The 144,179-nt window shown below is 36.7% G+C and overlaps 1 protein-coding gene and 1 pseudogene across 5 annotated transcripts; both read right to left on the bottom strand.

Annotated features, from left to right (window-relative positions):
- Positions 1-20,454: 20,454 nt before the first annotated feature.
- On the bottom strand, positions 20,455-20,573 carry LOC118601965 (annotated as a pseudogene).
- Positions 20,574-24,034: 3,461 nt separating this feature from the next.
- Positions 24,035-143,858, bottom strand: PPARG (peroxisome proliferator activated receptor gamma). Of its 5 annotated transcripts, none has more exons than XM_016162703.2 (8): positions 143,748-143,858; positions 123,670-123,742; positions 72,494-72,721; positions 70,370-70,539; positions 61,744-61,882; positions 50,350-50,549; positions 40,744-41,194; positions 24,055-24,504 (listed from the first exon to the last, which is right to left on the bottom strand). In XM_016162703.2, the coding sequence occupies exons 3-8, from the start codon at positions 72,711-72,713 to the stop codon at positions 24,257-24,259; spliced, it is 1,428 nt and encodes a 475-aa protein (XP_016018189.1). In that variant the 5' UTR covers positions 72,714-72,721; positions 123,670-123,742; positions 143,748-143,858; the 3' UTR covers positions 24,055-24,256. The 5 variants fall into 5 exon arrangements, with proteins under 5 accessions (XP_036074548.1, XP_016018189.1, XP_016018187.1 ...); XM_016162701.2 differs by lacking the exon at positions 143,748-143,858 and adding an exon at positions 142,739-143,295; XM_016162702.2 differs by lacking the exon at positions 143,748-143,858 and having other exon boundaries at positions 123,670-124,983.
- Positions 143,859-144,179: the final 321 nt, after the last annotated feature.

The raw sequence follows: 144,179 nt of genomic DNA, 5'->3' as shown, positions 1-144,179 counted from the left end.
TGTCATGAGTCAATATGATAATGTTTCCTGTGAGAACTTTATTTCCCTGCATTGTTTGCAAAGTCTGTGTGTGTGTCTGAGCACGTACTCCTAATCACTGTGCCCGGTTGCAGGACACCCCTGGGGGTGGGGGTAGGGACCCAAGGGGACTAGACATGGGTTGTCACCGTCCCCTCCAGTGGCAGGGAGAGGTGGGGTGACTCATAGGCTCAGGTCTTGCCTCCAGCCTGTGGTGGGCTGGCTCCCCTCCTGCGGAAAGCCACTTAAATCAGTCATCTACAGCTGGGACAGACTTATTGTGGGCCAGACCGCATCAGCCTCACCCGCCTCAAAGGGCTGCCTCCGCCCAGGGCCCACGGGGGCCATCTGAAACGCTTCTGAATAGTCTCTTCAGGGCAGGAGACGACCCTGTCTTTTAGACCCTGGATTTGCAGATGGGGAAACCCAGAGAGGTTACAGGACTTACCTAAGCTGAAACAACCAGTGGGGAGGCACCTAGTACAGCATGAAAGCGGGGTTTTGGGGGCTAGCTGGGCCCGGGTTCAAATCCCAACTTTGTTATTTGTCATTGGGCAAGTCACTTTTGTGAGTCTCAGTTACATTAACTGCCAAAGGGGGTTAATAATACTCAGCTTGCCAATAAGCTGGGAGCATTAAATCAGAAAATAGACCCACAACATGTGCCACAGAAGGAGTTTGGAGAGCATTCTTTCTTTCACCCATTTTCCGTGAAATACGAGTTGGAGCCAGGACTTGGAGGCAAGTGCTACACAGCAAAGGCTCCAGGAGCAGGACTGCAGAACCATCAGCACACCTTGCTCAGAATGGTCTTCCTCTGACCATTTAATCAAAGCCTCCTGAGGTTTCCAGAACAGAGAGGAAATGGCCCTGGTGCTAAGAGATGGCTATCGGTATTAGTCAGTAGCTTAGCCAAGGGTTTTAAAAGAAGAAGAAAGAAAAAAGAAGAAATAATAAGTTTCCCCTGTTTTCCCCAGCTTCTTAGCCCACTGCTCACTTCTTTCTCCAACTGTTGCCCCCCGGGGAACTCAGGGGTAGCCCCACATTCCTAGTTCTGGGCTTGCCTGCCTTGGTGACATCTCCCTTAATTCTTTCAACTCTCATTTTCGTCTTTTGTTGCTATTAACATTGGTTATTTTGACCTGCCCAGCATTCATCTCCCCTTCTAGGCTTTTGGTTTCGAGTCCCTTCCCCCTTCATTACATGCTGTCTTCATGTACTATCAATAGAAGTGCTCAACTAATTTTGGCCAGGGGAGGGCATCTGACCCCAGCCAGGCCAATCAGATGCCCTTCTCTTGGGATCTGAATCTTGAGGGGGAATAACACAAGGATGAAAAATAGTTAGAGCTGTTTCATTCCGCAGAGGTTTCCTAAAGAGATGAGCCAGGTCTGCTACCTAGATCCGGGGCATGATCTGCAAGCCCTCTCTCCCATACCTGCCCAATGAATTTTGTTTGTTCTAAAGTTACAGTTGTCTCTGCTGCTTGCAACCGAAGCATCCCGAGTAATACACAGTGTGTATAAATATACCAATATCTTGTCTCCTCAACTTGTCTCAAGAGCAGGGACTAAATCGTTTATTCAACAAACACTCCGTACCAGGTCTGTGATGGGAGTTGGGGGTTCAAAGATGAAAACAGTACCTGCCTCCAAGTAGCCCAAAGTCCTGATATACTCTTGTAAGAAATGTACCAGTCATTCCTTCAGTCATTCATTCACTTATTCAACAAATACTCAGGCATCTACTACGGGCCAGATGCTGTACGGGGGCTGAGCTGACAGTGTAGATGATGGAATCCCTGTCCACGTATAATCTATAGCGATTGTACAAACCAGGTGCAAAAAATGAGCTTGGAATTCCAGAAGGTCAAAGTCTGAAGGCCATCCGGAATCCACATAGCCCATTTGTTTTCAAACAACCCGGTGGGATCCTGGGGGTTGAGTATTGATGTTTTACATAATGTTCTGTAAGTTACAGCTTTCTTGAGGTATAATTTAGGTGTCATAAAAAGCACTCATTCGAAGATTTTTAGAAAATATACGTTGCTGCGCAACCATTGCCACGATCCAGTTTTCAAATATTTTCATCACCCTACAGAATTCTCGTGTGTCCATTTGTAGCCAATCCCTGTTTAAGGCATTCTATTTTTTTCAAAAGCTAAAGCAAAATTTAAGAACCAGTCATCTATTCTAACCCATTTTTATTTCAGATGGAAAAACGGAGGCCCGGTGAAAGGGACCTGCCGAGGACATGTAGTGAGCCAAGAGCATTGCTAAGATTCAGCTCCAGAGCAGCCTGATTTCAAGGCCCATGTCTTTTTACTCACGGGAAGCAATACGAGTAGTGAACGGTCCAGGAACCATAAAGTGTGAGCTCAAATTCTGGGCTCCGCCATTTATAAGCTGTGTGAACATAGGCAAGTTGCTTAACCTCTCTGGGCCTAGATTTTTTCATTGGCAGATTTGGAGAGGAATAATGACTATCTCAAAGAGTTGGTAGGTGGATTCTACAAGAGCACGTCCAAATGGCACTTAGCATGGGGCAGGCTGCAGAGAAAGTCCTCAGGGACATTTGGCTAATAATGATCATTTCACCACATCGCTGTCTCCCAATTTGTCCTCTGAAATTTGGAAGTGAAAAAGGCAGTGATTAAACAAAACCATTTCAGGCCCCCGATGGAAATGCATGTACAGAGGCAGCTTTCTAAGAATGTGGTGCAACACCCACCCTGGGGCATCATCATCCTGGTTGGCAGATGGAGCAATTGCCGGGGGCTTGCTCAAGCTGCCTTGGACACAGCCAGGAGATGCAATGGCTGCTGTTCCTTCCTCCCCAGTTTCAGCATTTCCCAACAGGCCCACAACAGACGCATTGCATCAGCATCCAGGGAGCCTGGCTCCCTTCCCCCTCCCAGAGAAGCCAGATGTGTGATTCCGGAGGACAATCAAGAGGGACCCGGTCCTGTCCTGCCCCAGCCAGCACTTCTCAGCCATCTGTAAAAGCATCTAAGCTGCATGGAGATGGGGCAGGGCACCCAGGAAGGAAGATGACTTATCGCAAGGCCGCATGCTTTGTGCTGTTATCTCCATCAGCCTAAGAAGGAAGCTATTAATATCATGCCCCTTGACAGTTGAGGAAATTGAAATTCAGAGAAGGGGGAGTGTGCCCTAGTAGAAAGCTCCAAAAAACGCACAGGCCCAAGAAACAAGAGGTGAGATTAGGTCCATGTAGTGCTGCTCTTGTGAAGCAGAGTCCTGTGCTGTGTGTGTGTGTGTGTGTGTGTGTGTGTGTGTGTGTGTTTTGAGCACACACACATTAGACATATTTAAACATACCTGGGAAAGAGGCTTCGAAGCTAAGCAAATATGACTTTGGGCAAGTTACTTAACCTGAGACTTCATTTGGGGGAAAGCACTTCCTAATTTGCTAGATCGCCATAGAGATTAAAGAACCTGTATGTAAAATGCACCTAGCATGGTGGCTAGCTATTTACTGAGCTTCTCTGAGTGCAGGGCTTCAACACTACATTGCTAAAATAACATCTCGATCCCACCAAAGTTCCAGCCTATGTGACAGACAGACAAAATCCTACGGTAATCTGAGTTCAATTTTGATGAGGATTAGAATACAAGTGTTATGGGAGAACTAAGGAGGGAGGGAGGGAGGGTTCTGGCCTTGAATGATGCATGGCTTTTGACCCCTGGAGAAGGCTTCGTGGCCCCATGTAGACAGGAGTCAGGGTGTGGGAAGGGGAGGTGGGAGATGGGAGATGAGACTGGAAAGGCCAGCTGAAAAGTCAGATCATGAGGGTTTTGATTGATGGAGATTTTTAACTTTATCATGTAAGTCAGAGGGAGACATTGAAGGTGTTTGAGCAAGCCAATGTCCCGCCCAGAGGGGCCTTTATCTGATGGCAGCTATACTGGAGTCAATAGGGAAAAGGGTCTCCTTTAGGCTTCTTCCCTGGGCTCCCTGACTGAATGGAAGGGCAAACACTAATTGAGTGCCTGCTATGTGTCAGGCACCTGTGAACTGCCATGTGTTAGGAACCTGCTGAATTTAGAAATGACTGAAATACATGTACTGCTTTAATAAGGTGATTACTCAGTTACCAGATGGCAAATGATAATTAGGGGGTCAAGGAGCACTGATCAAACTGACACTAGTGCAAGGTGCCAGCACTCAGCACAGAAAGAAACAGAAGTAACATAGGATAGTCGGGGGAACAGTCAAGTTCAGTAGCTGGGGGCCTTTTCATCTAGGGGCAAATAGCTCTGCAGCAGCCACTCCGTTAGAGTTCATGATACTGGCAATGAGAAAAAGTCACCCTGAAGCTTGGGGCCAATACTTGTTGTTCTGGCCCTACAGACACATCCTGGGAGGGTCTTCTATGTTGCACCGGCAGAAGATGTAAGGTTTGGAGACAGATGTCCACTGTTCAACTTCATAATTTGCAGTCAAGAGTCGCTCCCGCTCAGCCCTGGCTGCTTCCTCCTGGGGTACCACCAAGGACAGACCCAGACCCTGACCCCACAGCACTCAAAGACCAGCCAAGCCCAGCTCATGCAGCAGGGGCCTGAGCTGCCCTATCTAGGGACTCTCTGATCCATGATCCTGCAGCCTTGGGAGTTCAAAAGAGGATGAGGCCACTGAAGGCTGGGATGACCAAGAAAGAGAACTGGGAAGGAGGAAAAGAGCTTGAGTAAGAGAGAAAATATTATGAAGATAGGGGATGAAATAGGTTACAAAACAGTGTTCTTGCACTTCTGTTTAGTGTAGGAGTGTGCCTTTGGCAGGATAATTTACTGGCATATTAAATTCTGACTTGTTGCAAATGCAAGAGACTCAAGGAAGAAAGGGAGGTGTCATCTCCATCCCTCCACATTTGCTCTCTCTCAGAGAAGAATTAATGGCCTTTCCCCCTCCTGAAGCCTGTGCTCCAGAGGCGAGGGCACGGGACAGTTCTGGATGAAGAGGGATTTCAGAGTCAGAGGGGAACCGAAGTGGGAAAGAAAGGGCTGTGTCCGATGAGAGCGGAGAGGGGCGGCTGGAAGGTGGCCTGGAGGTAGCTGAGCCACTGACAGGTGGCCTGGCACAAAGGCCCAGGGGGGTAAGCACTAGAGCCACGACCTGGGAAGTATGGATTGGCCTGCAGGGGTGGAGCCACCTGCTTCTGAGTGGCCAGTGAGTACTGCAGGGGCGGCCAGGAGAGACAGCCTTTCCTCATCTTTTCAGATTGCCCCCACTCTGAAGACATACTCATCTGATTTAATAAAAAATATATTTACTTTTAAACTCAAGTGCTGTGAAACAATGTCATACGTCATTCTATAGGCATAAAAAAAATGGCTGAGAGGAGATCTCCACCGAACATCGGCAGTGGTGGTGATAATGGCTTTTGTCCATGTGTCATCCACAGTTTGCATTTTGTCCATAACGACCAGGAATTATTTTGTCATAACGTTTTTTAAAGATGTCAAAGCAAGTGTCTAAATAGCGTTTTGGTTAAATTTTTTTTAAAAAAAGTATGTAAATGCTTGTATGTATCCACTTAGACCAAAAGTTTGGGAGATGTTAGTGGCACTTGTCTCTTGGGGATCAGGTTGCAGATGATTCTTAATTTCTCATTTGAAAAATGAATAAATAATTTCATTATATATGTACACATGTATGTATATACTATATACACTTTATATTATTTTTAGAAGAAAATAAATTATATAGTCAAATAATATAGAATTGAAATATTTTCGAAAGAGGAGGTAGGGAGCCACTCCCCTCACCCTCACCCCAGCCCCTCCTGGACAAATGAGAGAAAAAAAGGCATTCAAGTTAGGGGTGGTCTAAGCAAAAGCCTGGAGGGGATATGGAGCCTGGCAGGGCTGAGTCGAGGACAGTCGCTGTGGGAGCCTGTGTTGAGCAATAAGGTCGGGCTGGGCAGGGAAAGAGGGACTGGATTCCAAAGGCTGTCCATCAAACCCTCATCCATCTCCACATTAGCACTGCTTCAAACTTTCATAAAAACATCTTTATCTATTCCTGCAAGGAATACAGCCCCGAGGCCCCGATAAGTGGAGGGTAGGCCTCTCATGCGTCACTCGATGCAAGCCTGCACTGTGATTATTCATTCAACAGGCATTTATAGGCCTTGGGATGCAAAGATGAATGTGATAGGTTTGGTGGAAGGAGCGTGCGTTTCTTTAGACAGACCTGGATTAAAGTACCAGCGTCACCTCTTCGAGGCTGTGCAGCTTTAGAAAGTTACTTAACCTCTCTGGGCTTCAGCTCATTTTTCTGTAAGAATGAGAGGAATGCCACCTGCCCATCAGGGGCTGTCGCCTGGGTTAAATGGGGGTAACATCATATGCAAAGCTCCCAGCATGGAGATTGGCACATAATAGATGCTCAATAGAGGTCCTGTTCCTCTGTCCTTCTCTTGGGTCTCTTAGAATTTACCTACTCAGGGCCAGAGGGGAGAGGCAGACAGACAGAAGAATATTTACTCAACAGCAGTAAAATGATAGCAATGATGATGATGATGATGATGATGATACCACTTTTTAAGCATTTATTTTTTACTGATCCCTGTGCTGAGAACATAAACAACATTTCATTCTCATAATCCCCCTGAGAGGACAGGGTTACCCTTCCTATTTTACAGAAAAGAATCTTGAAGATCAAAGAAGCCCAGTAATTTGTCCAAGGCCACACAAGTAGGGAGCGGCAGAGGTAGATTTCGCTCTAGATCTGTCTTGCTCTTGGCCATGAAACTATATCTTCTCCAATCGGATAAATGCAAACAGAGATCTGTCTAGGGTATTAAAGGAACACAGAAGTGAGAACATGGAGATGGCATGTTCAAGGGAGGCTTCTCAGAGGTGGTGACATTTGTGTGGGGCCTTGAGCCATCCATTAGAGTTTGTCAGGCACTGGGTTCAGGTGATGCAAAGATAAAAAGATGGTGACTGTACCATCTTAAGGAGTTCTAGGCTCATGCGGAACTCAAGGTCCCTTGCTATGGAGCCTCCGGTCCCCCCATCCAACTTGCAAGACAGCAGCCTAAACTGATTTTAAAACACTCATTGGGGTGACAAGTGTTTACTAAGTGCTTCCAACACCAGGCACTCCAGAGGCATCAGCTCCTTGAGTTTTCATAGCAACCGGCAACACAGAGATTCTCACCCTATGCTAGGTATGAGGAAACTGAAACACACAGGCTAGGGAACCTGCCTGAAGCCACAGAACTCGCAAGTGGCAGATCAGGACTTGAATACAGGTCTGTCAGGCACCTGCAGACTCATGTTGAACCCCTAGGCTACTGCAAATCTGGACAGTTGCTGCCAGAGGTATCCTGCTGTGAACACAAAGAAGTGGTCTCCCACCCAACCATGCATCCTTGGTGCAGAGAGCCCTGTCTTTAGAATGGAAGTTGCAGTGTGGGGTGAAGGGATCTGAGAGTCAAGTAGCCCTGAGTTTGAATTCTGCCTTGGGCACTTAATAACTCTGCAACCTTGGAGGTAACTTCCCAGAGATGCCTCAGTTTCCTCATCTACAAGAAGGAATGATGATACCTCCCCATCCTAGGAATGCTGTGAAAATGTGAAATAATGTGTATTTAGTGGTGCCCTGTCTTATGGCTGTAACTCAATGGATACCTAAGGAAAGCTTGTTGTGTTTGTATCTAAGGAGCCCAGTATTGTTTACTGGGGCCTCTGACTGGCAAACCCTTGACCCAAACCATTGCACAACACTGGTCCTGATCATATGAGGCTTTGCACCAGAGCTCTGGTCCCCTGAGTCCCCATGGCCTTAGCCTAAGATGCTGAGCCCCATGCATGTGGCAATAATTGTCTCACATGGCGGCCACCCTCCTTGCAAAGGGGAGTGTGGAGACAGCCAAGACCTCAGCCATGTCACCACTCTGTGCTCCATCCCAGAGTGAACCAACTCTGTTTAGGGATTGCTAAATATGGTCATGTGTTCCTGGCACCATTCAGAGAGCTCATGCCAATGCTGGAGATAGACATGGTCCCCCAAACCCACCATTGGTAGGGGCACAGATGTCTGACCCTACCTTCTTTTCCATTTGCCCACCTTCTATCCTGGAAAACCATGGCCTTAAGGGTCAAAGAGACTAGGGTTTAAATCTAGGCTCCACTAATTCTTAGCTTTGTGACTATGGGCAGCTCACTTCCCTTCTCTGACCCTTAGGTTCCTCATCTGTAAAATGGGGTTTATCATTCCTATAGTTCAAGGTTGCTGTTAAAATTAAAGAGCATGATGAGTATGAAGATTCTGGCACAAGGCCTGGCGCTAAGTAGCTGCTGAGTATGTGTGAGTTTCTCAGTGACTTTAGATAATCCCCTTTTCTCTCTGGACTTCAGTATTTCACATTGGACATGAGTGAGACCTGATGACCTCTTGGGGCCTTCCAGCTCTCAAAGCCTCTAGGCTTGACCCAGCCTGGAACAACGGTCTTAGGTGGTGTCAGTCATAAGGCAGGAAACAGCAGAATCAGCTCAATGTCACTAGGTCACTCAGCTAGATAGAGGCTCAGAGCAAGCCATAGAGAAGGCGAGGGCTTCCTGCCCCAGGCTTCCAAGCAGTAAGGAACTTCCCCTTGCAGGGTCAGAATAGGGGCTCAGTTGGCTCTCTGCCCATCATTAGAGTGTCTGGACACTCTCCTGGGCCACTTTTAGCTACTTATGCCTATTCAATTTCTGGTTCTCTTGAGTACCAGCTTGTACTGGTCTTTTCTTATTCAATCTCTATCTTAATTTTCTAAAAATAATATAAGTTCTTGGGGAAAGGTGCTATGGGTCAGGCCTTACACAGTGCTAGGACATAGTCGGCACTCACCAAACACTGACTGAGTTACCTGTACATGCCAGGCTCTGTGCTAACACTTGGCCCCCAATGATACCAGCCCCCTGGTCTTCAGGCCCTTGTGTAGTCCCCTTGCACAGAGAATAGGGCTGACCTATGTGACCAATAGGATCTTGTGAAAATGACAAAATGTGACTTCCACGGCTGGGTTATAAAAAGCATTGTGGATTCTGCATTGCTCTAGTGGATCACTCGTTCTGGGGAAAGCTCGTTGCCAAGTTGTGATGACTGAAGCATGAAGGTTTTGTGGTAAGGAGCTGAGGACCACTGCCAATAGCTACATGAGTGGGCCATCTTGGAGGCAGATTCCATAGCTCTGGTCAAGCCTTGAGATGATGCAGGTCCAGCTGACATCTCAATGCCATCTCATGAAACACTAAGAGCCAAAGCCTCTCAGCTAAGCCACCTCTGAATTTCTGACCCACAGACACTGTGAGATAGTAAACAATTATTGTTTTTGGCTACCAGATTTGGAGTTAATTTGTTATACAGCAGCAGATAACTGATATAGTCAGAGTACAAAAGTGATATACCAGTGTAATTAACTATTCATTCCCTCTTCCGAGGGACTCTGACTTTCACACAGCCACCAGTCCTTAACCATGATGTTTCATCCCGCATAGAAATTATTCCGATTGCGGTTTATAGCCCATATCTTTTAGGAGCTCCTGGGATGGTTGCCTACAGTACATATTGTTGGATTCCACAAAGATGACATTGAGATGTTCTCAATAACGTTGAGAATGCTGCTCACAGTGGTTTGCCAGTGTGTGGACCAAGGATTCCGATCTGCTTCCAACAGTTGCTGAGTTGTCAGGTATGCTGGCCACCTTCTATGTGCCTCTCCAGGTCCATGCCCCACCTTTCTCCTCAATGCTTTGCACCCTGGAGGCTGACCTAAATGGTTTGTTTCAACAGGCACCCTTGCTCTCTGGTTTCTGGCCTGCTTCAGTCAATGGGACACACACAGGAAATGGGAGGGGGAAGGAGAGAAACCCGGGGCTCATTCCCCTGGTACCTTCCCTTGGGGTCCCCATGAGTTGGCTATCTCCCTGCACCAAGGCCATTGCCCCTGTCAGGCTATGTTCTTTCCACATCTTTTCCTTTCTGTCTCCAGGTTCTGGTGACTGCTCTCTCTCTTTGTCACTGTGACTAGCTCTAGGTTCTGCCCTATCCCTGTGGTTTCTCTACACCCTGCCCACACCTTTGTGGATAATCCCTTTGTTCAAGTAACCCAACCTGAGTGTGCCTGCTGTTTCCTGGTGGGACTCTGACACAATTCTGTATTTGTTCCATTTCTTGTATAAATCATGTTTCCCTTAAGTGACTGTAGTGGTCACAAAGTATTTGTTCCTCCAAAATCCTTTTCCTTTTTCACTGATTTTTGTTTGGAGACGTCCCTACCTCCTCAACATGGTGAAGGTGGAGCTTCACCCCCTGCTTCAAGGGCATGATGTAGGGAGAATCCCATTGTGCTGTCTTTTTGCATTCCTTTGGAAAACAGTGGTTAGTTTGTATGTCATGTGACTTTGGCTGGTCCAATCAAGTTGAAGTTCCAGAAGTTGGCATGTGCTAAAAAGACCAGCAATTCCTGGTCCGGGGCCACCTGGACTTCTTTGGGATGCTAGAGCTTTACAAGCAGAAGTACAGTATGGGAAATTGGCTACGTCCCTTCTGTCGACTTAAAGATGGTATGCTCTTGGGCAAATGACTTAGCAATTTTGAGCTCCACTTACCCCTTCTTAAAAAAGGGCATAAGAATTTTAAAGGGAGGGAGGAAAATTAAAAAATAAAATGTTAAAAGAAAAAAAAAGAATTTTACAAAGGCCTCATTGGATTCTTGTAAGATTAAACCTGAGAACTCAAGATAAGAACTTGGAACAGAGATTTTATTAACACAGATCTTTTAGGTTTTACTCAAAGGGCTTTTCTTTCCTAGGAAATGTCAATGGAGCTGGCAGGGAAGAAACTGAAGTGACAGCTTCCCATTGTGTTTGGAATCGTACCTCCATGCACTAAAGACTTTGTTACTCAATTGGGCTGTTCAATCCCAATTCATAGGCTTCTCAGTTGCCCAAATGGAATGGCTTTCTGTCACTCCATTCCACTGGCTCACCTGAGGTGCCTAGGCATGTCCGAATCATCCCTCCCTGAACCCATGTAAATTGTAACCAAAACCTGATTTTTACATGTTAATTTTATTTTACTTTTAAATTAAATTTATTGGCAATGGAAATCTCTGAGAAGAGTGACAGCTGGACCGGGGAGGTGTTTGGCCAGGTAGGGGCTTTAATGGCTGACTTTGGCTGGCCAGAGAGGGGGAGCTAAGTGCTGCTCGATTGATGTTCTGGTCTGATCTGTCCTCCAAAGCTTGTGCGGCCTTGCTACAGAGGTGCCCCCAGCACCCTTTGCAAACAGCCATCTGGTTACAGCCAGGACTGAAACATCAGTGAAACAGGATAAGGAGAAGTGAAAAAGATGTTGCTTAGCACAGTTGCTCCTCAGGTGTCTGAAATACACCCCCCGTTAGAGCTCCATTTCTTGGGGTTAAACAGTGCTCTACTCAGATTTCCCTTTTTAAAATGCAGATGTTGAAAAAATAAGAGGCCTTTTAGGATTTGGATTCTGCGTTATTTCTCAATGCTCTTATCCATGAGCCCAGAGTCCCACCACCAGTGGACTACGGAGTGTTTCCAGAACCAGGCCACGTTTGGTCATACCTCTGTGCCCTCCCCTGTACCTTTCCTTTACCGGGAATACCCTTCCACACTTTCTTCACTTAAGGGACTCCTACTGGACTTTTAAGACTCAGCTTGTTGTTGCCTATTCCATCTCTCGGGCTGAGTCGGGGGCTCTCCTCCCCCATAGCATCCTGGGCCAAGTCGCATCATTGCCCATATCGCTCTGACTGGTGATCCGTCTACCTCTCTCACTAGACAATGCATTTCTTGAGGCAGAGCCTGTAATAGGGTCACCTCCAGGGTCCCCAGCACCCAGGGTCTAGTATACAGTGGGTGCTCAGGGCGTTCTCACTGACGGTCTATACACATAGGTAAATGCCGTTATCTTAACTCTGGCTACCGTTATTGCTACCCTGGTATCTTAGTTTGGGCTCCCGCACAAGCAGACCCTGAGCAAGGATCTGAGTCTAAGTAGTTTATTGGGAATTGTCAAGCGAACACCAGTAGGGGGGTGAGGAAGTGAGATCTGTGAAAGAAGTCAGCCAAAAAAGGTATATTCTCAATCTGGTTACCACTGTAGCAAACTGAATCTTACTCCCACTGGAAACTTTGGGAGTCATTGTAGCTTGTACCCTACTTGGGGAGTGAGGGAGGTGGGGTGTTTACTCCTACTCCCATCAGTCCTTGGCTGAGGGCTGTTCCTGGGGAGCATTAAGACCCTGGCAACTCAATCAGGCAAAATAACGCAGGGGTGTCAGCTGAAGCCAGGCCCTGTGCACTCAAGTGGCAAGGGCGACGGATTCGGGGGGGACTTCTACATGCGTATTCTGCAACACTCTCCCAAATGGACTCCTGACATCCATTCTCTCCCTTCTAATCTCAACTACACACTTCTGGAGGGCAGCAATTGTCTCATTCATCTTTCTGTCCTCGGCATTCAGCAACAGAGCCTGGTACAGAGAAGAGGCGTCACGGTGAGTACTGAATGAATGAATGAATGAATGAGTACATAAGGGATGGAATGGAGTGGCTATCAGGTGGCAACTTTCTTCCTTCCTGGCAGGGGAAGTTAGAGGTCTAGAGATCCCTAAGAGCTGAGAGAATGTAGGTGGATGGAGAGGCCATGGCAGGAGAGATGGAAGTGGGCAGTAATAATTGGGATGAGGGAAGACCACTCCATGTCTTTTGAGGTTGGCTGGCCAGGTGGCCGTGAAGAAAGGCTCATTTCATACGTTTTATGTGGCGGGGAGGCTCCCTGGCTCAGGCCTCGCTGCTGTGGGAATCAGTTTCCGCCCTGAGCCTGTGAGGTTGCGTGACTTCTGGAATGCTGGGCCCAGGGCGTGGAGGCAAGCAAACGCCATTAGCCCTATCAGTGATCTCCCAGCGCAGATATGGAAGTTTGAGGAGGCCCAGCCGGCTCTGCCTGACTGTAAAGGGACGTGATTGAGGCAGGTCATGGGGAGGTGGTGGTGATTAAGGGGGGGGGTTGAGTCCCTCAGACTTCCTGCCTAACAGGTAGTGGCGACCATGGGATATTAGTCATAGTGTAAACCCTCTCTGAGCTCATAAAACCCGGGCAGAGAGTTGGTTTGGGAGCCTCCCATAGCTCCAGGGAGAAAAGCTGATTCCCTGGGGTGCAACTGTGGCGCCCTGGGCTTATTTTCCTAGTCTCGGACTAAAGTGTATGCTTTCATCTTGGGTGTACCCGCCCTGAGGCCCAATTCAGAAAGGCAGGTGGAGGTAATGGCTCTAATAAGAGTAACAATAACTCAGTGACCCCACAATTTCTAGTTTATAGTGTTTGCAAAGCACCTTCTCCTCCTATTTTCTCATTTGATACTTCAAACAGCCTTATTAAAATGTAAAATTTTAATGTAATCAACTCCATTTTATTGATAAGAAAACTGAGGCCCCAAGGGTTCAGGTCGGAAGAAATAGGGGTGAAAGAGAGCATACCCAGGTAGTCAGACCAGGGGGCCAAATTTCGACTACCACAAGTCTAGTGTTGGGCTCTGGCTGAGGTGTAGGTACACAGGCTGGGGTGAGGAGACCAGCCTCCTGTGCTGGAGACTGGAGGCAGTAGCCTACAGGAAGAAGGAATCTAAGGGTGAAAGGACTCTGGCCCGAGGCCCCGCCTTCTGTCTAGGCCACTGCTTCCCGATAATAAAACTCTTTCTCTACGAGGAGAGACAGGAGCTCAAGGGAGTTTCCTGTTGAGTTTCAGGAAGGAATAAAGTCGTTTGAAGGAGTCAGAGTAAGGCACACCTCTGAAATGGGATGTGTGAGTCTGTAGGTGTAAAGATCAGATTGAAACACCCGCGGGGGACCCATTTAGGCAGGTTTCAACCCCCAACTCCTGGAGGCCATAGTGAAATAAATAGTATTCATCTCCGATGGTCATTGTTTAGGAGAAATGAGGTGACATATGCCCTTGCCCATGGGAAGCTCTTAAGAGCTGGGAGTTAAATGGACTCCTATTTCTCCAACAGCCCCTGGCATGTAGAAGCCACTCAATAAATATCTAGGGAACCAATGGATAAAAAGAAGATCTAGGAAGTCACACCTCTTCTTGACCTCAATAGGAAAACAAGGCCACATTCTGGGATATTTGTTGGTCATCTCCTTTACTTCACTGTCCTGTGATTGTCCTCATCTCCATCGCTTCCACGTTGCCCCGCTGGCCCACCTCACCCCTCAGCTGCAGACCTCCATCTATTTAAGAGCCAACTAGACCCGCTGCCTGGATGTCCAACAGGTTCCCACTCTTGCTATTTCTAAAGTAGGACTCGTTATCCTTCCCTCAAACAAGTCTCCATCTCAGTAATGAACATGCCCTGTGCTGCCCGATTGCCCAAGTCAAACCCTGAGAATCACCCTAGACCGTTCCTCTCCCTTGCCCACAGATTGAGCAGATTTGGCCTGTTTCCCAAATCTGTCTGCTCTTTCTGTCCCCATTGCCAACGCCTTCCCCTCACTCATGTCACTGTTGACGTAAGAAATATCCAAACCTGTAGAGAATTTTTATGAGTTTATTTGAGCCAAAATGATGACATTTGCTAGGGAGCAAGATCTCAAATTCTCCTGAGAATAGCAGTTTTGCAGCTTCTTTTATGCATTTGAAATTAAGGAGGGGATGTAAGGAAGATTGGAGAAAGCAAGTCAGGGATTAGGTTACAGATGGTTAACAAGATTACATACTCCCTTGAGGGTTCATCACCCCTTCCAGGGGTATTACTTCTGGCATTTCGAAGATGTATTAACCTAGATGCACAAGAAAAATGGATAGGGTTGGCTTGAAACCTTTCACTATAGAAGTTATAGGCCTGGAGCATGACTACCCGCCGTGACCTGCCCAGTTAGGAATTTACGATCATATCACCTGTGAGGTTACTTTGATAGAACCCCCTTTTTTTCATCTGCACCACCATCTCCTCTTGTCTGCAAGATCATCGTAGTCTCCCAGTGGTCTTCCCACCTCCCATCAAGTCCTATTTCCAATCCGGCTGACAAAGTGATGGCTAGTGTAATGTGTTTAATTTTGCTCCTTCCCTGTTTAAAACTCCCGTGACTCTCTGCTCCCCCTAGGAAAAAGTCCAGACTCCTTCGTGCATTAGTATAGGTCCCTCCCCTAATTCGATTCCATTCTATTGTTTCAGACTTTTCCCCTCTCCCAGCACCCTTCGGTTCCTGTCACAACAAAATACCCATCCTTCCCAACATGCCATGTGCCTTTGCACATTAGCCCCTTGCCCGAACAACCCTTCCCTGTCTGCCTGGACAACCCTTATAAATCCTCTCAGTCCATCTCAAACGTCACCTCCTCTGTGAAGCCTTCCCATACCCTGACTCTGAGCAGTGTTAAACCTCTTCCAAAGCAACAAAAGCCAGAGAGCTTGGATTATCTGGGAAATTTAAGATAATCTATTTTGATGTAGGGATTGTAAATGCAATTTTTGGTTGGAAAATCATGGCTGTCTTATTTAGCCATTGTGTGTACAGTTCGCTATCCTAATTTTTATAGTAAGATGATAATGACTGATTCACGTTTGCTGAGTCAAAGAGCTGTGTGCTTTCATACATCATCTCATTTTTCCTCATAAAAACTTAGGAGGTAGGTGTGAACTTTCCCAGTTATAAAAGAGGAAACAGAAACCTAAGAAAGGTTAACTGGCTTGCCCAGAGTCGTCATACTGCAAGACATGGCAGGGACATGGTTGGGGCTTTGAACCTACCTGCCTGCCTCCAGCTCTTCCCCTTCCTTCCACTTGCCAGGTGGTATTGGCATTGCCAGTGTATGTGCCTGCATTTTCTAGGAAAGCATGAGTTCCTTGGGGTGAGTCATGCCAGGCATATCTGAATATTGCCAGAGTTGGGGATAGAGAATATCAGTGAACATTTGCTGACATTAAGCTCAAATCTCTTCCTCCTCACCTCTCAGGCTGAGCACTGGCGACCTTTTTCACTTTGGAGCTTTTAGGCTCTCTTTTGGCCAGATTTCCTGTGTCTCAACTATGCAAGGAGCAGAGGCACGGGACTCAACACACGATTATCACCTGTGTGATGTTGGGCAAGTAACTTCTTTGGGATAGGTAGAAATAAATGAACTTCTAAGAAATATTTTAAACAATGTAAAATTTAAAAATATGTATTTTGAGGAGTACACTACAAAGCTTACATAACTTTCAAGATAAAACAAGCATGGGTTGCTTTGGGCCATACTCCTTAGGTCTCGAGGGAATATTACATGGAAAACACCCAATAATGTTGTTCCAGTTCCCAGCTACTCCCCTCCGGTTCCCCTCCCCCCCCCCCCCCCCCCCCCCCCCCCCCCCCGCTGTTAGGGGCCTGATGAGATGCTGAATGCGCCAACCTTCCCTCTTTCTTGCCCTGGTTAACACAGTGGGAAGAACTTGGCTTTGGAACTAGACAGACCTGAGTTTGAATCCCAGAGGGGACAGTTACCATTCTGTGACCTCAGACTCAAGACTCTGTTTCCTTTCCAAGTGTCATGGGCTTAACGATACCACCTACCTGTGCTGCCCCTGTGATTTAGCTCTTCAGCCTTCTCTACCCTGCTCTGCGCCCCCACAGGTCGAATCCTACAGAACCCGTCAATGGGCTGTTTTGTTCTAGCTTCTGGTAGGATTTGGCCAATGGGAGACTCAGATGGGAGGCTGTGAGAAGAAAGAGGACAGGGTGTTTATTCCCCAGCTGCTCTTTGCTGTTTGGAGTATAGCAGTGAAGGATTTCTTTAATTCCTTGGGCCACAGCCCTGGCCAGGTAGCCCTCTTGCCCTCAGTGTGTAGGGCTTTCTGCCATGGTTAGCTTCGGGAGGGTCTCATCATCCTTTACTGGTTTTCTTTACCTCCCCTCCTCAAGCTTTGTAAATGGTCCCTGCACTAAACTCTCCCCGATGGTCCCTTCTGAATGAGTCAGTTATTTCCTGTGGGACCCTGACCCATAAACAACCTCACTGGGTTTCTGGAAGGATTAAATGGCTGCAAAGCAGTTTATAAGTAAAGCTTGTACTTGGTGTTTGAGAGGAATAATGACTATCATTGGGGACGGAGTCGGGAGACTGGGGAGGGCAGAGGCGGCCCTGGCTAGAATCTTCCCAGAAGGAGGCAGCTCCTAAAAATGTCTTCCTTCACCAATAGCGGTTCCCCACCCCGAGCCCTGGGAGGCCTGGCTGGGGACAGGCTTTTTCAGGGCACGGTTCCCATGGCTGTGGCAGGAGCGGCAGCATCATTGATAACATGCTGGCTCCTCGGAGGCCCTCCTGGCTGCATCTCATCTGGCAGGCTCAGGCGGCCAGGGAGCCCTAGTGCCTGGCGGCTGGGGCGCTGACTCAGCACAACGCCTCTCTCTCAGCAGCTTGACTTGGGTGGAAACCAACCAGCCATCCGGTGGCCCCTCCCCTCCCCTCGGAGGCGGCGCCCCCTCTGGCTGGATCAGCCCCAGGCCCCTAATGAGTGCTGGCTGGTGTCCTGTCCAGCCCCAGGCCTGTGGAGGGGAGAAAGCTCTCAGGCAACAGAGAACACAGACCTCTCTGATGGTCAGCCAGAGAACTCTGTTTCCCTTCCAGCCTCCCCTAGAGCTCTCAAGGTCTTCAGGTGTCAGAGCAGGAAGGGCAGAACAGAGCCTCCGACTGTGCAGATGGGGAAACTGAGGCCCAGAGAAAGCGATTTCCCAAGGGCAGCAGCAAGTCACTGTCAGAATCCAGGCCAATACTGGACAATTCCTCACAGGCTGGAGTGCCATGGTTTCTTTTCTGGTTGAAGACACTGGTCACCAATGTCCCCAGGTCAGGATGAGCGCTTAGCAAATTGTGTCAGGTTGGAGGTACTTGTCTTTAGAAGATTTTAATTGTTTAGGGGTTGTAGGCACATCACCTCTATATGACCTCTCATCCTCCCAAGGAAGGAATTAGGATTTTCACAAACTAGATGAAGAAGCTGAAGTCCAGAGACAGGAAGCAACTTGCCTGAGGTTGCACAGCTAGTATATGGCAGAGCCAACATTCTAACTGAAGTCTTTTATGCCATAAGCTTGTACTCTGCCAACCAGGCAACACTTGGTTCTTCCTTGGTTCTTCCAGAGACAGTAGCGCATGGTAGAAAAGAGCCGTAGGTGGAGTGGGCTTCAGGAAGCCCAAGGTCTAGCCTCCGCTCTGCATCTCCTTTTCTTTTGTGTAACCTCGGGCTAGCTTCTTCCCATCATTAGGCCTCACTTTCTTATCTGTGAATAATGGTGACCAGGCCTTTCCTGTTTCCTTCATGTGATATTCCATAAGACACGCAGGATAGGTACTATTATCCCCATTTTACGGGTAGGAAAACCAAGACCCATTCCTTTATTCATAATGAATGAATTAGATAGCAATTGCTGAGGGACTTCTATAGGCCAGGTACTATGTCCCCAGAGAGGAAGGTGACTTACCCAAGGCCACACGCCTAGAAAGTGGCAGAACTAAGCCTCAAACTGACAGTGTATCTTCTCATACACACTTCGCGGCCCCCAGTATTGTGGAGAGGTGGCCAGAAGATCACAGTTTTCCAACTCCTGCAGAAAGCCACTTGGATCCTCTTTGAGCCCAGCCCATGGCACTAAATAGATCCCAGGAATGACATTATCCTGGGAACTTTTGGCCTGGAACATATTTACAAAACTCCAGAGGGGATAGAAATATCCCAACCCACTCCCTACAGACCCGAATTAGCAAATTTCTTATTCTTCATAACCCCTCTGGAAATATAAACTATGTAATATCAGTCTAAAATTAGGAGCGTAAGTCACAAGAGAAACGTCCCACTACTTTTGGAGAAAATGGTTTCCTAGTGTCATCCCGTCATTTGTTCTAATTCAAAACACAGCAGTTGTCTTTCAAACAATTATTTTCTCTTAAGCCTTATGGATCGAGGGCTAAATACTTTTGAGAGAACATATTTTTACTGTGCGGCCAAACGCTGTAATCCAATCCCTTTACCTGGCTTTGAATCTACAGGATATGCAGGGGAAGGCCCAGAACGCTTGAACAGGAAGAGCCTGTTCCCTGGTCCCAGGGCACCTTCTTAAATGAAGGGCACTGTAATAATAACAATGGCAATAATGTTCTCTGTGGCCAGCACAGATGGACTGCTTGAGATGTGCCAAGAAACTATGTGAAATGTTTTACAACCACTATTACATTTAATCCTCGTGATAACACCTATAAGATGGGTTTTATCCCATTTTACATACGAGGGTAATTAAGACCTGCGGAGGTTAAGAGATTGGCCAAAAGCCATATGGTTATAGAACAAGTAGGTGGTAGAGTTAGAATTTTAACCCAAATCACTCTAACTCTAAAGTCCACATTAGGAAATTGTCTCCCATAAGAGTTGCACCCACTATATGCTAGGCACAGTTCTAAGTGACTTATATAATAATCTCTTGGTCATCACAATAATCCCTCCTAGACTTTGTTCCATTTTTTTCCTTTGCTCCCCAATGCAGATACTCAGACTAGATTCAAGTCTGTCATGTGCTTCAAGATTTTCTTGTTAAATTGCCAGTCTCCCTGGTGGTAATGTCAGTGTTGATAAGAGCACGTGTGTCATATAACACCTTCGAATAAATTAATCCTAGTAGACAACTAGGACCTTGGGCATGTTACTTAACTTCTTTGATCCTCAGGGTTCTCATCTTTCATTTGAGTTGATTGGCTGCTTTGAGCTCTAATTTTCTAAAATTCTGTAACTGCAGGGCCTGTCTGGAAATGGGTGTGGGGTGTGCAAGCTTTGATACATGGGGGCAGAAATGGCCTTGCCATCAAGGCAGAAGTACTTTGCAAGTTCAGGGGATGTGAGGTTCTGGCTCCTAGAAGCCGCAGGGGATAGATGGCGAGGAGGAAGCAGCCAGGGTTCTTCAGCTGGATTGAGTCAAAAGATTATAACCTGATTGAAGAGGATGGGTGAGTCACAGCCCTGAGGGTGTAGGAATAAGCATATGGTATGTGTGACTCCAGGGGCAGAGTAGCCCTAGAAGATGGAAATCACTGAGGGGATGAGAAGGGAGAAAGCTTCTTGTCCCTGCAGGTAGTTGTTCAGGGGCAGGATAGCCATTGGAAGCATTGTGGAGGGGATCTGACCCTTAGAGAGCTGACTTTCCAAAATGGACTTTCCTGTCCCCTTCTGCCTGTCAACATCTATCTATCAGATCCCCAACTGCCTATGAATACTATCCAAGGTAGCTCCTTACAGTGGAGCGTGAGGCATGTCGCAATCTGCCACTAACTTGGCCACATCACTTCTTACCCGCTAAGCTACAGTAGCCATACCTAAATTCTTGCTATTTTATGAACACATTATGCCCTGTTACACTTTTTTTTTTTTAATACCTACAGCACCTAGGTGGTCTCCCATCCAAGTACTAACCAGGCCCGACCCTGCTTAGCTTCTGAGATCAGATGAGATCAGGCATGTTCAGGGTGGCATGGCCATAGACACTGTTACACTTCTGTGTCTACCCACATCCTCTGTGAATCCTTTTTCACATCGCTAGTCATTTGGACTGAGTTGTAATTATGTGTCTGACTTCCTCAACAGACTGTGACCCCCCGAGGACAGGCTGTAGTCATGTTCAACTTCATATGTGGCAGACTTGACTGGAGTATGAACTGGGTATATATTTGATGAACAAGGTGAGATTAGATGACATCTGGTGGCCTTTTAAACTCTTAAGATCTTGCTATTTTATTTTATTCCAATAAGCATTAAATGGAAGGGCTAATATGTACCATCATATGGCGAGGGTTGAGGACACACAGACAATAATAGTGATAATAACGTAACCAGAGACAACCCAAGAACCAGGGTTAGTGAGGAAAGAGAAAAATAGGGAGGTCGCTACCTAGTGAAGAACAGGCATCTCGGTCCCTTTGTCCCGTAGCCCCAATCTCTTCCAGTGAGTGTGTGGGAAAAGAAGGAAGCAAAAGAAGGAAGTAAAAGAAGGAAGCAAAAGCCATGCTGGAAACGAACTTTGGTTCTTTCCCTCAGGATTTAGAACTGAAATTCGCTTTCTTTGAACTTCAATTTTCTAGAATTCTATGACAACTGCAGGGTCTGTCTGGAAATGGGCATAGGATGTGCACATTTTGATACACGGGGGTAGAAATGACCTTGCCATCAAGGCAGAAAGACTTTGCAAGTTAGCGGGATGTGAGGTTCTGGGAGCAGTAGGGAATGGACAGCGAAAGGGTGGGAGCCAGGGTTCTTCAGGACTTCCTACCCCAACCCCAGCTCCCCCGTAGGTATTTCCGAGGGAATAGGTATCTGGGGGCCAGTTACCAATCCCTCTCATCCTGACTTGCTTTATCAGCACCAAACAGTTAATAGTAAATATCAACCAAGTCAAGGCCTGCCCACGCCTTCCGCAGCCTCCAGGGAGCCGAGACACAGTCATTGGAATGCAGTAGCAACTAAGTAAGCCCCTTTATCTCTTTTTCCTCAGTGGAAATGATATAACTGTTTCCCTGGTTTCTTCCCCCCAGCTTATAATTGAGAATTTGCAGCGGGACACCGGCTAGTGCTTCCTGACTCTCGAGTTCTTATTGAAAAAGCCTCAGTCCTCTTGCTCCTCATCCAAATTTTATTGAAGAATCCAGAAACTCAGATCAGGCCAGTTTTCGACGGCTGGAGAAATGGGGTGTACAGATATGGTTTCTCCTATACGTACCCGGCTATTCCTGAGCTCCACTGACAGCATGGAGATGGAGAGGAGCCAGGTCATATGCAGGGGCAGTGCTTGGGGGTAGGGCTTCATGGGAGCCTCAAAACCCTTTTTTTTTTTCCTTTGACTTTTGACCAAAGTTACTTTTCCTCCTATTTTGTTAACACAGATCCATAAGTGTGTTTGTGTCCAGAGAAAGTACTATGAATAACTGGTGATATAGTTGTTGATTAACTTGTGAATCATCCTGAGGGAAAGGGAGACGGAGAAAGGAGAAGGCGCTTTGGAGGCTGTATGTGATTTGTCATAAAATATGTAGCGAATGATGGTCCAAACCACAGGGAAAAACTCAGAGAGATGGGAATTTGAAAGCTGCCAGGATTTAAAAGCTATTTAATGCTAATCGCCAGTGCCAAAGAGCTGAGAGCATCCCCCTTCCTCCTCGCATTGGCAGCTACAGCTTGGAGAATGGAAAGGGCTTGGATGGGCTGTGGAGTGCGGGTGGGAACTAAGAGCAGGCAGTGTGCTGAAAGCCCTTCTGTTTGGGAAATCTTGTAAACAAGGGATCTCCTCTGAGGTGCAATCCTCACCTTGTCTACTGTTTGCCTGTTCTTTCTTTTCCCAGATCTCCTGGATGATACACTCTCCACGTGGAACAGTAGTGAAGGCTCTAGTCCATCATGTGGCTATTTCAAAATATCCTGATGTTTCGTATCAAGGAAGGAAAGAGAAAATAGCCATATGACAAACTGAATTTGTCACAATTCTTCCCAATGTCTTGGTGTCACTTAGACAATGGCTTCAGTCGCTGGTCCCCAAATATCATGGCTGCTCTCTGTTGTTCTAAAGGTTTGAGCTCAAAAGTTGTCTCTCCTAAAAGGTTTGGGAACCTACATTTTCAGGTCTAGGGCCAGGACTCAATTGTTATCTGACTCTTTGGAGATCTGTTTATTTGGGGGTAAAGGATGAAAGGGTCTTCCCTAATATTTTGGCTTGAAAGCCTCAAATGTAAAGTTATGTCCTCTGAGTATTAATGCCATAAGATAAACTAAGGAAGAAGCAGCAGGGAAATAATTTAGGTCAGCAGAAATAATCATCCTGGTGAGGTGGGACCTCAGGATAGCTGTTTATAAGGCGTCCTTCAAAGTCATAGTATTATGAGTTCACGCATAAGCAATGCTAGTGAATTTGGTGGCTTCAGTCAATGAACCTATTAATTGTACCAAGAAGGTCCCTGCTTTTAGGGATTATATAACCCATTTGCTGGGGAAGCATGCATTACCTAAATGATATGGACAATTAACCTTTGAGATCAGGAAAGTAAGAGATCTCTGGGCAAAGTGGTCCCAAGGACCATAGGAATAACTCCAGCAAAACTGCTCTGCATACATTGGGACGTGAACATGGTTCTCCCTCATTCATGCTTTATTTTGTTTTGGTTTCTTCTGCTTGTTCCTGCTGTTTTGCCTCCTAGAATGTTGCTCTCCTACTCTCTACCTATCCCAAATCTAACACATCCTTTGAGGCTCACTCCAATGAATATGAGAGTCACTCTTCACCAGTCCAATCTTCATTGATCTTCACTTCCTTTGAACTCTTACAGTTCTTAGAGTCTGAACCATTCATTTGGCACATGATTACACTGCACCTTATAATCTGTTTTTTATGAACGATTAATCTTTTCTCCTGAATCCAATTTTAAGTTCTTTTTGGCAGGCGCCAAATTTTAAAACATTTCTGTGTTACTCATAGCTTCTAACAGTTTAAAACTTGCCACTGAGTATTTGCATATGCCTCAGTATCCTGTTAGGAGGCCGCTTTTGGTGAGTGAAAGTCTTGGTAGGCCTAGGGATAGGCCCCGAATTAGCACATGCAGGTTAAGAAACACATGCTGAGTACTTTTTGGTTCTGAAGTTCCCCTTTCCTTCTTAGTTGTGATTGTTAAAGCAGATGAAGTGTTCAAAAGAGTTGTAAATTGAGTAAAAAATTAATGTTGATCAGCAGTTCCATTCGCATTTAAAAAAATGTAAAGGAAACAAAAATGAAAAATGAAAGAAGGAAGGATGGAAGGAAGAAAGGAAGGAGGAAATGAAGGAAGGAAGGAAGGAAGGAAGGAAGGAAGGAAGGAAGGAAGGAAGAAAGGAAGGAGGAAATGAAGGAAGGGAGACTGAAAAGAAAATAAAAAGAAAAAGTCTGGGGCAGGGTGACAGGGAAGGTGAGGAACACATCAGACTCAGTTTTCAAACAAAACCACCGATTTCATAATGTGGTAATTTTTAATATTAAAGTAAATTGTAAATGTATCTTTATAAACAATATGCATAAAATAGATCTATTATTCTAAAACCTTTTCTTTTTAAAATGCTTTTTCACAGTAAATTTTTTAGGTGTCAGATCTTCCCTCAAAATAATAGTGCAATTGGAAGAAGGAAAACGTCAGTGAATTTGGGACTTCTCTGCTAATACAAGTCCTTGTATATTTCCTGTAGGAGTGGGTGAAGACTCATGTCTGTCTCTGTTTTCTTTATTACTTGCAATAGTTGCACATGTTCTGTTACAATCTGTCTGAGGTCTGTCATTTTCTGGAGCAGCTTGGCAAAGAGCTGAGAGGACTCGGGGTGGTTCAGCTTGAGCTGGAGCTCCAAGGCTTGCAGCAAGTTGTCTTGTATGTCCTCAATGGGCTTCACATTCAGCAAACCTGGGCGGTCTGGGGGAGCAGAAGAACAGCAGGTTTGGTTACAAAATTCTCTGGTGCCACATCTGAGGCACATTCACCCAAACTACTCACCTGTCTTTTTGTTGGTTTGTTTTGCTCTGGTTCTAAAATAAGGTGGGAAGGGAGAGTAAGCAGAAAGCGGACAAGAACTTCATACAGGAAGATGGACTGAAACCAAGAATTATCAGAGCCCTTTCCAGGCACATTCTTTTCCTGGCCAGGACTAAGTAAATCTGTGTGATCAGCTGACATAAAATGGTAGCAAGGCAAGCTCCTTCCCAGACTGAGGACTCTTCTTCCAGTATGCCTCTACTCACTTGAGATCTCATTTTCAACTTCTGCTCCTTCCTGATGAGTCTATGTTTTATAACTTCCACTTACTTTTTCACCACAGCTTTAAATATGCTTTCAAAACGATCTTTGTCTTCTTTTTTGCTTAATACAGCATATATATTTTCAAAGAGGCTAGATATAGTTTTTAAATACTGTTACAGTTTGGAAGGATAGATCTCCAAATTTTAACAGAGGTTTCTTCTGAGAGGTGAAGTTGCAAATAATTTTCACTTTCTTCTTTATACTTCCCTTCTTTGAATTTCAAATGGTGATCTTAAATTACTTTTAATTTTTTTTGTTTTTCTTCATGTATATCTTGTTAAATGTATCCTTAAATACTTTACTTTTATTTTTTACTTTATAGTACTCTATACTTTTTGTTATATTTTATAATATAACCCTGGTGATGTTTAGAAAAATTATTAACTTTAGTACATTGAATCTATTTCAATTTCCTTAACTCTTGTCAATTCAAAAAGTTTTTATCCTGGATGTTTTTTATTTTGGTTAGGCAATTACATCTGCAAATAATGGCAGTTTCATTTATTCTTTTCCAGTGTTTACACTTCTCATTTCTTTTTCTTGCCATAGTGCATTGGCTAATCCCAAAATAATAACAGCGGTAAGAGGCATTTTTATTTTATTCCTAACCTTGAGGAGAATGCTTCTAATGGTTTACCACAAGTATGATAATGACTATAAATTATGGTGGATATGTTTTACTACTGGCTTTCTAAGAGTTTTAAAGTTTTTCATTTCTTTTAGTCAGGAATGCTGTTGCATTTGTCAAATGCTTTAAAATTTTTTCTATCTAAAGAGATGACCATATGGTTTTATCTTAATTTGAGTACAGAGAATTATATTAATAGATTTTCTTATATCTTTGTACTCAATTGCTAATAATATACTTAGGGTTTTAAAATTTGTAAGTGTGATTGGTTCATAGTCTACTTTTTTGTGCTATCCTTTTCCTGTTTTGGTAATAAATGTTAACTAGCCTTATAGACTGAGTTTTTTTCCTTCTGTTTCTATGTAATAATGATCTGTTCCTTGATGACTTCTCGGAATTCACTGGTAGAACCATCTGAGCCTGGTGGTAAACCTTCAATTTTAATTCTATAGATTTTTTTGACTCTTTAGGCTTTGTAGTACTTGTAAGTAAAATTTTAGTAATTTATACTGGAAAAAAGTTTTACATGATATTCTCTTAGAATCTGAAAGCTCTTATAATTTTTATTTAACTGAATGCCTTTTCTTTGTATTATTTAAAAATCTGATTTGTCAAAAATTTATATTTTTTTCTTTTTTTAAAAATATAGATTTTGGTTTTATTAATCAACTTTTTTATAAAAATGGTATTTCGTTTTCAATTTAATTCATTCTTTTAACTTCCTTTAGGTTTTTTTTTCCTCTTTTTTTAAATTTCTGGAATTGAATGCTTAATTTAGTTTTAGTGTTTTTTATTTTTTGAGATGTCTTTAAAGCTCTAAAATTTCCTCTGTCACTTTGGTTTCACTCCAAAGGTTTTGCTAAGTAGTACATTCATAGTTTTTTCTAAATAGTCAGTCTTATTATTTTGATTTCATTTTTAACCTGAGTTATACAGAAGTATGTTTTTATATTTCCATGTGGCAAGTTTGGGTGTTTGTTTCTGTTTTCTGATTTCTAAGTTTTATTTTCTAAGTCTGTTGCATCATGGTTTGATATAATATTACCCTGAGGGGTACAGAGTTTATGTACAATAGTCAGGACACTCATTTGATAGCCTGTATTGACTCCAAATTTTAGTTCTTAAAAGCTATTCACTCCCTTTTTCTAATTTTAATTCTTTCCCCCTTCATTGTAAACTAAAGCACTATGTAAGAATTTTTACTCATCTGTGACTATCCTTCATCTTCTAGCCTCAGTTTCTGTAATTATCTTTCCACTCCTACCATATTAAACTATTTCCATACCAATTCCCTCAAACATCCTATATTCCGTCATGGCTCTGTGCTTAAGCAGATTCTGTTCCTCCTGCATGAAACAGTCTTACTTTCCCTTCACCCATCTTACCGACTTCAATCTATTCTTCAAAATATAGCTTGTGTCATTATGTCCTGGGGGCCTTCCTTGACAATAACCCCTCCTCTCCCCTGTTCTTCAACCCCCTTTCTTTGGACCTCTTAGCACCCTATAAATACCTCAATCACTACTATACTCATAGATTACTTTTACTGAGTTGTTATCATTTTCCAAAAATTGTGCTAAAGGCTTTATACAGTGTATCATTTAATCTTCACAATAAATCTGTGAGGTCAGTGTTTTATGGAGGGGAAAACAAAGATTTAGAGAAAGGAGTTAAATTTTGCCCAACATCTGTCACTTGCTAGTAAATGGAAGAGCTGAAATTTGAATCTGTCTATCTGATTCCAAATGCCATACAGCAGCAGTCCCCAACCTTTTTGGTACCAGGGACCAGTACTCCTGTAAGAATCTAATGCCTGATGATCTGAGGTGGAGCTGAGGCAGTGATGCTAGCACTGGGAAGCAGCTGCAAATACAGATGAAGCTTTGCTTGCTTGCCTGCAGCTCACCTTCTGCTATGTGGCCCCGTTCCTAACAGGCCACTGACTGGTACCAGTCCGCAGCCCAGGAATTGGGGACCCCTGCCATACAGTATTTGACTCTTATTATTTTGTATTATAAATATTGATTTTCTTGTTTATCTCCCCTACTAGGCCATGAGCTATCAGAGGGCAGAGACTATGTCTTGATCATCTCTGATCGAGTGGAAACATAGGAAAGTACTCAGTTGGCTGAATTAATGAGTGAGAAGGTTGTTCTGGCTAAGTGTCTTGGATTGAAAAGCACAAGTTTTTAGGTTGGGAACAAGCCTAAAGGCAGGATCACTACACAATGAAGAAGTCTCCTGTAAATGTTGTTTTCCTGTATCTAATAAACTGTAGTAACTTTAATCTATTAAGGTGAGGCACAGGAGAGCAATGTTAGAATGGTAACGGTGGGGATTTTCAGAACTCTGAACATGCTCTGAAATTGTTTCTTTTTCTTTTTTTAATTACAGAAGGAAAGTTACCTTTGGTTTGATTTTCTTTTTTCTAACTTCTTTAACATGTCTCACTGACCAGAATAATAATCTTTTTCTTTTTCAGCATTTAACTTTGGAACCATTAGCAAAAATCTCAAATTCAGAGAATGAAACAAATGATTTAGTCCTGGCTTAGAGAATCATGCACCTGGAGGAGTGATATCTTTCTCACAGTTGCTATGCAATAATGAACACCCCTGATACTTCAAGGAAAACCAGGTCCTGGATTGGTGCTTTTGGTTTAATGATTGCTGATCCTCCCCCTGAACAAATGTTCCAGATTTCAAAGGCCCACGGCAGTACTAATGCATGTGCATGGGAAGTTGGCAGCACTTTGTGTCAAGACAGGTGTTAAATGTGGCTCTTCCACGGGCTGGGCCCACACACTCTTGTGTAGAACCCTCCGCTCATTGGGGTACTGGCCCTTTAGAGTCTTTTCTCCTTCCTTCCTTCCTTCCTTCCTTCCTTCCTTCCTTCCTTCCTTCCTTCCTTCCTTCCTTCCTTCCTTCCCTCCCTCCCTTCACTTGAGCAGCATCAGTGGGGTTGAAGAGATTACATTAATCTATTAGGTTTCATTTATCATGACAGTTCTAACAACCAAACCCTAAAACGCAGCTGCTAAGGCTTGCTGCAAACATTTGGATTTAGTGCAATATAATGAACTGGCCCCTCTAGAAGTTGGGAAGGATCTGGTTTGGATTTTTGAACCCCACTTTGGCAAGTTACTCTTTATGATGTGATAGATGAAATTTGGCTGAAGGGCTGAGATTTTGTGGCCACTGATTTATACTTTCTCTAGTGACAAGTTAGATCATTTACAGACCTGTCCCACTGTCCTCCTTGCTGAGCCTCAGTCAGGGCAAAAGGGAGTGCAGTAGAGTGGAGAAAGTAGTATATTTTACTTCTAGGTCTTTCACTAACCAGATCTGTGCCCTTGGGCAAGCTCACTGGGCCTCAATTTTCTCCCCTGTAAATGAAAAGGATTGGACTAGATAAACAGTAAGACCTGAATGCAAAAGTTCTAAACTTTATTCTTATTTGTGATTCCCTTAATTAAACTAGGAAAATAAACTAAAAATCTAATTATAAAAGTGTACTAACAAGCTCACACACATTACATTTAGGACACTTAGCTTATTTAAAAAGCAAAAAAGCTTCCTCTGGTCTTAAGTAATCCCTAGGGTCAAGGGCATTTGTCAGGGTTGCCCCTTGCCCTGTACCCTCCAATCAGCAACTAGACCTTTCCTGTTCCCCTGTATCTTTCTCTTTCCATTTTCCTTCTACTCACACTCAAACCCTTATTGAGCTCAGCTAGGTATCACAAATATGTCATGGAAATCTGTCTATTAGCCAACCCAGTGCCTGCTAAAATATCACTCTCAGCGTGCTTGTCTGAGACCCTCTCCCTGCAACTTGCTGACTGTTAAGAGTTGAGGTCTAGAATAGGATCAGGGTCAAGTGACCCCCTTCACTAGTGTAGGCTGCTTAGAAGGCCCTTTTGGGAAAGTGTGGGTTGACTCATATACTCCAGGACACAACACTTAAGGAAGCTGGAGTCAATTACTGGTTCCTTTCTCCCCAGGCTCCAAAGGATTGGGAAAGAAACCTTTCTGGTCTCCATTCACACAGTGCTGGAATTGATTAGACAGCATGTTGATTACGGGCAAATCTACAAAGATTCCATCTTATCTAGATCTGGTTCCGTTAAGTGGACAGCTTATCTGAAGCAGATTCCAATTCTCTTAACTCTCCTGGGATCTGCCCACCTGGGCCAAGCATTTCCCTAGCACAGATTTTTCTCAGGCGGCATCTTAGTTAGGGAACCAAATGCCCACAGTGGAATCTTCTGAAGGACAGGTAGAATAACCAAAGTGGATGGTTCTGTCTCTGTTGTAGGAGCTACTCCCATGGCTTTTCTAATCTCTCCCTATCGGCTTTCTGATAGACACTAATAATCTGAAAAGGATGTACCCAGGGCATTTAGGAAAAAGAAGTCTGATAGCTGGGCAGCTGTAAACCAATCCACAGACAGTGAAAGACTGAGTTCAGGTATGGGTGAAAACTGAAGAGAAGGGAGGCTTCCTTAACGAATTTGGCACTTGGTAGGCTCACTTCTTCTTACACTTCCTCTCCAGTTTCCTTTATTCTATTGCTTTTTAACATATTGTTTCACAGAGGTGTTAAAAAGAGCAGTGGATTTAGAAACTGAAGGCTTGAGTCCTGTCTCTTCTCCACTTAGTTTCCTTGTCACTGTGGACAAATCATCTAATCTTCCTGGGATTTGACTTAATTTTTAAGACAATAGTATTTCTTTCCTAAAGTAATGGTGACAATGAGTTAGGTAAAGGAACTTTATAAGATTTTACTGATTTTTGTGTGTGTGTGTGTTTTTGTTCAAATAATGGTGATTTCAATAGGGATGAATCAGGAGTGTAAGCAGTGGTGGGTGTGGCGTATTCACTGTTGGGAAATGCAAGGTTTTTGAGTTGTTGGTAAGAGCATAAATTTAGGAGCACAAGAAAATAATTCCTGATGCAGACACATGTTTGGGGGTTTAGACAAGGTCCCATTCATGTAGTCGAATGCACATAAACAAGACAGTTTAGGAACGATAACAAAACAAAACAGCCCTGGTTCCCAAATTCACTTCTTCCTTGAAGAGATAGTGTTGGGAATTCTTTGATACTTTTCTGATCTAACCATCAAAATCATGGTAAGCATTAGGCAAAACTGTGAATTCAGCTAAGTTTATCTTTGGGAAACTCTGGTATGGCCTATAGCAATTCCCTCCCACCATCCTACCTTTAGGAAAAAATAATTTAAGAAAGTTTCACATGTGTTCTTCTTTCTATATTTAAATGTGAACTGCTTGATTGAATGCAGTGATTCTCAACTTTGGCTATACATTGAAATCATCTGGGGAGATTAAAAACACACCAAGTAACACCTGGGTCCCATCTTTAGAGATTCTGATTTACTTGACCTGGGGTATGACCTTCGATACTTCTACAAGCTCCCAGGTGATTCTAATGTACAGCCAAGAGGAAGCACTACTGCTTTAGTGAGAAACAGTTGGAATCCCAGCCTTAAAACTTACCTGCTGGGTAATCTTGGGCAAGTTCCTTAACCTCTCTTTACCTCAGTTTCTTCACTTAAAAAATGGAGATATAAATGTAATCCAACTTACAGTGTTGTTGAGAGGATTAAATGAACTAATAGATGGAAAGCACTTAGAGCGGTGTCTGACACATAGTAGGTGAGCTCTTTCTATTTATAATAGTATAACTCGCCTCTTTTTCGTTTCTCCCTTTCTTCTCTCATTTCTCCAATCTTCCTGGGTCCTCTTTGTATCTTTGCTATTCTTTCTCCCTCAATTGCTTCCTTCTTCTCAGCCATCCCTCCTGCACATCTCCCCATTCCCCCCATGCCACCCCGATGTTTTCCCTTTCCACTCCTGGATGGCACCTTTTTGGGGATCTGGTATTGGGAATCCCAGCAAGGTTGGTTTAAATTAATCAGAAGCCTAAGCAGTGAATGATTTTAAGAGAATGTAGTTGACTGCTGCTATCAGGGAAAAGGAACAACATAACTTAGAGATCTTGAAAATGCTTTACTAAACAGGCAAAGATCATCTGTAACGAGTACATTTTGCCATCAACACACATGGTACTGGTAGAGTCCTTTCACTCTGAAGTGAGTTAACATTCTAACATTTCCCCATTTAAACAATAGTTTAATAAATGCTTTCTCTGTCTCTGTCCAAATGGTAACCACTCTTCACAATAATGTCACATATGACTTGGTTAGGATGGTGGAGGGGGCTGACCATGAAACCAAACCCAGGCGATATTTTCTTTTATCTGCCCACTAAGCAATTCCGCACCAAACTCCCCTCATCTCGAATGCTCAACTACCACCTCCGAAAAGCCCCCTCTCAAACTACAACAAAGAACACAAAACCATCTAGTAACCAAGTGGGTAGCACTTTCCCCTTTGCTGCGTTCAAAGCTCGCTTCATTGTTCAATAGGTACCTCTAGTGAATTAAGCTTGGGCTCTGTTTTATTTCCAGGTCTTTAAGAATAGAAATGGGACTTGAGATTTCAGTCCTGTCTTTCCTATCTCCTTTCACCCTGGGGTTAGGGTCCTCTCATTGTTCTAGTCATTAGAAGTCACCTGATTGAAGTTCAGCCATCATGTCTGCTCCCCTGTTCTGTGACAGGACCAGGAGAGAAGGGTTTCTTTCCCCAAGCCACGGGATATAAATTTCTGCTCTTTCTATGTCTAACACTGTCTCTGGTCAGGCCTGGAAATGGACAGTGGGTGGGAGGCAGAGGAAAGCTGGAGTGTGGCGGGCGGATTTTTTCTTTCCCATCAAGCCTGAAACACTCATGCTCCCAGGTCCAATTACTCTTCCTTGCTTCCTCAACCTCTAGAAATGCCAACAGCAAACTAAAGGTAGCCAAGAACAAACCAAAAATAAAAAGGGGCCAAGTATCAGTTCTCTGCAACCCTACCCTTTCTTCCTTTCCACTGACCTTAAGAAGAACCTCAAAACAGAGGTGTGATCTCTAATCTTTAATATGACCTCTCAACACTTAAGTTCCCTCCAAACTGAATCCGAATTCTAGGAGCATGGAACCCGCCACACTCCTACCCCCTATCTCCTTCAGGACAAGTAGAGTTCTCTCCACTTTTTAAGCCCATCCCCCTTTCTTCAGTATCTCTTTCCTTTGGGGTTTTGTTCTCAGCTAATCCCCTTAAAGTGATTGCCGATAAAGAGATTATTTGATATCTTCCTAGGGGTATTTATATTGTAATAAGTATTTTAAGAATGACTATTGGTGGAAATAAGCAATTTGACTGGTAGGAGTGAGTGGAGCTACTTCATATATTATACAAGGGAAAAGGGAAAATTAGCATTTATTGTGTGCTTAACATGTCTCAGGCATTTTGCCAGGGATTTCACATAATGTTATTTCATTTACTTAGGGCACTGATAAATTAAAGCTTAAGGAGGTAAATAATTGCCTGAAATCACATATCTAGTAGGAGGAGAGGGGGCGGGTAGTAACACTCAGGGCTGTCCATGGGATCCTGAAGCTTTCCAATGCCCTTCCTGCCCCTTCTGGTCTACTTATTTGTGAAGCTGGCAAGAACCTTGGAAGGTGCCTTCCCTACGAGTACGTGACTTCTTCACTGCCTATACTGGCCTCTCTGTTATGAGTGACTCGCACCAGTCCTTGGTTTCATTCTTCCTCACTTGCAGATGACCTGTTTGAATGTCTTGGTGAATTGTGCCAGTCTGGAAGGCTGCCTGGGGTCACCCAGAGTTTAAACACACATTGTGAGAACCCAAAATGATAAAGTACTCCAAAAAGCGGCCCACTGACTGACTGACTGAACCTTTTCCAAGACTGCCGGTGTGGTGACAGAAATGACTCAGCAGTTTGGCTTTCAATCCCATGTCTGTCTCTGAGGTCAAATACAATCTTTTGCTCACTCACTAAGATGATCCTAGCCTACCAGGCTCAGGGTGAGGAGGGGATTTTATTTCTGAAGCAGTCACAGATAAAGATGTTTCTATAGTCTACAATCAACAAAAGCCTGTGTGTGTGTGTGCGTGTGTGTGTGTGTATTTTTGTTTCTCAAATGAATCTTGTATATTCGCCCTATGCTCCCCCTCCCCCAGCTCTCCAGTTTTTAGAATTAGGGTGCCAGTAGAGAACATATACGTTGCCTCTGTTTAAGTCCACGCGGTTATGAAAAGAATGAACTAATGGGATATTTATAGATAACTCAAGTTGAGTCATTATTCAAAGCCATACTGGCCATCTTACAGGGTTTTCCCACTGGTCATGGCAGCATGGTGGGATAAGTAGAAGGGCAGAAGGGAAGAGTGTCATAAACTATGTAGAAACAGTAGGTGCCCATTAAATATTTTTCAATTAATAAATGAATGCTATTACTCTCTGACACAATCACAGCCCAAGATGGGGGATATGAACCATAAGGTAACAACACTCTTCGACTGCCCTGCTTAAGGCTTCGTCATATGGGAAATCAGATGTCCTCGTTTATTCTCAATAACACAAGAAGAGTCAGAGAAATAACTTTCATCACTTAGGCACCAGCCTGCTTCTGGTCCAAAAGAGCTGTATGGATAAGGTAGCTAGCGAGTGTTTAACTGGCGTAGGCGAGAAGAAAGTGGCCTACTAGGGTTCGCAGTATTTTTAATACCCAAGTTTTAGACTATTTGGAGTTTCGTCTCCTCCCAGTTAACTAGTAAGGATGATACCACCAAAGAAGATGTGGGAGCAACTAGATGGTGCAGCATTAGAGGCCCTTTAGGCTGAGGTTCCTCACGAGAAGTGTAGGCACACTCGGGCACATACCCGCTGTCTTTGGTTCGAGAGGAATGCTATATTGTCCATTCTAACTTGTAGAAATAGTTCTGCAGTTAAATGGAAAGGTCACGCATGAGCTAGTAATTTCCCCAAGATTTTGAAGGGCAGTTAAGGGTGGGGAAGAGACACGGACGGAGCTCCTCACACTCCGTGCCTTTGGGACGTTAAGTGTTCTGAGAGCTGGAATGAGGTGTTCTGCTCTCACGGCTCAACAGGTGTCATTTTGACTGTTTCCGATGGGCAAGAAGAAATTAAGTTACTGGATGATATTTTAAGAATTTTAAATTTCTCTCATAAATTTTTCTGCAATCACATCTCTATTAGAACCTGGTATAAGATGGTATCAGACTAAGTATGAATGTATTTACTTAGTTAGTCAAAGCTTATCATCAATTTTTGTGGGGAGCTCTGCAAATAGGGCTATTATTTCCAGGGGTCACACTACTTGCACGAGATTAAGAACACAGCCCCAGTCTCCAGCGTTATCACTAGGCCCCACTCCTTCCCAGGGCAATTTTCAAAGCTAGGGTGCAATTTCCTTAGATAGGTTTGAATGGTGTCTCAAGAAGGGCTTTGAATATTAGTAAGTGATATGCGGACTATAACCTGAAAATTCTTGATTAAAGTATTAGGAGGCAATATGAAAATAGGTAGTTTTGGATAACTCCCAAACAACTCCAAGACCAAGGTAACTAATTGGGATGCTTCCATATTTTAATACACAAAAAGCAGTAGTAGTTAAAGGCTTCAGTTTTAAAGACAGAGAGATCCAGCTCTGAACCCTGGCCTCATCAATGAGCTCTGTGATCTTGGGCAAGTTGCTTAATCTCTCTAAACTTCTGTTTTTCCGATCTGTAAAATGAGAATAATAATAGGCTCTGTAGAACTGCAGGAGAGATTAAACAAAGATTATGAATATATGTAAAGTGCTTAGCATACAGTGAAGTAGTCAATAAATGGTATCTATTATTAATATTTGATTATTAATTCAACAAGCATTTATTAAGTATTTATTCTGGACCAAGGGCTGTGCTTTGATTCTATTCTAATTCCAACAAATTTAAAAGTCTGCATCTACATCTAAACCTGTTATCTATAGCTATACCTATATGTATACTGTATAGTAATGACCAATGGGAAGAAGCAGGGGCCTTAGGTTATTGACCTGATGGGACTAGCGGTTATCCAATATTTGATAGAATAGCAACTCTTCCTTGACCTATAAATGTATAGCTACAAGGACAATTTTCCCCTTCTCGTATCCTATTCTCACTGCCCACTCAACAGCAGAAACACACATGACCACTCCAAGAACGGCTGTCCAAAATTGCTTCACAGAGAAACAACATGGCTGGGATTGCTGGACAAAGAAGGAGCTGCTAGATAGGTGGTTTGTATAGCCAAACCAGACTCAAGAGGGTAAATGAGAAAGCTGGATGAGTTGCCATCTGTGGCCATTGTATCACTATTTATAGCTCCTCTGTCATTAGGATGGTGATGGCAATCTGCCTAGAAAAATATATTGTAAAATCTAGTGAATTTCCTCCCCCATATCTTGGAAGTTTGGGAAGAGCTGTAATGGATTCCAAACTGTTTTGAATTAACACAAAAAACTTTTTCCTGTTTCAGAGTTCCAGCTGGAACCCTCCTATGCCTTTTCTTCCCCAAACAGCAAATGCTCAAAGGGGCAAAGTGTCCTGGAACTTGTCAGCTTTGCGAGCTTTACACTTGGCTTTGGTTGCTGGGTAGGTTTTGGGAGTTTGCTAGTGAGGCTGGCATGCTCCCGTGGCGCCAGTTGCAAACATGCCCCTGCTGGAGGCAGTTTTATCACTCTTGACACTACCCATCCAGTCAGTGAAACTAGAGGGAACAAGGAAAGCTATTCCTCAACAGGAATACTGAGGAATAAGGTATGGATTATAGGTCCATCCATATCTTAGAGAATACCATGAAGGGCGTGCAGGTTGCAGACCCCAACACAAATGTGAGGGAGCCGAACACGATCCACTGGCCAGGTAGCCAGAGGGCAGGGTGTGGGGCAGACAGGGCACTTGGAAGTGATAATTAGGATATCTGGATTTCATCCCTAGTTCCACTGCTCACTGGTCGTTAGATCTTACACAAATTGCTTAAGTCTATGATCCTTACTTTTCTTTCTATGAAATGAGAAAAATACAGAATTGTCAGGGTCTAATCAAAGAATGCATATGAAATGCTCTTAAAAAGTACACAATGCTTTCCTTTGTCTAGTTCTAGAATGTAAATGATATTTTAGCCTCATTCTTGCCTCAAGTTCAGAAAAGAGAGAGAGAGAGGAGAAAAAGTTGAGAACTGGGTCATCTTTCTCAGCGACCTTGGTTTGAAAGCGAGTAAGTAGTAGAGAAGTTAAGCACTAGGCCAATCTAAGTACCACATCTCACGGTATCAGCAGTTTCTAGGGTTGAAGTTGAGTGACAGTGATCTTACTACAGGAACCCCAGTTTCCTCAGCAAACACTTGTTGGGTCAAATCGGAAACTTTTTTCTTTTTCATAGTTTTTTAAAAAAATTTATTTTAATTAGTTTCAAGTATACAGTACATTAGTTAGACATTTATATAGGTTATAAAACGATCCCAATTGCTCCTTCTCCCCTCTGGTTTTCCACCTAGCTAATATATTAATGCTAACTACATTCCCTATGCTCCCCATCCCTGTTACCACCTATTATCATCTAAAAAAAATCTCCCTTTGGGGTCCTCTGGAGGCCCCTCTTTAATCTCCTCAGTTCCTTACCACCCCACTTTTACATCATGCCCATCTTCCCATTTCTCCTTCAGTCTAGGGTCATAGTACCCTCACCAGAATGAAGCTCTTCTGTGATTCTAAGGCTAGCTCAGAATGAGGTCAATGGATCATTTAAAGCACTACCAGCCCCTCACCCTCTAAAATCACTAAAGCTCTCAACAGACTTCAGAATAAACTGCAGAGCAAAAAAAGTGACCAAGTAGGATCAGAAATTTGTTAAGTAGATCAAAACCTCTTGCTTACAAAAATGTTTTCCCTTTCTGGAAAATCTGGTAGGAAAAAAAAAATATAAAACTAATTGAGAAATATATGTTGAATTCTAATAAACTACAATCTGGGATACTGATCTCACCATCTACAGATGACTGGGATTCTTATCTTACTGGAATCCAGTCTTTGGACTGGGAAGGACTTGAGCTATTTTTTTCTCTGACCTGTACCCAATCAGCTTTTCTGAGCAAAGAAGTGAATCAAATTTCTGTGTGTTGAACAAACATAGGTTCCCATTTATTCATTCTTATCTACTGCTTGTAAGTTAGACTTCATCTACAAAAGCAAACTTTGATCAAGGAAGGATTTACCTTTCTTGATATGGGAACTAGTCAATGGTAAATTTTACTTTTTTAAAGGAAATCTAAAATTATTCACAGGGTTTTCTTATTATAACCACAAATATAAGATTTTAATAATCTATGGCTGGCTGCTATCTTCAGATTTCTTTCACTGTTGTGAGGATCCAATGATTGGCCACTGTGAAGACAGTCTGTAAGGCTGAAGGAACTCATTTATACAGCATCTACATTTAAATAGCATCATTTTTAATTTTCATAATTGAAAGCCAAAGCCTGCAATATCTATTAAATTGAATCAAACTATTCACAGAATTTTTTCTTTTGCCACTTAATGAAAAATTTAAAGGCCTAACAAATCACTGATTTTTAAATAATAATAGCTTGCAGATTATGGGCAGTAATGGAAATTTTTTCTAGGTAAAACCACACTGTTATCTCATGTGCCCCTAAGACATTTCTCCAGGTCAAAAAGCCCAACATTATCATGATTGTTTCTTGTCTAGACCTTTCCTGGTTAGAAACTAAGCAGCTTTGAATGGTTTACCTCAAATGCCTCCCTTAGCATCTGCGCATTTATAAACTGGTACAAATTTTATGAAAAACAATCTGACAATGACATAACAAAAGACTTAAAAATATTCATAGTCATATACCCAGCAATTCCACTTCTGGTCATTTGGAATAAAAAAGAAAATCTAAAATTTGAAAAGAAATTTACACATAAGAATGTTCACTACGGCAAAATTTGGAACACATTTTTAATAATTTCTTATATTCTTTATAAATTTTTATGTTATAAGCAACCTAAATATAAATAGGGAGATAATTTAGTATGTAATGATCCTTTATAAAATGGAATATTTTCTAGTCATTAAAAATGGTAGCATATATACATGCTAGTACATGCATAAAAACTTTTTGGTAGGAGAAAAAGGGCTTTGTTAATCAATTTTTATTCTGGGAATAGAGACCTTTACTTTTTGCTTCCACTTCTGTACTCTTTGATTTATAAAATGACCAAGTATTACTTTTATTTTTAAAAATCAAAAATGTTAAGAAAGAATATGTAATGACATGGAAAAATAATTAAGCAAAAAAAAAAAAAGAGGAATATAAACATGGTATCTATAGTATACTTAGGAAAAATCTTAGAACGTACCAAATGTTAATAATTCTATTTCTATTTTTCATTAAAAATAAAATGTGCTTTAAAATATTAGCTAGTTAAACAATATTAACTTGTTTTCTAATTTGGTTTTTCAAAATTTAATCTTTTTCTCCCAGTGAACCTTAAATAATCTAGAATCTCACTTTTGTTTGCTGAATTAATCACATATCTGAGAGGATCAAGGGTTAATTTAAGAAGTAGATTCAGTCAAGATATTAAAACATGTTGGATAGCATATTTTTGTTATATTAAACATAATACCAAAAAAAAAACAGTCATTTTTAAGTGAGTTACAGCTTAACACTGAACTTGAGGCTCCAGAGTTAACCTATGCCATATTGTTATCCATTTGCACCCTAGTCATGTAAAGGGCAGTATCAGTATAGACGCTGGAGCCAGACTGCCTCTGTTTATAATCTTGGCTCCATCTTTTGCTAGCCTGGTAACCCTGGCAAGTGACTGACACTTTTAGTGCTTTGGTGTGTCCTTGTTTCCAAAATGGTACTTACCTCATTGAATCGTGAGAATTAAACGAATGTGTATGAAGTGCTTAGAACATTGCCTGGCATATAGTAAGTACTTAATAACTGTTTGCTATTATTACTATTACTAACATACTAAGCACCTGATTTCAGAAGCATTCCATTCTCAAGTAACTGGGCAACAAAGAACTACCGAGTGAATCATGCTTTTTATAATATCCTGAACAGTTGCACACAGCTTACATCTATAGGACCACTATCCCTCCCCTGCCACATCAGTTTTCACAAACAGAGGATATTCTGTAAGTATACAAAAAGCTCACCTGAAATGCATGTCAGTTATGAAAACTTGTTAAAAACAATTTTTATAGAGTGATATGAAAGTAAAACTTTCTTCTATGCGTTGGAAATGTGCGAGAAGCCAATGAAAGTAGCGTTTAGAATGAAACCTGGCGTTGGGAGTTGGTTAGTCAGATCAGCAGTCCCCAACATTTTTGGCACCTACCTATGAGCATCTTTCTGATGCCTGATGATCTGAGGTGATGCTGAGATGATGTTGCTAGCTAGCTCTGGGGAGCAGCTGCGAATACAGTTGAAGCTTCACCCACTTGCCTGCCACTCACTTCCTGCTGTGTAGTGCAATTCCTAACAGGCCACAGACCAGTACCAGACCGTGGCCCAGGGGTTGGGGGCCTCTGAATTAGATCATGTACTTGCAAGGCCAAAACTAAAATGAATTGCTAAATAACTCAATTTATTGCTCTGCTGTGTGTTCTTTGGTTCAGACTGAATTCTTAATCACAGCCAAACACCTCACGAAGGTACATTAAGGGAAGCCATCAGAGGAATCTACATGAGAGAGTAGACAGAAGTCAGTAGATATACATTCCTTGATTCCTGATATTGGAAAAGCAATTCAAAGAAGTATCTTACTGATGGTGGGGAAGGAGTATAATTTGACCAAAAACACTTAATGGTGTTTCTATAAGAGCATCATCTTAAGCAAAGTTATACATGTCATTACTTTAACGAAATCAATATTAGATTAGCCTTCTGAAAAGAAGAGAAAAAAGAGAAGAAAAAAGAAAATAAGGAGAAAAAAAGGGTATTTCCCTTCCATGTTTGAGTTTGATTGTAAAAAATATTATAACGGATAAAAGAAAAGAACCTGGGTTATCCATAGTCTTCAAAGGGCAAATCTACAATATTCTTATTTGGTATTTTACAGACATAGAGACCTTCTCATGGCATTATGCCACTGGCATTTTCTATATGAAAAGTGCAGTAAGAATAAGGAGAAAAGGGACATAGACTATCACCAAGGAAAGTCAAAAAGTTTTCACCAGTTTCACCACTATCCCGCCCTCTTTCATGGGAGATCAAAAGATGAATCTTACCTCCACTGAGAATAATGACGGCTATAAATATTGCCAAGTCGGTGTCATCTAATTCCAGTGCATTGAACTTCACAGCAAACTCAAACTTGGGCTCCATAAAGTCACCAAAGGGCTTTCTCAGGCTCTTTAGAAACTCCCTTGTCATGAATCCTTGGCCCTCTGATATGAGAACCCCATCTTTATTCATCAAGGAGGCCAGCATCGTGTAAATGATCTCATGGACACCATATTTTAGGAGAGTTACTTGGTCATTCAAGTCAAGGTTTACGAAGCCAGGAATACTTTTGGCATACTCTGTGATCTCTTGCACAGCTTCCACTGAGCGAAACTGACACCCCTGAAAAATGCGGATGGCTACCTCTTTGCTCTGCTCCTGCAAGGGGGTGATGTGTTTGAACTTGATTTTATCTTCTCCCATCATTAAAGAATTCATGTCATAGATAACAAATGGCTGCAAATAAAAAGAAAAAGTCACTGAGTTGGAGATTTCTAATTCACAGTGAATACCATCCCGATTTCTTTATACACATTTGCTTTAATACTAAAAATTTTAAAGTCAACAACACTTAATAATGATGAAATATTCTTATTTCCTGATTATTTCTCCTAATTGTCATCTGGGATCAAACATATTTTACTAGTTTTGGTCTTTTTTTCCTTCAATTTATACAGTAACACTTTACCTATGACTGGCTAAGAGTTCCAATTTCTGTTGTTTGGAGTGTTTGTTGTTGATTTAAAATATAATATAAAATTTATTGTTTACCTTGGCTTTCAATAGAATACGTTTTTAGCCTTCTTTCAATAAAAAGCATTTAGCAACTTAAGGATGAACAGACACACTTGAACATAAAGTAACCTTGCAGTTTTAAATTAAATCTACTGAGATCTGAAATGAATCAAAGTGTGCATGTAAAATATACCTAATTATAAAATTCAGTCTGAAAGCAGATTAGAAATATTGAGCCAAGAAAATGTCTATTTCTTTTTTTTAATGCTCTGGAAGCAATCTGTTTCAGGAAGAGCAGATGTGTAGGGCCTGTGGGTAAGTGCTGCAAAAAGTGGCAAAAAAACCCAAAAAAGTTTTGAACTTATTTTTTCAAAATATTGGTATTTAAGGGTCAAATAATCAATAAAATATGAACATCAGTTACTCAGGTTTGCAAAAGGCTGCTTTTAAAAGCAAGTTGTATTAGCCATGAAATGATTCCACTCCTGCATTTTCTTGTATAGAACTAACAAAAGGTTTGTAGTCATTGTGAAAACTCTCAAGGCTACTCTGGTTGAGAAGGGGCAGGACTTTATATACATTGGATATAATGAACTACGTAAGGAATCAAACCTCTAGTCCTATTCAAATAAAGTGCATACCTGCAAGTATTAGAACAAGAGTTGAGGATACTTGGGTTCTAGCTTTTGTTCTGTGGCTAACTATCTGACTTTAGGAAAGTCATTTATCTTTCCTAGGCCTCAAATTTCTTAGTTGAGGAAAGTGGATTAAATTGGAGGTTTCCATCTCTTCTCTTGAGAATATTCTAGTTGTATTTCTCAGAAACTGTATGTGTGTGGTCTGTGTAGTGTGTGAGTGGATATGTGTGAGCATGCATACACATGCATGTACACTGAACATGAAGTCTCTAATGTGCTATCAATATTCTTTTGAGCAGAGATGTTGAGAATTGTCTCCTGATTGGCAAGAGAAAGTGAGCGCAATGAGTGGAAGCCATTGCCAGCTTCAAGGTTTAGAGATTTTATTAATCTCTATAGGAGTCTATAATTCTCACCAAGCTATTAAGTCTGTTCTACACTGAAGAAAATAACACTAACACTAAGGACTCTAAGATGTTGAATAGATTTCCAAACTTTCATATATTTCAACACTATTTACTGGAGATATTCCAGACATTCTTCATTTAAAAAAAAATTTACTTCGATTGTATTGTTTAGCAAACCACAAAGGAGGACAGATGTGAAGATCCTAAGAGTAAGTTTGCCTGGTTGCTCTAATTCTTCAAGTAAATCAGAAACAAATAATGCTATGTTTTTGTATATTTTGCTTTTTCTTTTCTCCTACTTTAGGATTGATATTATTAATGGGAGAGGAAAAAAGGCTAGAGTAGATAGTAAGTCATATCAGTTATAATGTGCTACTTCCTCAGCATGTCATATTCTAGTGGGTAAAACTTGCTTTTATAGAACCTAGAGCAAACCTGGTTTCTGTCTTCCAAGAGTTTTGTAGTGTATTATAATTTATGTTGATGAAATACTAGCTTTTTTTGCCATGAGAATCTCATGGTATGAATACCTGAAAAGTTTACCTGCACATGTATGTACAAGTTACATGAATATAAAATCATCACCTCTTCACATATGAAGATTGTACCCAGAACAACCCACTTCAACTTTTAGACGAGCTTCTGCTCACCCATTTGGTTCTTGGCACAGAATGTATGCAGAAAATTCTTCCACCTCCATGTAAGCAATTTATCTGGAACTATGCCCTGATAAATCACCCTGTGACTCTTCCCCTTGACTTCCCCTGTCCCCTCATATAAAGACCCAGGTTCCTGTTTTTGAAACTCTGAGATAGTTGAGCATAGGGCACAAAATCCTGCTAATTTTCTCTCCCAATTTAACAACAATGTGACTTTAACCCCTTGGCAATCAATGTTGGTCAGGATTTCCTGGCAGTAAACACTCAAGGACAGAGAAAGGAATCAGTGGCCTCCACCATCATGCCAAACCATTCCAGTTTTTTTTCTTTTTTTTAAATCCCTTCAGCATTTTGAAAAAGTGGTGAGTTGGCAGAAAATTCTGGGTATTGCCATGTGAATGAATACCAGGTGGATTTTTGTTTTGTTTTGTTTTGTTTTCCCAGTCATATGATTATGCTGTTTTCATTGAATTTTTGAAGTCTGCATAGTTTCTTTCAGCCTCCACGTGCATCTGTCAAACTGTAAGAATGATGATCAGATATGATCTGTCTTTCTTTTTCACCAATTCAACAATTCTTAGATTGCAAATGGTTAATCTGCACATTTCACGCAATGAGACCTCCACATCTTAAAACAGTAAAAAACATTGAAGACCCTATTGCATAAAACTATGGGTGAAATTAGGTCTGTGGAATTTATTTTGAATCATTAATTCAATATTACACTTCTGGTAAAATATTCCACATTTCTGTATTTTCTACAAAGCAAAGGGAAACCTTATCTGTTCTATTAGCTTGTACAGTATCATTAGATGATCTGCCATTATAAGATGAACCATATCATCAAATTTAGCTTTAATAATTTTACCCTTTTAGTTTGGAACTAACAATTCATTTATCTTCAGACACTCTATCATATGGCTAGATTAGCATCTCTCCTTAACAGGAAAGCACGCTTAATTACATCTAGAACATTATCAGGGATAGATCCAGGTTTCGTGAGGCTTAAAATGTACATAGTTGTTGGGTACATTTACGACATTGTTGGGTTCAATAATACAAATTATAAGGACAAAATTGCTCAGGCTCTTCCCAGGGATTGGAAGGGGCTCTGTGTAAGGGAGGGGCCCTGAAGCTTAAGCTTCATCAGCTTCCTGGTGAATCTGCCTCTGGCTATTATGATGCTTGTCCTTCTAGTACACTGAACAGACCAGAAAAAGGTGAGAATGAAATGAAAAAAACTTCACTTGAACACATGTTTTCCCAGAGAAGCAAAAATGGTTTCTGTAAGGGGAAATTACAAAAAAAAAAAAAAAAAAAAAAAAAAAAAAAAAAAAAAAAAAGTTTTCTCTGGAGAGATACATGAAATGTACTTTATTTTGATATATTGTGATTTTCAAAATGGCTCAACATATCAAAGCCAGGATGAGATTAGGGGGTACTGCTTTATATAGATAATTAAATTTAGTTGTAGCCCTATTTCATGCCTCTTGTGTGTAACACAAAGGTCATGGGGAAAGCTGGCTAATAATGGATAAATACAACAAGAGTGTTCCTTAGTAGTACAGTAACATTAGCATTTTAATACTAGCTATAAAAGGGATTATACATACACAAATGCTCTAAGTTTATAGCTCCTCAAATAATAAATAGCAAACTAAAGGAGATAAATGAGAAAGTCAACTAATAAAACAGATTGTTCCAGTGATTTCTCTAATTTGGGAGACTGAAATTAGTGTAGCAGACAACTCTACCTTCTCATAAATGATAACTTGGTAACCAACTCAGAGTTAAAAATGACCTGAAAAAATGTGTACTTCATCTTGTGGGGCTCTCCTGATATTCTTAGTTTTCTTCACAAATTAAAACAAAAGTACAAGGAAGAAAATTGAATTCTTAGGGTCTATCTTCTTCATTTTGTTACTTTCTTTTTATACTTCTGACTTTCGTCCTTTTAGAAACACATATTTCTCCTCAATTAGCTATAGTGGGTGAATGTTAATCAAAAATGCATTGGTTGGGTTTCCTCAACTTCTTTCTAGTTCCTGCCCCTGTTGTTCCTATTTTCCTTTTGTTGAGAACCACGGGATTTATAGAACTAAAGGAGTCTGTAGAAATAAGCTGCAGCATCATTTTCTGACTAGATATGAATAAACTGAAGCCAAGAGATGTTCCAAAGTCATAGCTATTTATAGTAAACCTGAAGTAGAACTAGATCTCCTGACTCATAATTAGTTCTTTTCTCTTTCTATTGCTTTCTACGTGACTTCCACACTTTTCTTCTTTAAATAAAATTACCATTCTGGGAGGAATTGGGGCTTTTACACTGAAGCTCCTATATGTTGGGATCTTGGAGTCAGAGCCTTCTGAATTACTATTTCCTAGAGGTCTAGTTAAGTGCAATATGTGATTGAAGTTAAGTTTGAGAGTCTCTCAAATGTAACTCTGTTTTCCTGCATGGTTTAGAGATTTAAGACAAACAAAAACTTAATAGGTGTAATTATTATACTCTAATGAACTAGCACATAACCACAGCTCTTAAAAAACCATTGACTGCCAGTCAAAATGTTACTCAGCTTGCAAACAAGGGTTTTGGTCAACTGAGTCTAATCATTAAAAAAGAAAAAAAAATCCAAGTGCTTTTTTTCTTAACTATATAGAATATTATCTTTATAATTTATTGTCTGAAAGAATACTATTGGTTCAGATATATTATATCTTTAGCTATCCCTGACAGTCCTGGCAATAAAGGAATTTATTTTTTTATTAATATGAATACATGAATTAGTGATCCTAGGATCCTACCTTCTATAATAGCCATTGAAACAAAATAGCACTATTATCCTGCTCTTTATTTGTACTGAGTGCTGAGTCTCCTTCCTCTGTGGATTTGTCTGGTGTCTTCTCAGGAGAGTGAATTCCAGCTCACTCAGGTTTTTCCACAGATAAAGGGGAAAGAGGGCACACTTTGTGTAGCTGTAAGTTAAGTGTAGGATTTAAAAGGACAGATATCTTTCCAATAGTTTGAGTTGCTAGATTTGATGGCCACTGCAAATTTTAGAATGCTAAAGTTTAAATGGGTAGAGAAGTATTTTCACGAAGTTTTACACTCCTATATTGGTTTTATTAGTCAGTAGTTTTATATTTCGTACACTATTTAGAAAAACCATTTTCATAATGACATCGATTTGCTCTTGTAATTATAAAAACAGTGACTCCATATGTACTTATCATAAGCAATGTGCTGCCTTGGGACCCAAAGTCCAATAAGTATAAATAACAAGTTTTATTCCTTATTTGCAGATAGAGTACAGCTAGGGCCTCACCATCTCTCAGATATAAAGTGAAAAGCTGGCAGGCACATCAAGCATTTTTCTATTTATTGTTTTATGACAAACCGTGGCACTGAAAATGGTTTTTGAAAACCACTCTCTTTATTTTCACCAACAAACATGGGATTATGTGACAATTATACACCCAGTGTGATCATCACATCAGGGTAATGGTCAAACACTGGGAAATTCCAAATCCATTCAGTACTCAAACTGCCTTTGTGAAACACAGCACCCTAGTGCTAGCTTATTCGTTTTCAGAGTTCACTAGAATCTCTTAAAGGAGGGGCATGGGCTGGAAGAAGCCATTGAAAGAGAAAGAGACTGTGGGAGAGCCTGTTTCATTTCTATTTGAGGGTAGCTAAAAGGCTTGTTGCTCCTAAAATTCTTCTCCAGTGATCCATATTCTGAGATTCCATATCTCATCTTTCTTAGCCCTGGGCCTAAAATTCCCAAGCATTATTATTTTCAGACAAGACAATGAAAAGTACATCATGTCCCAAAGATATGATGTTAAAGTTAAAAAGATAAGAGGGAAACAGGAACATTTAATTTATCTGCCCACTTATCTGTTTTGAAAGGTGCAAATGGCACCAGGGAATAAGATATAGGAGAAGGAAGTTAATTTGGCAAGGGAGAAGCCCCAGTTGTACTGCAGGCAAGTGCTGGTGCTGGGAACTGGGAGGAGAGATTAGCAGACATTCCATATATGTGACAGAATAGGCAATGGTTAAATTAAACAATAAGATAAACTTAAAGAATGGCCACTTCAATAAAGCTATTTCCTTTTCCAAAGTTTCTGGGCACCTACTATGCTGAGTAGCCTCCCCTAGGGTTGGCCTGACCAATACTAATGACATCAGTTTTAGCAGGGTGTATATAATGAGACCCAAACTGCTCTACAACACCAGCCGTAGCCACTTTTCACAACCCCCACCCTCTTGAAAGTCCATATTTCTGCAAAATTTTTCCTATCAATTCAAATCTTAACTTTCATAAGTCTTGGCCAAGAGATAACATAACACCCCTGAGAAAGATGCTATCAAATGAATAACATGACCATGTAAGATAAAGAACAAATCTCTAGTCTCATTGGAAATCACATTTTGGATTTTTTTCCCTCTCCCATATTCCTCTCTGAACTATTTCTTTCCACCAGTGCTTAATTTGATTTTGAAAGATAAGGAGAAAAAAGAGAGCCAAATAATTCTATTTCAGTTTTGTGTAATCAGGGAATGGATTATTTTAATTTGGCCCAGTCTCTCATTCCTTTCCAGATCTTTATAAGAGGCAATTCTGCCTCTATGCAGATCATTAATGATATCCAAGTTTGGTGAGCAAATATTGGGTCAGTTATAAGCCAATTTTTGCTGAAAGTCAGAATTTCAAAGGGCATAGGCAACAGTTTTTAATTCGGTTAAGTAAACAGTTTTTAATTCAGTTATACATCCCGAAAAACTACTATGAGCAGTGCACACTCCCAGTTACTGTAGGGGAAAAAATTACAGATATTTGGCCTCTGAACTTGAAAAGACTATAATTAAGCATTTTGTATCCCTTTCCCTTGAAATAGCTTAATACTTATTTATCCCATAAAGAGCCTGCAATTATCATATTTTTAACTCAAAGATTTAGAGCCAAAGAGTCAATTGGCATGAGGCTTTAAAGTGATTTACAATGGATTGGGCTCTGTGCCCTTCAGTAAAACACAGAAGAGTATGTTGGCCACAGGTAGTGGCTACTGGGGAAAATTAAAAACAACAACAACAACCTGTCTTCCTTCTATCTTCCAGGTACTATTAAATTGATAGGATTTCCACTATGGATTGCAGGTCTGGATTGGGAGATAAAGTGAAGTTGAGAAAGCAGTTCCAGGAAAACAAATGGCTTGAGGTAAAACTGGAGTAAACAATTTGTTTTAGTGCTCTTTCCCTGTTATTACTCCTTTCTCGGTTCTTGGGCCCCTAGCCTCCACTTCCCTACCCCGTACTGGCTTTCAATTTCCCTTAAACTGTTAACCCTCATTAGCCACATTGCTCTAGTTTTTCTTTTATTTTTATTTCTTCAAACAGTTTATTTTCTGTAGTCAAATTGGCTATGTAGAAGTCTTCATTTATTTGCTTTTGTTTTGTTATGTCCTGACTTTTTTCATGTAATGAATACACAGACTTAGCTTTACTATGACCCACAAAAAATGTCTGTGAGAGACAGTCCTAGTCTCTGTAATTCAGGAAGAACAAAGCAGAACAAGAAAAATTTCCTGACTGTGAATATACTAGGATATCAGAACAAGGTAGATAATTTCTGCTATTCTAAAAATTGATAAAAATAAATCATAACTCAGAGTGTTTCTCCAAGGTGAACCTTTCCTGGTATATAGGTCAGCTTGGCTCATTGCTAGCCGATGGGAAAGAGAGAATGTCATGCTAAGAACGCACTGAAGTAGAAGTCAGAGGCTTGTATTATAGTCTTAGTTCTTCCACATGCTAATTATGTGATCTGAAAGGCAAAATGCTTAACCTTTAAATAGAGGGTAATAATAGGAGCCATGAGAGAGTTTGGTGTCTCGAACATATGAATGTGTAAGATTTTTTTGAAATTGTAAAGAACCGAATATAGGTATAATACTGTTAAGGTATCAACAACCTCTCGCAGTCAGAAAACTCATTGTGCTTCTTGGCATTTCACCCACAGGAGTTTTTTCTTTTAGTTGACCCTACTCTGTTTAGCTAAAAGGAAAAATAACATCTTGAGATAGTCATCAAAATACATTAAAGGGTAATGAAATTTTCCCCAAAATATAACTGAGTGGGGAAAAAGTTACATATATCTATCAAGTAACTGCATACCTTTCCTAAAGGTGTTCATTCGAAAATAAATGATAGCGTAAAAGGGCTCCTAAGGGCTGGGATGGTGTCTCCTGAATGCATCCCGTGGATCTTATTACCCTAGGAACCTGCTGTGGAGATGACGACAATCAAAGTCAGACCCTGGCTATGTAAACTGAGGTCAGAGATGTGATCAATCTACAAGCTAATGGCAGAACTGGGACTAGAATTCAGGTGTAGTTGTGTTTTGTTTTAATATGAATCCACGTTGTTTTCTCAGGTTCCTGCCAGAGAAGAGGTCTGCTTCTGGAAAACTTAACTCAATAACAATTATAATCCATCCTGGGTTTTCTAAACAGTGGTAATCAATGAGCCTACAGATGTTTGAGAATCCACTAGAGTAGCCCAGGCAGCTCTGAGCCTCACAGAAGGTAAAATTCATACATATAATAAAAGAATAAAGCTTCCAGTTACCCAGGAACTATCGATAGAGTGCTACAAGAAAAGAAAGGTAGTATAACATCCGGATTGTATTTTTGTGCCCCATGTGGAACTTTGTAAAAGGTAACTCTAATAGTCCTAAAAGGTAAAATAAGGGGACTGAATACCTTTTCCAAACCTAGGTCGGGAAAGCCGGGCTGCATGAATTAATGTAGTTGTGACCAGCTGTTTTGATGCCAAGAAAAGAGATGTATCCTGAAAGAGGGTTGTGGGATGAATGAGGCTTAGGTTCATTCATTAAAGTTAAAGATGACCTGCATATTTTTACACTATTCTCAAAGAATTTATTAAGAGAACTTGAAGGACTTTCTCCTGTCTCAAAATCATTTTTACTTATCCTATCTGAAGACATTTCCTTTCCTGTGTTTCAGACTCAAACCTGCAGTATTTAACAGCCAATAGATGAACAGTACTCTACATGTGTGTGTAACATGGTAAATCATTTCCTCAAAGGAAAAAACAACAACAACAAACCCGGCCACCCCAAATGAAGACAGTAGAGAGAACTAACTGATTTATCTGTTGTCTTTCCTGTTAAGATGGCCCTCGCCTTTGCTTTGGTCAGCGGGAAGGACTTTATGTATGAGTCATACAAATGTTTTGCCAGGGCCCGTAGATCAGCAGACTCTGGGTTCAGCTGGTCGATATCACTGGAGATCTCTGCCAATAGCTTCTCCTTCTCAGCTTGTGGCATCCGCCCAAACCTGATGGCTATAGAGGAAGAGAAATGACAGGATGAATCACTGAAATACTACTGCTCTTAATGCATTGTTCTCCTGTAGTCCTAGTGCCTACAGAGCAAATGCCCCTCCTCCCCTCCACCAATCTCAAGCCCTGGTTTCTATCTACAGCCTTGCTCACATTTTTATTTCACAGCAATAGCACAGGCTATAAGTAAAAATTAAATTGTTCACTTCTTTAATTTAAAAAAGTAATGCATGATCTTGCCATGAAGGTGAAGGAATCTGAGAGTTCGATAAAAAATGGTATTCGGTCCCATTATTTACTTACAAATAGAGAGCCTGCTCCTACTCATCCCTCAAGACCCGATTCAAATGTCACCTTCATTGGGAGGCTTTCTCTTTTTTTCTTCAAGCAGAGTTTATTATTCCTTCTCATGGACTCTAACAGAGTTTTGTGCATACTTCAACGATAGCAATTTCACCCTGTTCTTTATTTATTTTGCATGTCTATTTGTCTGACTCTAGAACAACATCCTGAAGGCCAGGGGCAACGACTTATTCATCTTTGTGTCCCCGGCACTTGACATAAGGTCAGGCACTAAAAGGATCAACATGTTTTACCAATTAAAGAACTGTGTAGGATTCAAAGTTGTACAGACATAGACTTTATTCTCAGAGAGTCTGTATAATCTGTTTTGTCTCTGGTAAAAAGAAATATAGATGGTGCTTTCTCTCATGTTGCTGGGCCAGACAGTACTTTTATATTTGGTGGAGAGAAGCCATAATTATCCCCCTGACTTTCCAGGATTATCACATAATAATATTTATCAAAAAGACAATTTCCTTAATATTTGATTTCCTATGGAGCAAGAGAGTACGAAAGAAGAAAACTAAAGAAAAAAGGGCAAAAAGGAATATTTAAGAGGGTTGTAAGGCCTACATTGGGGGGAAAAATCACCTATTTATAACTGTTTCAATTCAAATATATTTTTCTTCCTCCCTACCAATACTATCTGTAAAATAATATTATTATTTTACCTCATTATTATCATACCTCATTCCAGGTGCTTACATACGCTGTTTTATTTAAAGCTTCAAAATTTTTATTGACATATAATTGAGATATAACAATATGTTTGTTCCAGGTGTTCAACAGTGACTCAGTATTTGTATATATTGTAAAATGGTCACAGTAAGGCTAGTTAACAGCTATCACCACATATAATTACACAATTTTTTTCTTGTGATGAGAATCTTCGAGATCTACTCTGTTAGCAACTTTCAAAATATAACTCAGTATTATTACTATAGTCACCATGCTGTACATTACATCCCCAGGACTTAATTTTATAACTGGAAGTTTGTACCTTTTGACTCCCTTCACCCATTTCACGGCCCCACACCACCCGCCACTCCCCGCCACCTGCCTCTGGTAACCACCAGTTTGTTCTTTGTATCTGAGTTAGTTTTTTGTTTTGTTTTCTTTTGTTTTAGAGTTCATATATAATGAGTCATATGGTATTTGTCTTTCTCTGCTTGATTTATTTCACTTAGCGTAATGCCCTCAAGGTCCATTCCACGTTGTCACAAATGGCAAGATTTCTTTCTTTTATATTGCTGAATAATGTTCCACTGTGTATATATACCATATTTTCTTTATCCATCCATACAGGAACACTAAGGTTGTTTCCATATCTTGGCTATTGCAAATGACGTTGTAATGAACATGGGGGTACAGATATCTTTTCGAGTTAGTGTTTTTCTTTCCTTTAGATAAATATCCAGAAGTAGAATTGCTGGAACATAATTTTGACTAATGCTACTTTGGGGCCACACTTTGGACTCTGCATTCTCCTGTAATAAGGTCATTTGGGTATCATATCAAATATTACCCTGTGCATAGCTTTACTATTATACTTATCATACGGTATCATAGTAATGTGTTTTTATGAGTCTCCTGCCCTAGACTATAAGCTCCTTGAGGGCGGAGACTTTTGTATTCATTTATATTTTTAGCACTTAGTGGTGCTCAGTTAATGTTTGTTGGATATAGGAATGAATAAATGGATGGTGCCTTGCTATATGTCATTATGCTAAAGATAGCATTTCTACCATAGACATCAAAGCCCATGAACACATTTTCATCTGTGTCCTTAGTGAATTTTATTTTGGATTTGCTACAGAAGAGACTGCTTTGTATCCTTGAATCTCAAATTCCTAAGTTCATTTCAGTTGACCCTAAGCTTTTTCAAAAACTAATACAACTATTGGGGCCTCCTTAGGGACCTCTGAGTTAGAAGGGAAGAAAATCTTACCATTCAGTTTGGAGTCCTTTAAATTAAATTAGCCTATATCTATTTGGTAAACATATCCTCTGCATATGACCCCTTCAACTTGCCTTTTTGTTTTTTGGGTCAAAAAATCTAGTCTTTCTTCTCTGTTTTCCCCAGTCTCTTTCTTTTTAGTTCCATAGGGGTGGGCAATGAATTGTTGTTCACATTCTTATCTCAGTCCCCCGCCCCTCTGCCCTGACATATAAATCTCTCAGGATATAACCTCATCACTTATTGTATTCTCTTTCATGGCACTGATCACAATAATGATCTGTGATGTTTTCTTTTCTCCTCTGCTATATAATCTCCACAAAGGCAGGACTCCTGCTCCTTATTGTATCCTTAGCATTTATCATAATGTCTGGCACTTATTAAATCCTCATATAACATAGTTTGAAATAAAATGAAAAAAAAAAACCCCAAAAACTAGATAGCAGATTCCTTCAAAATCCTTCTCTGGGAAGCCAGTCCAATTATTTGCTTCCCTGTACTATGTTTATCCTTTGTTCATCAGTAGTTCTCAGTTGAGGAGTGGGGAGTAGAGGGGAGGCAGAACATGTTAGAATCACATGTTAACTTTTAAAATTATGTATCTTCTATAGGATATTTTAATATGCCATCCTAATACTTAATGAGGAGTGTATCAAAAACTTGGGGTTTGGGACAGTGTAGAAAAAGCTTCCTAAATGATGGGCTCATGTTGTATGCATACCTTAGTTTATCTATCAAACTAGTACTATACTACTATATTGGTTTATGTCGGTTATTCTACTAGAACATAAAATATATAAGTACCAGGCTTTCTCCTCTATGCTCCTGAATGCAACAAAATACACATAGAAGGCATATAATAAATGCTTGATGAGTTAAATTCCAAAATATCAAGTTCGAAAACAGAAAATGAGATAGTATGTATATCGGTAAGTTTGGGAAAGTAATCATGAAAGAAAGCATCCAGTAATAATTATGGCATGTAAAAAGTAGAAAAAATTGGGGTATAAAACTTGGAGAAAATCAGAGTTATATACCAAAACAGAGGTGGTTGGAATCGCCAACAATCTTTTGCTCTTTAACTTTCGTTATTTACCAGAACGTGCAATACTGCCTCTTCACTCGATGAGTAAGTACTGAATATCTACTGTATGTCAGACATTGTCCTAGGTGCTGGTTACTTTTTCACAGGCAATAAACTATAAATACACACAAAAGTTTATGTGCCTAGGAAAGCACTTTTTTCCTAATAGGTAATCCAAAAAGTTAATTTAGAATAAACAGCCAAAGATAGTCACTTATTACTTTTACTAGTCCTGCTTTTTCATAACCTAACAAAATAGACAAAAATAACTTTAAAAAATAATTTTAGAATTAGGATATATTAAAGCTAAAGCCTTTTGCTACAACCTAAATAAAATGTGAATTCTTATAAGCTGAAGTTCTCCCGAAAGGCTAAATCTCATGAACAAATGTTCTGTATTGTTAACTGCTCATGCTGGAAATTAGACTCAATTAACTACTAGTGCAACTAATTCTATAGGTGATTTTAGCATTTTTACATATCAGAGGTTAAAAAATGGAATAAAAAAATACATCCCATTTGGTGGGACTAAATTTGTACAAAATATATAGAAATTGAAGTGGTAAGGGAAACACAATTTTTTATTTGTATGCCTATTTTAAGGGAGAAAAATTTGATTTTATTTTGTTGCTTTTTAGTCCCATTAATAATATCTACCTACTCCATGTGGGGTGAAAATATTAGGCAAATAAAGTGTTTAGCTAATGCCTGGCATGTAGTAATGCTTAATAAACACAGCTTTTATTACTTGTGGATGAAGTGGTCTAAGGCAACTATGGTTGCTGTGGACTATAGACCAGGATGGTAAGCATGGTGCATGTCCCAGATTCTTTCCCACAGGTAAAGAACAAACCCTGAAAAACAAATCTCTGTCTGTCTGTCTGTCTGTCCGTCCATCCATCCATCCATCCATCCATCCATCCATCCATATCTCTTTATTTAACTTGTTTAGGAGTGACATTTTTTAGTGAAGTAATTCTTGAACCTCAGTTTCCACCCACCGAGTGGAGGATCTGAGAACCAAGAAGAGGGAATAATTCTCTCTTTGGACTGCTGTTTCTGGGAAGACTGAAGTTAAAGCTCAGAAACAGAAAACGAAAGTTCTAGATTGGGGACCAGAAATACAAAGGTTGAGTGTGCCCATATACAAGTATATTTTCCCAAATCTCCTACCACTACTGATTAATCTTAAAAGATAAAAGGAAAATGCTCCTTGAGTCACTGAGGGAGAACTTTTGGCTTCTCTGGAAGGCAGTGGAATTAATACTGCTCTTGAGATAGGTAGTTAGGAAGTCTACTTTATACTTTTAGCCCAGTGGAAAACTAAGTGGCTTAACTTCTCTGGTCTTCAACTGCTTCATCATCTACAGGATGAGGGACTTAGAAAAGATCTCTAAAGATTCCTTCCTTTAGCTCTGAATTTAGCTATAAAAATTCTACAAGCCTCAATGACACATAGTACTGGGGATTACGCTATACTCGCTCTTTCTTTTTTAAGTAATATTTGGTTAGTCTTTAAGGTCCTGAAAAAAAAAAACACTAAAACATTCTTTCTGTTCTACAGATCTAGCACATATCACATAGGGCAACTTCCAAAATACTGGCATTCAGTGTCATATTTGGGATAATTAATCACCTACAGAAAATTCATGTATCTTAGTTTTAAAAAACTGTCAATATCAGAATCACTACACACTCTTCAGGAAGAATAGGTTTGGTAGACACTCATTAATTTCTGGTAAAAATATTAGCATGCCTTTATGTAAGATACTTTTACTGAACTGAATGCAGCTCACTACTAGCATATGACAAATTCAGCATTGAGTATTCAGTACTGATAAACTCCAAGCATATGGGACATTTAGCTATCTTGCTCTTTGGATCTAGGTATAGCGCTTAGAAACAATTAATGTTTCTTAATGATAATTAATGACATATTTAAAAAACATTTACCTAATCGTAAGATCATCAATGACAAATGCTACTTAATTACACAGATAAAGCAGATATTTAAATAATAAATCAAAAGAAGATAGAAGAATTAAATAAGTTGAGTTTTATTAAAATGTTTTTGTCTTTCAACATCTAAGGGGTGAATCTGCAATCAAATCAGGCTTTTGGCAATTAGTAAGGTTATGTTTCATGGTCAGTTTCCCTATTTTTAACATGTTTATTTTGCATAGCTTTATCATATAAATAAGACTTGTATAACACTATTGCTTTTTGTATAGCTATTGTCAATAAGTTATATGTTTTCCCACCTCTTTCTTGAGGGAAAAAATGTGCATTTTGAGGTTTTGTAGAATTTGGCAATCTAATAACTATCATTTTCTAGCTCCTCTAAAGTAAAACAAGGAGCAGCAGACTGAACACTAATATTAAGTTATTTTTATGTAGGGGTAACATTTTTCAAACTATTTATAGAGGACATTTAAACATTTGCCTAGAGATGAGCAAAAAACACCACTGCCTCACCTTCTGACTCAATCCAAGTCCCTGAAGTCTTATTTGACATCATTTAATTCATTCATTGAACACCTGTTCGGTGCAAGACACTGTGCTAGACGGCCTGGGCAGTGCTCAGGGGAGGGGGCAAGGATGAAAAGGACAAGTCTACTAGGGGAGATCCTAAAAATACATAGATTATTCTCTCTCCTATACCTCTCTTTACTAGCTCCTTCCTTTCCACCTAAGCAGATGTTTAAAGTTTTGACACTAATATTACCTCCCCTTCATGTTATCTTTCCTCCACAACTGAAGTTATTTAACGAGTGGTCTTCCTTCTCCGTCTGCATTTGTCAGTATTTACTTCCCAACTCACTGCAATCTAGCTTTCGCCTCATTTAAAATTTCCAAAACTGTTCTTAAAAGTCCTTAATGCTTTTCTCACAGCCAGATCTACTCGAGTTCTCCAGCATTCTCCCAGCCTTTTATGCTGTTGACTTTTTCCATTCTTTTATTTAAAAAATTTCTCATGCTCATTTCTGCTTTTCTGGTTCTTCTATCTTTCCTCTTGCTATTTTCCAGACTTCTTTGATGGCCCCTTTTCCTTCACTTACATTCTTTTCTCCCTAGTTAGATTTCCTCTCTAATGTACAAAATGTACAAATGACTCCTGCCTACTCTTTCCTGAGATCTGGATTTTTGTTTTTCACTTCTTCCTATATTCCCACATCCCTTTATACACTGATGCTGGAAACCGAACTTTCATTTCCCCCTCCAGACTGTCTGCTCTCCCTGTTTTACTTTCTTGGTTAATTCATTTTATCACCCAAACTGAACACCCTGAATAATCTTTGACCAACCTCTTTCCTCTCATACACTTGCATTCATTGATCACTGCTCTGATATTTCTCTCAATTTCACTCCTTCTCACGCATCCCAATGTCTTGTTTCATAATACTGCATTGCTGTTCTGATAAATTTCCCTGATTTTTCCCTCTCTCATTTAACCTTTTTACTGTTATCTATGGTAGCTTGGTTTCTGGCAATAAAGATCTGATCACTCTCTTGTTTTATAAGGCACAATGTAGTGTCAAGGAAAGGTATAATACACAAAGAGGAAGAATGGAGAATTAGAAGTCTTATGGAAGAGAAGACATTTGAACTGGGCCTTGAATGCCAGGTAGACTTTATAGACAGGGAACCGAAGGACATAATACAGAGGCCCACAGGTATCCCATCATAGGGCACTTTCCAAGAACAGTCAAGTGCATAACTTGCCTGAAATATACGTGGAAAAACAGCAGCAGTGGGATAAGGTGGTGGAGGCTGGACTGTGGGCAGTCATGAATGCCAGGCAGGTTTGAGTGACATAACTACCATGTGCATTAGGACCTTTAACTTTGTTATATTTTCCTGAAAGTTGACATTTGGGTAACTTTTCTTGATACTACAAAGAAAAGACTAAAGAAAAAATGAGGTACATGTTGGAATTTTAAATTTATTTGCCATACAGGTTTTCCTTTTTTGTAACATACACTAGGGCTTCTGTTTAAAAGGAAGGAGAAAAACTACCTTAAAATGCTGAGTGCCACACAAGTGTGCCACCATTTTTCTGGATTTTTATAAAGCTATAAACAAATTATTTTTAAGTTGTTGGCTTTTTCTTTTTTTTAAGAATTAAAAAGGCCATCATTTCTATGATAGGACATCCTAATCAGCAAAGCTAAGATTTCACTAATTTTTATATTTATGAAAAGCATAATTTTTATTCAAATCTCAATAGTACAGGAAAAACTTAGCCAAATAACTTATAAGTAACATAAGTCAATTCTTCAGATTATTTTTTTAAATGCACAACCTACACTTATTTTATTATGCAGTTCATACACATGAAAATCAGTTCTGAATCCAAAATATTGACTAGTCAGAATTCTTAATGACTAAATTATCTCATTAAAAATAAAGAGAACACATTTAAAAATGTGTTATCAGAGATTTTGACAGCAGGACTTGAAAACAAAAATTATACTTCAGAAATCTATAAATCTGTGAGTGCCCATTTAACTGAAGAAGCATCATTAATCTGTTAGAGAGCATTTTTATCAAGATTCTGTAGATACCAGCTTCACTAATTCAAAATGTAAAACAAATAGTAGCGGATGCAATGATCCCTTACTAAGTTAGTTTTGGGTAGTCCAGGAAGTTGGCTCACTATTTCTGCTCTACTTGCATTTGGTGCCTTCCTATAAAGGTGTCTGGACAGGGTACTGAAGTGACTGCACTGGGGACAACTCAGGAAGGCTTTGGAGCAATCAGCGGGACTGACTCATTGTCTAGAAATGACGGATTATTAAATGACCAAAATCATTGCAATGTGTGTTTATCTTGATCATTACAGAAAAGAAATTGCTCCTAAAGCACATTAGACCAACACCTGGATGCTTTTTCTACTCAATGCTGAAAATGGATATTTGGGAAACAATTCGAAGTTTCCAAGTGGAAGAATGCTGAAATCATATCCTTCTATGATGTTTAGGTTACAGGTCACAGTTAAAATGTAAGTTCTATCTGACCATTAAACAACTATACCATTTATACTTTCTTTAGCCCAGATTGCTTTTGTACTCTGGGGCTACAACATTATGTGATCATCAAATGTATTGTCTTAAATTACTGAGTAAGTGATCAGAACATATAAAAGACCTGATTTAGGCATGACTTATATTTTTATTGCACCTAAACATATAGGTGAAAACTTTTAAATTCAGGCAACTGACAATGCCAGTTGGCTAAATATTTGGAAAGACTGTGAAATAATCTGTAAAATACGGAATAGCTGGTTGAAAAGTGAAAAATTCAGTGAGGTAGATTACTTGATTTACATAGCATCATAGACTTTACAAAGTTGAAAGGACTTAGAAGTCACTGATTTCAGTGATTTTCCAACAATATTCCTCAGGGCCCTTAGGGCTCCTTGAAGATTACCTCAGAAACCTCCTTCAAAGCTGGGAGTGGCTAGCTAATAGCAAAGCTAAACTCACAGAATGGGCTAAACAGAGACCAAAGAGTAGAAATAAAAGTAACACAGAATGGAGCAAATTTACTATGGTGGATGTTCATTTCTTTTTGTGTGTACTAAAAACAGTGAGTTCCTGATTTTGGTATAACACTAAAAGCCTATTTTGATAAATTGGTTGAGGTCCATTCACATAAAACATTAATACAAAAGCATTCTATATGAATGGAAATCTCATGACTTTGGCCTCACATTGGCCAAAGCAATGAGTTTTAAATAGTGACTAAGATCTCCTAGAAAACTTTGTATCTGGAAATGTTTCCTTCATCAGGAAAATAGGCAAGGCAGGTCAAAACATAGTCATTGAGTTTCCCTTCTGTATGTCGATCAAATAGATGATTCCTTTTCTGTGCAGCAAACACATTCCCATCAAAACCTCTGCAAAGGGATTTTCTTAGTTATGTTTACAATTTTATAAGTGTTGAACTGCATAAGTCTTTGATGCCATGACAATTCCTTTCTTTTTTTTTTGGCCTTTATAAGAAGTACCAAACACTCCTATCAAGACTGCTCCTCTCTCTAAATAATAGTCATATGATGTCCAAAGATGACCTTATTCAGTTCATGGTAACTTTCTCTGACTTTTCTGGGAAGAGAAAATTGTATTCTCAACAACCACGAAAGCTGGGCTTTAAATATTATTTGCCTATAAACAACAAGCAATAGGAGATATATTTTACATGTATGTATACAAGCAATAGGAAATATATTTTACATGTATGTATACAAGCAACAGGAAATATATTTTACATTGATGTGTGATGCGACAATTTTTTAAAGGACAAAAAATATAATTAAAAGCAGAACTGGAATGCTTTACTAGGTAGTCTTAGAGATAATGACCTCAAAGTCAAAGATTTCTTCATAAAGATAAAATAAGTTTATTTCAACTTCATTGTATCACCTAAAATACAGCCCTTGACTTGAAAACATGCCCTTATGTTTTATGAGGTCTAAAATAAAAAGGAAATGGATGGAATTAAACCAGCAAATTATTTAGCAATCAATGACTGCAGTTATATGCTGCTACACAGCAGATGTAATTAATTGTTGAGAAAAGTTGGACCGAATTTCCATCCTGTCTAGTATAGCTAATAGATCTAGTCATAATACATTCTTGCCTTTATAGGAAATGACACATATTAATGATAAAAATCTAATTTTGTAAACTATTTTTACAAATTAGGGTATCAACCAATCAGTCATTTCCAAATATCTTAATGATTTCCGCTGTGAAAACCAAACACAGGCTTGATGAAACAAAAATTTAATTTTCACAGATGCTATGGAGTCCTTATAGATGAAGACTGACTTTAAAGATTATTCTCTTACTGGGTCAGTTTTGAGAGATGAAGGGAAAAAAAAAAAAAGTAAAAAGAGGATATCCAATGTAATAAGACTTTGAATTTAACTTGATTGCTTTGGCATTTTACATTTCTTGAGCCCATCATGAGTTTTTAAAGAACTGTCTAATATTGACAAATATAATAATATCAAGTTACATCAAAATTTGTTTTGTGAGCTAGTTAACCAATCAGAGCTAAACAGAAAACAAGAACTATTTCTTCCAACAAGCGCATCTTCCATGATTTTACTGAGTTAGTTACTTATAGTTCATGAAAATATGGTTCTTCTCAGGTCTTCTACATTCTTTCCCTTAGGTCGACACCCAAATCATAAACTTGATTTTAGATATAGGTTTAAAAAGTAGAAAGTTTTATTCTCTTATGCTTCTATGGACACTGAAGTTTTGTGGAACTTTTAAAGATGTGCTTTATCCATAAGTCTGTATGCTTCTCCAAGTCAAAACTACTGCTATATCTATACTCACCTCTGCATAGTAAAGAGGAAAAGAAAGTATATAAATCTACATTCTAATAAGCCACTTAAAATTCCATATCCAGAAATCTGCAAGATTTTCTTATATTTGATGTAGGAAGAAACTATTGATACACCTAAGTAAAATATAATTCTGTTTTTAATACTATTAAAACAACATAAAAAATAATCACAATTAGCATTACATTTGTTTTAAAATACTAGTTATTTCCATCACCTCCCAGATTTTCAAGTCTTTTCTCCTATCATGGCAGGTACCCAATCACAGAGAAGATTCTGCACTAACAGCTATGAAACTCTGAACTAAATGAGAAATGCTTTATCAGCATGCAATATTCTGAAATTTGGCATTCTGTAAAAAAACTGTGCACAATTTCAGCAATGGCCCTCGTGTCTACTGATCTGGCAGCCAGAATGAGAGTAATGAGGTACGTGGTGCTTAGTGCTCACTTACCATTATGAGACATCCCCACAGCAAGGCATTTCTGAAACCGACAGTACTGACATTTATTTCTACTTTTTTTGTGGATCCGACAGTTAAGATCACACCTATCATAAATAAGCTTCAATCTGATTGTTCTCCGGAAGAAACCCTGCAAAGGGATAATGAAAAAAAGGAACAAATTTTAAGTCTTTGTGACACATGGAAGCAGCAACATATGACTAAAGGCGGATTGGCCTGGGAATCAGAAAAGGTAGATTCTTGATTAAGTTCTGTCACACTGGTGACTTGAGACAAATCACTTAACCTCTCTGGAACTCAATTTTCTTTGCTATGAAATAAAGAATCAGGGATCTCTAGTGTCCTGTTTTAGCTCTTCAGTGACCACATCCAGCTAATGTCATTCGATGTATTTTGGCTCTACATTTGGATTTCAGCATGCTCTAAGAAGTGCTCTGGATTTAATGTAATGCAAATAAAACACTATGTAATCAGTTCAGTGTCTCTGCAAGCCATTCCAACAGCATGCCCCAGCCCTTATAATTGTGCTAAGCAGTTTGGCAAAGTAATAATCATTTCATTCTAAAATATGATCAGGGCCAATAAAAATCCACATGTGTATAACTTTTTGGAATTCTCTATGTTGCATAATTTCCTACAGAATTGGTTTCATTTATTTATGCAATTGAAAGAGTGCCTCATAATTGCTGTAGCCTACAAACAAAAAGAAATAATAGAAAATAACATAAGAAGTAATACATAAATCCTCAGAAAATCGATTGCTTTCCCAAAATAACAAATATATCAATGTGAGGCTAATTGAATGCTGTTATATTTATATTTTTTGGAAAGACCTGAAAGAAATTCTAATTAAAAATATTTTCTAACTTCGTTCCCCATCCCCCCAGAATATTCCTATTCATTTATTGTGTTTATTTTCATGAAACTCAGTTCTTAATTCTTCTAAATTTATCTGGTCCTGTTTGGTACAAAAAGCACTAAACTAGTATTGATTACTACTGACTTGTCTTTTTATTTTCTCCACATTTCTTTCTTTAACTCTAGACAAGTTTATTCTACTGCTTACTTGACATCTTCACTTGGAAATCTAATAGCTCTCTCTCTCTAATCCAGCGTGTCCAACACTGACATCCTGATCTTACCCTGCAAATTACTTCATTGCAGCTTTTTCCATCTAGTTGATGCAACTCCATCCTCCCACTTTCTCAAGCCAAAATCCTTGAAGTCAACTCTTGACTTTTCTTTTAGGTGGAAAACTCTTTAAATATGCACTTGCCTATTTCCTTCATTGCCTTCAAGTTTTGCTAACACCTCAACTTTTCAGTGAGGCTTATCCACCCTATTTAATACTGTGGCCTGTCCCTACCTCCACCTCTCCTCTGGCACTTTTCACCTCCTTTATTCTGCTTAGTGTTTTTTTCTAATAACACTTATGACTTTCTAACATGCCATATAATTTAGTATTTGTATTTATTTCTGTTCCTCTCCCACTGCCCAGTTAAAATTGTGGGCTCTAAGGGTGAGGGGATGGTATCTTACACCCCTAGATGTTACCCAAAGACCAACAACAGTGCTCCATTAAAATTTGTTGAATGAATATGTGTGTTACTTAACGTCCTTTCTGGGCCTCACCCTTTCCATTTGTAAAATGAGGAGGTAACTTCCAGTTCTGCTATTTTGTGATTCTAAACTATGATTGAGATATTACAGGCCATAGGCATGCTCTTTTCCTTTTATTTTTTGTTATCTTATTAAATGTAATATTACTTACAAACATAAAGAAAATACATGTAATTGTAAAATATAATAATTATCACGTATGAGCTCATCGTCCAAGCCAAGATTTAAAATCATGAGCAGAATACTTATACATTTTTCTCTTATCCAGCTCCTGCCCCCTGTGTGCTGTGTGCCCTTGGCAAAGTAATCACTCTCAATTTTGTCTTTATCATTTCCTTGACCTTTAGGAAAACATAGTTTTATCACACAGTATGTAAAACTAAATAATATATTTCTTAGTTATGCTTGCTTTGGGGCTTTATTAAATGGCATCATACTCCATGTAGTTTTTTTTAGATTTTCATTTTTAAAAAGTAATATTAGGCTTCTAAAATTTATCCACTTTCTTGTGAGAAGCTATGATTTATTCATTTTCACAATTATATACTATTGTAAAACTATACCACAATTTATTAATCTATTCTTATGCTGATGGTTATCTGAACTGTTGCCAATTTTTTGTTACTATGAATAATACTTCTATAGATATTCTGGTAAATATTTATCATACACATGTGGAGTTTCTGGGTTGTACAATATTTGGATGTTAAATTTTATAAGATAATGCCAAATTTTTTCCCAAAGTGATTATATCAGTTTATGCCCTCACCGGCAGTTTATGAAAGTTTCTACTATCAGATTTCTTATTTTTTTCAATGTAGTATGTATAAAATAGAATCTTACTTCGTACGTCCCTAATTTTTCATTTCCTAGTTTTCTAATAGATTGTCTTTTCTTAAAATTGATTTTTAGATATTCTTTATATACTGTAGATACTAATCTGTTGTCTGATATTGGTGTTGCAAATATCTTCTCCTCTCTATGGCTTACTATTCTTTTTTACCCTCATTATTTAAAAATTATAGGGTACTCAGGTATTTTCTATTTCACTTTGAATTCCATTATCTTTCGGCTTCCATTGCTGCTGTTTAGACATCTGCCGTCAATCAATTTTGAAGTCATTTTTTTTTCCTTTTCTCTTGGCTGCTTTTATATATTCTCTTTGTCATTAGTATTCTGCAGCTTTTTATTGCAATGTCTAGACATGAATTTCTTTTCATTTATTGTTGTTTTCTGCATATGGTTTCACTTGCTTATCAGTTCTGACACTCCGATTAGATAGGTGTTAGACTTTCTTACTCTATCCTTCGCTATTTCTGAATTTTTTTATATTTCTCATCTTTTGTCATTAGTCACTAATACTGATTGCAGGAGTAAACATCAGAATAGCAGTCACATAAGATTACATATATATAATTATAATAGCAAAAGTTCATCTGTGAGAATAGTTCTGTACATAACTCTTTTATTCATTAGTAAGAAAGATATGTTTTTAATATTCAAAGATCCCTCAGGAACCAAAAGAGGCCTCAAATCATAGCAGATTCTGGATAGAACATATTCTTTAAGACACTATAGGTCTCATTTTCAGTAATTTCTGTGCATTTATCTTCTAGTTCAGTAATCCTTTCTTCCACTGTCTCCAGTATGCTATTTTTGAACCATTATTTCAATAATTATATTTTTACTTTGAGAAGTTCCACCTGGTTTATTTTCACATCCACCTGATCATTCCGGATACTCTATTGTTGCTTGTTGATTGCTGCAATTCGGCCCTCTTTCTTTAAACATACGTAGCTGTTCTATATTCTGTATCAGGCAATCCCAATATTGGCTTTCCTTACATAAGGGCTGAAGGGTTCAAATCCTTTTTTAATGTTTATTTCTGATGAATGTCATTCATGTTAACCACCTATGTGCTTGCTGATATATATTTTTTGAACTAATTTCTTGACCTTAAACTATGGAAGAAATCCTTCAGGATCTAAATTTGTAATTCTTTCCTCCAAAAAGAGTTTGTAGATGCTTCTGTTGGAAGCCGCAGGGTGCCACTGACTTACGACTATTTCAAATTGCCTTAAGAATTCTGGCTCAATTTAAAAGCTCCAGACTCAGCTCTTCCTCACTGATGGCCCCAAATACTCTTGTAGGCACATGCCTCTGGGGCAGTGCTGCACCTCAGCACTCCTATGGGCATCAATCATGAGGGAAACCCCACCCTTCTAAGTGTGTCTGTAGTTCCCAACTCAAACTTGGGATTTGCTTATTTGTTGTTCTGTTATTGTTGGTTGTTTTGGAGAGTTTTCTCTACCTCTTCGAGATCACCGGTATCTCAGAGAATATGTCCTATGCAGGATCTGATAGAAGTCAAAGCTTCCTTAATTCTCAAAAGGTTCTGGGTACTTTTGAATATTAAAAATGTTTTTTTTTCTCACATTAACAGACAGCTAATATCAGAACTGTTCTCACTGATAAATATTTTTGGGAAATTTTGTTTTAATTTTTGCCATTGGGATCATGTTTTATGATATTCTTTGAGCATTTTTCTGATCTTTACTTTTTAAAATTAGTATTAATGGTTGAAAATACTGCTTGGCTAGCTGTCAATGAGGTAGTATTCAATTATTTGACTGGCTGGAGAGGAAGATCTTTCATAAGAGAATTATGTTATATTTAAGTTTAGCCCTTATAATGCAAATTTTTGTTTTGACTTACATGGTGTCTTTCAAAGTGCATCACATTCTTTTTGTGATGATTCAGGGTCTTTTAGTGTTAAAAGATAATTATTCTGTATATCATTTATGTATAGTTTAGGTACATAAAATCTTGAACTGACTATACACAGACTCCAGCACTCCACTTGGAACTTACTTTTACTTTTTTTTTTAAACACCAACTTCATGAGAACCATCTGTTTTCTTGTCATTTGACTCAAGAAATCTAGTGAGGAAGATATAAGGCTATTACTAAATGTCTTCCTGAAAGATTATTGATTTGAAGAATGAAGGAGGCTTCTCCAAAGTTTCTTCGTATTACTGATAAACACTTTTTAACAATGCTCTTACGTATTATTTCAGAGTCCATAAAACAATGTGCAATTTCAAAAACTTACTTTTATGATTATCATGAAGTCTGCGAATTGGTGTAATGGAGATGTATCAGTCACTATTTCAGAAAATTGTTTTGTGTATATACTTATTCTGAAAGCTTCGTATTTGTCTGTGACAAGGTGATGCCTGTTTTTTCTTAGTTTTGCCTTTAAAAAAATTTTCTTCAACCTCTCCTTGTTTTACTTTTAATAAAACTTCAGGTGCAATGAGACCTAAGAATGATATTAATTTTATAATAAGATTAAAAGCCCTGTGCTGGGCCTGCATTCAGCTTTCCTATGAAGTGTATAGCCCACAGAAGCTGAATCAATGAGCTACCACTGGCAGGTGGGAATATACTAAAAACTCTTCCTGAGGTAGGGTCTTACATAGAAACACAAAAATAGATTACATTGTGTTGTATGATAGATCGTATTTACTTATACCTTTAAGTAAATCTATGGTTCTAAAATGATCTTTCATTAGAGATACAAAGATATGATGAAACCTATTAGAGAAAAAATGTGTCCAAAAAAAAAAAAAAAAAAAGAGACAGCTTTGCAAGCCTCTAACGTATGTATATCTTTTAGTAGCCAAAGGTTATATTTTATCTAAGTCTGCAATATTAATACACCCAAGAATCTGCCATTATTTCACTTTAATCCAAACCCACATTTTTTATTTGTGTTTAAATTTTGGCTAGAATCACTAATATAAACCTTTTCCATTGGCGTTGTAAAATTGTTTAAGATCTACTAACAGCTATCTTAAACAATATAACTATTCCTTTCAATCCATAAATTAGTTTGTAGGTTTGCTGTCAATTGTATTTTAATTATGGGTATATCCTATATTCTGCTGAAACGACAAACATTAAACTGCCAAAGCACCTTTCAGAAAATACATTCAGGTGACTCAAACACATTGGTTAATTTTACTTTCCTAGCTCTTATCACTGAGTATTGTTGATAAACTAAGATGATACCTTTAATTACTGCCAGTCACTGGTCTTATTTAGCTGCATTCGGAGTATGGCAGCAATTTAGTTTACTTCCAAAGTAGCAGAGAATGAGTATTTCTTCAGCCTCAATGCCTTCTAACAGTGATTTTCAAACATTTTGATCTCAGGACCCCTTCCTTACTCTATTAAAAATTATTGAGGACCCCAAAGAGCTTTAGTTTATGTGGGTTACATTTACTGATATTTACCAGACTAGAAATTGAAAATGAGACATTATTATATATAAGAATATACGAACATTCCATTAGGCATCAGAGCTGTTATCATTTCATGTCATGTAGCTTCTGGACCATTTCACTTACACTTCTGAGCAAATGAGAGTGCAAATGGTAAACAACAACATAGTATTATTGTGAAACTGGTTTTAACCTCATGGGTGCTTTGAAAGGATTTTAGAGGTTCCTAGAGGTCTTCAGACTGCACTTGGAGAACTGCTAACTTATACTTGGAGAAGCCAAATTACATTATTTCAGTAATATTTTAAAAGTTTTTATCTTTAAAATGAGTACATGTCTATTTTCCCTTCCAAAGTTAGCACAATCTTTGCATTTTAGTCTAGGAAGTCTGTAATCCATATCTGGATGGTTTGCAAGGTGCTGCAGGTTAGTATATAATACTCTTAATTTTCTTCTATCGTTTTTACTTGTTTGTTTATCTATGTTTGGTTAAGGACTCCCCTGTATGCTGCAGGTTTTATTAAGTATTTATTCTCCATCTCTTTAGAACTCTTCCTGTTCCTGACTTGAAGGTACAAAGATTTTCTCCTCTCTCTTCTCTCTTTTTTGCTACCTTTCTTCTTTGCTTGCTTTTATCTTCAAAGTTTTTGTGCCTTCAGAACTTAGCTTTTATCACTATAACCAACTACTGACAATGTTTCTCTTTCAGTTTTTAGCTGTTCTCAGTAATGTTAACTTTACACAAATATATGACTAATAGAATCATGATAGAACTGTTTGCTTAAATGTTCTAAGTGCTTTATCAGCCCATAAAAAACAATAATTTATTGTGGAAACTTAACTAATCATACTGTTTTTATTTATTTATCAACATAAATTACCAAGATGACCAAAACTAAATGGTTTCTTCAGGTTATTTCTTAAAATTTAGCAATAATTTACTCACCCCGAAATTGTGTAAATCTAACTCAATAAAATGACATGTTTTTACTGATTGTTGAGATCTTAAATAACTAACTATAAGGATTTCATAAAAGATCATAGATATTTTAGTTTGGTTTTGATCACAGATTGAATAGGTTTTAGTGTTTTACATGAAAGCGTCTCTTGCCAGCAGTTTTTCAAGCAGTCATTTTGGAATGTTACACCTTAAATATGAGTGAGACATTGGAAAGTTCATCTAGCCAAGTCATTTTACACATGGGGTGACTGAGAGTTAAAGTGTTTTTGTGATTGGTTAGTGACTGGGCAAGTGGCGCAGGTTACTACTAACTTTTCTCTTTTCACTTTATTAGGTTGCCTTTAGAGTAATAAACTATTTGAATTGTAGAAATTTCGAGATCATCTAATTCAATACCATCGTTTTATAGATACAAAAACTTATGCAGAATGTTGTTAAAAATGATATATGCAAAAGCATCTTGCACAGTATCTGGTGATTGTAGAAATTCAATAAATAGTCATTTCTTTTTTTTGGCCCACAATCCAGTTAGGAACCCAGATATTCTAATGTCTACCTAACTGCTATTGCATATCTTTATTCTTAATAAAAAGCCTAAGTGAGGATTGAATTTAACTTATAGAGGCAGGTTTATTTTACAAGAGAAGTATTTTTAATAATATGTTTATATTTATAAAATACATACATTTATTTAAAAATTATATTCGTAAAAATTTATAAAAGGCAAATACTTATTTTATAAGGTAAATATGAACAATTTATTCTGAGTTCTGGAATATATACTAAAACTATTCTACTATGATTTTATTCATATAGCATAATAAAATTATTTTAAGAGACTACATATTAAAATATGAGTGGATTAACACTTTCTTAATAACTGGGCAGATTACTACTAAATGTTTGAACTTTCCAAAACGCTCTTTTCACAAAGAAAAAAGGTTATGAGAAGCAATACCTCCTTTCCAGAATAGTGCTATCTTTTTGCCTGTCCATAATACACAGCTCAAACTGATGGTGGAATAAGAAAACACAGGGCACTGGTTTAGGAGTCAGAAGACATACGTTGTAGTCCTAGCTCTGCCACTTACTAATGGATGACCACAGGAAAGTCTCATTAATTCATGATGTTTATTTCTGTAAAGTGGCGATATATAAGCTCAGCATTACAGGACTGTTCTAAGGCTCAAATGAAGATTATCTATCATCTATCTATCTATCTATCTAATCTGTCAAGCCTTACATATATAAAATATTACATGGCATAGTGAAAAAAAAACATTGGAAGATTCAGGAAATCTGGGTTCTGGGCCAGCTCATCACTGTCTTGGCATAACACCTTGATTAAGTCACCTAAAAAAAAATCAGCAAGATGCATGGGTTGACTAAGATCAGTACCTCACAGGATCAATTTAGAGAAAGGAAAGTGAGGCAAAATAGTCTTGCTTTTATCAACTTTCTTAGGTTTTCATATATATCATTTGAATAATGCTGTTTTACCAAAAAAAATGGTTTGAGTCTACGGCCATGCCACCCTGAACCTGCCCAATCTCGTCTGATCTCGGAAGCTAAGCCTTGTTAGTACCTGGATGGGAAACCACCTAGAGGAATACCAGGTGCTGTAGGCATTAAAAAAAAAATGGTTTGACAATATTATCTCAATTCCTTATCATGTGTTTACAACAGGAAATGAAATAATAGGTAAATTTTTAGCAAATTCTTTGAAGAAAAAAAAAATTTTTTTTTTTACCTTACATCCTTCACAAGCATGAACTCCATAGTGGAACCCAGAAGCTTTATCTCCACAGACACGGCATTCGATTGCCATGAGGGAGTTGGAAGGCTCCTCGTGAGGCTTATTGTACAGCTGAGTCTTTTCAGAATAATAAGGTGGGGATGCAGGCTCCACTTTGATTGCATCTGTGTATAGAAAAATGTGAGCAGATGATTATCGCATAAAAAACAATGCTAAAAAGGCAATAGGGCAAGTCACTATAGTACAGCTTAACACCATATTTTTATTAAGTGTAGAAGCACTATGGAACATGAAAAGACATAGGAAAAAAGTAAACTTTGTAATCACAGGCAAGTTACAACACCTCTGAGCCTCACCTGTAGAAATAAAATGGGAAAGGGAATTAAGCCTGTGGTTCTATGACACTGCAACACCCTGTCATACTAAAGCTCTAACAGACAACATATAGTATTTGAACAATTAAGGTTATTTTGCTACATAATGGGCTATATTTGGCATTTCCACGATATTAAATTGTATGTTTTTATTTGAATGTTGCATTCTAGAAATATTTGTTTTGTTCTTTTTTGTGTGTTCCTTAGAGTCCACATATAAGTGAAATCATATGGTATTTGTCTTTCTCTGAAATACTTCACTTGGTATAATATCCTCTAGGTCCATCCATGTCATTGCAAATGGTTTTCATTTTTTTTTTTTTATGGCTGAGAAATATTCCATTGTGTGTGTGTATGTGTGTACCTAATCATCTTACATTGCTTCCATATCTTGGCTATTGTAAATAGCACTGCTGTGAACACAGGTGTGCACATATCTTTTCGAATTAGTGTTTTGGATTTCTTTGAATAAATACCCAGAAGAGCAATTGCTGGGTAATAAGTAGTTCTAGTTTCAATTTTTTAAGGAAACTCCAAACTGTTTTCCATAGTGGCTGTACCAATTTGCAATCTCATCAATAGTGTACAAGGGTTCCCATTTCTCCACATCTTTGCTAATAATTGTATTTTGATTTATTGATGATAGCCATTCTGACAAGTGTGAGGTGGTATCTCACTGAGATTTTAATTTGCATTTCTCTGACGAGTAGTCTTTTCATATGTCTATTGGCCATCAGTATGTTCTCTTTGAAGAAAAATCTATTCAGGTTTTACATTTTAGAAGTATTTTTAAATTACTCTTGCAAAAGAAACACAGAAGGAACATTGCCATGAAAAGGTAATGGTAAGCTCAGACTGAAGATAAATAAAAAATAAGAGAGCAGGTTACCATCAGTGTTGAGTCAGAAAAGGTGGTTTGTAAAATGATGTTTGATACTGAGGAAAGCACAACCTTTCTGCTGGTTAGGATCAGGTCTATTGAATTCCCATATTAGGCTCTAACTGAAAACCACACACATAAATAACCAAGTATATCATTTATCTTTTTAAAAAAACCCTAGAAATGCAGGAGATTCCTACTTATTGTCAAGTAATGGCTGCCAATTACACAGTGGTGACTTTGGAAAACTGGTATTATTAGCACACAAAGAGCTAAAAATCAAGGAAATAGCATCAGAGAAACTTATTTTATCTTGAAAAGTAGTTTTAGTTTTTCTTGAGTCTGATGTTTTGATGTGAATTGAATTAATGGCATGACGATTTATTAATAGACTACAATGTCAAAATTTAAATTTCTGCTGAAAATTTGGTTTCATGTAAGCTTCTCATATGGCAGAATTTGAAAAAATGGATCAATATTTAGTAATCTGGTGGATAACTTATTAAGGTAGCAAATTTTTACTTACTAACTTATAGGTGACCAAAAGAATTCAAAGTCTGGGTGATGGACTCTTAGCCTGAGGTAAACCTGGCAATGTAATCATGCTAGAAAATGTTCCTAAGAAAAAGCAAGAAAAGAAAGAAGAGAAAAAGGAAGGAAGGAGGGGAAAAAGGAAAGAATGATCTGGGGAATTTACACACGGACTTCCTTTTCGGTATATTGTAAATACCTAATATTTTATGGATAACTGGATGAATAAATGAATGGTAAAAGCCTTCTTTAGAATTTTCATCTTTGGAGAACTTATTCCAGTGTTATTGAGATCAGTCTTAGTAGTAGGAAAATTGAAAATAAACATCATACTTTGGTACTCTTGGAGCTTCAGGTCATACTTATAATCAGCAACCATTGGGTCAGCTCTTGCAAATGGAATGTCTTCATAGTGTGGGGTAGAAATGCTGGAGAAATCAACGGTGGTGAAGGGCTTGATGTCAAAGGCGTGGGAGTGGTCGTCCATTACAGAAAGATCCACGGAGCTGATTCCGAAGTTGGTAGGCCAAAATGGCATCTCTGTGTCAACCATGGTAATTTCTGGAATGGAAAAAAAGAACAGCTATGGAGTTGGTCCTAGAGACAGAACAATCTTTAAAGATATACAGAAAGGGAACTGAAAGAGTGTTTGGTAAAGTGATCTCATCTAGTTTATCACAGTAAGAGAAGAGAACATAAGCACCTTCCTAGTGCTGTCCAGGTTGTTCTACTAAAGGAGGGGAAGACACCCCTCACCTGGATCACAGTAGAGAACCATATGATAGCATCGACGTGTACAGTGTACCCAGATAAATGTTCTGTGAACAACCCTGCTCTCACTATCTTCCACATAAAATCATTAATTAAATTTGTTACTGATTTTCAAAAAGTAAAGAGTTCTGGGAAAATTTTCTTAAATTTGGAGAGCCTAAATATTTTTCTCTTAGGATGAAAATTTTGCTTCTCCATTTGTGTTTGTAATGCTTTTGTGTGGCAGAAAAACTGGTATATTAAATTTAGGTAATAATTTATTCTTTAACTACATTATAAAATAATCTTGTTCTTAAAAGTAATACCAAGATGAGTCTTTTAAAAAGGGGATGATCCATTCTGTGCTATGAAAACTTACTCAAATATTTGTTTTCTGTATATATAGCCTTCCTTAATGAGGAGAAAGTGTTCCCTACAGAATGAAGAGGTTCGAGATATGTGAAAACATATTTGATTATCAATGAAAAAATATTAAAATGGGAATCTAGTCCAGCATTAATTTTAAACCACCCCCAAACTAAAACCAAAACAAAACAAAACAAAAATGGAAACAAGAGAACGTATAAAAGACAAAAGTAAAAACACTGATATGTATTCTGAGGCCACAGAGTAACTCATTTCATGAAATGCCTGCTTAAGATGATATATGCTACATGCATTTTTCTAAATATGATTTGTGGCCATGGTCAGTAAAATAAAACCCTGAGAGAGTTTGGTTCTAAGTATTTAATGTGGACTTAGAGTGACCAGAGTATGTAGACTTTAAATCTTTATGCAATAGGAACCCATATGACTTGGTTTACCTGAAACCAGCGGTGCCAAAAAAGCAGTCACAAAGTATTTTAAATGTTGTTAACTCTTTGGTCAAAAACACAAGCAGAAAGCTGTGGGAATTTGAGACTGTTGACATTGTTGACAAATAAATGAACTGCTCATAAACTCTAGGGCTCCTGAAATCAAAGGCTTATCTGTCTTGTTTGGAGTCATATCCCCATCACCTAACAAAAGGCTTGGCTCATGGTAGGTGCTCATTAAATATTTATTTCTTAAATACTAAATGAATTAATAAGGTTGGTGTGAAATTTTAGCAAAAGAGGCAGGGAAGGGGGAAGCAAACTGATATTTATTGAGTACCTCCACATACCAGACACATTCTAACTTTTAATCCATGTAACCCAAGATATTATCCCCACTTTAGAGATAAGCAAGCTAGGACTACAGAAGTAAAGGAACTTGCCCGGTGTCCAACAGCTAGTAAATAGAGAATTCAAACTTGAGACTGACCCAGAAATGCTGTTCTGTATATATTCTCCTTATCCTCTCATTGAAGAAAATGGTTTATGGAGGAAGGGCTGCTCTCCTAGAGGTATCTGGGAACGAGTCTCTCACATTTTCCCAGCAAGCAGAGAGCTAAGGAATTTACTCTCAAAGGCTGATTCTTGCATGAGGTTAAAGATTCCAGTTGTGGTCTTCATAAGAAAAACAAAGTGCCTTGAAAACACAAATAAGGAGACTAGTCCTGTGAATGTGCTCCAGTGGTTCCAAGAGGACTCATTAGGCACTGTTTGGGTTCACATGTCTGAATATCTACATAAGCAAGTACCCAAACAACCTTAAGTTATCTATGTTACAGTGTAAACACTACACACCAAAAAGAGGAATGTGTATTGGTAATAGCTTAAAGGTCATACTGGGTCTCAATGACAACCAGAAGAAAGTGTGCTGTTAATGACAGGGTCATCCATCAAACTGAACCTTTTGTCTCAAAATTCATCTAAATCTATATAACCCAGGTCACTCCATTTACTTTGCCCATCTCCTCAGGATGCTTATTTCACATTTTTCTAACCATTTTTCTTAGTATAAATTACTTTTATTTTAAAATATAGCTATTTTATCTTGATTGTAATATCTATAAAAGTGAGTTTATCAACTATTTCTCATTATGTCTACTGCAAACAAAATAAAGGTTGACTAAGTTGAGTTAAAGTTAGTGTATGAGCCTCTGTATGGAGACAGGGAAAGAAAATAAGGATGCAAAAATATGTGTTGCAAGAAAAATTGGTTGTTCATCATTTAACTGGTTTAATATTTTTTTTGTTTTACTTTTAACATATGACTTCAATGACTCCCTGTCAACCAAAGCTATGCTTCTTAATAGAGAAATCATACCCTTACAGGTCATCTATTTTACTGAAAAATTATGGGTAAAATTTTCATGTTAAAATAAACATTTATGTGTAAATGAATAGAATTAAAAATTCATGTGATTTAAAAGATATAATACGAAACTGCTAAAAAATTATACTTGTATATTTCATGGCTAAAGGAATGTGGTTTTTAAAAATAATAGACTTCATTTTTTGGGGTGTTTTTAGGTTTACATAAAAGTTGAGCAGAAAGTAGAGTACCCACATACTCTTTCCTCTTTCTCCCTTTCCCTACCCCTGAAATACACAATTTCCCCTACTATTAATTTGGATTTTCCCTATTATTAACACTTGCATTAGTGTGGTATGATTGTTACAAATTGATAAACCAATGTTGATATGTAATTATTAACTAAAATCTATAGTTTATATTAGGGTTTAGGCTTAGGGTTGTACATTCTATGGGTTTTGAAACATGCATAATGTCACGTATGCCTCATCACAGTATCAGACAGAACAGTTTTACCAACCTTAACACTCTCTGTGCTCCACCTATTTACCGCCCCTGCACAAGAATGCTATGTTTTGGCTGTCCTCTTCTATTAACGGCATATTGGTGGACAAGAAGGAGAAACTCCAACCTATATAATAAATTAACATGTCTTGCTTTGCCATTAGAGGCCCTTCTTGACATGGCCCTGACTTACGTTTTCACTACTGATCTTTCCCATTAGTGATCCCAGACCTCACTCCCATTCTTAGCATAGCCTGTAGTTAGGCATATCATACTCTGTCCAGGTTAAACACAGTCTGCATTTTATCTTTGTTGATAAAATGGCTGTTTATCTTTGTTCATGCTGAGGCTGCTTTACCTTCTTTCCGTCCCTCATCTGTACACGTCACAATCCCATCTCTCTTTCCACAGTAGGGGAAAATCCGACAGTAGTCCAAATGCTACTTTCTCCATAAAACCTTCTATGAATTTTCAAACTTAAAATACTCTCCATTCTCTGTGTTCCCACAGCATTTTGCACCCCTCTTTTAACTTTGATATAATTATTTGGATAAATATCTCTGCCTATTAAAATTCAACTTCTGGAGCAAAAGGACAGTGACTCATTATTCTGTTTTCCCTTTAATCCTTATCCACAATTGTTTACTAAATGCTTGCCAACTGAATAACCATATTTTATAAAGAAGAGTAGAATGAGTATTCATTTTTCTGTGAAAATGGAAAAAATAAAGACATTCTCAACAGTTTAGTTTTGCTAAGACTTAAGCTCTCCAGAAAAGATGGTAATCTCCAATATTATAAATAAAATACAATTTAAGCTATAACCCTTCCCCTCAACAATGTATACTCAGTTTTTCTCTTTTGATAATTGCAGGAGGAAGATCATGGTTCTACAAAGTTTGTTTGTTTGTTTCCTACATAGAAAAGACAAAGTAAGAGAAAAACACCTTTCTCTTCATCTCTATGAAACATACTACTAAAATACACACTTTTCCTTCTCCCTTTCTCCCTGTCTTATTCTGGGACATCTTGACCTACACAATATTACGCCATGGATCACATTTATTGGGAGGCACAGTGGTTCCCCAGATATTTTATTTTATTTTCATTTAGGTATGGGTCCAGGGAGCCTGCTTCTAATTTTGTCTCTAGAAAACATAAGCTACTGTTTCTGCCAAGCTGTAAGATGAGTAGGTGTTTTTTGTTACTCTGTGCAATTACCCATGAAATAATAAATGAACGAAATATTAGCACGAACAAGAACAACGGCCCTTCTCAGGGATAAGTAACAGTGTCTTAACTTTTCGGCTGGGTGACAGGAGTGTGTTGCATCACAACGTATCTATCAATTTCACAACCTTTAGTGTGTTTCAAGCAGGCAAGCCTTTAAGCAGACATTGTGGGAGAGGACATCAATATGTGCCATTTATCTTAGACCTTCAAACTTAACTTTAAACTCTATTATAGTCAATAGGCAGACTTTGCACAATATTCCAAGGTACAATATATTTCATACAAAAATACAACCAATATCATGCAAAAATAAAGTAACTTCTATAATCTTATAGGCATAATTATTTGGGAGTATGGAAGCGGGCCAAAAAAGATGCTAAATTATAAGCACCAGAACTTATACAATTTACCTATGGGGTTTTATGTTGTCCCTTATGAAAACGAACAAACAAACAAACAAACCACTATCAGAATATCTGGGGAAATGCAGCATTTCCTTAATAATTACATTAGACAATATTCATAGAACCCTGAATCTTTGCTCAGTATCGTGCCAAATACAACACTTGGTTTGTCCCATTTAATCTTCATGAGCCCTATGCGGTAGGTAAATTTACAGATCTCACCAAAGAAGAGGAAACTGAGGCAAAGATATTGAAGTAAGAACATACAGTTACTAAGTAGTGGAGCTGGCTTATTAAACCAGGTGATCTAAAACTCCATAGCCTGCCCACTTAACTTTCTGAACTGAATACCTATGATGTGCCAGGGGGGCTGGGATATACTATGAAGAGTAATGCACAAATAAAAGCTTCATTAACGAAATGTGTTAATAAGCTGTGCAATATGAGTAGGTGTCAGGAAAAAACCTTTCATAGATTCTCTAAAACTCAGTAGTCTTGTTGGAAGTACCCTTACTGAGACAATGATTTTTTTTTCAATATCTTCTAATTTGTTTCAGTTTGATGTCATAGTACTCATAAACATGGTTCCAAATAATTTATCCAGCCCCTCCTTATTGATTCATGCAAATCATCTTGCAGTGTAAACTAACCTAAGAATTTTCTAATCCCTCTCCCATTATAATAGCTGGTGATCCGAGATAAAAATCATTCTGAAATATTAGAGTGGAAAAGGCCTTTTTGAGACAAATTCAAATTCCTCATTTGACAGATAAAGAAAATGAGGCAAGTGATTCGCCCATGAGCACAAAGTTAGTGAGAAGTTGACCGAATAAGAATCAGGTTTTCTGTCTCCTACGCTAGCATTCTCTGCACTGCATTATATTGTCAAAGCATCAGCATAGGGCCAGACAATATGTTCTCAATAAATATAATTATTAGTACTAGTAGTCATTTTTGTACATATTAGTAACCAGAGTACTAGAATCATGTAAAAGGTGGGCTAAAAGCCTTTAACACTACCACTAGGGGACAGGAAGAGGAAGGAACACCAGCAAAGTCCTATTGTTCAAGCAGGACTACGCCTAAAACAGATGTCCTGTTTTAAAGACCTCTGGAAAAGGAGAGTCCACAGCTTCTTTTGGTTACTTATTCCATTGCTTAATTGCTCTTTTGTAGCCAGGAAAGTCTACGTCTTATCTGGCATTTCCCCAACTGTGTTATACATATGTTAATAATGTTCCTTTTAAAATAAAAAGAAAAAAATTCTGGTGGGCAAATAAATTTAGGAAATGCTAGTAAGTAAGATTAAATAAGGATTTATTATGGGACTTCTTAGACTAATAATTCGTGAGAAAATATAAGAGAGGTGAGGGCACAGTATGCAATAATTGAGGAGTTTAACATTTGATGGAATAATGTTTGTAAAATAATCATCTAAGCTATGCGGTAATTTGTAATTTTTTTTTTCATTTCCTAAACATATAGTTATCCTCTGCATATTTGCCCTTTACGATATGTACTTTAAAGCGTTATTAAGTTGTCTCTCTGGTTTTCTTTAACTTTAGAGTCACTGAGGGCAGTGATTTATGTTGGCAAACGATAACAAAACCCGAGAGAAATGATTTCTTACTTAAACTACCCAGGAAGGAATCACTATAAAAGACTAATGCTCTTTTTATAAAGTCTATCCTAAAAGCTTCCAGACAGGGAAAAAAAAAAATCCCATATTAAGGAACAGGAATCAGAATGACATTGACTGATCGACAGCAACACCGGAAGCTAAAAATCAATAGAGCAACGTTGTAAAAATTCAAAGAAAACAATTATTTCCAACTTATAATTTTATACTCAGTCAAACCATCACTCAAGTATAAGAGTAGAATAAAGGCATTTTCAGAAATAGAAGGCCTCAAAAAAAAAGTCACCTCCCATGTGCTCTTTCCCAGAGTGATACATCAGAACAAAGAGAAAATATGGGCTCCGGGAAACAAAGGCTCTAAACACAGGAGAGAAGTGAAAGGAAGTTCCAGGATAATAGTTAACAGCAATCTCGAGAGAATGGAACAGGAGGATGAAGAAGGCCATGTGAGATTACCTGAGAAATTAGAATGCCTGATATATATATGACCACTTCGAGAGTTTGTATTATTCTGTCAGAGTTTGAGAATGAACTTTAACTCCATAAAAACCAGACAGGTATTCAAGATTGGAACTGTAGTAAAAAGAAAGAAAAAGAAAAGAAAGGATTGTAGTATATTGCCTAGCTCAACTGTAAGCAGCACTTTTAAAGTTATTACAATGTAAACTTGGACAATTGATTACTTAAAATTACGAATAACTATATTATGGAGACAGGGGAAGAGGAAGTGTATGCTTGGGAAAGGGTAGGCGGTGGTAAAGGGCTAAATTCTATCTTCTACAGTAGGAAGTCAGTGAGTAATAATACAATTTTTAAAATAGCAACATAAGCATGTATTTTAAAGATAGAGAGGTAAATACTAGTTAAAAATCATTGCCTCTATAGAGTGAGAACTGGGTGTGGGACTAAGGATTGCTGTTCTTCATTAAAAGCCTTATATTATCTGACTTTCGAAACTATGTACAAGCATGATTTTGATAAAAGCAAAAATTAAGATAAATATCTTTTAATGGTAATATTTTCCCCATGATTTCACCTAACAGAGAGAGTACATATATATATTCCTTGCATATTTCTCATTCCTTTTAAAAGAGATTATCATGCAATGACCTGGAAAAGTAGAGAGAATTTTAATGTAGTTTCAGTAAAATAAAGGAAAATCAAAAAACATTTTGAGACTTGACTAATAGATGACTGTCCTTTTGACTCGAGCATTTAAAAAATAAATCTATGAATTCATTTCCTTTTCTTCACTGGTATCATGGGTTTTGATTAGTAAAGGAGGAAAAAAACTCTGAATCCTATTAGTAGAATTACAATTTAATAATAGCTAACAGTTTTTAAGCACTTATTATATGACGGGCAGTGTACCTTAAAATCATTACATTATGTAATTTATAATTTATTAATGTATACATATAATTTATAAATGTATATATATGTAACATATAATTGACATATACAGTCCTATGGGTTATATACAATTATTATTACCACCCAACAAATTGAAAAAAATTGGACAGAAAGGGGTTAAGTATTTGCCCACTGTCACACAGGTAATATATATGAGCTGGGGTTTAAATTCTGTTGTGGTATCTCTGAATAGAGAACATCTTCTTTTGGACACCCTGAATTAAGAAAAGGATTAGAAATGGGTCATTTGGTGTGTCATTTGTTTCTTCAATATAAAAAAAATACATTTTCATTCTGTTGCCTACTAGACTATATTAAAAAACAAATGCAATGCTTCTGTGGTTTGATTCTCCATTGATACTCCCATTGATAGCGCTGGCAGCAGTTGAAGCATTCCAATATGTATCTGCACATGCACATTTCTTTATGATAAGCCAGAAGGTCTCACAGCAAATTTTCAACTCAGATCAACAAAGGGTATATCATCAACTTCAGAGATCACGTTCATTTTCTCTTGTATGGACCACAGGTTGGTTAGATAGCTTGTCTAATCCAGTCCTGAGGTATCAGGGACTGGAAAGATTACAGGATCATGCCCTCATCCATACTCATCATTGTTTCTGCTTCCTTAGCTGGAGATTCACGTTCTCTTTCTCCTTATGGTCAAACTAACTCAAGCTTTGTTCTTCTGCTAAAACTACCTTCACAAGTTTCTAATGGGAGACTTACTACTAATAATCTAATCAGGACGAAGTCCAAATCTGTTAAACAGTTAGTTACTCTGGTTTAGTCAAAATTTCTATTTTGCCTGCTAGCACATGAAGAGTGGTGCTTAGGTCAGAAAAAAGGAACTGGAATGTTTCCCCCTGGCTAGCTCCCTCTTCGCATTTTGAGTTTCACTTTGCAGTGATTGGTGATTGAAAATCGAACAGAAGAGACTGAGCGAAGAGAAAAAAAAATGAAAAGAATGCTCTAGAAATTTGTAACTAGTAAGAAAGGAGGGAGTCACCAAAGATCGCCAGAGAACTGTTTCTCTCTGGTCTGTCCACCTCTCAAACACTGTAAAGGACCTCCTACAACCAGGAAAAGACAGAGTGGGTGGGTGGTTTTAAATAATGCTTTACCACTGAAGCATCTCTAATAGCTTGAAATTATCACAGAAGGGAAAGGCACTATCTTACTCAGAGCTCTTTAGTCTGGCAAAATGATGTGATACACTATGCTTCTGTTTCTTCTTTTGTTTTCAATTTACTGTGCCAAGCACCCTTAATGAGAAGACAATGGTCTTCTAAACAAACACTGAGAACAAGTGTCAAAATAGATGTAGCCCGATTCCTAGTGATTATGGCTGATTAACAGATTTTAACTAGTTATACTATACACTATCTTAAAACATATTACAATGTGATGTTAAAATATCCAGAGTAAATGTTTTTCATATTTTAAATCTTCCTCCTGAGCTATTATAGCATTATCAAAAACATTCTATATGAAAGCATTTGACACAATTTGACACTCATTCATGATTTTTAAAAAACCTCTTAACTGGGAAGGAAAGGGAACTTCATTAATCTGGTAAATAATATCTATAAAAAAAACAAACAACCTAAAGTAGCCATTATATTTGATGGTAAAAATATTTAAAGCTTTCTTCTTGAGATCAGGAATGAGATAAGAGTACTAAATATCACTATCTCTATTCAACACTGTATGGGAAATTCTATCTAATGTAACAAGGAGTTGTGGGGAGCACACAAGGATTAGAGAAGAAAAAATAAAACTAACATTACTAACAGATGACTTAATTGTATAAAAAATTTTAAAAAATGTGTTAATAAGAGAATTTAGCAAAGTTGCTGGATATAAGGTCAATATTAAAAAACCAACTATATTTCTATAAGCTAGCAACAAATCAAAAGTGACATTTTATATGATTTGAAGAGATATCAGAGTATAAAATGATTTTTACAATAGCATCAAAACATCAAATACCTAGAGAAAAAATATAACAAAATATGTGTAAGATCTCTACACTGAAAATGCAAAAGCATTGTTGAAAAAATATGAAAGAATACCTAAATATACCATGTTCATGGATGGGAAGACTCAATAAAGTAATGCTGTCAATTATATCCACATTTATCTAATGATTCAGAAAAATTTTAATCAAAACCCTAGCATTTTTATGTGGAAATTGACACACTTAGTCCAAAATTTATATAAAAATTCAAAGGGCAAAGAATAGCCAAGGCAATCCTGAGGAGAAAGGCAATGCTAGAGGACTCTACTACCAGATATTAAACCCAATTATAAAGCTACAGTAATTAAGACAATATATTAATTGGTGAAAGAGAAAAAACAGACCAGTGCAACTAATGCAACAGAAGATCAAGTCCAGAATCAATCCCGCATGTATATGGTCACCTGGTTTATGATCAAAATGTCACTGTAGTGTAGTGGGGAAAGGATGATCTTGTCAATAAATAGAGTAGGTCAACTGGATATCCGTACGGAAAAAACTGAATCAACCTCTACCTTAGACCATACTCAAAAATCAACTCCATGTGGACTACAGATCTGAATGTGAAATATAAAACCAAAGAGCTTTTAGAACAAAAACTAGGAAAACACTTTATCAACCATGGAATAGGCAAAGATTTCTTCAACAGGATACAAAAAGCACAGATCATAAAAGAAAAATTGGATAAACTGGACTATATTAAGAACTGATTATTAAGTAAATGAAAAAACAACATATTGAGTGGGAAAAGATATCTGCAATATATGTATCTGACAAAGTATGCTTTAGAACTTGTACTCAGTATAAAACAGGCAAAAGACTTGAATGGGCCATTCGCAAAAAGGATAAAACAAATAGACAAGTATTCAAAAGATGTTTAACTTTTTAGTTATCAGAGAAAGAGAAATAAAAATTATTATATGATAATTTGACATATCGATATATAAGATGATACGGCCACATCCAATTGTTCGTATCTTGTGATTGGCTAGAAATATGGTTGTATCGATGGCAAAAAGATTTCTTTGTAAATGGCAAAGATTTCTATGTAATGTGGGGGCTAAATGAAATGTGACTAAATGGCTAAAATGAAGAAGATGGAAAATTCCAAGTATCAGTAAAGATGTGAAGCAGCTGGAACATTCAGACACTGTTGGTGGTAGCAGTAATTGGTACAGCCATGCTCAAAACTAGTATTATATCTTAAAGCTGAACAGATCCTATGGCCCAAGTACATGTGTAACAAAAATGTGTACGCTGGTTCACTGAAATATCTATAAAAAAAATGTTCTTAGTTGTAATTTTTGCAATTCTGGAAGCCATCTGAGTGCCCATCAAGTAGGATAGAAAAATTTATTGTGATATATTCGCACAATGAAATACTATGCAGTAATGACAGTGAAATGCAATTATACTTAATGTGATTAATCCAACAAACAAATGTTGAGCAAAAGAATCCAGACACAAAAGAATAAACAATGCATGATTCTAGTCATATAAAATTTAAAAGCAGGCAAACTAACCTATAGGTTAGAAATTATGATAGTCAGAGGGCTTCTGCAGTGCTGGTATTGTTCTGTTTCTTTATCTGAGTGCGAATTACACAAGCATGCTCATTTGCTAAAATGATTTGCATACTTTTTTTCTATGTATGCTACACTTCAATAAAAAGGCTAAATAGAGAGATGTTCCAAAAGTGTCCTAGGAGTGGGGTTTGGTAGAAGGAAACATGCAGACCAACTGGATAAGCCAAGAAAAACTCTTTCATTTGTGCTGAAAGGATTGTTATAGAATTTCTAGGGCATTCATTTAAGAATTTTCCTATTCAGAAATGATAAAACAATATTAAAATTAATGTTAACAAACTATTTTTCTAACTAGGTTCCTTGTAAAATAAAGGCTAAATACATATTCAGCCAAGGTCTTCAACGGAGTGTAAACAGAGCATGTAAAAATTCGAAGGGTACACATTTTATCCTAAGGAGTTTAAAAGTTGTGTTTTTGCTTTCGATATGTTTGGCTTATATATAAGGCCTATTCTGTTTAACAAGGACCATATAGTTTTTAACAATGCAGGAAATCTTTTTCTAAATGCTAATGTCTATATCAAGAGTCCTGTGTTTGGGAAGTTAATATGTTTGGATTTGTTATGACATTCCATTTAAATGAAAAAAAGTCAGTAGGTTAAGTACAAGTTACCAATTTTATGCTAATTACCTAATGCTTCTTTCTATCAACAATCTATTTTATAAACCTTGTTACTTAGGAGAGTTATTCTATTTTACTAAGGTGTTTCTCTTCTCAAAACCCTTCCTTGTTTTACTTTGCGTTGTCATTTTTCTTTCTTAATGTCTTAATCTCAGCATATGCTCAATCAGAAATATAAAATCAAAACCACCTCAAATCAAGATAACCAATTATCTAATACTATGTGCAAGGTATTTTTCAGGCCTCACAAGAAATACATTATGATGTAGTTCTTTACCTTGAGAAGTTACCAAGGTGAAAGATGTTTAATAACAGAAGGAAGTATAGAGACCAAACTAGTGATGGAGATAATAAGTGCTCTAGAAATGTAGAGGAGTTAGAGATTAACATGTTATTAAACAATCAGGTATAACTTCACGGTAAAGTTTTGAATTATGAGGGTCCAGTGGGATGGTTCAGATTTGCATTATTATTGATAAAAATATTCCAAGGAAAAGATACTCGTTTCTATCACCCAGCATGTTCCTTATATATTATGAGTTTGCTTAAGTAATAACTAAATGAATATAATATCTTTGTTAATGGTAAAGATATTTATGTAACTCTGGCCTACTCAGGTCAAGCTCACACTTTTGGCTCTTATTCACATTACCTTTTAATCAACTAAGTAAACTTGCCCAGGCGTCTATATATTAGGTCTACAATTTTAAAATCTACAATAAAGGCTGGATTTTAGGTAAAGTATAAGACAACAGTAAAATAATATCCAATAATTCAACGTTAAAAACATTTAATTGCTAATGTCAAGCTAAAAAATTAGAAGAATGAATATTTTACTTTTTCCAGAAGAAGTGACTTAATTAAAAGAAGCAAGGGGAGCCATTGTGTTTACATGTCTGGAACATATGAAGACTATTAGAACTCCTGTTACTAAGTTTTGTCATTGGTTCTTTGCTGAAACAAGAAATTAAAATTTGATTTTATTCTTCTAGAGGTATGATTAATAACATTTATCTACCAGATAATACCTAAATATTTGGGTATTATGAGGAAAAGATTATGAGAGAGTAAGCAACAAGTATGACTTAATTAACCACGGTAACAGAAAACTTTTGATAGCACAAATAATGAAAATGTGTATTATCCCAATAGTGGTAAGTTCCATTTTAAGGGTGAGGAGACAAAACTAACATTTGTTGGGAATGGATTACATATTAGGCACTGCTCTAAGTGCTTGATATATTGGAAATTAGTTATTTAATCAAATAAGTTACTTAGCACTGCTAGCAAATGAGTCTTAGAAGTTCAAATGAATACTGGAAGTATCAATATGTAGGCCAGCTTGCAGAAAAAGCCAGGCGTTTAATTCACAAACTTATGATATTCAAATTAATATTCAGAGGATACTCAACTAATAATATTCAAACCAATGAAGGGACATGGTTCAAATAACTGTAAAAAATAGGTAATTCAAAATATAGTTGTACCTATTTTTAGCATATCTAATGTTAGTTTTTTATATTAGCTTCCTTTTTTTAACAGTATTTAGTATACACTAAAATTTTGTTTTTACTCACTAAACATATTCTAGTGCCTGACCTCAGGAACTGCTGAGGCACAGTAGATCGGCCTGATATTAGTAAGCCCAATTGGAGCAACAGGAACTTATTAGATACCTATTATGTGTTATGTATTTGTGGAAGGGAGGGACGGGGAAGGCAGTGGGGAGGATAGATAATTAAATAAGCAGGTCAAAGCAGTCCTCCCTACAAGGTAAGATCTGAACAAAGATTAAAAGGAGCTGAGAGAGTCAGCTAACATGTCAGAGGAAGAGCTTTCAGGAAGGAACAAGAGCTAGAGCAAAAGCACTAAGGCAGGAGCATGTGTGGAATGTTGGTGGAACAGCAAGGAGGCCAGTGTGGTGGGAATGGAGTGAGTGAAGGGCAGGTAGGAGAAGGGACAGAGGCTGACTGGGTAGAATGGGGAGTGAGAGGCTGACTGGGGCTTTTGTTGTAAGTGAGGTGGGGAGCTAGTGCAGGGTTTTGAGTAGAGTGACATATCTGACTTATGTTTTAACATGATCCCTCTGGATGATGGGTTGAGACTAGGTTGTTGGAAGGTAAGGGCAGATGCGGGAAAACCGATCCAGAAACTGGGACAGCAATCCAGGCAAGGGATGGTGGATTGGGTCAGGGTGGTGGCGGTGGAGGGGGGAGAGACATATATTCTAAACATATTTTCAGTTTAGAAGAGAGGGACAGCAATTAACAGTAATGTGTGCAGAGAAGGCCTCACAGCTTAGATGTTACTTGAACCTGAACCTGAAGGACAGGGAGGATTTGAAAATGTGGAAGAATTAAGAGAGGCCTTCTAGGATGTGACAGGTTTGGAGGTCAGAGTGAGTGTGACTTATTCTTGGGACAATGAGATCAGTCCTATTAGAGTAAGGTAGGCCAGTCTCTGGGGTTTGTAGGGAAATAAGATATAAAGTGGAACCAGAATACAGAGAGCTTGGAAAACCAGGCAAAGGTGTTTAGACTTCACAATGGACACGAGGCGTGTGTTGGACAACTTTCAAATGCCTAATTTAAGGGTATCTAGGGGAATCTAAAATAACAGAAACTTTGCGTCAATTCTGTTGATGTAAAACAATGGAGAAATTTGCTCAGTTCTTTGCTCAGTTTTTTTCTGACGCGAAGAATATGTACCTTAAGAAGAGCTATGACGATTTCAGAATTTCCTCAAGGTTATCTTATTCAAGTTATAAGTGAGAATGCAGACAAAGATAATAATCTATGACAACCTGTATTAGAGGTATAAAAATTGATTTTCACTTAATGACTCATGTTTTACACTGCAATTAACAGTTTAAATGGATAATTACTGTCAGGTAGCTTTCGAGACAAGCTGTATTCCTTAAGGCTGCTAGGGGAAAATACAATTTTTAAAAATGCCGTGCTTCCTTGTAAGCATCTTATATAAATGATATTTGTTTTGAGTGTTTCCTACAATTCACAATTTGGGGGAAAGTACAAGAGAAATGATAGGTTTTAGAAAGGTAGTAAGGAGATTCTCACAGTCTAGAAAAATCTGCTAAATCTACTAAATCTTGGTGATCAGAAAAGAGATCTGAATAGTTAAATCAGAAATAAATGGGAGCATTTGAGATCTTGCTTTCTGGCATATGTTGTCAGTTTGGCTCAAATAAACTTTTATAAACATTTTCAAAAAGAAAAAATAAAATAAATGATAAAACTAGAGCTATACTAAGAAAAAATTAATATGGGCAATAGTGAAATTCTACAAAGAGGCTCTGAATTATTACTGCACATGCGATTATGAAATTCAAAGCTGTGTCAATAACCTAAATCTTCATCACATAGAAAACATTATAATTTAAGACAGTTTTTCAATGTCTCTGAGAAGAAAACAATCATTGCTTTCATTTAGGCCCAAAGAATGATTATAACTTTCGGAAATGTAATCTTTTCATAGACAAATGTTAATGAAAGCGGGAGCTAATTCTTCTATTAAAAATCAGACATACAGATTCTTTCTCTAAGTTTGATCATTTCCTTATCAAAATATTCATAGGAGGGCATGCAGAAGCCTTATCTCACTCAAAACTACCACTTATTTTGATGCATCGAGAATCTGCAGTCCCCCAACTCTACCCACATTCCTTAAAATAGTCCAAATTTAGAAATTTAGGAAGATTATATGTCTTCTATTCTATTCAGAAATGATTAATACTATAAGCCCCAAACAGTAACCTTTATATTGGGCTTCAGATGTGCTTTCACAAATGTTGTGTCATTTAATCCTCATAATAACCCTGTATTTTCTGTTAATATATGTGGAAATGGAGGGCAAAAAAGGATAAATTATTTGCTCGAACTCATGAAGAAAGTATGTGGCCAAGATAAGATTGGTGGTTACATTCCCTTATATACATGGGTCCCTTCAAACTTCTGAAAAGGTAAAAACTATGGTCAATTGCCTAAATGTTTCTAGGTATACAGTTGTCTGGAGTCAAATACAGTTTAAGTATCTCAATAAAAACGATGGGCATTCAATCATGTACTTTTATCTCAGGAGAGACTCTCATTTCCAGAATCATCTATTGCAGCATTTATCATGTCTCTAAGGCATATTTCCATTGCTCAATCAGCTCCAAAGGACAAGCATGTCATCATCTTTCAATGCTCTGGTGCAACAACTTAAAATGAAAGAATTCACACAGGACTAAGTCTGGCACTAAAAGCAGGAGACATATTCAGCTTGAGTTTGTGGAAGCTTCCCTTCAATCTTGCCAATTTCTACTAGTGAAAATGGTTTCAGAGCCAGCACGGGGTTACTTGGGGTTGCTTGAGAAGCTCATGATGAAAACAGAAAGGGGAATAAGATAAAGTGGGTCACAGTGATCGTGGAGCCCAGGAAAAAGCGGAGAGGTCCTCTTTAGGCATAGTGGCTATGTAGAGTTTTTAATTTCATGAATATGACCAATACAGCTGGGCATCTGGATCATTTACACTTAACAAGCCACTTTTCCTTCAACAGCAGCACCTAGCTATTTGTAACAATCCCCTCTTCTATTCTGACTGTGGTGAGAAACAAGGAGCACCTAAATTAATTACTGTAACTAGGCTTAATCTCTACAATGTTTTATCACTGCTGGCTCCTAATAGCTAGTGATGATCATATTTCCAATATATTTTCAAGTTTGTCTGTTTGTTTTAGCAAGGGTAGAGTAAGTATTTCATGGTCATCTATAAAATATAATAGAAGTTAACAACCACAGGTCTTTGGCCTTTAGGAGCTCATATTTTTAAGAGAAAAACAATACTTATGCTTAAGAAGTAATCAGAGACCACATAAGACAAGAGTTAAATTATTGGTACAATATATGATTTCTTAATTGCTAGTAATTCTATTCTGTACCATGTTATTCTTTGGAGGGGATTTGAGACGCAAAAAAATTAAATCCAGGGCAAATTAAAGGCACAAAAATAGATTAGTGGAGAATGAAAACTAACTTGAATCACACAACTATCCCTTACCAAAAACCACACTTGTCCCTCAGTTAACCTAAAATATTTGTCGCACTGCACTCAGAACATATTCTTTCAAACACACAAAACTATCAAATTTTGAATCAAGAGCTACTTTATAGTATAGCTAGGACATTCTACCCCGATGCCAGCTAATTAATAATTGGAGAAAGATAGCAATAATTTTTATGGCTTGCAGAAAAAACGACAGACTATTATATCATATAATGAAACTACTTAAGAGGCTCAGATGATAGAAATATAGAGTCAAGTCATCATAACGAAATAAAATAGTATTTCAGAAAATATGTTTTATTAATTTAAAAAAAGTTTTATGTTTTAAAAATTGTGATTAATACATCCAAACTTCAGGCTTTCAGAAAAATTAAAACATTAAAATGTAAAGCCATTTCAAGAATTACGCAACTTAATTTTAATGTTTTAGCACTTATATTGTAAATCATGAATCACACTACTTAACACAACCTATTTTTTATGTGGCTTCTATGCAAAGAAAAACATAAAACAAATAGAAATGTAGAAATAAATACAAGACAGTACAAAACGGAAGAAGCTTGCTAACAAACTCCAGTAGTAGGAGCTGTAGAATTGAAGAATTTACATTTTGCGGTATTGAAAAATGAAGTATCTGTTTGAATCTTATATATCTGAGTAAAAGTAATAATTAACTCATTTATTTAGCATGCAATAGGCATTTAGGGACCTCATTTTCTTTATGTGTAAAATGAGATGCTTAGAATAGACATTTTCCAAGTTCCCCACAATCTGTTCTACAATGCATTAGGCACTATGCTAAGTATCGTAAGAAATACAAAGAAGTATTTAATTTGGTTCTACACTCTGGAAGCTTATAATTCTTTGCGAGAGATTAAAACATACACGCAAATGTCAAGATTTCAAAGTAGAACAAAAACATGCTGAGAGGGTTTTAAGAGAAATAAAAATGCTGTAAGAGACATAAAAACTGCTATGAGAGAAATCCAATATATATGGCTAAAAGGGGAAAATGTGACTCTTCAGGTATTCTAAAAAAACCTTAAGTATTTTTGGCAAACATATATAAACCCAGGAAATAAAAATGAATAGGTCTTTTTTTTTTTTTTATGCTTTAATGCTTAAAATTCAGGAAATGGGAGCCTGCACGAAGATAAAATATCGATTAGTTGAGGTTGTTTTTTTTTTTTTAAGTTCTGAATATGCTTATAAGTGAGCAGCGGATTAAGTATTAAACACTGGACTATACATATAACAGTATTAAAACAAATTTCACTTGAGCGATTTTAACTACAAGAGCAATTTTAACCTCCCATAAATGCCCAAAGTATTCCAATAGCCATAACTGGAATGAACTTTACCTTGTGAAGTGCTTGCAGACAGTGTATCAGCGACGGAATCACTTTCTGGGTCAATAAGAGAATCTCCCAGAGTTTCGCCCATAACAGCATGGAATAGGGATTTGCTATAATTCACATTGATATTTTGTCTATTTCTTGCAAAAGACTAATCCGTTAAAAGAAAAAGAGTTGCAGTGGTAGAACTTGTGAACACACCAACGAGTCAAGTCATCAGTTTCCAAATATTTGGGAGAGGTGGGAATAAACACACAAAGCAGCAGGCTTGAATTGGCTGGCACTCTTCTGTTAGAGAGCCAGCGGTGACAAAATGTTGTGTCATAATGATGTTCATTGCTTTGGCAAGACTTGGTACATTACAAGGAAAACATTGCCACACCATCTCGCCAGTGACCCACATGTTTAGTGTCTTGTGAGGGGCACAGCTGTATAGTATTTAGAATTATCAGAGCAAAGAGATTGTTCAATATTCAGTTGCTTCGTAAACAGACAACTTTAAATCTCTGGGTAATGAAAGATTAACTTACTTGGACAAAGTTTGTTTCTCGCTGCCCACCGTTGGCTGAATCTCTAATCATATTATCTAAAGAAAATTTTGAATTCAAACATGTATTCTTATTTTAAAATGTACTATTAGTATTCAACTAAAAAGTTATGTTCTAAGGTATTCATCCTACTACTTTACAAAGCCCAAAATGATACTGACTGATATTCAAATGCTATAATTAAACAGTTGAGAGAAGGTAGGGCCTGAGATGGTTTTGATTTTATATATCAGGGTTTACTTTTTAAAAATTTGATTATTAAGTTTATCCATCAACAGCAATGCAGCAATGTTGCATCAGGTGATGTGCGAACATCAGTTGATGTTTAAGTATAAATGCTGTATAATAATGAAAAAAATGGACTTTCCTCTGAGAAGAATAATGCATTACCAGAAAAAATTGACCTACACTGACAAGCTGGCAAGGAGTGTGGTCAGTTTTGTAATCAGGAGAAAACTGGCTTCTTGCTTAAGGCCTTTGCCCTTTTGGCAAGGAAAAACACTAAATGTGCCAAAATTCAATGTGGGAGCTGGCATCCTTTTTTTCATATAAGTGGCCTAATAGAATTGCAGTGATTTGTGGATTTATCAGATGGCAATGAATCACTGAATTACACTTATGCCAATATTCCCCAAGTGGAATAAATATATATCTGATTAATCTACATTGAGTAACTAGTCATCCTTCAAGGGGACTAGCAAAAATTTCTCTGTCAATCATAGAGCAACAGCTTGGTGGGAAAATGCTTAGTGGATCTCAGCACAGAATAAAATAGACAGCTGGGTGATTACATCCGTATTTTAAGAATCAAGTTAAAGGTCCAAATAAGAATAGTTGTATTGAACTAGTTTTATTTACATTCAGTTTGAATTCTCAATAAAGGAGTTTCTCCTTCCCTCTCAATGCTGGGAAATTTACTTACAGGTACAATGACATAATATTTCAAGGTGTGATTGAATCTAAGATTCTTGGTTGAATTTATGCTAGATCAAAACAAATGATTAAAGTCAAGAAAATTGTTTTTCTTCTTAATAAAACAGAATAAAAATTTAAGCCCCATTTTGCCTACAGCTACTCCTACTCAATGTCCTCAGGTATGTTTGAGTCTGGAAGGCAAACGCCAGCCTTATTCCTATTAAGTGGCAAGGTCTCGCCCAGTTCTTAATCATCACTCATTCGTGCCCTTAGATTCCAAAGTCTCTCCAACTTTTACAAAATGAATATGTTTATTAAAATGTTCTTGAGATTATGCCGGATTATAAGAATGATAAAATTGGCAAAATGATATCATTTTAGAGTGAGAGAAACTTTTTAGAGTCAAAAAATGGCCTGTTAATGAGAAAATGAGGACCCCAAATGACAAGTCAATTCTTCAGGTTAAACGGCGAGGTAGTGACAGGCCTAGAACTATAATCTAGGTTTTTAGGTCTCTAATTTTCAGGCCAATCTACTATTGGACTTTACCAACTTCTACTCTTAGAAGTGTCTAAATCACTTTTTAGAATAAATTAATCACCATGGGGATAGAGTACCGGGTAAGTTAAGGGAACATATGTTAACTCTTTCAAGGAGTACCAATGAACAACCGCGTTACTCGTTTTTCAATACTTATGGATGCTGCCATGGCGTGGGCGATTGGGAAGCCTCTCACTGCCCTTCTTCCTCTTACTCTCGCATTTGCTCAGTTTTGATGTAGTTCATTCATGCTGCATAATTCTATCTGAAAACCCTAGTTTTGTTTCTTAGGCTAATAGTATTACCTGGTTCTCAAGTTTTGCAGTAGTCCCTTTTACGATTTGGGCAATACACAGATTCATTCTTTCCAACTACCACTAAAGGGACTAATTTCTGGACTCTTCACCTCAGACATCATTCAACTTACCTATCTACAGTGTATCTAGGCCTTCTAAGCCTCTCGTAGTTTTCACTCTTTTTAACAGTTAATTATTCCATAACACCTGAATCTAACAGCATCTCCTTTTAACAACATTGACCACACTGTCATCACTTTTCCCCTTAGACTATACTACTTGAAAGCAAAAACTTGTCCTATTCATTGTATTTCACACATTTATTTGTTCAACACATTTATTGATATATTGGCAGGCATTGAGCTAGGTGCTGGCTTAAAGAATAAGATGTGTTCTTTTCTTGTGGAGTTCAAAACTAGTCGATAAACAAAAATTACAATTTTGATAAACACAGAGCCTGACACATAGCAGGTTCAATAAATGTTTAAACTTTCAACACATGTATAAACCAAACAATATATGAAGCATCCCAAGTTACTAAAAAATACTTATATCATGTGGATTGTTTAATCATATTTTATGTTAGTGATAATATTTTGTCCTAACACACTATAGCACTAAGTTACATGAAATAACTTGCTCACATGGACATTTAAATAGACAAAAATAGCTGAGCCAATTCATTTGTATCTAATATGCATCTGTTTTGTCTTTAGATATTGAAAAGACATATTTTATTTTATGGCTATCCATCTGTCCATTCATCAAATATTAATCAAATACCAACTGAGTGCCAGGTATTATTCGAGGCATAGGAGACAAATAATAAGCTAAGGTTCCTATCCTTAATGAGTTCAAATTTAACTATATTAATAAAAATTAACCAAATATACCTAAAAGAGTGATCCTTTAGCTTACTTAACTTTGAAGGTCAATTAGCATGCACTGATACCAGAAATAATATATTTGCTTAAAATTGTTACTATTAGTGGACAGTATGTGATCATCAAAAAATTTACGAGAGTTTTGACATGCATGTGACTATATCTTCAAGGCCTTAAGATTCCCCAGTGTCCTACTCTTTATTATATCAAAATCTGAAGGATATTATAATAAGATCCATAAAAGAGCATGCTGGAGAATTACTCTATAATGTAAAGTCTTGGAACCTTAGACAGTGTCTAGATGCTTTGTATAATTGGTTATCAGCGCTTTGCATCTGAAAGGTACCTCTATGTAGAAGTCAACTGCTTTTCACTCTTTGGAGAACTCCCTTAAAGGACATTTTTTGGTCGGTCATTTTACAGAGTGGGGAATGGTAAACCACCACCCTCATTATGCACTATGCACAAAAACTAACTCAACTTTTTCTATTGAGGGATGTAGGGCTTTGTGTGATGCAGAGGTTGAGAAGAAGGTCATTTCCACTTGGACTTTGGAGATACAGTGGTACGGATATGGTTGTGGGTGTAATATATACCCTCAGCAGAAGAAAGAATGAAGATAATTAGGAATGATTATATAATGAGGAGGATGAAAAGCTTATTTAACTCTATCGCAGTTTATGACAGCTGAAAACAATGGACAGTTTGGTATTTGAGAAGGCTACTCTTTAATATTTTATCTTTAATATTACTTTATAGAACCTACCTTTGGCTAAAAGAATCTGAATATTGCTCAGCCAAAAAACTACCAAAATTTTAGTACATTTAGCTATGAATGAATCATAACAAAAAAAAGGTCTAAAAAAAGTCTATAGCTAATAAAATCATAGGATTCTATCTGTATAAAGTTTTTAAAGCATTATTCAATGTTTAGAGTGGTTAACATCAAATAGTCCCAGGAAATAGAATATTAAATATTATTTGTGCTGCATTACTCTTGAAACCTTGTTTTTTAATTTTTATTTTTTTGGCTATAGATTAAATTTGTTTAATTTTCTAGATTAAATCTAGATTTTAAAAACTGCTTTAATTGCTTTCTTTTTACTTAATGTAAGATAAGTTGTTAGGACTGGCATTAGTATTGGTATAGAACAGTGTGTATAATGTTCTTTTCTTTTGCTATAACCTCGTTTTAAAGTTACATTTCATTTTACAAGTGCTAAGAACACTTATACTAGCTCCTGAAAGGTGAGGAGGTCCTTGAGAGAACAATATCTAATACCTCTTTGTATCCCTAGAGCCTAGCACAGTGTCCCTACTTGGCATAAAACATGTTTATTGTTTTGGTTGCTGATGAGAATGATGAAAGAACAGCTGCTTGCCACATCTGTCTTACATGTATCACTCAAGGAGAACTTTAGAGACCTAATGAACTGACAACAGCATCAATTTTCTTCTTGTTCCAATAAGACTTAAATTTCCCAATAGTACTCTAAAGGAAGCTAGGTAATTGCTAAAAATCAGAATGACTACCTAAGCTCACTTATCCCCTTAACTCAGAACTGCTGCCTTTTCCTAGTGCAATTATTTGGCTCAGAACCTCATCTTCTAGTGGTAGTTGCATCAATTCAGGGTTTCTTCATAGTCACAGGGGATGTAATATGGAAGAAATGATGATCCAATGGGACACATGACTTTCAGAACAAATAATTCTGTATCCTAGACGTAAATCCCATCACGACCATCACAGCAAGCCGGGTATTCCCAAAGGAAGAGGCAAAGGAAAGTTGCTGTTGAATACATCTGTCATTCTCTTTTGAAAGGCAAAGTCTTTAATCAAAAACTATAATTTAGTTTAAATTTTCAAAAAGTAACATATTGTCTGTACACAATTAATATTTTAAACTAATGTACCATTTTGATATAAAGAAAAATAACTCCTCGAATGATGTTAACTTGCAGTCAATAGTTCCAGTAGATGTATATTTGATATTTAAAAAGGTCTTCTAGATGCTAAAGCAGTGTAGTATATGAAAAGCACACTGACATCGGAGCCAGAAAGCCTAGGTTTTTAGTTCCTATCTAGGTTAAGCCATAGAATTGTGTTAACTCTTTGGGTTCACACTTGACATCTTTAGGATGAGAAGAAGGCCTTTCTGCAAAACAGACTAATCCTTAAGACCCTTTTGGATTCTGATGTTGAGATACTTAATAGTATGCCTGTAACTAGTTTATTGAAAATGTAATGGGAATTCTGTATACTGTATTCTTATACATGTTCTAATCCTGAGTTACTATTTCCTTTGCATATCTGACTGCTAATTGGGTGACATTATGAAAGATATTTTACCTGGAAAAATAAAGCCCAACTGTAAATTAAAAGCCTCAAAGAGAGAGAAAAAAAAAAGCTGAAAACTTCCTTTTTTCCCCTCCTTTAAAAGTTAACTTGCCTGTAAGACCTGAAAAAAGAGCCTAACCTGTCTAACCACTTTCTAGGGATCAAGTAAACACTTTTCAAATTACTATACTTTTGAAGCAAAGATATCCCATGGAACTATGTTAACTTGTCTTTACATGCCATATCCGAAACTCTCCAGTAATGTTTTCTAGCATAATAAAATACCATGGGCTATATTATCAACTGACCTATATTTATGGGAAATCCTAAAACTGTAAAACATATATCTTCATTCTTCTGATTTTGTCAATTAACTTTTCAAGATCAGTTATACCAAGATTTCCTGGGTAACATGTCCTATCATTGGTGAACCACACTAGGAATCCACAAAGATCCTAAAGCAAGCTTAGAGCCACAGAGTTATATGCAGGATTAGTTTATGTAAAATAAGAAATTTAACAGTGTTGTGACTGTACTGAAGGAAATATATGGACTACTGAGATCACAGACTCACAAAACTTAATACCAGGGAGATTAACACAAACTCTTAATTTTTCATTTATGGAAAATGGGTTCAAGAGAAATTAAATGATTTGCTCAAGGTATTACCCAGATAATCAGTAGCAGACTTTGAGCTAGAAATCAAGTTTCTTTATTCCCAGTCCAAAGCTCCAAACTGTGCTCTATCTCATTAAAATTATGCAATAAAATGTTTAAATATATTGTTCCAATCAATTCTTTTTAATGTCAATAATCATGTTAGGAGTCTCGGCATGAAAGCATTTGTACTAATATGATTCACTTAATGAGGATGAATCACCCATGAAAATGCCATAGTTCATCACAGAGTTTAGAGACGGTGCTTTCTACGAAGAGGGCACCCAGTAACAACTTGGTAATTAAAATTTGGTGATATCTGAACAATTAATTTTGGAATTCATTTTGCTGACAAATGTCCTTTTACCCCATTCATAGATTCTTCATGAGTCATCCTAGTATTCTGGAGTTTTTCTGGTACAAACAGTTGTCTTTTCTATTCACATAGTTACTTGCTCATAAGAAAATAATAAAATTACCATGTGAAAATTTATACTGAGGTAATAATATAGTAACAAAAAAAGTACCTCAGAGTTGTACAGTGTTTCTACCTTATTCGAAATTCACCATGACACGGAGAGATTAATTCAAAGAAAAACAAGGAGATAATAAGGGCTTCAATACAGAACCTTGTAATGGTTTTTGGCCATAAAGTTATTCTTTATTTCCTATCAAATCTCTAATTGCTATCATGAGTAAGATGGGTCTATTTCTGTTAAAAGTACAAACTTTAAAATTCATACCTGTTTTGAAGATTTCATACTCTACTTACATACCACTTCTTATGAAACATTTATGTTCATGAAATGTATTTAAGAGCAGTAGAGGTGTTAGTTGATGACTGCTCTTTTTTTATTATTTTATTAATCATGTTGTCATGTGTATAAATTTCAATTTTTGATGATAATAATATAAATTTTGAGACCCTATTCTGTTCCAGCCACTGACTTAATAATCATCTTTATTTCTCACAACTACTCTTTTAGATGAGAACACAGAAGATTCAAGAGAAAAAGTAACATGTGCAAAGTAAAAATGCTTCTAAGTGACAGAGTTTGAATTCAAACACAGGTCTGTTTGACTATAACCATACTGACAAAAGACAAATGGACAAAGCTTTGCAGCCTCAAAGGAAACATTTTATTTTCCTTTAATGAACAGAATACACTGCTAGTTTTCTATATGAAAGGTTTTTTTTCTTTTAAATAACCTTTTGTGATTATAGAACCAATCCATGTTCATTGTTTAAAACGAAAAAATATAGGCTGATAAAAGTAAAATCATTATATTTCTACTACTCAAAGATAATCAACATTGAACTCTTAGTGTTTATCTAACTAGATCTTTTTCTGGGCATATATATGATCATAAGTATATACATATACATAAATATATAATACATATATGCATATACATAGAGTATTTGGATTTTTTAATAAAAATGAAATCTGGTACCTACTGGTGGTAAGCTGCTTTTTAAAAAAAGTCAATAATTTCCATGTTTCCATTTTTATAAATTTTCATTTCAAACGATACCCAGTCCAAATTCAAATTTCTTTAGTTGACCCAAAATGTTCTTTGAAACTGGTTTGTTCCAAACCTGAATCTAACCCAGGATAATGAGATGCATTTGGTTATACGTCTCTTAAGTCTTTTTAAACCCAGCAGAGTCAACCTCCTCCACCCCCAGCTTCCCTTAATTTTAAGGCCACTGACTCACTGAAGAGATTAGGCCTGTTATCATGTAGACTATCTCACCCTCTGGATTTATCTGGTTGTTTTCTTGAGGTATAATTTAGCTCGCTTCTCTATCTCTGTTTCCTATAAACTAGATGTTATATTTAATTAAACATCTTTTTCCTTTACTGTAACATAGGTGATGTTCTATACTTAACATCCAAGACACAGTATATGACATACCATTAATGATGCTAAGATCGATGACTAGTTTAGAATAATAATAGTATGATCTCTCTATTTCACTTTTTTCTCCTTGCAACCTGAAAGTAATCTGTGGCTGTTACTTTAACATTATAAGGATGTTTGATTTCACCAATCATTCACCTAAAAATTTTAACACACTTAATCTTTTCCTGAATCAATACTCTGAATTTATGAAATCAAGTTTTCTAATTCTATCACTCTACATTTATTAGCTGGCATTTTTCTATGAGGTAGAGTTTTCCTTTGAGAACTAAAGCTGTGTGGATATCCTGAAATATAGTTCCTACTGAAAAGGAAGAACAAATGTTTAATTTTAATTTGTTCTCTGTTAAAAAAGGCAGATATTTTCATCACCAAAGTTTCTCGATTATGCATTTGTGTCTTTTGTTCACTGAATGTTCCTATCATAAAATACATACTTACAAAAGTTTCTCTTTTATCAATTATTTTTAGAAAATTTTATTTCAATTTCAATTTTCTCTGCTATCCTTGGTCTTATAACAGATAAAACCAGGACACCCATCCCCTAGTTCTTTAAGTATCTAATCCATTTTCTTTTTATTACATATACAAAACCACTTATCAAACCCTAATAATAAAACTAATGCTTCAGTTTTACCTAATAATTTCTATTAACAGGAATTTTTCAATTTTTAGCAAGTGGTTATTCCTAACTTACAGGGGATAAGTAGAATACAAACTTAACTGGTTCTTCCAAATTTATGTTGCGTGTCAACATAGCTTTAGGAAGAGAGTAGAGTCTAAGATTCCTGACAGGTTTGTGGACTAATTAAACCACATTCCAACCACCCATTTTCTTTATACTCCAGGGTTGTTTTTCTTTAGATATACTAAGCTCTAGGAAGTAAGATGTTATGTTTTTATATTACATGAGCTCTGATTTAATAAACTTCATCTAGCACTCAGAAACATCTTATTGAACACAAAGGGAAGAGGGGAAGACTAAAATATGAAGACAGATAAAAAATAACTTTCTCAATTCTAAAATATGTGCTCCCCAATAAACATTAAAATAAAACTGAGTCTTAAGTCAGTCCTCCTTCTAATTATGTTTTTATTTATCTATTGTATACAGTCAGATGAACAGCTCAAAATGCCTAAAGTCATTCTGGGCAAGTTGACAAATATCCTACACATTGAAATGAGAAGTGGGAAGAAGGCCAGATTGCCTAATTGTTACTTGAAAATCTGAGGAGGTGGACAAGCCAAAATCTTTACGGGGATCCAAATTGTAAAATTTCTTCCTTAGGCAGCAAGAGAAAACAAAGGGCCAGATTCTTATTCTGTATAATTTTATAGGATTCCATTGTATCCTCCATTGTTTCTTTCGTGTACTGCCTGAAGGGGAAATATATTGTTATCTATGAGAGAGCTTCCGTAAGAGAGTTACAGAGGATGAGAACATAGCCTCTAGAAGATTAATAGATGATATGTCATTCAGTCTAGAATGGAATTTTCAAATAAACATTTCGGTAACTGTGTACCTAAAAGACCTATGGTCAGGGTCAGGAAGTTTTAGTGACTGAGAGTTAATGAGACAAGCAATACCCCGAACTGATTAAACTGGCTTAGAAAAGAGCATTTGAGGAGGGGCAGGGAAAATGGAGCATTGAGAGAGCACCTATATGGTTTTCACAGAAGTGTGAAGATGAGACTGTCATATCTGTAGGAAGTCTTAGAGAACATTTACTCTAACTCCCTCTTCATTGACAGATGGGGAATCAAGGCACAAAGACTCAGTTAAGTGACTTGCCCCACCCCTTGTCCCAAGATAATACACAGTTAATGACAAAGTCAAAACTAGAATCCATGATATCTTAATTACTGGACTCTCTCTTTAGTTCCACTAAAACAGTATTTTTTTCAACTGGGTCTCTTTATTGTGCAGAGGGGATTATCTATAGATATATATTCTTAGGAAGTCCAAAAAAGCTTTATAAAAAGCTTTTTGTACAACTTTATTGAAGTATATTTTACACATCATAAAGTTCATTTCAAGTATATAATTTAACGAATTTTAGAAAATTTACCAAGTTTTGCAACCGTCACCATAAATCAGTTTTAGAGCATTTTCATCGCTCTATAATATCTCTCATGCTCATTTGCAATCAATCCAGTTCCCACCTCCAATCCCAGGTAACCACTAATCCAGTTTTATGCATTTATATCTTTGCTTTTACTGTACATTTTGTATAAATGGAATCATTCAGTATATCGTCTCTTGTGTCTGGGCTCTTTTTTACTTATAATGTATTTGTGGTTCATCCCTACTGCAACACATATCAGCAGTAAGTTCTTTTTTTATTGCTGAATAATCTAGGCTAGGTTGTGTCTGACTATATCATATTTTGTCTATCCATTCAGTTGATGGATGCAAAATTGTTTCCAATTTTTGATAGCGTTTTTATTTTTATTTTTAACAGTAACACATATAGGTATTTACACTGTGAGTTCACCTCTCATACTTAGATTTCTTTCTGTCACCATATATTTGACCCCCTTTACCTCGTCTACCTCCCCCTTGCCCCCACTTCCTACCCTCTGGTAACCACTAGTCTATAGTCCATGTTCATGAGTCTCTGTTTGCTTGTCCTGTTGATAACAAGTTTTTAATTCTACACTTTCAATTTTTCTTTCATTTTAATGCTATAAAATTGAAAAAAATTATATTTTATATTATCTGGATATCTGGATGATTTTATAACTGAATACTTAAAGGCAGGTTCAGTGCCACAGTTTGTATTTATGCCCAGTATCACTACTCTAGTTGCTCAGGGTTAATGAACGATTTTTATTATTATTAAAACAACTTAGTTTATTATTAAAAAATAGACTTTTAATATGTAAATGAGTCATTTGATTTAGGTGGAAGCCAACTGAGATCTGGTAATGCTGTAGGAAGAATTCAACAAGAGAAAATCAAGGGAAAATTTAATCATATATGTGGCATTGAGTAGCACAGCGTGTAGTACCTCAAGAAGCATGTGTTACAGCAGTCATTTCTATTTTAAATTGTTAATTTGAATGCAAAGGGTTTTGTAACTTGTTATTTAATTTGTTTTAGTTGTATATAAGAGCTACAAGTGTAAAAGCTTATAGCTACTTTGCACATACCCGTTACATTACAATAAAAATTATATGAACATTAAGAATCATAAGAAATTTTTTCCTTAAAAGAAGTCTGTGCTTTACTCAAGCAATACTAAGATATATCTATATAAAATAACTGAAAATAACTGAACCAGACTTTAAAGACTTTCTAATTTTCTCATTTATAAATAAAGAAAAAAGAGGTAACATGACTTGTGTAAAATTATATAACCGGTTAGTGACAAAGCTGGGTCTAAAACACAGGTTCTTCACTGACATGGCTACAAAACATTTATTCCAAGTTGTATATGATTAATCTCATAGAGACTTTGGTCGTTTTATAAATAAGACATCCACTGAGATTGAGACATGAAACAGATTCATATTCTAAATCTTATTTTTTTACTGATGACAAAATAATGATTACAATCCAAACCTATAATTTAGGAGCTAAAATCTAGTACTCACATAGCTGGTGTGAGGAAAAAGGAAAAGATGTTTTAGCTAACCTCAAGAGTCAAGAGGCAGAGTGGTATAACTGAAAAAAGTTTGAGACCAAGGTTCAACCTTTACGTCTGCATCTAACTCTACAAATTTATGCAAGTCACAATGACTCTGATCTTAATTCTCCATTTTTAAAGTAGAGATAAGGAAAGGAGAGTAGGTTAGATGACTTCTAACATTTTCTTTACTCATTTCCATTCAATACATTTTAAGTGTTAAGGGCTCATATATTATAAACTCTTGTCACTAATCAGAATCATGTCAACCTCTGCATTGATTAATAACATTATTGCTGTAATCTGCCCGCACACCTACCCGCTCACCCATCTTATTGTTCACTGTTTCCTAACATGTAATTTATGTTCTATTCAGAAAGATATATTGACTCACTCCGATGTACCTATGGTACATATATTAGGTGCTCAATAAATGTTGAGTGATGCATTAACATGTGAATGAATGTGTATATTCCTATTTTCTGCCATCCACCAGGACTTCTGGCTTATTTCTGCTATAACAATATGTTTTTCTTGATAAGTGCAAAGTAAATGGGCTTTGAATGTCAATTTATTAGTTCTTATGCCTAATAGTTCATTGTACACAGAGACAATACCACATAATTTACATCTAAGTTGTTTCTTATATGTTTGGTTCATTTCTTCAACTATATTATTAAGGCCTTTGAAAACATAAGAGGGTATTCCTTTTGCTTCATTTATTCTTCTTAGTACATCATTAAGTGTTTAAGACTTGATTGTTAATTCCAAATGGTATACCATCTTTTCAAAGGCCTTCAGGAAAGTATCCTCTCCCAAACTTAAATGTCCACAAGAAGCTCAGTCCCCTTGTTTTACTTTCAGAAGAGGTTCTAAGAAATTTCATTATCATTCTTTGAATAATACCCCTATAAAAATTTAAACATCATTATTCAAATACAATATTTCTCTTCCTTACTTTTCTTTTCCCAGTCGAAGAATTGGTTTCTCGTAATTAGTTCTTTTAAACTTGATTCCATGTTTTGTACTTGAAAGTTCTAATACAATTGCTTCCATAAGTTGTACGTACAGTCTTGGACTATGAAGGAGCACAGAGTTCTAATAAAGGTTCTACTACTTGCTAATGTCTTTGGGTAAGTCTCTGAGCATTTCTGGGCTTCTATTGCCCCATATGTAATATCCGCCTTGCCTTAAAAGGATATTATTAGGATTCAATACATTACTATATGAAAGAACTTTACACATTTTAAAGCTCTGTGCAAATATAAGATACTACCTTCCTATTGCTACCAGAACACTAAAAGCATTTTCTTTAAGGTTAAAATGTAAGAGATTCATTGAATAAACACTGAAAAATACATGCATATGAAAGTTGAAAGGAACTATGCTACACAGTGCTAATGTTGATTATTTATCAGTGAGGAAATTATGAGTGATTATTTTTTGCTTTACATTTTCTGCTTCTTTTTCAATAGCAGCTATTGAAAAATTTGAATTTAAAAATTTACTTTAAATAAAATTGAGTATTAAAAAATAACAGCTATCAAATCTGGAGGATATTCTAAAAGAAAATATCAAGCAAACCTTTTATAGTTGATAAAATTAAATTTCGCAGTAGGTTATTAAGTGGCAGAGATTTTAGCTAAGATTTTCAAAGAGGAAAGTTATCAAGAATAATTTTAAGTGTTTCCATTTTTCTAAGGAACTATTATCTTCCATCTCTTTTTCTCTCTGAAGTCTTTCTACTAGATATTAGGATTACTAGTCCTTAAAGAGTATCAAGAAGTGAAAGGTTCACAGTATGGAAAACCTCAGACAGGAAGCTTAATGTTAATATTTTATAAAAGAGACCACAAACTCCTGACTTGGTTATTGTCTTCCACCTATCCCCACTCACCAAGAGCAACTAGCATTAATCTAGTGGATCTTTTGGTGTTCAGAATGTGTTCACAAATCGATTTCCAGCTCAGCTTTTATTTACTGAGGATTCAAATCAGTAGCTTTTTGGTTCCAGCACTGTCTTGTCCTACATATCAGTTTTCCTTTAATATGTTCTCATCATTCCCACTCCTTATCCCTCCTGATTAGTGTCTCTAAGGGATTAAATGAGATGACCATATACACTTTCCTATCCAAACTGGGACACTTTCAGGAGTGAAAGAGGACAATACTAAAAATTGCACTCAGACAACAGGCATACACTAAGACTGTCACAGGCAGTCTTAGTTTATATATAATCACTTTAAAATGAAGCAAAGTGAGGGGCTTAAGAGAGAAGTTTCATGATATCTTAGGTCCTGGCAACTAGAAAGTAGGTCAGTGCTGCCATAGATTTTTTTCATATTGCCTTCCACTTCTCATGGTTGTTAGCGCCTGAATGTGGTTATCATATTAACATTTTATTGGAAATCTATAATTAAATGTGGTGAAGCAAATTTTCTTTGTTTGCTTTTCTTCTTTTTTTAATGTTAAAGGTTCACACGGGGTAGTTGTTTTGCAAAGGAAGGTGGGAATTGCAAAGGTTTTGCTCTAGGCTGTCTTGCATTAAGAGTTATTGTATCTGGCCACTTTTCAAGCAACCAGATATGAAGTAAGTAATGCCCATTTGGATTACAAATCTCATTTTAATATCTTTCAACATAAATAACAGTAACAATAGTCAATATATTTATTTCAAGGCTCCCAAGAGGTGAGAGACATTAGCCACACAGAAATCACACTGTAGAAATGCTAGAGAAAACAATGATCCTATTAAAAATACTCTTTTTAAATGATCTAAAAAGCTTAATTGAATGAAAGCAGTTACATAAAGCTTAGTTTGACAGCTACAATTAACCAAAGCACCAAAAGTAGCAAACATCAGAATAATTTGATTCAGTAAATTCTTAACACTTGGAGAGTCGTAATCATATGACCTAGCTATTGAAATGACTGTATTTGGGGGTTATTACTAAGTCTGGCAAAATCCTATAAACACAACATAGGTAATTAGGTAACATATTCTTTGGGGAGCGTACAGAGCTCTAATATTGACTAAAAGAAGCTCGATATAAAATTCCTAACAAATGCTGTAGGCGTAAAAAATAAAAAATAAGGGATTATAAGCTGACAAGGTCTTTGCAATCTGTAAAATCAACCAAGGGTTGCCTTGTATATATATAAAAAAAAAATTCTAACAAACCCTTCACATCAATCTGAAACTATAAGTGAATGGAGTAAGCTACCTCGAAAGAAAATAAACAGTAATTTCTATTACTCCCAATTCTGTAGTATGATGGGACCATTAATCCGTTGGACCCTGTGATCAATCAGATTAGGCTAGTCTGATGACAGTTCACACCATTTATGTGCGCGGACATAAATAAGACCAAGATCTGGGAATACAAAAAATGAAGGAGAAAAAAAATTAGAAATAAATTTACGGCAAATAAATACATTAAACTATAAAGAGCTATACGGTAGGAAAATAGAGATGAAAGTAGACCAAGTGAACAGCTGAAGTAAATGTGGAAGAATTCAGGATAGTGTAACTTCCACCACAAAGCATAAAATAAATAGTAACACTGTATTATCTTTTAAAGTGTACAAGGCTTTTTTATATATGTTATTTATGTAATTTTGAGAGGTATAAATTATTTCTATTTATTGAAAACTGAGGCTCAGGGAAATTTTCTGACATGGCCAAGATCATTTGAACAGGAAGTAAAATCTAAACTTAAAAATTTAACACAAATCAACAAACATGCCAAAAGAACCCAGTCAAAAAACTTTGCTGTTTACAATATACTGTGGGAAATAACAGAGAAGTGTAAGCTTGCCCTTAAGGAATTTATATCTGGTTGGAAAACAAGCAGCAAAGAGGTGAAAAGCACTGATTCATGATTTGAATAAGAATTCCAGCCAATGACAGAAGAGATGTCACAAGGTAGCACTTGGTTGATTGCCAAATAAATGAAAAATGACTGAGTTTCACAGGGACTCTGAAGAGCATGTCAAAATGAGATGATTCATGGAAACAGTTCCATGGAAGAAATGGGATTTCGGCTAGGATTATATAGTGAGCAAGATACAGAGTCTATAACAGCATGGTCTTCTGAAAGACAGTGACCATGTATCTGTGTCACTTTCATATCTATGTCACAGAACCTCAATAACTATTATTTTGTGAATAAAGATCATTGTCCAGTTAACTGATGAACTGATTAACAACTGAATGTATGAACACTTGAAGAGGAAGTATGGAGCATTTGAGGCAAAGGGAAAGAGCAAAAGTATGTCTAGGAGGATGGTGAGTTCAAACACATTACTGTGCTTTACAGGAGTCTAGGAAATGACTTAGTCAAGGTTATATAGGTAGAGGACGTGGCAGGAGCTAGAATATAGGTCTCCTGACTCCCACTGAGGAACAGATGTGTAAACAGAAAAAAATATTTGCTTTAACCCATTTCCCATTTAGAAGAAAAAAGTGCAGCTTGCTGCCAGCATTAATTTAATTTTACATAAATGCACTCTTTGAGGCTGAAGCAAATCTGATTGGTTTCCAATATAAAAATAAAATATAAAGACTGTTCTTGGAGATATTTCTAAACAGAACTTGTCTCTAATCCTAATGTAACAGAAATGAATGTGATGATCGGTATTTAATATTTTTTTTTCGTGTGGTAAATTTTAAAGCACAGAACGACACAAAACAGAAAATCTAGGATTTAATATTTTCAGGGATCAAGAATTAGTATATGTTATAAATGGAAATACCACTAAAAACATAATGCTACAAAAAGAATGATGTCATTTGTTTCCAAAGGCTATCGATAATAATAATAAAAGAGAAATATTTTGTGGCAGACTTTGGGGATAAGGTTAGGACTGTAATACACGAGTTCTCTCGGGGTAAATTATTGCAGCCCCCAGTGCCGCTGGTAAGTATTCTCTGAGCAGACGGAAAGGGGTTGAATCTAGATAAATTTAAGCAAGAATGCAGGCATCAACACATATCAGAACCATAATGAATTCTGATTGTTTTAAATTCAAACTGAAGTAATCTGGAGCCTCTTCCCATTCCTTTTTTCCATTTAAATCAGCAAATAAACAATGCTTTTTCGTACCTAAGAGCCTCCGTATTTCCTCTGTAACATCATTCTTCTTACAGTTGTCTTAAGCTAAGTCTTCTTCTCTTTTTTGATTATCAGCATAAAAATCACTTCCCTAAACCCTCAGACTAGGTTAAATCACCCTATCATTGCTTATCATTCTATATAATTTACATTACCCTTTTCCTCCTTCACAACACTTATTTTAGTTATTACTTGTTCATTTTCTGCCTTCCCCATTACATTATAAACTCAATGAAGACATGATCCCTGCAGTATGTCCACAATAGCACAAAGAAGCCTGACTAAAGCTCTAGAAGACTTGAGTTTTAGTGCTGGTTGGTTCTGTTAACTTGCTGTGTTATTCTGGCAAGTTACTTAACTTCTCTAGGCCTCCATTGTGAAAAGAGAGGAATTGGATTTGACCAGAGTTTCTTAAACTTCACTAATATATAGGTCCCTTTTAAAGGAAGAAAAAAATCTTACAGACCCGCCAAGGTTGTGTCCTCAAACTACTCAGTGGTCCTATAATCCTAGGTTGAGAAGATTGAGATAAGAAACCATTAAAATGACCTCGAATTGTGAAATTTTAGCTTTATAATAACGTTTTAGATTATTATTGATATAAAAACACATTATTTTTAAATTCTAAAACTCTCAGAGCCTAAGAATATATTCATGGCTCTCCAAGAATCTGTGGATCCCTGTTCGAGAAAGAGATGGTCTCTTTCAGGTCTTAAATTTCATCATTCCAAGAAAACGAATATTTATTTTCCAGAGTACTTTTTAATAAATCATACCCTACACACAGGCTCATTAAACTGAGATTTGGGGGAGAATATAAGGAATTCCACAGTATCAAGGCATCCAGAAAAAAAATCTTTCATTTGAAGAGAGACAGAGTCTCAGGTACTGATTTTGGCAACAGGACGAAAAACATTTGACCTTATGTCAATGTATGTAGCAATGAAAGGCTGATAGAAAGCATTTCTTTGGGCTCAAGTGAAGTGATCTTTTTGATCATATGAAGAAGTCTGTGAGAACATGAATTTAAGAGTGAGCAAAGAACAATAAAATGCAAACAGCCAAATTAAAAAATTGGCAAAGGAACTGAATACACATTTTACCAAGGACACACAGATGTCCAATAGCACATGAAAAGATGCTTAACATCATTAGTCATTAGGGAATTGCAAATCAAAACCACAATGAGATACCACTTAATACCTACAAGGATGACTATCCTGTGACCTGAATTCTATGAAGTAACTCAAATAGGCAAATTCATAGAGACAGAGAATAACAATAACCGTGGGCTGAGAGGAGGCGATGGGGAGTTGTTTGATGGGCAGAGTTTCAGTGTGGGGTGATGGAGAAGTTTTGGATATAGATGGTTGCACAACATTGCAAATGTAATTAATGTCACTAAATTATATGTCTAAAAATGACTAAAATGGCAAATTTTATGTTACATATATTTTACCACAATAAAAAATAGTAAGAGAAGATAGGCAGCTTGTTATTTATCAGTTGGATACCTAAATTGTAAACCTAATGACCTAATAGAGATATAAAATATACAACACATTGTTTTAATAGGCAAACTTGTTCTACAATCAAGGACCTTAAGAATTAACAGTAATAAGTGTATGAATAATCACCTAGTCTACCTGTTTATTTTGGAATTATAAATGTCCCCGTTGCTGGTTTATACCTATCAAGCAGGACAAACTCTAATTCTTTGGCTCAAGTTAATTATTAATTATCCTCAGTGATGAACGTTAAAGGCATTAAGGATAATTGAAAACAGTTGAACTACAAATTGAAATATTCTGATTTCTTATAATTCTTTCTATCTTCTAGTGGAGGTGATAATAAGTGATTAAATAATTATCAAAACCATGGAGAGAAATGTTGAGAGCACAATTGTTCTATATAGTAAGTCCTAAGAGCAGAACTTAATACTATTTCTTTCAATTTTTACTTTACAGTACACAGGCTTTGCAAGTGAAAACAGAGCTTTGTCAGAGCCATTTAGATACTAAAGAATTATTTTTATTTATATTTGTTTGCTTTGTTTTTCAACTTAAGAAGCAAGTGGCATTTGAGGCTGGAAAACCTTGGGATTTTAACACTTCTTTTGTGACATGAATATATGTTTCAGTGGCCTTTCCCAAATGTAACTCAACTATACTGTGGAACAATTATTACTCTTCTTACCTCTTCAGACTTTGGGCCTGAGCCTTTTCAGCAGAGCCAAGAAAGCATTCATACCAGCTGTCACCTTACGTTCTTTGCTATGGTCTTCACTTGCTTTTGATTTGGGCTCCTGACTCTCTTTAAAAACCTTTCCAAGTAAGTAGAAAGAGACAATGCCAGTTTATTTCAGGCTGTTTGGCATTAAACCTCTGACTGGAGAAAGGTGACATCTATTCATAAATATTTATTATGAATATGGTCTTCAGGTTTGTCTTTACTGGACTTCTTACCAAATGCCCAGAGGCCAGGCTCTCAAACTATCTGAATATAAACAAAATGCTTGTTTCCCAGTTGAGACCTAATATGCCAAGATTCCACTCAGACTGCTGATTTATAGGTGATTCTAAATTTCTAAGTGCAGACTATTGTAAGAGTGGTAACACCGCCTATGGTCAGGCAAACAGAACAACTAAAAGAAAATCAACAGCAACCCGAAGAGGAAGCAAACTGGATTAAAACGCCCGTTTCCTTCTCTTTTACCACTTGATTCCATTCACCCTACCTCTCATATTTTAAATTACAAGATAATCTTTTTCAACATAACTTGTATGCATATCATAGTAAACTGGTCACTCTTATAATAATTCTGTGAGACTGAATATTTTGAAAAAATAGACAAATACTTAAAATTAAATGAACTTTTAAGGAGAAATAAAAAAAATCAATCACTCTCTTCCTTCAAGTTCATATTTTCGCAGGATGGCTGTGCTACTATCTTGACACAAAACCCAGGATAACTGTGCAGCTTCCACTGAACATTCAGCTTTGGATATTTGGTTGTCTTGCCCAAGAATCAAATAGCAACTTATTAAATTTTGCATTTCTATGTATCCCATGTAAACAAATACTCTTTCTACCTTAGGGAAAGGGAAGACCAATGACAATCTGCAAGGTGGAAGCTTGGTAATGAAAGAGAAACAAAGACATCTTCCAATGGCCAGATCACAGAAGTTAAAGTCTGCTAACAATGAAGCGTCAACTCTGGCTCTACTTCCTTATTGGAAAGATGAGAAAAATCAGGACTCGCAAAATAGCACTAAGTATAATTGATAATATTCTGGAAATTAGTATAGAGTATATAAAAACATGCATTTGGGAAAACAGTCCTGCAGTTACTTTTCTTGTTAAGAACATTAACCAGAGATGTGTCTGTTGATTTTGTTACAGCTGTAACTTTTCCACTGTATGAAGCATTAAAGTTACAAATTGGCTTGTTGTTTGAGTGGTCTGGAAAAGGTATATTCTGTATCACTGAATTGCTGTAAATTTAAATCCACTTCCTCTAGTTCTCAGCTCATTTTGGCAGAATACTTCTAAGTAAAAGTGTAATAAACTATATTGTTATCCTTCAGAGTTTTTATAACTCCATCTACCATATTTGGGGTGAGGAGGAGGTGGCAAGAACCCATAAGGAAGTAAATGGTATTATGGTGACATTTTGTAACCTTTAGCTAGCCCAGGGACAACTGAAATCATGTGTTTAAGATGGGAAGTGTTACTAAATTTGAGATGACTTTTTGTGGCTTTATTTTTTCTTACACCAGCATCATTAAATGTGTTCATAAATAGATTTCTGATTTTTTTCTAAATCAGTTTTCCTCCATAATATACAACACAATTCCTTTTTATACAGAAAATAGTCTTTGTAACATTTAAACTAAGAAAAGGTGAGAAACTAGAACACTAATTAATTTTAAGTTAGTACAAAAGATATTTTTGAAAAGTCCTATGATTTCCATTAAATGTCAATTTCCCCAGTTAAGTTCCCTTTTTACAAAAAAATTAATGTTGTAATCAAATTAAAAAAATAATCAAGACAATACAAAGACAAGGTAGTACATGAAAAGGACTAACACACAATGAACATGTCTCTGAATTGTCACAGAAGAAACTGAGAAGACAGATTAAAGAGGAGGAAAGGAATGGTATTAGTACTATATTAAGCCTCTTTATTGGTGACATTTCATTTTATAATTAACCATTCATTCCTTAATATTTATTGAGTAGTTATTATGTATCAAGTATTATGTTGGATGCTGAGGATACATTGGAGAATAGAATATAGCCCTTGCCTTCAAGAGAGTTTACAGTTAGTAATATATTCAGACATTTTAGTAATTTATAATAAGAAGGGAAAGGAATACATCCAGAAACTTTGGCTTGTGGACTTAAATTCTAAAAATTTCCTTTGCATCTTTAATTTTAGTTATTCCTACAAGTTTCTTTGATAAATAAAGCTATACGACTGCCATATCTGTGACTGCTTAGAAAATTAAGTAGTGGAATCGATTTCAATACTTAATCAAATTTCAAGATCGATTTGTCTAGTCTAACCTAATTTGTCTAATGTATGGGAAAACTAAGGGTGGAAGAGGGCAAGTACGTGATGAAGGTCACTTACTTGCCACGTCTTTCTTTCGATAAGCTTTCTTCCAAATAAGATATAATTAGTAGGTATCATAACTAGTGCTTTTATAAATCTATGTTTGTCTGCCACCTTTCTCATTTACCTTTCCTTGATCTCCACTGAGACAATCGTCACATTCACTTCATTACCTTTCTTCCAAACTTAGCAGAAGCAGTGACTTTCCCTAGAGGGCCTGTCTCTTTTCAATGTCTAATCTAAGACTTAACCCCCATATTTCCTCCTTCTCCACTGATTTGCACTCTTCTCTGCTATACTTGCCTCAACTGTCCTATTCACTGGCCCAAACTCTCGGTGGTCTAAAGTCACATCAATCCTCCATTAACAAAAATGGGCAACTACCTATTACTTCCTAAGCTCCCTAAAATATCCATTCCTACCATTATACTTAAGCTATAATCTTAAACAATGACCTCCTCCTTGTAACTGTTAATGGCCTTATGCTCATTTTCATTCTTTTTTTTTTTTTCATTGTCATTTTTCAATACTTCAGTAAAAAAAAAACCCCACACACACAAAAAGTGGGCTTGGGAGTCAGAAGGGGATCAGTTTAAAAAATCCAGATTCCTCCTCTAGCAGTATGACCTTAGGCAACTTACTTAACCATACTAAAATTTATTTACCTGTAAAAGAGGAAAAATTGTAATTCCTACTTTACAGGGTCATTGTGAGAACCAAATAAGATTATATATGTAAAGTTATTAACACAATGCCAGGGACACAAGAGGTACTAGGTATTGTTTTCCTCTTCTTAAAACTCTTCTCATTTGGCATCGGTGATACTATTTCTACTCTCTCATATTCCTTTTTTTTTAATTGAAATATATTTGACATATAACATTGTATAAATTTAAGGTGTATAAAATGTTAATTTAATATGCTTATACATTATAATATGAATGCCTTATAATTCGCCTTTCTATCATGTTACATAATTATCATTTCTACCATATGATCCAGAAATTCCACTTCTGGGTATATACCCAAAGGAAATGAAAACAGGATACTGAAGAGATGCATGCCTTCCCATGTTTATTGCATCATTATTCTCAACAGCCACGATGCAGAAAAAACCTAGTTGCTCATTAATGGATGAACGGATAAAGAAGATATCCATATACACATAGAATGGAATATTATTCAGCCATAAGAAAGGACACCTTGCCTTCTGGGACAACATGGATGGACCTTGAGCACATTATGCTAAGTGAGATAAGTCAAACAAAGAAAGTCCTTTATGATTTTACTTATATGTGGAATCTAAAAAAGCCAAATTTGTAAAAAAAAAAAAAAAAAAAAAAAAGAGTAAAATGGTGGTTTGGGGTGATAAGACAGATGTAATTTAAGGGCATAAACTTGCAATGAGTAGTAAATAAGTCCTAGAGATCTAAACCACAGTATAGTATATATAGACAATAATATTGTATTATAACCATCAAACTTGCTAAGAGACTAGAACTTAACTATTCTAACCACTAAAAGAAACAATTAACAAAATGAAAAAGCAACCTAAGGAATGGGAGAAAATTTTTACAAACCATATATTATATAAGGAGTTAATATGCAAAATATATAAAGAATTCATATAACTCAATAACAACAACAACGAAAATCTCCAAACAATCCATTTTAAAAATGAGCGGAGGAACTAAATAAATGTTTTCCCAAAGAAGACATCCAAATTGACAACTGGCACATGAAAAGTAGTTCAACATCATTAATCATTAGGGAAATGTTAATTAAAAACACAATGAGATATCACCTCACAACTGTCAGAATGCCTATCACCAAGAAGACAAGAAGAGATAACAAGTGTTGGTGAGGATGTGGGAAAAACGGAACCCTTGTACAATGTTGGTGGGAATGTAAATTGGTTCAGCCACTATGGAATATTATATGGAGGTTCCTCAAAATATTAAAAATAGATCTATCTTCTTCTTTTAAACTTTACCTATGTGTTGTTTCTTAAGGCCTTAGGTTTCAATATATTTTTCACTCTATGCTAATGACAGTCAAATCAACATGTCTAGTTCTGACCTCTGAAACAAGGTCCGGTTCCATATCTTCACTCATATCTCTCTAGGATATTTCTACTGAGATACTCCACCTTCACTTCAAATTCAGCAAGTCTAGAATCCAACTCATTTTTCTTTTCTAAAAACAGAGTCCCTCTTCCATATTTAATACCTCTTTCATGCCATACATCAACCAACAGTTCATTTTTTGGTTCTTCTTTCTCTTTCATCTTTTTTATTTTTATTCAGTGATCAAATCTTATAAGTTACCAAAATATCTTTCATATGTCCCTTCCAAACAGAGCTGCTTTTGTCATAGCACTTCCCTATTCCCAAATCTTTAAGTTCCCCCAATGCCTTCTAGACAAAGATCGAATTCCTCACTCCAGTCTTTGTATCCAAATTTGGTCTTTTTCCTCTCTCCATGTGACCTCCCACTCATTCTAGAGTACAACATGATCATCGATATCTTGAAATTCTTTCCCAATGATGTACCTCCTGTTTAAAATTTCCATCTTCTTCCTTCTCATTTATCCATATCCTTACATTCAGGGTTCAGTTCAGGTGTAACTATTCATGAAACAACTACTGACTATTCCAGCCCTGCAATGAACTTTTACTACATGTTTTTCCTCAATCACACGCTGCCCAGCTCTAGTGTTTAATTCTTTCAAGTATTGTCTATCTCCTTGAGATAAAACTGAGAGCAAGAATATCTCAATTCTATTTTGTCTAGAACAATACTGGATATATAAAAGCAGTTCAATGATACTTGTTTAATAAATAACATACATATAGGAGCCCCCAAAATCTCAGAACAAATAACTATTCTAGCCTTTTACCTGACTTACAAGCCTGGCTTCAAATGCTATAGAAATTTGAAAAGCTATAACCAGTCTGTGAACTGAATATTCCTCATCTCCAAATTATATAAGTAAAAAGTGGCTGATAAGGTACCCATGTGTTTTTATAGATTCGTTTTTGACATTTGAAAAAAAACCTTATGCAAAGATTACATCTAAAAATTTGTAAATACATACTATATCATGAAAATTCTTTTCTTAAAATAATTCAATTTTGTACCATGCTTTGCATCTCTAGTTGGTAAATTTTAAAATAATATTTAAGCAAGACTACTAAAAATACCACATTTAATTAGTAGAAATAAAAGTATATCTGAATCATTTAATTTCAAATGCATTATAATGTTATTACTTGGATTACATAGCACTAGGAATACCCAAGAGATAGTATCTGTTCTTAAGAAGCTCACACCATAAAACTAATTAATTATAAAGAAACAATAATATGATATGATATTTGGTACATTCCAGTCATAAACCCGGTGCTGTGAGGAGGACACTGAACAGTCTGGTGGGGCCAAACCATAATATTTGTGGTAGCAAATGAAGGTGGTAAGACCAAGGAGGTAGGCTGAGGCGGACCACAAAGTCTTCAACACTCTCTGAAAAAGAGGTGAACTGTACACGCAGTGTTTTGGAAAGAAAATTCTCTCAACTTGGAGGACGAAATGAAAATGGTAGATTGTTGAGTCAGAGAGATAATTTGTAATAATTCAAGTGAGGAATAAGGAAAATCTGAACTTAAAAAAAAATCAATGTAAATTAAAAAGTTGGAAAAACAAAGTTATAGCAGCAATCAGTATGTTCATAAATGGATAAATTTTTTCCCTCACCACTTTTGGCACCAGGTAGCAGAAATGTACAAAAAATCTATTCTTCTGAGACTCTTGCTATTGCTCTTACTTTTACGCCAAAGTCCAATGGATAAAAATAGTTACTCCATATATATTGAGAACACAATATATATTGTGTGGGCAACTTTTTTCTAACTTTTGTTATTACTTAGGGTGAAAGTCAAGTGACTACACCATATTCCAACTACTGTTCATCCCAGGTCAGTTACTCTCTAAAAGGATGTGAACTTAAAGGATGTCAGTCTGCTTCTGTTAGACACAGAGGCATCATAATTTTAAAAGTGTGACTGTGTCCACTAAGCACTTTCTATAGTGAATATGTGGTAGGATACAGATCTGTTACATCTCACCCTTTTCATGTTGGTGCATAAAATAAAATTTAAAAACTCAACTAACATATACAATAAAGGAGCTTAATGCTTTTCCTGAACAAAGATATTAAAAACATATTAAATAGTTTCAGAGATTCTTTGAAAATATGTCATATCATACAGACAAGAATTTAAGCAAATTATTTTGTATTATTGGGTGGCAATATATTATTGTGCAGCCTTAAACTAAAATAACTAAAGGAAGAATTATCTAATTAAACAAATGGCTACTGTCCCAGAAGGAAGTCACTCAGGTATGTTCCTATAAATCTTTAAATTACTGAAAACACATAATCACCATTAAGGAAATAAAGATCAGTAGGTCCAAAAGGCAAATATCACATTCAGCTCTGCTTTCATTGGTAATGTGAAAGTAGAGTCTAAGGAATAAAAATGTACATTTCTCTAAAGCAATAGATAGATGATAGATAGATAGATAGATAGATAGATAGATAGATAGATAGATAGATATTCAAGACACATTTCCAACAACACATCTTTGAAAATACATTAGTGTGTGCTAGAATATATTATCAATCCTGATGGCAAAATGTAATGCCCGTGTACTTAGCATAATGGAACAGCTTCTGCTCAAATTCCAATCTCTTAAAGAATGACTTGGATTGGCCACTAAGTGAGTGGACCACTGTTAGGGTGCACGGGTGACTTTTAGCTTGAGTGGGAGAGAATAAGTTACTTGTCCTCTGTTTTGATTTCATTCGGAAAAGATAAACATTAAAGGCAATTATAGGAAGACCTTAAAGATATATAATGATATAAAATTTATCCAAGCCCTTTATGTATTTGATCTTCCTTGATCCTCACCATTAGTGTCTTAACATATAAGAAAATTGAAGTCCAGAGTTTTTAAGAGATTGCCAATTAACAGAAGAGAAGAGATTACAACCCAGGTGTCCTGACTCCCAAAGCAGCAACTTTCTCTGGAATTACATAGTTAGGACTCTTTCAAAGTATAACTGGAGGTCAGTGTTGGTAAAACATTGATTATTAAACATCTCTATAGTAAAATCATTTCCATGATTTGTATGCAATTATTATAATACTTCCTGAGTAATACTTCTTGTATTTCCAGTGAAAGTAACAAAAAATATTTGGTGGTTTATTAGTCATGCAAGATTTCTCGGGATTTTCAAAACAGATTGATTAAAAAAAAATTAGGTCTTGTCAATTGTATTCATACTTCAGTGGTTACTTCTGCACACAAAAGTGCTCTCAATTTTACAACATTATCTGGAAGAAGTTCAACAACACATTGTTAATACTCTACTCCTACAAAATAATTTTAAAGCTCCATGGGAATTTAGATTTGCACGAGTTATTAGGATGTGACCTTTCCCTTAGATTTCTTATTTTAGGATTGACTTAACATGGTATTTCCCCAGTGGGAGCTGTTGTACTTCCTTCGCAGATAAGAAAAATAGCAATCACAAATTATAGTGAGTAAACTTAGGGAAACATATATTTCTGTGATGCTGATGAAACTGAAATCATAAAAGGAGACCACACTACATGTTCCTTGGATTTGAGGGGAAAGCCATGGGGCTTGTTAACAAAAGAAAAAAGTTATGCCATTATGGTATTTCCCTGAAATTTATTCCTAATTGTTTCTTGTCCCAGTTACCAAGTCTTATGACTTTTAAAGATTATTAAAGATGTTTACGTCACTAAATTTCCTATGTCCTGTCTACTGGGAGTATAAAAGGTTAAAAATATCAAACTTTTAATAATTTAAATGATTTCAGATCACAGGATCTGAACTGAAGGACAAGGAGTTCATGAGAGTAAAGAAAAAAATTAGAATTAACATGAAAAAGATCACAGTTGCTTCACTTTTTGTTCCATGGAATAACAGTGGCTTCCAATTATTCATCTCTTACTATATGATACTGTGGTAGAATTTGTGAACATTACTTGAACATATGAGTTATTAGAAACATCCAAAGAATCAACCACGCTACAGCTCAAACGATAGAGCTAATTATCGGCAATTTTCGAAAAAGGCAAACGAAGTTGTGGAAGGGGAGACAATAGAGTCACATACATTTTTCCTAACTAGTCTAACTAGGTGCCAAAATCAATAACTTTATGTAGTATTAATTAATGAAACATTAAAATTTAAAAATTATGAAGAGTAAAAAAAATTTTCTCTTATAAGAATAAAAATATGAGTTAAAATTGAGTAATCATCAAAAGTAATTTTTTGTATGCTCTATTATCAGATATACTTGTAGATTAGGTTTTATTAAAATTACTACTTGAGGACACTGTTTTATTTAAATTATTACTCAATAATCTCAAATAATCAAACCCCTCCCCATACTATGGATTCTGTATTTTAACGGCTAATTCACAGTCTCTACATTACAGAAGTTTTTCTTTCAGTAATTTTTAGGAATTAACCCTCTATATTTATAGTTGTGGCTGACATTTTTAAGTATAGTGCCCACATTGGTGGACTTATCATTTTTCCATAAAATAGTATATAGTTTAGACACAGCTGGGTTTTAAAACATTATTTTTGATTTGAAAGAGAATTTAGAAATCATTAACACAATCACTTAATTTTATACATTGAGGGTCAAGGGACAGCAATGCGTTTACTTCCTCAAATACTACATAGACATATAAAAATGTGTATAGAACTGGAAGGCAACTTGTAGAAATCAAAATAGTTTCAATAAGAATGTTAAAATTATATTTTTCTTTAAAATTACCTTTATTGTTGTTATTGCATTGCTTATTTGATATTAAAAATATAACACGGTACTATAGTTAATCTCTCTATATTAAGCCATTAACTGAAACTTAACCCCCAAATGAAAATTTAGAATAAAAAGAAGACAATTAGCCATATATTTCCTATTTATTGTAATACTTAATCATATAATTTTGTATCTTAAAATTTTCTATTATCATTATGTCTTGATTCTAAAATTAATATTCCCCTCATATATTCAAACCACAAATTTAAAATATTTATCTTTTTTAAAAAAAACTAGTTTGTCTTCACCTCTCTGGAAGTCCTATTTGTTAAACCTGCATTTTCAAAAGCAGTCATTCCTTTCTAACAACTAGCAACATGTGGACTTAAAGGCCATGAGGCACCCGCAGCACAGTCTTTACATTTTATTTAAATTTGGCATAGCCTTAGGAAATTATTTGCAACTTCCCTGCAATTAAGAAGATTTTTTCCCTAATGCCCCCTAAAAAACACAAACAAATAAACAAACAAAACCCACACACACCAAAAAACCCATATTATTCTGATAACTAAACAATTGATAAAACTCTTCACTCTCTACCTGCATTACACTATAACATGCACGAAGCCACGCCTAAAAGATAACAGATTGAAATGAATAGAAATCATTTAAATGTATGCTTTGGAAATACATCTTTGTTCGTTCTGCTATTAGTATACTCTCAGAGAAATTTCAAATGTTACAAATAATGCAAGAGTAATACAGCTGCTCAAATTCTTTAATATAGAAACTTCTCTTTCAGCAATTTAGCTGTAAAAAATGATTTTTAAAAAGTGAAATATGTGCAGGAAGATATTCAATATATGTAATGGTATCAGAATTAACAGTAATTATATAACAATAAAAAACTAGAAAACACCTATAAAAACTGGCTTAGTAAATTATGTGGTATCACTAAGATGGACTATTATATTGCCATTATGAGAAATCTGAACGTGAGGTAGAAACAAAGAAAGATTTATATGATCTAACAGTGAAAGAAGCAAAAATGCTACGTATACCATAACTGTTAGTAAGGAAAAAATGCGTACACACTAACAAGAACTGGAAGAAACTATACAGAAGAATGGTAGTTTATAAGTGATTGTGGCCTTTTTATTTGAAAAAATATGTTCACAGCTTTTCAGTAATAAAAATGTCTTAAAAGAATTTAATGTAAAATGAAACAAACCCAATGGCTAAAATTCAGAAGCAAAGTCATTTGCCTAGTTTCTAATCTTATTTCTAAATGTACCACCTACCCGCCTTTAAGGTTTTAAAAGGAAACATTATCTAGTTTCCAATCCTGAAGTCCTGAATTCATATGTAGCAGTATAATTAGGCAGAGAGTTTATTTACACAGGGCAGGACTGAACTTTGCATGTGAGCACATACAGAAAATGATAAAGATCGTTGTGTCCTAATAGTAATTTACAGAATTGTGATTTGCTCCACCCAGTATACTTATAATTGAATTCCTCAGCCATAAAATCGTCAGAACCAAACAAGTTCAGATATCTTTTATCTAAACCCTATTTTCTCCCTTACCATCAGTTAATGTATTTCTTATGGGGCTTTTCTTCTTTTTATAGATTCATTTGTCTTAGTTATAAATTAACCCCACAAACAACTCTCCCAGCCACTCAAGCTCTACTGTTTCCTATGTACCGGGTTTCTTTTTACTTGCACAATTTATGATACAAGGGCAATTTAAACTGCCACTTGGTAAAGGATGTCCAGGGAATTATCTCTAGATTAAAAAAAAAAAAGATTCCGAAGCATAAATGCCCACAGGCAGAGATTCTCCTTAAAGCTGAGCACCCTAGCAAAGAAGTAAAATGTAATCACTGAAGACTTCTGTCATTTCTTTTTTACATTAAAAAAAAAAATGTAGTAAAATATATATAACATAAAGATTTACCATTTTAACCATTTTTAACTGCACAGTTCTGTGGCATTAAGTATATTCACAGTGTAACCATCACCACCATCCACCTCCAGAACTTTTTCATCTTCCCAAATTGAAGCTATACCCACTAAACACTAATTCTTCATTCCCTCACCCTCGGCCTCTGGTAACCACCATTTTACTTTCTGTCTATGAATTTGACTACTCTAGTTACATCTTCTGTTATTTCTTGTTTCACTTAAAGTCTGTGAACTAGTGTAATTTACTAAATTGGTTGAATACACAAAAGAGTTGTCAGTAAAAAATATATATATATGAAAGAATTCCTAACTAGCATTTTTTTTTTTATGCCCAAACACTTGAATTCAGACCAAATATCATTTTCAGATGCCAAAGTACATACCTGCCCCTTACTTCATCTTTCATGAGCTTGGTCTTTTGATTTTAAGTGGCTTTAGGTTTAGCTAAACTTAAACTGATTTCCTAAGCAAACTTAATGCTGCTATTGATTTTTAAGAATCAAAGTTCCCTTAATACTGCTTGTATTCACTGAATTCCCACACATTTTATCTAAAAATGATATAATCTTGGGCAATGAAGACTGGTGGACCAAGAGATCACTAGTGAGATCAAAATACTTTCACAGTTTTGATCTGAACATTCAAGTCATACACTGATTATCACCAGGTGAAAACTTTGCTAAGAGATGGTTCCAAAGGAGGCGGAGCCTTGTGGAATTTTCCCTTATACAGGTCCTCTAGGGGACTGGAAGTAACTGGCTGAAGTATTAAGTGGCAACCAAACTTCTGGCGGTAAGGATGGCAGTGTGTATTGTATGGATAGGATCAAGAAACACAGCTCAACGAGTACCCTTGATGAAAATGATGATGTGCAAACCAAGAGAAACTTACTCTATAAATCAGTGACAATCTGATAAGAAGGATTATTTGGTGACTCCAATGTTACTTTGAAAGAACATTTAAATTATTTTCAAATAATTTGAGGCTTACAGAAAAGTTGCAAAGATAGTAGAAAGGGTTTCCATGTACCTTTCACCTAGCTTCCCCTACTGTTACATTACATATTACAACCATAATACAGTGATCAAAACTTATAAATTAGCACTGGCACAATACCATAAACCACTTCGCTTGGATTTCACCAGTTTTTCCATGAATGTACTTTCTCAGTTCCAGAATCCAATCCAGGATCCCACATTGCATATAGTTGCCATGTCCCTTTATTCTCCTCCAAACATTTGGTAGTTTCTTAGTCCTTTTTCTAAAACAGCTTTATTGAAGTATATATGATATACGAAACACTGCACATATTTAATGTATAGTTCCTCAAACTTTACTTGTCTTTTATGCTCCTGATACTGTTGAAGAATGCTGATCAGGTATTTTGTAGAATGTCTTTCTATTTAGGTTTGTCTAAGGTTTTCTCATGATTCAATTGATATTATGGATTTTTTTGGGAGAACACCAAAGGCATGATGTGATCTTTTCAGGACAATTTATCTGGAGGTATATGAGTTGATATGTCTTATTACTGTTGATATTAACCTTGATCACTTGGTTAAGGTGGTGTCTGCCTGGATTCTCCACTGCAAAGATACAAATTATCCCTTTGTAATTAATAAATATTTGAGGGGAGATACTTTGAGGCTATGTACATATTCTGCTTCTCCTTATACTTTAACCAATTTTACTATTCATCTTGCCTGCAGCAATTATTACTGTGGTTCTTTAATGGCAATTTTCTATTTCTCTCATCCCTTTTATGTTTATTAATTTAAAGTCATCTGTAAGGAAAAGTTCTCTTTCCATTTGTTTATTTATCCAGCATTTATTTATATCAGTATGAAATCTAATATATATTTTTTTTATTTGGAGGACTATACTGATTTTATACTAATGTTTTATTTGGAGGGCTATATAAGTAGTTATTTATTTTATTATTCAAATTATTCCAGCTTTGGCCATTGGAAGCTGGAACAATTTGAGTACTAAAATAAGTAAGTATAGGCTTGCATTATAACTCCCCAAATGAAACACATATCATGAGTATTGGATAGTGAAGCTACTCGCTCCTTTGTAACCAGGAATCCTGGTTGCATGGCTTTATGGAACCAAGCAAGACATTTTAATTTTTATCTCGATTTAATTGTAAGTATCACAGGAACCTAAAATAATATACTTGTATTTGAGACATTTCTAAGGATATGAGCTATTATTCAACTTCTAGGTCACTTTCCTATCTTTGTTTTGTCTTAGACAAATATATTACTGTGTTCTCCCTCAAATGACTGGTAAATTATGCCGTAGAAAGTATTCTGATAGTCAAAATAAAAGCTCTCAGAGAAATTGTATAATACTATGAAGAATTCAAATATTCTTTTTAAAGAGGTACTTTTAAATACAAATTTAGCATAATAAATTCTGAGTTTACCTACCGTTAAATGACAACTTTTGTTTGAGAAAATGGACTTCTTGTTTATCTGTGGTTTAGAATAGGCTTCTTCAAATCTGAACAATTAAAAAGAAAGAAAACATTTAATATGCACACATATTCAAAATTCCTAGACAACCTAGGCTTCCCAAAGTGTACAAGAACAAATAAATTTATTTTTTCTGTTGGATTTCATTCTGAATGTTTGCTTTCCCTGAGCTTATTTTTGGATTCTCTAGAAGTAAACCAACAGGCTACCAACTGACTCATAAATCATGCAGGGCTGTAGAATCTTCCTAGAGAGATGTGTATTAGATTTATTTCACCTACTTTCCTAGTTCTGTCACTGATCGTGAGTTATGGTCCTCTATCTCATTCATCTTTTACATCAAATTAATAATGACACCTATATTACCATACAGACTTAAGAAAAACTTATGTTAAAAGGATTAATAAACTCAAAAGATAGATGTTTGATCAAAGTTATACATAGTAAAGACGATATTAAAATATAACCTCCTTCTACATGGCACATGGCTGTTAAACCTAAGGTAAAGTACAGTGATGTGTTACAACTATTTAGGGACAGTAGATGCTGCACATTCCATGTGAAGCAGATTTTTAAAAGGAAGACCCAGAGAGCACATTATCTATGTAAATGTGCCAAAGGTCTTGGGCTACACATCCTTGGCTCTTATGAAGGGATTCTAGAATAGCTGTGCATTCCCTAAAGACAAAACAACATCTACTGCCAAAAGCTTTATCATCAGGGCCTTAACAGTCCCAATATCCAGACTCAATGTTCTGCAGTCTAACCTACAAAAAATTCTAAATTTTTTTCCTTTTAAATTCTTCTTAATTTTTAATTAATCCTTTTCAATTTGGAATCTGCAAAAACTATTGTTATCCATGCATGACATAAAAGTAGTGGATTATGAATATAAAAATTTTCCCCATTTTGTTGTTTCTAATATGAAAGAATATAAACTAAAGCCAATGTATTTCTTTTGATTATTTGTTTCTCTAGCATTATCTAGTACTTTTGTTTGGAGATGGAAAACCTCTTAATGTAGACTCAATATCAATAATAAAGTAACAATTTATTTTCAGAATAAGGCATATTATTCTATAGAAAGAGCTAATTTGTCAGTATTTTACAACTGGATGTTTTGTTTTCTGACTACCTACTCACCTATATCACAGCAATTTATGTAAACACTCTCTAATTTGTCATCAACACAAAAGCAGTATCCACACCAAAACTGTTCATTATGTATAACATACATAACACATGAGAAACAACTTTATTTATAATGAATTATCACTTTGATTTTTTTAATAAGTCAACTAAAAAAAGGCTTAAATATGTGAAAGCAATAAGAAAGAATATTAATAAAACAAAATCTCTATCTGAAAAACGAAAGAATACTGACTTCAGGTTAAGATTGTTATACTATCTTTCCTTGACACTCATCCCAATTTCCCTTTGAAATACATATGAATTCCTTAAGAAATACTGAAAATAAAGAAGAAAAAAAGTAAAGATTTCTGGAAACTGCTATCTATTCCTTGCTTATAGCCCTAAGAGTTGGCTCAAACAGAAAACTGGGCCGGCTCCCATGATTTTCAGAGGCAGACAGAATTCTATAACCTTTCCCAAAACCCCCTCCCATGGTAAAATTCATAATCTTCTTTTCCTAGCTATTCAGTATTGCACTGTACCATAGAAGGTATTGTTTCCAGACATAAATTTTATTTATATATAATATATATTTATATTTTTCTCATATTCATATTTTATTACATTTATATATTTCATTCAGATGTTTTTATAAATATATAATTTATTCATTAAATTAATATTAATACAGTTAATAAAATATAACTGTAATCACATTTGATAATTATAATTTATACATGTTAATCATATACTTGTTAATATTAATTACATTGATATTAATTTTATAAGTATACTAAAATATTATAAAATATACTATAAAGTATAGTATTTATTTTATTATAAGGCAGAAACAAGATCCATTCTGGGGGCAATAAATATCAAGGATTACAGTTTTTTCATGTTATTCATCTGGTCAAGTTAAATTCAATTGGTTTAGATCATAAATCCTTCTACTCACCCCCATAAGTCAGAGAACTAGGCTGTGAAGATAGCAAACAAGGCCTTCAACATTTCAACAGAACCTACATTAGATAGGGGCTGTTCATATCTAGTTATCCAACTTTTTTATTTCTGAAATGGGATTTTCACTAGACTCTAAGCAGATAATAATGCAGCCAAAGGGCAACTTAGTCAGACTAATTTGTCTGAAATGGCATAAATGGTAAAGGTTGACGTAAGCAATAAAAAAATAATTAACAATGGAAATGAATGAAAGCTTATCAAAGAATTACTTCCCTCAAAAGCTCTGGGCCTAGATAATTTTATAGATGAATTTTTTTCACATTTTCAAGGAAGAGATAATTTTCTTGCTATATAAACTGTTTCTGAGTAGAAAAAGTTCAGTAACCAAAGTAGTTTTTTAAAAGCGACATAATATTGATATTAAAAACTAACAAGAACAATGAGAAAAATAGCAATCCTACTTATTAATATTAACTTAAAATTATAAATAAAATGATAATCAAAAAAATCAATAATATATTGAAAGAAGAAACCATCATAATCAAGTTGGATTTATCACAGAAAGGCAAAGATGATTTAATATTAGAAAACCTAATAATGTGTCACAGCACTAGGTCAAATTTTAAAAGAAACCACATGATTATTTCAAAAATGCAAAAAAAATATTCAAAATTCAACATCCACTCTTGACAATATTTCTTTAACAAACTAAGCAGCTTCAACAGGAATATTTATCTCAAACTTACAACCAGTATCATCTTAACTGCAAAATAGCAGCATTTCCCCAAATGTGTTCTATAACTAGTTCCATAAGATTTTTCTAACAGAAGAACTTCCACTCTAAAATACATTTACATATGTTTTTCATTTTTGGAGACTGATAAAGTAAATTAACATTGTTTATAGTCTGTAGGCCCTAAATTTAAAAAAAATTTAGGTATTGACAATAATAATCTGCTTCACTGTTTAATTTACTAGTTCTCAAACTTATTTGAACAGTCATTTCTTCACTTTCCATTATTTCACTCCTCAGCCCACTTCACTGTGGTTTGTCACCTATCTTTCGACAGAAACTCAAGCAATACTGACAAGTTGTCTCCTTGCCAAAGCCATTAGACTTTTCTTGATTTTTATTCTATTTATCCAATGGTATGCTGGTAAATGTTTAACAACAGTTCCCCTTGTAGGGAAAAAATACTCTGATTTGTAGTGGTTGCCAATTTCTGTGGTGTAAATACTCCCACTATGGTTGATTTCAGGCTATCAATGTGTTGTCATGGAGAGCAGAGTGGGAAAGAGCTAGTACAGTAGCATACAACAGTATACAGTATTTTCTCTATATAGTTAAAATCAATATGAACACCTCAAAAGTGTGTTTATTACCTTTGTTTTTAACATAACTTGTTTAACTGCATTATTAACTGCATTATTAATTTGTGCTTCTTTAATTCTTCTGTGGATAACAATCAGCTCCCAAAAATCCTGAAAATTTCACAATTGACTTTCACAAGTTGGTATGAGCTGGCTTCAGCACACCTCTCTCTTCCTCTTTAGCATGTGACATTATGTCCATCATCTATTATTAAAAGTCTCCTCCCCTAGCTACTCAGAGACCAATTTCTCTGAATTCTTATCCTACCATAGGACTACTATTTTTGTTCCTTTTCTTGGTACCTCTTCTTTATGAGCCCTTCTATTTTGTGTGCTCTGCAAGTTCCTTCTTGGCCTCTTTTACCCATAAACACACTTACTTACTTGTAGCTCCCAAACCTTTATGTCTAACTACAAGTCTCCTCTCAAAAATTCTAAATCTGTATTTCTTACTTTCTTTTGAACACCCATACCTGAGGTTCTTCAGGAACCTCAAATTCAACATTATCCAAACTGACTTCTCCCTCTGAAGAATTAAAGAAGCACAATTCAACACATAATTGGATATTCTTCGTTCCCTGCAAGATTAAATGGAATTCTATCCTCTACTCACTCGTCCTTCAAAATACGTTAAAGATTCAATTCATAACCACAAGCAAACCTTCCTTTTTCAAACTTTTCCTCCCATATCCCTTTTCTCCTTCCCTCTAATTTTTTTACACTCTACTCTCCAAAGCGTCTCCTTCTCCAAAAGTGCTCCCAACTAAACACTTTCTCCATTCTTAGCCTAGTAATTCCATAATCTCTCCCTCTTCCTCTTTTTCCCAGCATTTTATTATGTACATCAATTTAAATCTCCAGTTTTCCATGACCAGTCCCTCTCCACTCATTCTCTAATACTTCACAAAAATCTTTAGCGGACAGAGGAAAGTGAAAGTATATGAATACTCCCAAATGACTAATTTTTATCGCATCTAACTAAATACATGGATCTGTCACCGCCCTCCCCTCCTCAAAATTACTAATTGGTTCCATTAGTGGCCGGACTTAAGACGGACCGATTATAGTCTTCCCTAGATTTTACAATGGTCATACAAAATTTGCTATTAAATTGACCTCTATATCCTGGGATTACAAAATAAAATGACTTCAGGTTGACAGGAATTTAAGAGAGAAAAAATGGAAATAAAGAATCTCCTAACAGAAGTTGGTATTAAGTGACGGTAGAGTTACTGAATATGAGTTGAAGATTTGGTGCTCTAATTTACCTTGTACAAGTAACAAAAATAAGTACTTTCAAGTTGCTCACCACTTACAAGACACATAAACTGATTTGCAGTGAACCAGAACAACTAAAAGTTTAGATCTAATCATGATTATACCTGAATACGGTTATACTTCTGTAAATCTGATCGTTAAGTGTAGAAAGGTGGTAGAGTATAGACATCTCATTCCTTGGCAAGTTAAATATTGGGAAATTAGGCTCTTACTAAAGAATGCAAGACAGGGTACTGGGTTCAGGTTGCTTGGGTTAAATCCTAGTTTTATCACTTGGCAGCTTATTTTTATCTTTGTACTTGTTTCTTCATCTGCGAGACAGATAATAGTATACACCTTACATGATTGTTGGGAGAATAAAATGAGATAACATATGTAATGTGCTTAAAATAGAGCCTGATACAGAATAAGTGCTCAATAAATATTAACTATTACTATTAAGAGCTAAGTTACTTTTTTGGTGCTTGAGAAAATTAAGGAAGAGTCCTTTGGAAGGGTGGTTAAATGACATTTTGGCTAAGAATTTAAACCATGTAGTAGACTAAAGGAAAGAAAGCATTCTATGAACATGAAATTGTATGGTTATATTTATAAATCCATTATCAACTAAGTTATCCTAATGATTAATGTTACTCTAAAAAGTTAGAATAGATATTTAGGATTAGGAAGTAGAATGAGACTGTAGATGTGAAATGAAAGCGACAATTATTTGCTGAGCAGAATCTGATATTTGTTAGCAGTGTTCTAGGCACTGGGGATAAAGAATTAACAAAACGGACAACTATTCCAGCTCTTCTGTAATTGCACATAAACAGATATAATTAGATGCTAAAGGATCATATGATATATCTGTTGTTTGGGAAAAAAGGATTGAAATTAAGGTTGTTAAAGATAAATAGGAGTTATTTCAACAAGTCACTATACTATACCAGGATTCATGAGTTAAGGTCTATTTGTCCCCTTTTCTCAATTTGAGGGTTAGTGATTCAACAATTTTTAAAAAAATCAATCAAAATCCATTTATAAATTATAATCAATTTTATTTAGTCTCAGAAAGAGGAACATAAACATTTTGTTCACGTTAAATTCAGAATAAAAACATCCCTAATGTAAGCATGATGACTATAACTGATAGCACTGTATTGTATAACTTAAATTTGCATAGAGAGTAGAAATTAAATGTTCTTACCAAAAAACAAAAAAGGAAAGAAAGAAAAAAGAAATATGTGAGGCAATAGATGTATTATGTGTTAATTACTTAGATGTAGAGAATCCTTTCGCAATGTATATACATATATCAAATATCCACGATATGTACTTCAAATATCGTATAATTTTGTGTCAATTATATCTTGACCAAAAAAATCACTACTTCCTTATTTAATTAGCAGATAAAAATATATTTCATTTCTATATTGTAGTTAGAGACCTAGCCAAAGAGAGAGAAGCTGGAAATTGGGAAACAGAAAAAAAAGAGTCATCACAGGAAGAGAAACAGAGGCAGAGAAAGAAGGAAAAAAAGAGAATACGAGAAACACCATGAATGAAAAAAAGGTGGTAAAGGGAGGGAATTAAGTATTACAGCTAGAGCAAAATCAAGGGGTATAGAGAAGGAAGGAGGGAGGAAGAAAGGAAGGCCTAGAAATTCAGATTAGTCAGAGGTAATAACTTTTGATATTTAAGTTCATGCATTCACTTTGGATATAAGCATCAGAATCATCTTGGTATTTTAAATACTGTGTAGAAATTAATAAGCCACGAAAATTATTTAGCCAAAAAATTTCACATTTGTAATTATACATACATGATACCTTCAGTAAACTATCTATGCTTTTCTTTAAACTCACATTTTCCTACTCCTGTTCATACTATTTTTCCATTTGAAAGGCTTTGTCCACCATTACCCTACATTCAATGAAGAATATTCGATATCTACTGTGAATCTTATATACCAGGCACTGATCTAGGGACAATTCAAAATTTTACACATATTCTAATGAAAAATATAAGTTGTTTTAATAATATATGATGAAAATGGGTTATTTAGTAAAATATTCTACTAGAAGTGAAATGAATTTTTCTTCTTCAGCTAATCTTTTTCTTTGCTTGATACCATAAGCACTAAAATAATCCTTAATGAAAATAATGTCCCTTATTTAATTCCTCCAATATATAGTGAGGGTTTCAATCCTACAGGAATCTAAGTCTTTCATGTCTTCCAAGTGCAATTAATCCGTGACAATTCTAGTTGCTAAATGTTGACAATAACAGTTTTAAGCTTACAATAACTAAGTCAAATATGGTGAATAATAAAAGCTATGTGAACTTTCACCGACATCAAAATGGAATCACAAAGACATTCCCAAAAAGGCTAGTCATGCCTGGTCTTGATCAACAACATTACATCACAGGAACAAGAACAAATGACTTAAAGATCAGCAGCGTGACTGTGATTTACGTAACTCACTTCTGCAGAAATTTGCATTACTTGCGAAAAATATCACGTGGAAGAGGAACTTACTACAAATATTAAAACTAGAAATAAATGTTGGCTGAGAAGGCATTAAACAGTACTTTCTTTAAAAAGAACTATGGAACTAACTGTATAGATATGTTTAAAATAGAATTTGCATTCAAATTTGATGTATTTACAAGTATGGATGAAAACGGCCAGACACCTAGTACGTATTGGTGTTCCAATACAGTCAAGTGTGAAAGAAATATGCTAGCTACTAAGTTAACATTATAGAATGGAGAATCACAGCACCTTCGAGTTGGAAGAGAACTTATAAATCACCTAGTCAGTTCCTCCTACCAAAGCAAGACTTCTGGACAGATGGTCAGACTCTGCATGAATATGTCTACTGACATAAAAATGAGTAAAGAAAAAGCTGACAACTACCCTACGTGACCCAGTCACTAAGTCCAGTCAACGTGTCCTTTAGGGCAATGGTGCTCTAACTCCGGGGCGAAGGAATTTTTCTTTTCTTTTTCAATCCATTGTGGATCCTTTTATAATGAAAAAATGCAAAACCATGCATTTGAACATCCTGACAGTATAAAAGTTTTTAAATGCTTATCCTTAAATCTATATGTCCCTTGTGCTAGGTCAGTAACTAAGAGTTTGCGAGGAGCATCAGTCCCTTGACCATACTTGGAGTATCACTCACTGCTTTAGAACGTGTCTCACATTTTTCCTTCCTCTTGGTTTCTACAGGCCCTCCTCATGTTATGTCCAGATTTTGAGATAGCCTCCTAACTGCTTTCCCTGCACAGATTAATCTTCTGACTAAATCATCTCACTCCTCAAGACCTGGAATCTCACCACTCCTTATAAGATAAAATCCACACTGCTTTGCCTGCATTCCAGAACCTTTCTCATCTTACCTAAAATCTACCTTTATAAACATATTTCTCACTAACTCACATACATGTACTATCCACATTGAACAGGCTGATCTCTGCAAGGTCCCCCTAAATCCGTGCTTATTCTCTAGCCCAGGCTTTGTTTACTTACACTGGAAATTCTTTTCCTCTTCTCTTCTGCTATCTCAATTCCTGAACTTTTTTTTTTTTTAAGTAAAATTCACAGAACATAAAAGTAGCTATTTTAAGTGCACAAGTCAGTGGCATTTAGTACATTTTTAAAGCTGTGCAACCATCACCTCTATCTAATTCCAAAACATTTTAATCACCTCAAAAGGAAATCCTGTACCCATTAAGCAGTCACTCCTCTTCCCCCTTCCCCAGGCCCTGGCAACCACTAATTTGCTATTTTTATGGATTTGCCTATTCTGGATATTTCATATTGATGGAATGGTTCTTTGATTCCCTTGTTTGTCTCTTTTTCTGTATATTTTTTAGTTAGTTAGTTTAGTTTTTTTCGTAAGGTTACTCTGGCAATTCCTGAACTTCAAAGTCGAGTTCAATTCCTACCTTTCCTACAAGGTTTGTCCTGGCTACACCTCCGTGCCACACTTATCTTGCCATTCTCTGAATTTTTATAGCATTTGTTTTCCGCTTAACTTAGTTTAGTCCTTAATCATATACTGCTTTGAAATGTTGGTTACAACAATTAACTTTACCCCTTTTTTATTCATGTAGATTATAAACTCCTAGATCTTGGAGCTTTGATGTGTCTCTCTTTGTTCCTAGAATCCACTTGAACATGTGTGAAATTCATTGTGTGTGACCATATATGAATGAAAATTAAGTTAATGGAACTGAAGTATGGATTGTCAATGAAAGCTTCACACCTGTTTCAGTTTTTCATCTTTCCTTCTATCATGCTCTGTCCTCCCTGCCCCTCTACAAGAGTGTCTAGTAGGGTACTTCTTTGCCCTACCTAGTAGAAGCTGAACAGATGTGGCTGCAGGAGGCTAATGCCAGGGTGCCCAAGGGTGGAGAGAGTACAAATTCCCTGCATTGATCTTTCATTGATAGACTCCTACATCCACAGATGAAGGCTTACTAAGAAGAGTGGGTGTGCAGAGATATCGCAATGCCACATTTAAAAAGTCTGTCTACTTGCTTTTATATGTAAATCAGTTTTTTTGGTATTTTGATTCAAAGTTGCTCATAAACCCACATCTACCTTGTAAAATGAGATTAACTACTAAGTAATTATGATGATAATATTTGTGATTCATATGTGAAATAGCCGAGCGATTATTTTATATATTAGAAGCAAATAGGCCCTAACTTGATAATATTTTATCTAACACTTAACGGAAAGTTTGAAAGGAAACTAGTTTTATTTTATGCATGAGCAATAAATATAACATTTGATATTGTACACTACTGTGAACTTTTCTCTAGCAGTAGTACTAAACAGAATTTGTTACAGTTGTCATTGGAAGCCTCCAAACAAGAATGTGGAACAGTGCTCTGGCCCTTAGGCCATTTAAAACCTGTTCTTCTGACCAGAACAACTAAAAGTTCCAACACAGAATGCTGAAGTCTATAATTAGCATTTTTTTTTTCCTTTTCATATCCCATTTTGGTGCTTTGGAATAGCAAAATGTCTTCTGGCATTAATTTCATATAATTACGTATCATAAAAAATGTTACATAAAATAGAAATTAACATTTTAAAAAGTAATTTAGGGAATTCCCTAAAAATGCAGGCAACCTTAGCACTGAGAATCGCAAACAAGTGATACTGATAAAGCAAAACTTGTCCTCAAAATCAAATCGAGTTTTAAAAGTATTTATAAAGTACTTATAATACACTCAGTCCCCCAAGTTATAGGTTGTGAATTAGGGAAGGTATGTAATGCATATATATATATATATATATATATATATGAGGAATAAGAAATACAATACTTATTAATATTTTGTCTGGTGCATACAATTTGTACATAAAACTATAAGACATGACAGCAAATGTCATGTATAATATCCACATTAGATTACATTTCAGAATAGATCTGCCTTCTGTTTTACTTTGGCTAAGATTAAAATTAGCCTGTGTTTTCTGAATTTAAAAGCTGGTGGCCAGGGTAAATATTTCACACACATTGTATGACAAAGAAAATTACTCTGACATTTAAAAACTGAATGTGCATAATAAAAACAAATTGTGTGTATGTATTGTGCTTTGTTAGGACCATAGGTGGTTCCAGCAGGCATAGTGGAATACACAGTATGAATCACGTGAATGGTCTAACGACACAACCATGCCAACATGCTGTGTTCAATCACTCAGTCATTTTCTCAACTTTTACTGAGCTGTGGTTATTTACCTGCCTAGTGCTAGTTGCTGGTTCATCTGCCCAGCATGGTGTAGTCTCAAAACTGAAAAGCACTTGTCTTACCATCTATAAGGCCATGTTTCCAGGTGAGTGGATCTTGTTTCCCATATAAAGATATCTAGTGCTGAAAAGCAAGTGATCATTCAATAAATGTTTATGGAGTTTATGGAACTGAATAAACTGTGATGAAATTTGTAGAATTTGAAAGTTTTGGTTACATCTGCATTGAGTTGCACTCCAATATTCCATGTCACCCTATACATGAAAATAAATTCCATTTAACTTCATATTAATTCCTTTAAAATTTATTTTCCTTTCATGTTCAGAATTTATTCTACATTTAGATATCAATAAGGTATTTTCTATCAATTTAAAAACAGAACTGAAATTATTGTTGGACAATTTGACTGTGAATATAGAAGTTGGAAACAGCTATAAAATTAATTTAATCAAAGAAGGGTCATTTGAAATAGGATCTGGGTCTCCTTTTACTCAAATATTATATCCTAAATATGGGGATGTTCTTCATAGGCTTTTAAAGGAACATAGCTAACTCTATTTCCTAGGGAAAAAAGTCGTTTTTGTTCTTTTCTAAAAATTTTAATGGGATAGTCTCAGTAAACTTTTTACATCTTTGTTAGGTATAAATAATGTTTTATGAATAAAGTTATGAACTAAATTGATTGACAGTTCACCACTTAAATATATCTATTATGAGAGCATTATAACTTAAGCCTTCTGCAAAGTGCATAATCACCTTGTCATTTGGATTTTCCAGAATAGTAATATCTTATTAACAACAGATGCATACTATCTCCTTTTTTAATAATTTTATTACAGAAAAATAATGTAATAAATACATCATATATAGTATACAATACATAATACATATATATGTATGTATGTGTGCGTGTGCGCGCACATACACACACACACATAAAATAATATGAGATCTAGGAAAAATATTCAAGGACACAGGTTTTCCTCTAAGGTATACCTAACTCAAAGGTAGCCACCCAATTTCATGTTGGCCTAGCATTGCTGTCTAGAAACAAGGCATGGGCCAAGACTGTGGCCTCTGCTTAGTCACCATCTCTCCCACTAACATTCTTGTTAATATAGGTAACAATGACTGTAAACTGCAGGAGGGATGAAATCCATCTGTCTTATTCATTGCTTTATGCTCCTCCTTTAAAACAGCTCTAGGCACAAGGTAGGAGCTCAATAAATATTTGTTGAATAAGCAAATCTTCATTAAAAAGGCTTTTCTGCTCAAAATTGTTCCTTGAGGTATCGTATTAGGTTTGTATAACCCACAAACAAATTCTAAGAGCTATAAACTGAGTTTTGATAGCTGAGGTTTGACTTGAGCTGTATTAAGTAATAAATCTTCAGAAATGGGGGAAGCAGAAAGAAGAAATATTTAGTATCCCTGATATGAAATTTCTAAAAAGTTTTAGAACTTCATTTTCATTTAGATAAAATTATTCTAAAGCCAACAGGCTAATACAAGTTTCTTAAAGAAAGTGACAGGAAAAATGTAACCTGTAATTTGGGTCAAAGGCAAACCACTTAAATTTCCCTCTGGAATTTCTAAAACAATGAAACAAAAGAAAGAAAAAATTAATTCAAATTTATTAATTTTCCTGTGTGTTATACACGTGTGTGTGTGTATGTATTATATACATAGATATACAGATATATCTTGTACAGTGTTCACTCAGAGGTCTGACTAGATTTTGGAAAACCTCTACTCACGTGCTATTTTAAATCTTTATTTTTCAAATTATCATCACAGGTTATATTGTCTCACAATGACCACCTGTAGTAGAAGTTTACCTTTACATGCTTCTGCACCAGCTCTTTATGATTACAAAATCTTAGAATTAAAAAACTATTGACAGTCACTAGGGAGAGTATGTTTTCTAATATTGAAATGAAATTAAGGTTTACAAATCCATATCTTGTAAGTCTGTTTAATATGACTCCTCTAGGGGTGGAGCATCCTCAGTGATCTTATAAAATCCAGCCTTTGAAGTTGTACTCTTTGAACTTGGAGACCCAGAATCCTAGCAACCATTCTAAGGTGAGAAGAACCAGTGACACTTGGACTAAGAAGTGAGCAAACGAGCTTCTCTTTACACAAGCGTATTGTCAGGAACACTGAGTTTCTTTAAGTATAAAATGTCAAACCAATAGGGGTAATTTTATAGGATGGTCCCCAGAGATTCTACTAATGGGGAGAATATGGTAAAGAACAGTAACTAAAAGGGGGGGTAATGCTACTAAAATAATACAAACTAAGTGCACCAGTGGGCTCCATGCTATCATCTTGGAGGCAGTAATCATGTTGGGCAAGGGTTTCTAAAATAGTATACATCAGAATTCCCTCATAATTTCTGATTTAGGAGGTCTGGGGTGGGGCCTGAGAATTTGCATTTCTACAGAGTTCCTGGATAATCTTGATGCTGCTGGTCCAAGGATCACACTTTGAGAACCACTGCCTTAGACTATTTCTGTATTCTTATTAAAATATTTATTGAGTGCCTATATGTGCTATATGTTATGCCACATGCTGGAGACAGAAAGGAATAAAATGCGGTCAGTACTTGTTTCAAGAAACTGTACTATGCTAGTTCTAAAAGCCAACGATTTGGACCTTCTTGTAAACAAAGTTTAAAAATATATTATATTGCCTTTAAATAAAGCCAGGATGTTTCTAATTAGTTCCAAATGCTTTAGGAAAACATGTAGTAATCCTACATTGGCAAATGCCTGGGTATATTCTTTGTTCTTCTGGATTTCATTGGCATATGCAAATAATTGTTAAAGTAACTTCTTCATTCATATGTACACTATTCATGTATTTTCTCTTTCATAAACTCTACATATAAAACAAGAAAGAATTTATATAAGTACTTTTATATATGCAATCAAAAATGTGTTTATATAGGTAATTATCAACTGACAGAAAAGAACAACATTTAGTCAGGTAACACTTTGGGATTCTGTGCTTTACAGTCAGACTTCTGCAATACTGTGGAAAAAAGTGAATGACAAGTAGGATATATGCTTAGTCACAGGCATGTGGGTGGCCCGTACCTAATTGTTTAACACTACCTATCAGCTGAATCACAGAATTAGTGAACCTGCTTTTGAGGTGGCTACTCAAGCTCCTGTTTCTAACAGAGATATGTTGGCTTGCCATACTATTTTTGGCAAAAAATAAAAGAAAAAAAAATAAAGCGTATATGAAATTTTATGATCCGTAGATCTGCTAAAGAATTAAGCATTATTTGTACTTCTTTGGTGTATTTTCTCTGATGAGGTTAAAAGAGTCTTCTCATTTCAAATTATTATTAAGCTATTTTAAAAGTCTGGAAGAACTCACTAACTCATGAAGAGAATAGATAACCTGCTTAACATAGCAGAGAAAATAAACTACAGCAAGAGGAAATATTCAGATTTTGATTACATTAACCAACAACTAATTTGTGACCTTAATTTTGATAACATTTCTTTGGTAAATTGATGTTTGAGAATAACAACTTGTTTTCTTTGAAAGAAAAAAATGGATCAGGGAAGAATTACAACATGCTGATTTTCAAGAGCAAAATAAAGGCAGGTATATCCTTTCCTATCACTACCACTTCACATGGCTATTTTCATATTTTGTTTCATGAAGGCTGGTTTATGGAGAAATTGGAGCATGAATCACTTTTTATTTTTCCTTCTCCTTGTCCCTTCTTTCAAATTCCAAATGTGTTTTTTCTTCTTTGAAGGCCTCATTTTCAGGTAGCAAGGGAACTAGGAACTGACCTCTGAAATATTTGCTGATGGTGATTTAAACAATTAACCTTGCTAGAAATATTGGCATTATGAAAGTGAGCTCCAAACTTGCAAATGAAAAAGACAGTTTTAGAGGTAAAATGACAGACAGTGGGGTAGGGTCAAGGTTAAGGGGTTCTTTCCAGGACTTCATCATTGCACCCTGGCAGTCTGACAGGTATGTTTCCTCACTGACTTGACTATAAAGAAAAATTTATTCCTTAAACATACAGGATAAGAATAACCTTTTCCCATTCACTTTCCCAGAGGCAACTTATAGAGCTAGAGATAATAACAGTGCTAAGGGCAACTTTAGAATTTAAAGCTTTTCTAAAATTCTATGATGTCACCAAAGAGCAGGGTACATTCTTAGACATCAGTCTTATATTTTAGGTCTACGCACAGGAACTATGAAACCTGCTGATTGTAGGAGCTGAGTGTACAAAATCTCTTACACTCCTACTCAGGGTATTCCCCTATTTTTCTACCTCCCTCATTATCTACCGTCTCCTTATCTGCGGTAAACTGTGAAAGACTTCTCACCCCAGGTTTGTACTAATCTGAACTCTTCCCAGAAGGTCAGAAAATTTGTCTCAAAAAGTCTTAACTATGTAGTACAATTTTTCTAGAGGAATCCACAAATTAGTTATTAAAAAATTAAAAACTCAGTTAAAACCAGCAATGAATTTATTTGCTAAAATCAATGCAGTGGAATAAAAATGTTTCCTAAACAGATACTGAATTCAATTGAATTAAACCATTTTATGATCTCATTTAACCCTGAGCACAAGGTTTTAAATCTTTATTTTAATTGATTCGTGTTGCATGAATTGATGACTTCACCTCTTTCCCTTATATCTGAGAAATTATAGTCGGAGAAGGAAATTCATTGCACCCTATCCTCTGAAAAAATTTTAAGTTAGAATGGCCTGGTCACTGGGAGAGCTGAAGGTACAGCAATGACTTTGAGAAAGTCCAAATAATACCATTAAGGGAGTGGAAGTTAATGCCACTCCCAACTCCCCCACCTCCAAAAGTGAAGCTACAGGAAAATGGAACATTCACCTACAAGCACTGGCCTAAGTTTTTCTTTGGCCCCTGCTTCCCCTTACATTTAGTTATATCCCTACTCGGGCTTTGTAGCTCTATGTTCCAGGAAAATAGTGGGGCTCAGGCCTGGAACCAAGTCCCTTACTTTCTTGTACAGGGGTCAATTCATAATAAAATTATTTAACAACTCATAAGGAGAAGTTAAAATGTATTATTTGGATGATGCGTAGTTAATTACATGATTTTCCAATTGCTCCCTACTAGTAAATTGGTGGGTTATTATGAGACATATTCACTTTTCAAGTCACTAAAATCCTACCTTTTGGTTACAGCTTGTTAGAAAGAGACAGTTTTTATGAGCACATGTCACTAGTTTTTTAGGCTGTGATACTAAACTGTCTTTTGATCTGAAGGATCATAGCCCTTATACAACAAACTTGCTCCTGGGTAACATACAATAAACACTCACGGGGTACACCATAAATATATATAAAGAACTTTATCGAAAAACAAGAAAGTACAATTTGTGCCTTCTAGACGCATTAGACATACAATACTGACAAAAGAAGATTTCCACTATATCTAGTCACAAACATCTAATCGATAAAATAAACATAATTATTAGGCTGATTTCTATCCAAAGTCATCAGGGAATGATGACAATCTAAAATCAAATAATGATGAAATATTTCCAGAAATAATTTATAAATTGATCATCACACAGCAAGCATTATCTTCAGCTCATTCTTAACAATAATCTCAAAACTGCTACTAGGGTGAACTATTAACATCTGTAAAAGAGTTACTTAGCTATAATGCAGATAACTATGAAGGTTCTCCATAAAATACCTGCTCAATTAAATTCAGGGCCAAGATTATATCGTTTAAGATACACAGGTTTGCTGATAAAAGTCTTAAAATCAGGCCAAAAATAAAAGCAAAAAACAATAACCACAATATTTTTCCCTTTTCACACATAAGGAAATGGAGAGTTAGAAAGGGTAAGTCACTTGCCCCGCTATAATAATTGAAACTGTTAAAAATGTAAACGCTCACATTCTCAATTAAATATCCAGTATTAAAATATTGGTACACATTGATTGTTGAAGAAAAATTTTAAGATTACATAAACATATTTTTAAATAAAAAAAAATGATTTAAGTATATAATACTATTGGCGATAGTCATCTAAATATCTACAAAAGTTTTCCCAAGATATGGTGTATTGTATTTGAGTTGATTTCCTTCCAAGAACCTACTAAAGTATATTAGGTAAATAAAAAATAAAACATAGTATTTTTGTTAATCTTAAACCATATGCCATATAACTCTCCCAAATCTATTTCTGTATTGTGATAGAATACAAACATTAAATAAGAAACCCCCCCCCCCCAGGCGGATTACAAATAGTCTTCCATTAAAATTTATCTAGAATGCTATGAAACTAACTGAAATATGATAAGTCAGGGCTATCTATGCTTGCAAGATGGTTATTCACAGATTTATTTTACTTTTGTGGAGCCAAATTCATCAGTTTTAAAGGACCTGTGTAAGCATTTTAAATTGCTGCTCTTTTTGTTGTTTTTCAACCTTAAGAGGGAGAAATGAACAGCTCAAAAGGTCAACTAGAAAAGCAAGTTAGAAATTCAGTTTTACAATTTTTAAGGCGGGGGGTATATGTTTATGATTATAGACTGGTGACTTAAATCAAGTTTTCTTGATTAGTGATTTAAAAAAAATCATCTACAACTAATTTATTTAGTAGGATCCTGAGACCAAAAATTTGTTCCAGTATATTTGCCATACCTTATGACATGTATTTCCAAGTTTAAGCGACAATGAATTCAGCAGAAGAACACTCATAAATTAGAATGACTAACATTTTCTGTTCTATCTATTGGGCATATGCGGATCCTATGAAAGAAACAAAAGTATGTGCAAGCATATACAAAACGTTTGTGAAGTATTATTTTAACATTTTTTTCCCTACCTCATGAAAGTCTCCTGTTATTAACAACCATTTCACAATTTGAAAACTAAATGAAATGTATCATTAATACTTGTATGGGTTTTCACAGCAGTGCCTTTCACTCCACTTTCACATGCATAATTATTTTGATAATTAAGTTAGTGGCAAACATCCTTATTTTCGGAGAATTACAAAAGAGAGAAAAACAAGTATTTGCTTTTAGTCATATTACTTATTAATTAAAAGCAATTAGCTGTGATCAGTAATGCATTTCTAATGCATATTTCTAAAGTTACACTTTTTATTTTGTATAAATTTTAATATAGATGGATAATATAATTTTAACATCACAGAAATTTTGAAATTAATAGATTTTTGAAAATTATCATTTGCTATTTCAATGTAATTCCAAAATATACAAAGAAATGAACATTAACTAGTCTCTTCAAAGAAAAGTGTATTTAATTATTAAAAATACCAATCGCAGTTTTAACTTAGAAAAGAAATTATATTCTTTTAAATTTAAAAGAATGAAAAAACTGATCAAAAAACAGCCGGGTATGCTCCAAATCTTTATACTTCACTGACACCATGCTTTTACAGTAGTTATCGTAAAAGCTAGAAAAAAACTTAAATATGAAAGTCTTGATTTAAAAATTAAATCAACAGTTTTTTTCCTTCTAGTGAGTTGCAAAGGATTGAGTGAGTAGTCAATCACTAATTGACTCTCAGATCTTTAAAGATATAATGATCAAAAATGGAATATCGGATATTACCTAATTTAAATAGAGGAGAAAAATTATGTGAAGTATACAGTAAGACAAAAATGGATGGTTTTGTAACAAACTTCACTTTTTGGCTAGCAAGATTAGTTTTAAAATTTTGTATATTAAAGAACACTACGGAACGGATAACCTTTAGAGTGAATCTGACTGAAACGCACAACACAAAAATTGTTCTAAAACTCCAACAGGATCTTTTGAAATATCACTTCACATGCTAACTGGGAGTATCTATGAGTATTTTCTATAAAACTTTCATAGGAGAGGAAGGTATTTCTTTAAGAGAGAAGCCACAGTTGAGTATCTGTATCAGTCTCTGTACAAGAGGGTTTTCTAGATAATTTAGCACCATCAGGTTGGTTCTGCTTTCAGTTAGCAATTGATCACTTCAATATAGATAGGAACACTGCCACAGAATACATGAACTCTGTCGAATATCTGCCCAGGTCCTTGTAAAGGTAAGCTAGTCATTGTTCTCTCAGTAACTCCAGTTACAATTCGTTTCATGAATGATAAAAACACTTGACAGTAAAATAATGTACTCCAAAATCGGGTTTCTCCAGCAATAGGTTTCACACAACTCAATTCATCATCTTGCCTGGTTTTGTCTCCAGATGATAATTTACACAAATTAATTGTACATTTTGTCCCCAAGCTTGAAAGGAAAAGAAAAACTTCAGCTTCTTAACACATTACTATTTTTTAACTTTATTCACCTAAAATAATCGACACTAGTTTTCCGACCATTAAACTCAAGTGAATTAGATTCTCACCGTAAAGCAAGAGCACATCAAAATAATAACGATATAATACGGTCACCATCATTGTCATCTTGCAAATTTTGGACACATCACCAACACATTTCAACAGAATGCAATCACAGTGAGCCGACTCACCTAAGCACTGGGAGTTAACAAGAATTTAGGAATGCAGCCTTCCGATTCACCAGCAGAGGTAAAGGCCCCTTCTTTACCTAACTGACCTTATATAAAAGCAGCAGATAGGTTACTCCCAGTTTCTGCCTCCTTAACCTTAGGCTCCTCCCCAAATACCAAGGCATAAAGTACCAAGACTACACACCCACCTTGCACTCCCAATACTGAGGGACCATGATTTCTCTACTCACTTCGCTTAGGCTACAAAGAGCAGTAGTAAAGCTTGAGGGCAAGAATGGGGGCCCGCAACACGCTAACGCTCTCTACAAACACCGAGTGGGAGGGGGCCGCACTCTCCGTTCCCGATGACTCTCTCCCCCAGCCCCCACTCGGCTCAGAGCCAGCAGAATGCTTAAGGGCACCGGAGCTGGATGACCCCAAGGGCGCCCCTAGCTTAAACTGTCACCACGACCCCACCAGGATTGCCGCCTAGGTTCTGCGGACCGAGCAGAACTCCACGGCCGCCAGACGGCCACGCACAGGGTCCCGCGTTTCTGCCCCCACAGTTCCCCGCAAGTCGCTCCCGGACGCTTGCGCACCTCGCTGGGGTGCTCGGAGGTCCGGGATTCTCTCGGACCCCCCACTCAGGGCAGCGCTGGACGCACGGGCGCCCGGGGCGGGACCGCCGCGCTCCGGCGCGCCTCGCGTGCCTCCCTTGCTCTCCGCCGCCGGGTTTGCTCGCGCTCCGCCGGGACTTCTCCTGGCGCGACCCTCAGCCCCGGACCTGTCAGCGCCCGTCCCCGCGGACAGTGCCCTCTGCCCACCACGCTTCAGCCAGAGACCCCTTTACCAGCGACCCCTCAATCAGTCCCAGTCCCCTCTGACCAAGTCCTCAGCCCGGGTCCCCTCAGCCCTGACCGTTGTCGGTCCTCGGCGCCTTAGCGCGCCCCCTCCCTCCACGTCCCTCGCCCCGCATTCCCCACCCCGCGACCCCGTGGCCCGGAGCGCTGCCGGGCACCCGCGCTCTGACCTGCGGCGGCAGCGGCGGCGGCGGTGTGGCGCCCCTCTCCGGTGTTCCGGCGGCGGACCGAGCGCCCCAGGCGGCAGCTCCGCGCGGGCTCCGGCTGGGGATCCGAGCGCGGTCGCCCCGCCTGCCCGCGGCCGAGCTGGGCCCGGGGCGGGGGCGGGGAGAGAGCGGCCGGGGGCGCCCGCGCCCTGGCGCAGAGTAGGGCCCCTCGCCGCCGGGGCTGCCTGTTCTGAGCGCCTACTCTGTGCCCAGCTGCGTTTGTTTCTCACAACCACCGCTGGGAGGCGGCCCCGAATGGTCCCATTTTACAGAGAAGGGCCGCGAGCGAAGCTCAGAAAGATGCCCCGGTCACGTCAGGGTAGAGCCAGGGTGTGGGGTTCCGGAGCCCGCCCTCTCCCTCCAGGCCAGTGTGTCTCGCCTTTCGCACAGTGGTCT

Source organism: Rousettus aegyptiacus, unplaced genomic scaffold (genome assembly GCF_014176215.1).
Source record: "Rousettus aegyptiacus isolate mRouAeg1 unplaced genomic scaffold, mRouAeg1.p scaffold_m13_p_4, whole genome shotgun sequence".
Classification (NCBI taxonomy): domain Eukaryota; kingdom Metazoa; phylum Chordata; class Mammalia; order Chiroptera; family Pteropodidae; genus Rousettus; species Rousettus aegyptiacus.
This window is presented reverse-complemented; position numbering and strand designations above follow the sequence as displayed.

Excerpts from the sequence above, each read along its gene's own strand:
- PPARG (XM_016162700.2), bottom strand. The coding sequence starts at position 91,021 with ATGGGCGAAACTCTGGGAGATTCTCTTATTGACCCAGAAAGTGATTCC. Across the intron at positions 41,195-50,349 it reads GAAAGACAACAGATAAATCA|CCATTTGTTATCTATGACAT; the intron begins GTTAGTTCTCTC and ends TTTTATTTGCAG. Across the intron at positions 24,505-40,743 it reads CGTCATTATTCTCAGTGGAG|ACCGCCCAGGTTTGCTGAAT; the intron begins GTAAGATTCATC and ends CTGCTCCCCCAG.